The sequence below is a fragment of the Grus americana genome, chromosome 1 (genome assembly GCF_028858705.1).
Source record: "Grus americana isolate bGruAme1 chromosome 1, bGruAme1.mat, whole genome shotgun sequence".
Classification (NCBI taxonomy): Eukaryota; Metazoa; Chordata; class Aves; order Gruiformes; family Gruidae; genus Grus; species Grus americana.
The window spans coordinates 195,600,324-195,726,329 of record NC_072852.1 but is presented as its reverse complement, the minus strand read 5'-3'; the positions used below and the strand labels follow the sequence as shown (position 1 = coordinate 195,726,329).

Here is a 126,006-nt window from a genome sequence, read left to right as displayed (position 1 = left end):
AATGGTAACTGAGTTCCTTTTAGTTTCATAGTAAGTAACATGGTAGAAAAGATGGACTCAGCTGGTGCCCCTGCTGAGCACAAGGTAGGCAGAACATAGCTGTTGAAGATTTCACCTGGTGACAGACTGCCCAGTCTGCATATGTAAAATGAACAACAGCTGCACACGTGCCACTACTTGCGGCACTTACTTCTGTGCACAGTTGCAATACCATGTATGACCCATATGCAGGTGTTTTACTGAAGTGATGAGGGCTAAGTGGAAATGGATACAAAACCATAGGATCATGGGCTTTCATAGTTTGAACCAAACGGTTACATCAGTTGAGCCTGTTAACTCAGGTGCAGCCATTAATTTTAAGTCATGCTGATATATATTATTCTCCTCCTGCAGATATTTTTCTGACTTAGAAGTGGCAGTTTCAAATAAGGGAGCTATTGGCCAGCTTTTTGCACACACTTGTTTAGATGCCCAAACCACTAGAATAATCAAAGCACAGTCTAATACATATTAATGGCTTGCCCAGCATTTTTGATTTCTTAGGCATTTTAGTTCCAGTTCTGCAGTGAGAGTTATTAGAAGATGAATTAAGTTATCCATGAGCCAGCAATGTACCCTTGTGGCCAAGAAGGCCAATGGTATCCTGGGGTACATTAAGAAGAGCATGGCCAGCAGGTCAAGGGAGGTTATCCTCCCACTCTACTCTGCCCTGGTGAGGCCACATCTGGAGTGCTGCATCCAGTTCTGGGCTCCTCAGTTCAAGAAAGACAGGGAACTACTGGAGAGAGTCCAGCGGAGGGCTACAAGGATGATGAGGGGTCTGGAGCATCTCTCGTGTGAGGAAAGGCTGAGAGAGCTGGGTCTGTTTAGCCTGGAGAAGAGAAGATTGAGAGGGGATCTCATCAATGCTTATAAATATTTAAAGGATGGGTGTCAAGGGGATGGGGCCAGAGTCTTTTCAGTGGTTCCCAGTGACAGGACAAGGGGCAACGGGCACAAACTGGAACACAGGGAGTTCCATCTCAACATGAGGAAAAACGTCTTCACTCTGAGGGTGAGCGAGCACTGGGACAGGCTGCCCAGAGAGGTTGTGGAGTCTCCTTCTCTGGAGATATTCAAACCCCGCCTGGATGCAATGCTGTGCAACCTGCTCTGGGTGATCCTGCTCTAGCAGGGGGGTTGGACTAGATGATCTCCAGAGGTCCCTTCCAACCCCTCCCATTCTGATTCTGTGAATTGGCTTTAACAATCTAGTCCTGTAAACATATTATTCCTGGACAGAAGATAGCTACATTTAAAGAGCTTTCTTTAACGTATCGGTGATCCTTTCCAGGACTGTCTGAAATAGTCCTTTGAATAGTGCTGTGATCAATGGCAATGAAGGTGGTTATGTTGGAGAAAGATACACTGAAAATTGGTGTTCTGATGTGCACCTAAGTATCAGGATTCTGCAGGGCAGGAGGTAAGCACACCAGAGGCCATTAGACTGTGTTGGAAGAACAACTTCTATCATTTGTTGATAACTTCTTAAACCCCCATCACTGAATGTTTAAAAAGTTCTGGGTAGGTAGAAGCAATGTTGTAAATGGCAAGATGTAATTACAGATGAAAGTTTAGCCAAAGCAAGAAAGCTAAATATACGCTGGTGTTCATTGTGAAGAATCTCTTTTCCCTTTCTGGTCCCCTAATACGATTACTATAGGGAACATGCAGTGGTTTCCATGTGAACAACTTAATCTGGTTCGTATTTTGAGAGTAAAATCGGGAATCTTTTTTTAACTTCAAGACTTGGACTGTATTTGGACAATGTGCATTTTGTTAATGTTGTTCATTTATCTAATAAATGAGAAACATGATTGTGTCAGTAGACGATTAGTGGCACAAAGAACAGTATCTCATAAAAGAACAGACATTAGTATCACAGCTTTGGTTAAACATATTTTAAATTATTATAACATCCCATTCACATTCTCGGGGGGAATATTCACTGCCTACATTTAAACATCTAACTTAGATGCCTAAATTAGGAGGCTTGTCTCCCTAGATGCCTTGCATAGTTGAAGGAGTGAGAGAGGCTCCTCCAGAGAGCAATTCAGACTGTTAGTTAGGCTTCTGCTCTGAATTATCATCTGGAGGAGCCTCTTCAACTTTGAATGCTGTTCTGTGCTATTCTTTGCATCTTTGCCTTGGCAACAAGACTGCCTTAACTGATCTCCCCCCCTCAACACTTGTTCTTGTCCTCTGCTTTTACGTATCACTCTGTCCCTTGTGCTAATACAGCTGCTGATGTGGTGGCATTGTCAACTAGGTTGGTGAAATCATCTGGGTTAAAAGGAGCCCTGTGAGAGAAGGTGTAACTTTTAACCTAGGTCATGTTTCTGATCTTGTTTATCACAAGGACCTTGTAAACAGTTAAACCTGCATATCTGAGGAAGTGATGAGCTTTAGCAAGAGACAGAAATGAGTTGTTGAACTCAGAAGCCTATTTGCCAAGTGTTCCACCAAGAAAAAGATATATTTATCTTCGGGATGTAAGTTAAGGAGACTGAGTCTTGTGTCTAAGCATCGTTCTGTTCAAGTACATGATTTTTATACCATTATAGTTTCACACATATCATGGAAGTTTATGGTCGTTTGTATCACTGTAAGAAAGAGATAATCTAGCCTTATATCTCTGTTATCCATGCAAAAATAGTCATAATTTAAACAAAATAGTTTATAGGATTTACAAATGTACCATGAAAAGGTATGCTAAACTTTATAAATAAGCCTAAAAGCATGCTGTTGCCACTAACATAGAGCAACTGCAATCAAGTTTGAGCAGCTTAAGAAGAGCTGCTAATGTTTCAACGGACGCACTGGATGCAATTTACCTAACTTTAATGGTTTACAATGCAGACATCTGCACATAAGCCAGCTGCCTCAGATTCTTTTCAAATTCAATGGAAAATGTGGCCTTTTAGATGATGCTTCGTATGACCTGTATGAGATACTCATATTAGATATGAAATATCTCCATTTCACCAGCTGAATCCCACCCACAGGCTGCGTGGCTGCTCCTGGTACATAGAGCACTGCCGACTACAACAAGCTAGGTTCAATTGCTTTGTGTACTAACCTCTAAAATCACCCAGGCTCAGCTGAAAACATGTGACTAAAACTTCATTTTCTGTGTATTAAAAGTCATTTCAGTTCAGAGAGATTTGGTGCCACTAGTGATCACCACTAGAACACCTTCCCAGTCTCTGGCAGTTAAGGTATTGTGTGTTGTTACAGAATTAACCATCCTGTTTTAAAACAGTATTCTTTTAAAACAAGCATGTATTAGGAATGCTGGCCACAAACCCAATGAGGTGAGAGAACTGTTAATATTTTTTAATAGTTATTAATTTCAGCATGGCATCTTGTGCTGCTTTTTAAAGTTCAGTAGTCATCAGGTAGGCTTAATAACCTGTGAAGAGATTGTTTAATTATGTTTATCTGTGACCTTCCATTGCTCGACCTGGCTAATTGCTTCTTTTAGCTCAAGTACTCACCTCTTTCTGGTCCTTCTCCATGAAAGTAAGAATGAAAACATTCCTAAAGAATTAAGTAAGGAAGAAGCTAAAATCCACAAGGAAGCATAGCTGAAGCTAAATTTCTAATGCTAAGCTGGAACTAAACCTATAGATGATCTTCTTGTGTGCATTTCCTCATTCAAATAATTTTTCATATCATCTTAAAAGAAAAAAAGAGTTGAGAGGGGAAGTGTTATGTTTAATTTTCATGCTCGATGCATGAAATGTAATGAAGTTACAAAATGAGCCTGTCGTGTTTTAACTCCAGTAGGCAGCTCAGCCCCACACAGCTGTGTGCTCACTCCTCGCCCAGTGGGATGGGGCAGAAAAATTGGAATGGCAAAAGTGTGATAACTCATGGGTTGAAATAAAGACAGTTTAATAGGTAAAGCAAAGGCCACGCAAGCAAAGCAAAACAAGGAATTCATTCCCCACTTCCCATGGGCAGGCAGGTGTTCAGCCATCTCCAGGAAAGCAGGGCTCCATCACGCGTAACGGTTACTTGGGAAGACAAACACCATCACTCCGAACATCTGCCCCCTTCCTCCTTCTTCCCCCAGTTTTATATGCTGAGCATGATGTCATTTGGTATGGAATATCCCTTTGGTCAGTTGGGGTCAGCTGTCCTGGCTGTGTCCCCTCCCAACTCCTTGTGCACCCCCAGCCTCCTCGCTGGTGGGGTGGTGTGAGAAGCAGAAAAGGCCTTGGCTCTGTGTAAGCACTGCTCAGCAGTAACAAAAATATCCCTGTGTTATCAGCATTGTTGTCAGCACAAATCCAAAATGTAGCCCCATACCAGCTACTACGAAAAAAATTAACTCTACCCCAGTCAAAACCATTGCAGAGCCTTAACTCTTCACATCCTTTTACACTGGAGAAATACATGTATGAGGAGGGTACTTGTGCATAAGAAGATATAAGATTGGGGTTTCCATAATTGCAGGTTACAAAAGAAGAACAAAGGTTATTAAAAAAAAAATTGTTCCAAAAGCACAGTAGAATAATATTCTACAGTTTTCTCAAGATGGGGGAGGTGATCCTGTGCTGTTTCTCGTGGTCACCTTTGCCATTTGTATTCTGGTTTTCTGTTCTGCTGAGATACCAAAAAAGTCCCCCTCTTACTAAGACAGTCCTTGGGACCTGTCTACATTACAAATCAGCCTCCAGCACCACTGTTCAGTGCAGTGCTGGCTGATACGGGCGGACTCCCTGGGCTATTGTTTGCAGGTGGCTCTCACGAGTGTATCCACAGAAGAGAGGGAGCACTTTTCGATCCCCAGGCTCAGTGTCGCGTGCTGGCTCACACCCAGGCTGCTTAGGGCTACTACGGACTGCTCTGCGCATGCCATGTAGCCTTATACCCCGGATCTCATATGTGCACCTTGCGGTGAGTCCCCTCTGCACTTGCAAGAGTGCAGAGCCTGGGGAATAGTGTTGAAAGACTTAACATGGGAGGGAGGGAGCCAAACATAATGTTCTTTGCTATTTGGGGGGAATCCCGCGAGTGAACTACCCAAGATCCACCTTCAATGCATGGGATGTACCTAAACAGGTCCTCAAGAGAGAGCTAACAACCAGAGGGGACAACTGGGTGCTCAGGCTTGTTCCCTTGACCTTAGTGTAGGACATAGTGTAGACATGTCTTAAGACAAGTTTTAGTCCTGTGGTGGAATGAGTACAATATAAACACATAGGTTCATACAGATTATTTAAGTACTTAATGTTAATTGTATACAGACTCTGAAAACAGAAGTGGTTAATACCATATATCAGAAGCACCTCAGTGTTTCATACATGCTGCTGAAATAAAGCCGCTTACATTCCTAGTTAGTAGCTCTACCTGCAACTCAGCAGAGCTTTGGCTGGCTCTTAAATCTAAAAATAAAATTCTCCTTCCTGAGATACCATAGAGTTCAGCAATATTCTCAGTAGGAATGGCATGCAAAAATGGAGTAGATTATATTAATTGTCGTGTAGCTTTCCTTCCATTGCACAGGAAACCTTCATTACATTCTTCATTGCACCATCTAGCATCTAAGTATAATGTGATAAAATTACTAATACAGGACAATAAATAACATTATGATTGTGTTATGGGTGCCACCTCATATGTGCACAAGTAATTGTTGGAATGAATAATGGAGATTTGAGTGTTATATCTAGGAGTATATTAGAAAGGACACAATTTGTCATTAAGGATGGGAATTGTCTCATCTGACTTTATGGATTCAATAAGTAGGTGTCCACACCAAGCTAGTCATCTGTGACTGCATCTGATCAATGGAGAAGAACAGGCATTTCAGAAGATAAATGCCTCCCCCACCCCGACCCCAGTCTTAGACAAACATTTTCAGAGGAATGCATCTCAAAATCTCAAACAGAAAATCTTCAACAACATCTTCCAGGGGAAAAAAAAGAGAATGCATCCAGGAAGTCCTGGTCACACATTGTAACCTTTCTCAGAGAAATCTCCAAGTCTATTCTCCGCTTCAGTGGATGATCATCAGTAGTGAAACTTTCAATGACGTTTATTTAAGCTATTTTGGACACATTCCAGTGATCAAAATTTGAGCATTTCTCTAGGCAGTCTATACCAATGCTTAATTTTCCTTAATCCTGGACCATTGTCTAGTGTTTTAATGTAAATCTCCTTTGCTGCAATTTATCCCCATTGCTTTTTGTTCTAATAGACACAAAAAATAGTTTATTTCATCCTTCTTTGCAACTCCTTTTTCCATATTTAAACATTCCCCTCCTCCCCCCCTCAGTTTTCTCTGTTCTTGACATCATTGTATCTTGACACTGAATTGAAGTACTAGTAAAGTGATACTAGTAAGATTTATGTACAGTTAAACCTTTTGGACAAAACATAAGTGGAGTTAAGATCTTCAGACTGGAAGAGTGGAGGAGGAAAGTTTTTCTCCCTCTGGAGGGAGGTCCCTCTGGCCCCTGCCCTGCAGCTGACTCGACCTGTTCCTGGACACTGTGTCCATCACACTGCCATGGAGGTTGTAAGATAAGGTGACCCCGGGGCCCTGGGGCTTCCTCTTCCTTCATCATTGCTTGAATTTAGAAGGTAAACCAAACCAACACTTTCTCTCACCTACCCCTTCACGGCCCCCAGAAACCTCAGTGGTCCACTGACCCCGTGATGGCACTGATACTTCTTGGTGCACTCACAGCTGCAATACCATAATGCTGTTAGTCTGTCACTCCTGGTTAATTTGGAGTGAGTGCTCCCAGTTCGTTCTGTCCTTCCCAATTAAGTCAGGGGGAAGAGGGGCTTAAGTGATTGGTTGTTTTTGTCACTCTTGTGGACACTAACTGGTTCAGAGCTTTCTAAGGCATGATGTCCACACTCAGTAGTGAAAATCTGGGGGCTTGTTTGGCAGTGTTTACGAGTATAATGTAGTTTTTGACTCATACCTACCTTTTTTTTTCACTAGCCATTTTCACAGAGCTTCCATGCTCTCTAATTTCTTTACAGTGATCCCTTCGTAATTTCCACAAAGCATTAAACAGAAACCCAGCCATTTTGATTCTGTGTACTGAGATATGCTTAAGGATCTTGTGAGTTACCCTTAACACAGAACATTTCACAGAACTATACATTATACCACAAAATTATTCTTAACATGTTAATTTAAAACATATTTTTCTTTAGATTAGTTCATAAAGAGAGAGGAAGGAAGATATTTAGCTCCAGACAGCACTTGCAATGGAAATCAGTTATTGCTGTACAGCATCTTTCCTTTGAAATACCACTAAATGATTTCCAGAGAGAAGAAGAATGTAATTTAATGATCCCTTGCACACCTTTCATCAGAGCATCTCAAAGCATTTCAGACAAGCCTGAAAGCTTGTCTGTTTTTTCCCCAACTATATCAGTTGGCCTAATAAAAGATATTATGTCTTCCTACATACCTTGTATTGTTTAGCACTCAAAGCATTATCATACTTGTTTTACAGATAACTAAAAAGGGCACAAAGAATCCACATACTTTTATTTCAAACAGTGAATCTAAGATGAACTCTGTGGGGTCCCATTTTCACTGAGTCTCCAGGACTTGCAGAATACATGTTCTCAGATTACAGGCAGACATGCGGAGCGAAGTCTTCGTCCCACTGACATCAGTGGCAAAATTCCCATTGATCTGAAGAAGGCTGAAATTGCGTCCTAGCTTTTCTAACTGCCGCCTGCCAAAATCGACTTCAGACCTGCACATCCTTCCTGTCTTATGCGTCACCGTTAGTAATGAAGGTTCTGTGGTCCATGCCGTGCCTGCCATTACGTTCTCCAGAAGTGCTCAAGACAAATCTAAAGGAGGAATGAGAGACCCCAGCAACAGGAGGGGTCTGCACAGGGAGTGTATGGTGTGTGGTTAACAGTCTCCTTGCAGTTACTGCAGATGGATCCTTCTGCCTGTTATGCACGCACTCTGTGCTGACGAAAGGAGACATACGAAGAAGCCACTTGGATCGCCTTGCCCTGACGTGGACGTGTGCTGTCCTTGCTCATGAGTGTCCCAGGTTGCAGGTGTGCTGCCAACACCACTGCAAAGACTGTCAGGTTTCTGCTATCATATCTGACCTTTTCTAATTAAAGGATAGTCGTAACTAATTTAAGAAAATCTAGAGGTCTCTTCCTGCTTCGTTTTTTCCTAATTGAGACTGTGGATTTGGGCACACAGCACCAAATGCACCCAAAGCAAGTGTTGTCTTAAGGAATTAGAGTCTCAAAAAATGATCAATAAGTCTTTCTACTATAATGTCCATAGAGTATGCACTATCATCAGAAGCCATATTTCACAACAGAAATGTAAGCACTTTAAAATATAGTTCAAAAAAGGAACATGAAAGAAGAAAATGCCTGTGTCTGCGGCGTACAGATGTCGTCTTCTGCTATTGAAGATGGCTGAATATGGTCCTGGTGAGAAAAAGAGGGTTTGTTCATTCTCATTCCCTGTATTGTCCATTTGTCCCTTGCTGCAGGGTTCTTCTCAAGCTTGATGGAGGTGCAGCCACCCAGTCTTAGTATATTCTTGATGATTTTCTAGCAGGATGCTAACTGAATACTCTGGCTGTTGTGCTAGACTGAGAACAGAAAGCTCTTGCTCATCTGGCATTTGTTATCTACAGCTGCCTTTCCTCTTTCATAGGTATGTAAGGTTATGGATAAGCTAGAGGAAAAAAAAAAGATTTTCATACCGCCAGTTTCATTTTGAAGCTAAAGAACACCAAACAGCTGAGGTCTGAGAGTAACTCCTAGGCTCACAGAAACATTCTCATGTCTTTTTGGCTGAATTAAATGTTGGTCTTTCTATTACATCTTGTATTACGAGCTGCTTGCAAATCTTTATATCTGATCATTCTCTCATCGTGTTGGAAAACAATATGTGGGAGTTTCTTTCCATACTAGATCTTTGTGGGTTACTTGCTAGTAAACTAATTTTACATGACTCAGATTTAAATAATAAAAAGGCTTAACTCCAGTCTGAGAAGAGTTTATTGTCCACAACTGTAGCCTAGAGACAAACTCCAGCACCTTTGGGACTCAGCTGAGGCAGCAATTAGGCAGCATTTTATTGTGATGCAGTGAGTGCGCAAAAGATGAAGCTGGACTACTCTCAAGAGCTTAGAAACAAAATTGGCTTCCTGGAGAGAGAACATAAGAAATCTGGCAACCTAAAAAATATTTAAAGAGCTTAGGGCTCCCAGGGGAGAATTTCAAGCTATTGAAGTGGAAAAGACGGAGCATTTGCTAAGATTGAAAAAAAAAAAAAAGGGAGGGGGTTACATGAAAAACGACAAAGTGTACAGATTTTTTTTTACTGTAGCATGTTTCAAAGGGGAAAATATAATAAACCTGAAATCAATCAGTAGCACAGACTTCAATGCAGTGTTCCAAATCAAACAGCCCTGGCTTGAAAACAGGAGTCAAAAGAGATTTTTTTTTTTTGTAGAATTATAAGGGATTGAGGCCAAGAAACCATTAAATGAGGTGAAAGGTCTGGGCTAGAGGGCATCTTGAGCAAGTCTAATGAAGTCATGGTTGCTTCAGCAGCCACATTCCCAAAGGGTTTTGCTGTGTCTGTCACTGCGTCTCTCTGTTCCTCCTCTGAATCCGACTCCCTGGACTCTGCGGTTACGTGCCAGAGCGTGCCCCACCAGGCACCATACGAAGCCCCGCTCCTAGTGTAGCATCCCTGTGTCAAAACAAAGCCATATGAAATGTGATTTATCTCGCCCATCATTTGACATGCATCGTACAGACATTTACCTGTGAGCTAGATGTGCCTGACTCCTTGTATTGTCAGCAGGGAGCAGCAGGAGTTTACAAGGCACAATTTAGCTCAACTGAGTGTAAATTTCTATCATATGCCAAAAGTGCCTATTTCGCTCAGACGTAAACCGGCGTCCTAAGGTGAGTAACTCACAAATGGACACCTACAGTTTAAACATCTACATTTGCTCAATGAACTCTACCCACACAGCTAGCATTAAGCCGGTTCAGACTATATATTAGAGGTTTCTCTGCTGTGTTCAGGCTAAGCCTTCACGCACCCTCTATCTAGGACTAAGACGAAGTAGCTGAAATGGTTTAGCTGATGTCCCAACAGTAACAAGAGGGCATAGAGGAGCCAGAGTATTTATCTTATTGTAGCCTCTTCCCTTTCTTGCCACTGTTCCTCTGCGTTACGCCCTTTCCAGCCAGGTTTGATGGCTGAGGGGCAGCTATCCGTTAGGAGGAAGGGATGGGGGACACCACAGAACGAGGGCGGAGGAGGCTGGTGGAGGGAAGGAAGTATGCAGAGGGAGGGAGGACCAGGATGCTTTATGTGCTGTGGAAAGTAATAGTAGCCCAGTCTGCGTCTCGGGCATCCACAGGGCAGTGCAGTTCGCAGTCCAGGTCTCTGTGTGTGTAATGGAGCTGAGGGATAGATCACGCCTTGGTCGTGGAGCAAGAGCGCCCAGGGCTGAGCTGCAGGTAAGGAGCACACCACGTGTTATGGCTGTGGCATGAAATAAACCCTGCCACACACATCCTAACTGAGCCTAGTGTTACTGCCCTGCCTCAGTCATACAGCTCCACTCTTGCGATTTCACGTGTCAGAGGCAAGTCCATCAAATGACAAAAGAAACCCCAAAAGATCTCTGAAGGATTTCTGCACCAAGGGGCAGAGCCAAACAACTGATCAAAGTGGAAAGTCTTGTTCTGCTCTTCTATACCTGAGTAAACTTCATCTGCACAAACTTTTGAGGTCTCTGTTGACTTCCACAGAGCCATGCTAGTAGGTGAAACTAGTCAATGACTTATAAATAGTCCCCTGAGGAGTACCCATTCTGTGCTGAACATACTCAATTCCTTCTTATAGTCCCAAGGCTTCCCTTTCATGTATTTCATGTATTTCATGTATTTCATGTATTTCATGTATTTCATGTCATAGGCTTCCCATTCAGTTGTTCTGTTGCTAGCTTGGAGGTTTCTACGCTCTCTGACTGCAATTTTCAGGGCAGACAAGGTTTGTTGCTGTTATCTTTAATGTGGCAGTGTAAGGTCCCAGCATCAGCAAGCTGCCTGGTGTTGCAGGCCTTTGTTGAGCCCTACACACAGCGCTGTACATATTGTAAAGCCATCCTGCTCATCCTGCTCTTGATTATTGCTAAATTGCCCAGAATCCATCTCTTTTGTTTGTCAGAAATTAGGCACCTCTGGTAAACAATAAACAGCAGGGAAAAAGATGGCATTATCCTCTCTGAAGCATACCAGCATAGCAGCCAATTTCGGGATACACCATTCATAGACCAGAAATCAAAGCGCTGGCTGGTGTGCAAATGTAACAGCAAACACAGCGTTCCCTGGAGAGGCTGAGCTGTAATGTGCACAGACAACGTGGAGCAGTTCTGGATGAGCAGAGGACATGCGTATCTCAGCGTGCTGCAGACAACCATGGCTCTGGTATTGTGCGGTGCTAGATACATATTTAAGGTATTTCTTGCTTCAGCAGTGTCTGCTAGGAATATGATACACATTTTCTGTACATCTAAAAGACCTAGTGTAAATGCAGTCATATCTGTGGGAGAGGGGGAATTGGACCCTATGCCCAGGACCGGTGTGGAAGCACTCCCCAGCCACTGCCGTGTCAGTGATGAGGAGCAATATCTGAAGAGGGGACAGTGTTGAGGACCTGCTCAAATACAGCTGTCCTGGACTTCATCAGTTAACCTGCTTTGTGCTAGAGATCCTCTCACTGTGCTAAAGTGATGTGGAAGAGAAAGCATGGTGGAGGTCGGGTTCAGCGGTGCATGGGAATGCACAGCCTGTGCTGTGAAGGGAGGTGGGTATACCTTAAATGAGTTTTGTTGCTGACAGCAGCAATCTGCAGCTTTAGAGTCAGGGCCTCACGGTAAGAATCCAGAGCCACGTGCCCTTCCACAGTACACCCTTTGTTGCTGGAAGAGCATCCACTGAGAAAGCATATTTTGCAGCAAGACTTGAAAGAAGCAGGTATAATCCACTGTCATATTGCTAGGTGACAAGAAAATAAATGTTTTTATGCCTACCAAGATGTGACTAGCTCGTCAGTTATGTAACCCGCTCGTTCATGCTGTTGTCATGATCTACAAGTAGTTTTTCTGACAACAGACCTTGCACAGCTTCTTGGCCTTCGGAAACACTAAGGATCTGGGCTATATTGCACTAAACATGACGCATACCTATAGAAAGGGTGGAGAGTCTTCCATAAACTCTGCTTGTGGCCATACACTTGGCGTTCTCAGATTAGCCCAAATCTGTGATATGCAGTGATTTAAAAACAAGCAGACTTTTTCAAAAGTCTTTTTTTTTTTAATTTTGAAGTTGTGAATTTAATAAATAGTTCACTCAAAATACAGCTTATTTTATAGTAGAGACCTGATAGGGGACTAGCTGTGCAAAGTGTCAGGTCAGAAAGGTTTAGTTTAGGGCCTACGTCACACACTTCAGAAACACCAGTAGTGTTTTGCGCTTTTGTTGAGATGTGCTTTGACCATCTCAAAGTGTTCTACAAACTGAAGTAGCAGTCATGCCTCTGCCGCAAGAGATATCGTTATTAATCCCATTACAGATGGGAAAATGAAAAACAAAAGGGTCAGGGATTCATCTCTTGTCAGTGGCAGAGCTGGGACTGAATTAGCTTGTCCTGATTTTTTGCTCTAAGCACCAGCGTCATTTCCCAGGTGTTATCTCTGCCACCCCTTAGCTGATGAATGGTGGGGCAGAAATCAACGTAAAGCATAATGAGGACAACGTTCATCTCAAAGTAGATCAAAATGATCCGAGTGATTTGAACTTACTACATGTTGACACCTCAATAAAGTGAGGAAGATCAAGTCCCGTGTATTTTGGGGAGGATAGAGGTCCTATGGGCAAAACTGACACAGACTAAAACCAGACTCTAGCTGGAGGACTAACTTCTGATTATGGTATCTATTTATCTGCTCTTCATGGTGTAACTGAATTTGATAAATGCATTACTTTCCTTGTTTCACAGTTATTTTATTTTGTACCTGGAAACCCCAGCTAAAATGAACCTCTTGTTCAGTAGGTGCTCTGAAAATGAGTGTCTGAGGTCCCCATGCCATTCCTGAGCAGCAGATGGAATAAACCTAGGCAAGGAGATGGCAGAGGCAAGGGGACTTCTGCCTCAAGACACAGAAATGAGATGGCACTGCAAGAAACACAGCTCAAGCCTCTTGGATCCCGGAGACCATCAGCCTCTCTGTAGACATTCACACGGACAGATTCACTTTCAGAATTACGGGGTCCAGGGCACGGAGTAGAAGGGGAATAAAAAAAGTAAGATCCTTTCCTGAGCAGAGAGGAGTCCAGACGAAGTCCTTTCAGTGCCATTCTGGTGGGGAACTGCTTTTTTAGCTTCTGTCATATGATCCTGTTGCAGGAGCAACTTCCTCAGAGCGTCCCCCTCGGCTTTGGCTCCTTCTCTGCCGGTCTCCTTGTCCTCTGCTCCCCCGCTCCCGGGCAGGGGCCGGTGCCATCTGGACATGCCTTGTGAAAATGAGCTTCTCTCTGGGACGGAGGACTGCACGCTCCCTTTGGAGAAAGAGAGGGCCATGATTATTGCTCCCAGAAGAACTGGAATAGCTATTTACCCACAGCAAGAAAATGTTATTTTGGGGCAAAAGGGAGCTGTAATGTTTTCCTGTTACAGTAGTTGGCAGCATTTCTCTATAGCTCAAACAGTTCTTTCTTAATGGGATCTTTACTCATTGCTGTAAGTTTACTAGAGGGAGAGAAGTATATGAACAATTTTGGAATTCAAACAAAATATACTGGCAGTAAGATAAGTTTAAACCCTGGGAGCCCAACAGAGACCGAGCAGAAGAACAGCAGAGTGGAACCCAGAACCAGGAGCCTGGGCTGAGAGGAAACCGGTGGCTAGGTGTGGAGAAGTGTTGTATGTACAGTGATTTTCAAAGCGTAGGCTATTTGGAATAGGTACAGGAAGGACATCACTTGCAGCTTTTTCTGGGTTCATCCAGATGTTTCAACTTACTAAATCTGAGTGATGGCATAGGGAAATGGGAACCAAATGAGTTAGCTGAGACAACCACACTTGGAGGCTGAGGTAGCCGAGTGAGCTGATCAAAGACATGAAGGTGCATTTCATGGAGATACATAAGAAAGTTGGGTAGCAACTTGCCTCTCCTACAGAACTGATTATGAGCCACTCGGTGACCCTGATTTTCCTCTCCCATTAACATCTTGTCTCTAATCCTCCTGTGCTTCAAGGGAAGAGTACTGGAGAGGCTGCTGTGGGTTAACCCTGGCAGAACTTGTCTTACTGCGTAGCTTCACCTCACAGTGGCCGCGCAAACCTGGCACACAAGGCGGGAACAAGCTCTCGCTTCAGGGAATGCCGGGGGCCCTCTTGTTCAGCCAGTTGCCAGTGTTTGCCTCCGTTTTCCCTTATCGGTGTGAGCACTAGGTCCTCTCCACAGCTCCCCGTGCAGCTGCAGCACTGGCTCTTCACCAGGCGCCTTCCCCCAAGCCAGGCGCCTACCACAAATACACTCTCCCATCAGGAACAGCCATCAGCCCTAAACTACAAGGGAAGCCACTTGATTTTGGGCATCATTTTGTTCCTTGGAGAGAGTGTTGCCCGTGTTGTGGCACTGGTGGCTGATACAGCCAGTGTGTAAGCTGCTGTTGTAGCTACAACCACGGTGTAGCAGGTGTTAAATGTAGTGCATGCGTTGCACTGAACACATTTGAAGGTTGAATGTGTAGCTGGATGGTAAAAGAGTAAACACCTTAGGCCTAAATACCACAGGAAAACCCCTCACTTGCATGTATATCAGATGTGTTTTTCTCATGGCACCATTCTTTAATAGATGGTTGTTAAAACCCCTTTTCTCCATGTTCAAAGGAGCGGAGGAATGTTTGCATCCCACCCCAAGGCAGCTGCCTGCCCCGACCCCCCACGGCCTTCGGGGAGGTTTGCAGGTACGGCAGAAGCCCACCGCGGTGCACAGCCCACGTCGGCCCCTGCCAGCTGAGTCCGCGCCGCTGTCAGAAAGGCCGGTCTTGCACTTTCCATCTCAGCATCCCCCCACCGTCTCCTCGCGCCAGCCCCAGCACCCACCCAGCCACTCGGCCGGCCAGTTCAGCAAACTGAGCCAACTGAAAATCGACCTTACCAAAAGGGGAAAAAAAAAAAAAAAAGGAGGGGAGGATTGTGCCAAGACCAATCAGCCCCTGGTGCTGCTGACCCTACAGCCAAAGGAGCACAAGTGTCAGCGGGGTGGGGGGGGGGGGGCTGCTCCCCTTTGGCAGGAGCCCAGCTGTAGCTCAGCTTAGGCCAGTTGTGAAACTGCACATTCGTTCAGCCCCCGAGCTGCCAAGGGAGCCGGCGTGCTCGCCACCAGCCGACCGGCCAACCCTTCCAGACCTCCCCGTGGCAAGCTTCGCCCTCGGTGTGCGTGTGCTAGGGGTGACGGCTCGACAGCAGCAGCCCTCGTGCTGGAAATGCTGGAGAAATGCCTGCTGTGGTGTGCAGGCATTGGGACCGCTCTCAGAAAATAATCTGGTCTAGTGTGGATTGAAGAACCGGTAGAATCTTTAATAGATCCAGTTACTTCTGCAATTCATGCTTGAGACCTTGAAGAGTTAATGCTCATTTTCCCAAGCAAGAAAGGAGCAGATTCGTACTGCACGTGCACTGCAAACATCCCACAAGTTATGTTTAACGTTACCCCGTGAGAGTAAGTGCCTCGGGGCAAAGCTGGGTCTTGTTCTCCTCCGGAGCGGGTGGCATAAATAGTTAATAGAAGAACAAAAGAGGACAGCTATGCTGCGGTTTACATCAGGGAAAGTGAGAACACAAATTAACCTTATGGCTCGTCTTTTGAAGAACGATGCAAAGTTTTGGTAGTGTGGCAGCAGTGATGGTGTCAGGCTATAAGCAAAGCAGAATTTGTAGGAAGAGATAAGGTCTTTTACTAGACCAGCTGACCGCGTTGTAGAAAGCAGACACCCTTGCAGACACATAAGCCCTTCTTCAGGCCTGTTTCAGATGTGAAGAATTCGTGTCTCTGAAAGCATGTTTTGCCTAGCAGATAGCTCGGTCTAAAAACCCTCTGTTCCACAAGCCTTGCCCCACTGCTGACTTAAGGGTACTCTTCAGGCAAAAGTTTCAGCTTTTTGAAAATGAAGCTGTTTTCAGCTGGGCATCCTATCCCTGACCCTGGAAATTCAGTTCTCACCATTGAAACGTTCACTCGTAGATCCACATTGTTAAAGGCACGTCAGAGGCAGGAGTGCAGCGCAGCCAGTTACATGCTGAATTAATTCTTCTCCCTTCTCTCCCCCCTACCAGGCACAGCCACACGCCATCTAGTGAAGTAACAAAGAACGCTGCCTGACATAGCATGCACATGTAGGTTACATTTATTGTATTAAGCCATGAAACGATGCCTACTGCAGAGCAGGTTATTTTTTTCAAACTCAAGTTATTTATTTTAAGGTGGCGATCCTAAGGAAAGGGCCTGTCCAAGCCTTTGCTGTTATGTGAACTGGGGTACCTGTTCACATACGTGATGGGATAGATGTGGATGCCCCCTCGCTGGAAGTGTTCAAGGCCAGGTTGGATGGGGCTTTGGGCAAGCTGGTCTAGTGGAGGGTGTCCCTGCCCATGGCAGGGGGGTTGGAACTAGATGGTCTTTAAGGTCCCTTCCAACCCAAACCATTCTGTGGTTCTATGATTCTATGAGATGCAAGCAAAAGACAAAATTTACAGAAAAATCACTTAATACATATTCAATAACCTTGAAGGGGCCTGTAAGGTAGCTGTTGCCTGAAATACATTCATGGTAAAGGTAGTTGCTGTTTTAAAAGTAACTTCTATCACTCTGTAACTGTGGCACAGAAGTGAACTGGAGTCCTTGCTCCCGAAATCGAGATTCCTCCCACTGGCAAGGCTGCAGCCTGCGCCAAGGAGCTGAGGAATCCCTCCGAGTCCTTCCTGCTTTGGGCTGTCGCACTGTAGCTGCAGGCAGTGCTACAGGAAGCAATGCTGAGCACACACCCTCCCTTTGTGCTTTATGGACCTTACAAAGGCAGCAAACACTTGTCTTTTGTCAGCAAATAAAGCAGAGAGCGCAAGACGCAGAAGATTTATAGGTATAACGTCCCAGCACTGCGCACTTGGATTTACCCTCACTCAAATCCCATTTACTTTAATAGGAATGTTGCTGCTAAACCCCTGCATGATGTGTAGAATATTTACCCCATAGGGAGCAGATAATCTGGGAAGTAACAAGGTGCCATTTCCTACTGAATGTGTTCTCTGACTATAACCACATGTTAATGGTACAATTTAGGGCCATGCTAGAGCGAGGCTTCTATTCACCACTTACCAGCACAGTTAAGCTGTGCTGCCACGTGAACTGGGAAGGTTCTGTTTGCTGTCATGCTGATATTTGTCAGATGGGGAGGAAAAAAAAAAAAAAAGATACCAAAGCTGGAATGTCAGGCTTCCTTGTGTGGCTTTCCTTTCTTAATTTTCTTTTAATCATCGGAACAAAACAGATTTATTTTAGAGTCTATTAGATTTCTGTGAATGCTGCAATGGTGCTTTTCACAGGTGACCAACACAAATGGTGTGGTGGCTCCAGAGACCACGTTAGGCATTGCAGCAGGATGCTTTGTGTCAGAAATTCTGTCCTTTGCAACATAAAGCAAAGACAGGAGCCGAGTTCTCCCACCGTGTCACCTACCTTGCTCAGCTCTGTACAAAGCCACGTCAGCACAGCATAGCATAGCACAGCTTAAAACCTCTGAAGAAGCCGTAATGCCCAGCAGTCCCCATGAAGCCCATGTCAGTTACTGTAGCTCCTCTCTTCCCCAGACTAAGGCAGTACTTGACTGACTCTCCTTGTCAGTGGACAAGGAGACGCGTTTTGGGATGTATTAATGAGTGTGTTGGGAGGGATTAACCACAGTCCCTCACCTTGAAATGGCTTCAGCTTGATTTCTTATGGAAATGAGGGTCTGTGATCGCATGGGCAGCTGTATACACGTCTCAGTCTCTGCTCTTCTGCATATCTGCCCTTCCTTCAGTAACTCTTAAATTCACTGACCAGCTTCAGCAATCTGTAACAGAGGAGTAGCAGTCCTAAAGATAATTAAGTTGCTAAATGTTCATTAAAGTCTGCAGTGACCTACAGGAGAAACAACTTACTGTCATTTAAAATAACAATGTGGCTCAACGCTTACTTGCCCCCCGAGAATCCCCACCGGGGAGGATATTATGCAAACCCTTTTTTCCTCCCCACACGTGTGTTTTAGCAGAGCAGGATCCACCCCTGAAAAGTGCAGTTTCTTTCTGGATTGTTTCTAAGGTGGAGATGCCAGATATTATCCCATAGATAATTAACCACCAAGCATTAACGAATTCCTTCAAACGCGGCAGTGCAAGGCTTAGAGGCGAGTGTGCCGTAGCATCCTGCCAAAGCAGTTCATTCAAAACTGTAAAGGGATCACCAACAGTGTTACCTAAACCGCTAGAAATAATCTAGCGGGATTAGAAAAATTCATTTTGATGTGGTGTACGTGGTAGCATCCAAACCGTTTTCACCAGGTCTTTGCGTCAAGCTTAGCGTATGCGTTGCCGTTCACCCATTTTGTACTCTAACCCCATCCATTTTGTGCGTGCCGGTGCGGCAGCAGCAGCACCTCTGTCTCAGGCGGCAGAAGAGCAGCTGCGTTACCTAGTCGCCGGTTTGCAGGGAGGAATTGTCTCACTTTGCAGCCTGGCCCCACAAACACGAGACAGCAGAGTCCCAAAGCGCAGCTTGAGCAAGTGGGTGACATCGCTTCTTCGGGAGCCCAAGACCCCTTGTGTTGTGACACAGAGATGGGGTGGGGGTGACAGGCATTCCCTGCTCATCCCCGAGCCCAGAGCCACCACTTAAAACAGATGTCTGTGTAAAAAAGGCCTCACACCTGCCAAACCACCAGCCTCAAGCTTCCTTCCTCGTTTCTTCAGGCCTCAGAATAACAAGAGCATTTGTGCAATGTGCAGTGCACCCTGTGGTTTTCTCTTCTCCCTGAAGACGTTCTATCTAGTCTCCCCGGAGCACAAAATCAGACAGCAAGCCTTACAAGATGGGCGAAAAGAGATGAACGGTGAAGCAATATGCACTTTGCTCAGCTGGCTTCACTTTTCCACACCAGAAAAAAAAAAAAAAAAAGGAAGAAAACCGTGGGTCAGCGTTCCAGACCTCGCTGGAGAGGCATTTGAATCTGATTAAAAGTACGAGTGCCTCATTTGCACATATTCCGCAGCGCGGCCCCCCAGAGCACTAAACTAGAAAAAATCCGTTAACTGAAAAGTCATCTTGAATCGGAAACTCTCAAGAGTTCAGTTTTAAACTACGGCGAGAATTTAGTGTTTTATTGCTGCTTTGCTTTTGGTTCCTGTTTTTGCTAGCGTTGAGAAATGAGGTGCCTTAGGAAGCCGCGTGGTGTGTAACACACAGTATCAGCCTGTATACAAAGGAAGGAAGATGATGTGGCAGAACATTGTTGAGGAAAGATCCTGTTTGTACAGGGAGCTGGAGAATAGTAAACCAGAACAGAGCAGGGATGCAGAAAGACCAGAAATGAAAGGAAATCAACCTAAAATGCTCATGAATCCTGTTTGTGTGTAAGAACCCACTAAAGCCACTGAAGCGTTTTAAAAATCTGGTTTATTTATCTTTTCTCAGATTTCCTATCCTGTAGTGGAGGGGAGAAGAAGAGGGGGTGACACACTGGGTTGCGTTCCTCAGCAGGTCTTCTCTCCCGTGGCAGTCCGGCAGCAGTGAGGTTTGCATCAAAACTGCCAGAGCCGACCAGAAGTTTCTTAATAGCAATTCTTAGCTGTGGTTTATCCCAGGGACGCTTGGTTGCAGGAACAACTTCTGAAAAGATCCCATCTACCTTTGTGATTTTTGGAGATGCATAAAAAGCCTCCTCTTGGTTCATTTCAGTGAAATAATTAAGTGATTCGATGAGCTTCACTTCTTGATAAACTTTTGCCCGTTCTGCAGATGCTGTATGTGTAACAGAGGGAAATTCCTGCAATATGTGCCCATTTCAGATTACGTACTCTTTTGTTAGCCTTTTTAAAGCACAGTCACTTAAGGTGATTACGCTCTTTAAATAAGTCTCTAATACGATTTTCGATAAACCCATCTTTTCAAAGTCATATCAAACATCTTGATAACAGAGTATCTTGTCTCTGCAACAGGAGGATTAGCCTGTGAGTAATCTGGGTGGTGCTGCAGCAAGTGGTTTGTTTCTGAATTGATTCAAGCGGTTTATGGTCAAATTTAGAGACCAATACATGCACAACGGCAAAACCCTGCATCCAAATACAAGCATTTGTAGTTCCTTTTCGCTTGTATATAACCTTCCTGCGTTGGTGTGAGCAACTTTGATCTTTGATACAGTGACCAGCTTCCTGCAGTAGGCGGAAGAGACATTCTGAACTGCGTCTGCAAGCTGCGGCAAGAATTTATCAAAGTTGCTGACTCCTTAAAATTCAGGCAAGCAGTGCCACAGCGCATATTATAAATGACCCTTTTCTCCCGGCCTGCTGGCTGTAAACAAGCTTGATGCAAATTTAGGCAAGGAAAGCACCATGCCAAGGTGTTCATTGATTTCTTTGTGTTGTGACTCTGGTGGTTTGGGTGGACCCTGTTAAATCCCTCTATAAAAAGAGAATGCATGAAAATGGCTCCCCCATGAAATTAGCAATAATTTTAATTGTAACAAGCCAGAGACGTTCCAACGCACATCAGAGGTTTCCTGGACCGGAGCAAAGAATAACGATTCTTATCCCAAGGCACCCGAAATGTGGTCAGCCAGTGCGGAGTGGGGAGTGAGTCACGGGCCTGGGAGAGAAGTAACCGGTCAGGGATGTTCTTCTAAGTGTTGAGACAAGCCTATTTCCTCAGGTGATTTCCACAGGGAACTTGCCTGTTTTGAGCTTTTCTATGGCTGATGAGTGATATCACTGGATAATTTTGGTCATTCTAATGGCAGGTGCAATATGGGGGGGGGGGGGGCAATGGGGGTTAAAATCCCTCCCTTGTTTTAGAGAGCTCACCTCCTGCTCCTCCGCAATGTGGCTGGCACCTCTCACTCTCTGTGCTGATGGGGTGAGAGGAGACAAGTAAAGCTCTTGTGCACAGCTGCAGCAAGGTGCGATGGTGCCACGGGCTCCACCAGCTCTCTGCCAGGTACAGTTGGGTACCGTATGGCTAGGAGGTCCCCAGACACAGTTGGGTGCCATATGGCTCAGAGGTCTCAGGACTGTGAGGCTTGTGGGCAGGTATGGGCTCCAGGCAGCAAGTCCTGCCTTCCCACGTGGCCCACATATGAAATGGGAGTAGACCTGTTTATGTCAGGGATGCGTTTGGTATACATCCACGTAATCTCTCCTAGAGGTCTCATCCCATGCTGGGGACACATGGCACCCCAGCACGCACACAGTCCCTTTCACCATTAGCGGTAAATGACCCAACTCTCTACGAGGCAGTTGCGGTGCTGCAAATTTTAAATCAAAAAATGCCCCAGCATGCTTCCCAGCCCCTAAGTGCTGATGTCTGAGTATGCTGGGTGGCATCCCAGGAAGGATGGGAGCTGTGGACACAAGACTTCAGGTAGCCATCGGCACCAAGGTTCCTATGCACAGGATGTGGGTACAGGCACCTGACAGGACAGCAGGGAGTGCTTGCCCAGGTCTACCTCTGCTGCTTCAGTGTTGACTAGGCATGTTAAAAGCTTCGTTGTGGTAAGGAATGTCTGCTCTTCTCACAGTTTTGGTAAATTTGTGCAGCCTCAGTGGGTCTGTATGATGCATGTCTGAAAAGGAAACGGGAAGGAACTGCAAATAAAAATTTCAAGCCGTCAGCAATAGAGCGAACCCCAACCAGCTTCCCATAGCGTGAGTGGAAAACCCAGGCTGTGCACTTCAAGTGATAGGAGATGCTGAACTTTACATGGAGTCTTCTGAAATCAGCAAGTGCTGGAGATACTGTGAAAGAAGTGACTTTGTCCTGGCTCTATCTGCCCCAGGAGAGGGGACAGGCTCAGCCCCACGTTTGAGCATCCCCTGGCACGGCTCTGCCCTTGGCCTCGGAGCCCTCCATGAGATGCTGCTCCTCCAGGCCGGCCACCCTTTTTTGTTTGGGGGGTGGCTGTGGGAGAGGAGCTTGCCATATATAAGAGCTCTGCTGTGGCACTTGCTGACGGGTGAGAGAACACACCCTGGTCCGTTTTGTTCACGACATAAATCACAGTGTCAAATTTGTCTTTAGCTTCACTAGAGATGTACCAGAGAGCATTTTGGCCTGTAATGGCATCATTATGCATGTTCAGCTGCCATGAAAACACATGTGAATAGAGCACGGAAAAAGATCTACGCTATGAGAGCTTAGTATCTGTACTGTCCAATACATCACCCCAATCGAGAAATGGTCGCCATGAGCAGATAGTGCACGGAGGAGCATTGTTATAGAATCCATGCTCATCTCCAGCTGTTTCTCCCCCAAGGGCTGCTGAATGTGTTACCTCGTCCCAGGAAAGAGCCCTCCCCCAGCAATACAATTTAACAAAGCTATGAACCAAAGGAGTTGCCAGCCTGCAAACCCCTCTTACCAATAGGATTCTCATTCCCCGCGAGGTGTGGTTTTCAGGTGGGCACTTTTGGACGCTCGGATTACTTTGCTAGGCTGAAGGAGCTTATGCAATACATGTGTATCTCTAAGTTGATATAAACCCATCTGAGATTTGCCAGAATAAAAAGTTTAGCATTGAAACTGTGCAAGTTTTGTGGACTTGCAGTGTCCCACACAGGAGGTCGTAGTGCTGGACTGCATTAATATGGGTAAAGGCTTCCTTCTGTGCACATGCGAAGAGAAGTGAAAATGTAATTATCTCAGATGGTTGCAGGTTTGTAAGCGTAATTTTCTAAAGCTGTGAACTCCAACAGTAGACTTGGTGGAAGGGAAGGAGAGGGGATAAATTCCCCTGGAAAGGCTGGATAGTTGAATGGGTGATCTCTTGAATGTGGTGAAGGTAAGAGAGCAAGAGTGCTTCGCAGCTGGGAAAAAGCGAGCATTTTCAGTCTGTGGGGAGATGGATGGAGAGAGAGGGCACGTCCAGAATATGGGAAGGTAGGAGCTTCATACAGCCTTGCTGCCGGGCTTGTTTTCTGTGCTAGTGGCCCAGGGAACTGGTAAAACTGGACTGGGACAGTAAAGGCTGTAATCCCAATTCATCATTTATAGCCTGCTTGTGTCCAGGCGGACACACCTATCCCACCCTTCTCAGATACAGCGAGCTGCTGCGTTTCACAATCATGGGAAGGGTTCCCCAGCTGCACGATCCAAACGTTTTGAAGTGAAACATGGTGCATTATATTAACTTGGTTCAGACAATCATCTTTAAACATCTGAATCTCATTTCTTGATGCTAATTCCTCTTGCTCAATCTTTATTTCAGCTGTGTGGAATTCTCAGACCTTTCTGACCCCAACTTATCGTTTCCTGATGTTTTATTGCTAAGTCATTGAGGTTTCAGGGAGGCTGATGTTTCTAAAATGTGCACACCTTTGATTGTACGCATGGCCGGCGTGTCAGACCAAACTTTTCATATGCTCTGTATATATCACTGTCTCCACTGCTGTGTCCTCTGCAGTTTCACCATTCGGCGTGCTTATCTGCAAGCCTCATTGATGCAGTCCTCCTTAAAATGTGGTTATTATTTAAAGCTTTTCAAAAGCTCAGCCTCTGCACACTGCAAAACTCGATCCGAGCCTACGTCCGCTCTTGTCACTCATGTACAGGTTCCATCTGTTCCCCTTTTCCTCCCCGTTGCTGCTTGCCACATCCAGACCACATGCTGCTTATACATTGTACAATAGACATTTCTGCACACACACTTTTGAAAATGTGGCTCTTAGTGCTTTATTGTTCACATGTGTCTTCTTGCTTAAGGCAAGTTTTATCAGTAATGATTTTGTTGTTTTCTGACACGTAGCATAAAATAGGGTACTGTTAAAATGTGACAGGAGGAGATGCAAAGGGCCTTTGATGATACACCAATTACACAATTTCTGTCAGCTTTCTGATCATCCCCCCTGCCACCACTTCCCCAAATTCTGTAGTTGCCCGAGGATAAAGCCAGATCCTAACATCACTTACAGCAATGTAAGGGCTGCTCCGCTCTGCATGAGGCTGCTCCATGTTGGTAAGGATTCACCAGCACCTCCTACGCTCCCATGTCTGGTGAGGAGAGGGGATGGGACCTTCGAGCACCCCTTTCCAGCAAGGCAGCCCTAGCTTCTCCTTTATATCTCCTTTACAGGTCCCAAGTGGCACCTTTGCGTAACAGCTATATTCTTCCATTTGGGAAAAAAAAAATCCCTACAGAAACTAGTCCTGGAAGTGAAATCAGTGCTAGGAAGGTCTATGAAGATGCTGCTCTTGCAGGAGCTGAGCTGACCTCTAGCAGCTACCCCAGTGCGCAGGCTGGAGCAGACCCAGAGGTACGCAATGACCAGGGAATTAATGCAGGCAGATCCCCTGGGAGCTGTCTCAGGTGTTTCCCATCACACCTTGCTCCATACCTGTGGTGAGACCAGAGTATCTTGCAAACAGATCACACTGGGTGCAACTCCCAGTAACATTCCTGGGTGTCTGCAGTGGGGATGGCACAGAGCCCACTGCACTGGAGTATTGCCACCCAGGGATTTCCCACATCAGGAAAATCCCCAGCTGCCCGAAACCTCTGGCTTCCCACCTGGAAAAGCCCAAGACCTGCCTGTGGTGCTGATAATTTCTGCTACTGGGGAAAAGCAAAGGCTACAGAAACCCACATGTGGTAGGAATAGACCCAGTTTCTATCAGAGACTTGTTCTCATTAAAGCTTTCCCTACCAAAGACGGTATCTGCTTCTGACATGGAGACAGTCCACTACTCCCTTCCCAAGAAGAGAGGCAAGCAGCCACACCGCTCAGCGTGCATCCGCCGTGTGCAACCAGATGCTGCTTGCTTGGCACTCGGTCTCCTGCATGCTGGAGAGCTGATGGTGAAAGACTCATTTGGGAGGGCTGCTGAAAAGAAGGTATGAGCACAGGAATATAAAGACCCTTCCACTTCTGTCCATGGACTACAGCCATGGCTCACAGGGTGTTTCGTGGCTCCTCTTCCACGCTGTGGCTCCCATCCCACCCAGTCCCCTCTGCAGGTCAGCAAAAGTGGCAAGGAGACACAAGGTCTCTTTCCCCTGAGAAGAGGTGGGCAGGAAGAGCCAACTTTTGTTTGCACCAAAATACTCATCGTTTTCAGATATAATATGCTGAGCATTTTGTGTACCGCCCTGTACCGAAGTTTGACGCCATTCATCGGCCAGAGGGGAGGCACAAAGGATACAAAAAAAGAGAATGGAGCAGACCTCTTGGCAAGCTGTTGTAGCTTAGAAAGATGACAGGTAGAAACAGAGATGAAGCAAGTGCTTAAAAGAGTTATTCAGGAGAAACAAGGGCTTTAAGTGACATGTGAGTATGGGAAAGAAATCAGTATCCGTGGTTTCCATCGGTGTTTGGAGTGCTAAAAGCAGAAGTGGTTGCTGGAGTCTGAACAGGAATCTGAGACTGAACTCTCCGCTTCCTCCCAAATTGGATGAAAAACTATTCACTTGATTTACAGGCTCACTAGCAGAAGAGAATTTCGCTTTTTTTTTTTTTGAAACAAATTGCTTTGTGAGCAGTGGAACTAATGGCACTTGGTTTCCTGTGGGTCTGTGACCCTTGCTTCAGTCGCCTCCCTTCTCCCTCCTCCTCCTGAAATAAAATAGCTGCAACAAGCCCAAGTCTCCCCTCCCTATATGCTCTAAGACTCCTCATTGGGCAGCAGTCAGGTACGTATATATTGGCTGACCAGCTAATGTATACACAGTCAGCCAGTGTGCACACACTCACTCACCAGTTAGCTGCTGGCCGCATTTCTCTAATTAAGATCTCTATCCCTCACCCAGCCATCAATTTGCACAAAATTTAGAAAGGAAATTGATAGCTTTTGAAACTTCTACCTTTCTGTCCTGTATGAAATCAGGTAAAAATTATTGATGGAGACAGATTCAATCTGAACTGAAACAGTTCTGGTGTGTTGGCTTTGGATGTACACGTAGGATGTCAGTCCAGGTTCTGGAATTCATTTCTCTCTCTCTCTTTTTCAGCTATTTTTATCCTGGATGTGTTCTGTGATTTGTTTCCCACACAGCATTGAAACTGGCACAGCTGAGGGGTGAGTGAGTGGTGGGAGAGGGGAAGGGGAAATAAGGGGATGCTTATGTTGGCACTGTTGCTAAAAGAAGTGCTCATCAAATGATAGCCTCAGCCTCTGCCTCTCAGATCTGTATAACGTGGCGTCCCACACTGCCCCATGGAAAAGTCGTGACGATAAATACATTCACAGTCTTAAAGTGCTCAGATATAGGGCAAAAACAGCTAGAGAAATCAAAGCATCCTGTAAAAAAAAAAACAAACACCAGAAACAGTGGCCAGTTTTGAAATGTAACATTTTCTGTCATAGTTCAGCATCTCGGTACTGCCCACGTTCCTGTGTGTACATCTCGAGACATCCCTCTGTGTAGGGTCTCCTAAGAAAAATCCTTTCTATGGCAGCCCAGTCACTGTACCGAGTGTGCATCGACTCGTAGGATCAATTCTAGAAACCCTTTATCCAAGTTAATATCCATACAAACCTGGGGCTTGGAAGGACAGAGGTTTTATCTTGAAAATACATAGGAAAAAGCTTCTTCAGTGTTAATTTACAAAATGAGACCTCTAATTGCAAAGCATTTCTTTTCTTCAGTGAAGTATAGATGGTTATAATGTGTGAGATCTGCCTTTTCCCCATGTGTTCTGTTTAACACTGTTTGTTAGACATGAAAGGAAAAGAGGGTTAAAAGGGAGAGATGGTACAGTAAACAACCCTTCAGGGTCGGTGAGAAAACAACAGTAACTCTCTCAAACAGAACACAGGGATGCCCTTAGGAAAAGGTTTTGAAAGTGTCCTGCATTTGAAAGTTAATGAGTAAATAGATCTCAAACATTACTTGAAAGACTGACAATGCCAGCTTTAACATCTCAAGCATGCAGCACAAATGAGAAGAGACAAAGGGAATTTTTAATGGGCAATAAATGGACTAATATTTCTGGATGCAAAGCTAAAAGCGGGTTAGTTCTGATGGGATGTGGGTTTGTTCTGTACTTCCTGACACAGTGGCTTTACTGTACTGGGCTCATTTGCCTTCCACTATCTTTTGATGAGGTACCACTTCTTCCTTTAAAAAGGAAAAAAAAAAAAAAGATGGTCTTAGTAAATAATCCTTCTTTGAGCTACGGTAAATCCATTGGGCATAGAGTTTGCTGGCTTTGGGGGTTGTGTGGGCATGTGCCAGACCATCTCACTGCTGTCCCGTGATGCCTTACTTCACACCTCGCTCAGCTCACTTGGTCATCTCTGCCCCTGCGGTGTTGCAAGCTGACCTTGCACAGACATCTCCATGCTGGCAGGCAGGCAGGCGGTGGCACCCCTTCCCACCAGCAGATAACAGCACAGGCACTGTTAGTCCTGCTGCAGGCATCCCCACTCGTGTCCGGTGGATTGCAGCCAAGGTCCCAGACTTGACATCTCTCTTTGGAGCGGTCCTGTACTGTCCCATACTGTTGCACTTCAAATTACCCAACTCTCTGGATGTCAGGCATTTTGGAGGAAGGTTGGTCTAATCTAGAGCTTTTGTAGAGCTCCTGTCACGGCCTCCTGACCCTCAGAGTCCTCTGCATGTGGCTGTCATGAGCACTCAGTAGCCACAGTGGCTTCCACAAGCATGTCTGCACCTTTGCAGCCACAGGAGGAACCCCAGCAGGAACTCCCAAAAGAAAGTCTCCCTTTCCTTTGCCCAGAGCTGGCTCAGGGCATAGACAAAGTCGCCTCCTGAGATGGCAGACTGCCTATTTTTCTTATGCCTGGAGAGACAAAACCGGATGTTTCTGATGTAAACAGCTCATCTGTGCCTACTGCCCTTGGCTGAAGGCAAGATGCCCAGTCCCTTGCCAGTTCCAGCAGCTCATGAGGGCAGAAAAAGCCTCTGCATGGAGGGGAGGAAAGGGAAAAGGAGTGATCTTGCTGGGGAAGAGGGATGTGTTAAGGGAAATACTGTGTTAAGAGAATTGGCAGCAGGTGAGGGTTGGGAGAGGAAGAGGAGATAAACAGAGAATCCCTGTTTCCAGCCACATGCCAAGACTATCAAAGTCCCCGTACACCTGAATATGCCTTTACCTGCCTAGAATCATTCAAAACCCACTGATGTCCTCCATGTCCCTTACCCGCCCAGGGTCCCCAAAACCATATCACCTATTCCCAGCTGAGTCTCACTTATCCTCACACCTCAGAAATTCATGGGTCGCTTCACAAACCTCCTTCCTTCCTTCCTTCCTTCCTTCCTTCCTTCCTTCCTTCCTTCCTTCCTTCCTTCCTTCCTTCCTTCCTTCCTTCCTCCCAAAGCTGCTCTGCCAATACCACAACACTGAGACATGCCTGCCTACACCAGCATAAGTTGCCAGCCTAAAAAAAGAAAAGAGAATCAGCTCACTAAGCTTTAGACACCCAGACATGAGGGAGCACGTGTCAGCCCTTGACAGAACACATTATTAGCACCTCCACCCCCTTATTACAGCTGCTTTCTGGTTCATCCTATTCCTAAGGGTCAGCCACCACCTTCCAGTGCTTTCTCAGTTGATAAAAAACACCTAGTTTAACTTTTCTGCTCAGTCATTATCACCTCTTACAGAGCAACTAAAATCCCAATCCGTCTGCTCACACCTTCCTGCCAGACCCAGCCTCTGAGAGCTAAGGGTTCTTCTGCTCCTTGGGAACCTCCCACCCTTCCCAAAGAGTTGTGGTCAACAGCTCAATCTCCAAGTGGAGATCAGTGACAAGTGGTATTCCTCAGGGGTCGGTACTGGGACCGGCACTATTCAACATCTTTGTCAGCGACACGGACAGTGGGATCGAGTGCACCCTCAGCAAGTTTGCTGACGACACCAAGCTGTGTGGTATGATCGACACGCTGGAGGGAAGGGATGCCATCCAGAGGGACCTTGACAGGCTGGAGAGGTGGGCCAGTGCGAACTGCATGAAGTTCAACAAGGCCAAGTGCAAGATCCTGCACATGGGTCGGGGCAATCCCAAGCACGACTATAGGCTGGGTGAGGAATGGATTGGGAGCAGCCCTGAGGAGAAGGACTTGGGGGTGCTGGTTGATGAGAAACTCAACATGAGCCAGCAGTGTGCGCTTGCAGCCCAGAAAGCCAACTGTGTCCTGGGCTGCATCACAAGAAGCGTGACCAGCAGGTCAAGGGAGGTGATCCTTCTACTCTACTCCACTCTTGTGAGACCCCACCTGGAGTACTGCGTCCAGCTCTGGGGGCCCCAGTACAAGAAAGACATTGAGCTGTTGGAGAGAGTCCAGAGGAGGGCCATGAGGATGATGAGAAGGCTGGAGCACCTCTTCTATGAAGACAGGCTGAGAGAGTTGGGGTTGTTCAGCCTGGAGAAGAGAAGGCGCCAGGGAGACCTTATAGCAGCCTTCCAGTACCCGAAGGGGCCTACAGGAAAGATGGAGAGGGCCTGTTTATGAGGGAGTGTAGTGACAGGACAAGGGGTAATGGGTTTAAGCTAAAAGAGGGTCGATTTAGATTAAATGTTAGAAAGAAATTCTTCCCTGTGAGGGCGGTGAGGCACTGGAACAGGTTGCCCAGAGAGGTTGTGGATGCCCCCTCCCTGGAAGTGTTCAAGGCCAGGTTGGATGGGGCTTTGGGCAACCTGGTCTACTGGAGAGTATCTTTGCCCGTAGCAGGGGAGTTGGAACTAGATGATCTTTAAGGTCCCTTCCAACCCAAACCATTCTATGCTTCTATGATTCTCCCTGCACTCAGCCTCTCCCATGCGACATCCCGACCCAGTGCAGCAGCTGCACAGATCACTTGACTCCATGTCCTTGCAAGCTTGGATACTTCAACACCTGGACAGAGGGACAGGCTTGGCTCCTCTGTGTCCTCTTCCTGCCTTCTCAGGGCATCTTTGAGTACATTCCCGGTCTCCTCATTAGCTCCTTCTGGCTTAGTCTTCCCTGAGCTTCTAAGTGACACGCTGCCAAACAGGCACACAACCTTTCACTTGGCTTCCAGCAGGGAATGCAGCTTTGAGCTGATAAGGGTATGACTGAGGCCAGCTCTCCTGCCCCGTCAGTGATGACCCGTGTGGGGTGAGCTCTGCTGTGCTTTCTCTTTACCCTGTGGAGGTTACCACCAGCAAAAATGCTAGCTTTATACTATCCAAAAGCAAGAACTGTGTTTAGTCCACCTTCCATACAGAGATACGTACCTACCTACATACATATACAGACATAAATATATTGGCTCTACTGAATCCTGTCCAAATTCTGGCACCCTTCTGAGCAACTGGAGTGTGAAAGTACAGAAGGAAGAGAATACGGAGCTGCTCCATGTGTTGATGAGCGAGACAGCCTGCTTGCACAAGTGGCCGTGTTCTTCAGTGCAGTCCCAGCCCCGGGCACTCAGAGGACAACAGCCAACTGGTGTGAGGCTCTAGCCAAGCTTGTTGTGACCCTCTTTGGAAAAACTCAAGAGTTCAGCTTTCTTCTGCCTGATAAAGTCTGTATTGTGAAGAAACCAGAAATACTAGTCCTGCTCAAGAGCTGTGCTGCGCCCCAGGCAAGAGTATGAACACAGGCTTCTCCCTCCAAATAAAAGTGAAACAATCAGGTATTTTCAGTGCAGCCCCAGGTGGAAGGCCCAGCTCGCTGGGGGTACATACAGTACGTGGCTCCAAGGGTGACGATGTGAGACTGGGGACAGGTGGAACAAGGGAACATAAACCCATCTGGATAAAGGGTTTGCTCATGATGCAGAACCCAAGAGGAATTTCAGCACTGTGCCTTCCCTAGGTGAAAGTTAGGTGCGTCATTGGATTTGACTCACGGAGGACAGCATCACATTCAGCACAAGGTGAAACACGGGATAGAAACTGCATGGGTAAGTGTATGCAGACAAGCAGATGGAAAAGGTGGGTGCTCCGATACTGTTAAGCACTGAAGTGGGAGAGTTTGAAGAGGGCTAGAAAAAAACCTCAAAATTCTCCTTACCATGCATGAGATCAAATAATAGCAAGGGTAGGTCTGGGACTTTTCAATGGGAGGAGGAAGCCCTCAAGCTAAAAACTGTGCTCCCATTTTCCATCCTCACCCACTGCCCAAAGACTCGGGGCAAGCAGCAATATCAAGTGTGAAACACCAACCTTAGAGGATATCAGTTTAGCAATCCCCAAATTCAAGCAAACACCAAATCCCATCACAGCCCAGGGGATGGCCAGTTTCCCTGCTTGTCTCCTGCTCCTTCTGTGCTTTGCCTCATGCTAAACATGGATTTATTCTTCAGAAAAAGACCCTTGGACCAAAGCAGTCCTGTTACCAGCCCCGAAAAACCACACTCTGACATCCCTTCCCTTCAGTCTCCTCACTGCAGCACAGTGCAAGGCATGTCATCTGTCCACATGCAGGTGTCAAACTCGGATAAAAAGCTCCTGGGACTCCAGTAAGTGTACTGATTGGATCTCCCCTGACTGTAACGGGCAAGCTGCGCTCCAGGACTCACAGACACTTCCCAAAAACTCTGTGGATGCACAGAGACCAAAAGCCAGACCTATAATGTGCTACAGAAAAATAACAGGCGTTGCGAGTGTCTCACGTCCTGCCATAGCAGGGACTGTTTGGCAGGTATTTTAGAGTGAAAACATCTAGACCCCTAACTATTCCTGTCCAAAACTGGTGTGTATTTTTCCTTGGACAGTGCCCAATCTGCAGAGTTAGTGTTTTCCACACAAAAATGCCTGGTTGGTAAACTTCCAAGAAGTTCTATTTTTGATTCAATGAAGAATGGCAGCTTTCCATGGAACTTACTTTTCTTTCCTTCTTTCCTCCTTTCTCTTCCCCCCGCAAAAAACCAAGATTGCTCAAAAATCCATAAATTTTTATTTGGAAATGCAACCTGGGGCCCCCATGGATGTCAGAGTTCAATTATCGTGTTCTGCAGGAGGTTGGATGGTTTCTTTAGCAGCCCTTTTTTATCCTGAAAAAATATGGGGTAGGGGGCATCCCCCCATCTTTACCTTTTCATTGAACTATTTTTCCCTCCCCTCGAAGAGAGTGCAGTGACAGCTCTGCTTCTGAAAACTCTCACATTTTTTAACACTATGCTGCTGCTCCTAAGGCCGTATGGTCACTCGTGACCATGAAGGATTAGGAGCAGAGTCCCAGCTGTGGAGAAGCTACTGGAATCCACCACTCCATGTTCAGAATAAAGATCTGCTGATGTGCGATCGCCTCAGAACTCGAGATACACGCAGTCTTGATACGAAGCCTCTTAGTCTCCTGCATCCATGTTCACCTCATTTCTGCATACAAGTTTTCCCGCAGCCTGCAGACCATATCCTAAATAGCTGAAATTTGCAGTACCATGCCATCTCCTTACAGGTTCCCACATTCTGGTACATTTCTGTACTCTTTTTGTCCCATTTTGTGCCTCCAGAGTCCTCAGTGAGCAAGAACTGAGCTTCTTCCAAGTCCTAATGATCCTCACTTGTTCACTCTCTTACAAACAGAATCGCTCTGGCCAACAGCCAGGACTGCAATAAGGGCCAGGCGCACACACGGGCAGCTTAAAAGCACCTCAGCTTTGGGAAATCCTGCTGGGCTGTAAAAGCTGCCCACAAACCCAAATCATATCAAGCAAGGCCTGTCTGATAATTCTTTGGCACAATCCCCAAACTCGCTGAACTGCTTTTCCATACAAAGTATTTCCAGGTGGGTTATTAGGTCCTGTATCCCTTCCATCTTGTATCCTCTTGCGGTTAAAAAATGCATTCCTTAGAAAAAAACCTATTTTTAAAAGGAAATCAAATATTCTCCTTTACATTTCTGGTTCCTCTAAACCAGAAGGATACTTTGCAAGACACAAACTGTTTCTGCCGAGTAGCGCAGGACTTACGCTTGGGGAGATAATTTGTATTTTCACAAGGAGATTGATGCTGGTACGACCACCAGTGTGAACAGTTACGCGAGTACAAAGGTGCCATACTCTGTTAAAACTGGTTTCCCTTCCTGCATTTTTATAGCAGCATCACTACAGCCACATTTGAGACTGTACTGCTTTACCAGAGGAGTTAAAAGGAAAGAGCTGAGCCAAGCGTGTCCCGCAGCCAGCGGCTGACCCAGCTGCGTGGGTTGTGAGGAGGCAGGAGCCCGGCCCCGTGCAGCTCTTCCAGCTTCGGGTACGCTGCTTTACACGTGTGCACGCAAGATTTATCAGTCAAGCTTAGCTTTGCCAGGAAAAGCTGCATCTCCGTGAGGACCTCAGGGTGTCAGACAGCAAAGTGTTGATGGCTTTCTGTCTGGGAAGGCTGGTTGCCCTGCGATGAAAGAGGCAGGTAGACCGCTGGCTGACCCACTGCTGGTTTTGCCCGCTGTGATAATCTAATGTGAACAGGATTATGGAAAATGGACCCAAAGTCTAAGACCTGCAGATCTAGATTTAGATATTGCATGAGAGAAGTAGGTAAAGAAAAGATAGGGTTTTAATTTAAAAATTGTCAAAACAACAAAAAGTGGTTTGTTGATTTGAGTCTTTGGGGTGTCTGCCACCACAGAAAACGAAGAGAGGTGGAGACGGAACAGAACAAAACCCAGAGGTTTCTGTGAGTTAAAACAAACTGTTTCACTTTGAGACACTTGCAGACAAGATGATTTTGACATGTGTCTTTGGAAAAAAATAACCAACTGTGACCAGTAAAATCTGACCAGGTGGTGAGTGACCTGGTTTTGACACAGACCTGCTGGTGAGACCTCCCTCCCCAGGGAGGCCTGCCTCACCACTGCCTGCAGGTTGCTCGCACCAGCCAGGATTTCTTTCGTACTAGGGCTGGGAAGAGGAAGGTGTTGATGGGAGCCCTGTCAGCTGCATGCTGCCTCAGCAAGTCAGTGCTCCTAGCTGCAGTGAGGTTAAGAGACCTGCACCATTGCACAGGCACGGAGCATTGGCGTGACTCAGGTTCCCAGCGGCGCAGCCGCCCTGCACAGCCTTCCTCCCGGCATCCCTCCCCGGGCTGCGATCTTGACACCTCCCACTCCTGATACCTTCATCTTTTTCCCCAAGACAGCGGGGCCAAGCACTGCTGCCTGCCGCTCAGGCTTGCGCCAGGCACTGAGCCAAACCTCCTGCCCTCAGCCCACTCCAGCTCAGCTCAGTCCGTGAGACCCGGTGAGGGCAGTATCAAAGCCAGTCTGGGCTGCAGAACAACCTGGGGTCTGTGAGTCCTGGAAAAACTGTGGCATTACCAACCGTGGCGGAGCCCTGTGCTCTTGAGGGAGACCGAAAAACAAGGCAGAGGCTGTTGCAAAGACATTATTTTTCCTCCCAGTGAGTAGTAGAAAGCCCCACCCAAGTTTCACTCCTCACTCCCACTTTATATTAAAAAACAAACAAAACTGAAAAAAAAAAAATCAGCATTTGCTACTGTGTGTTGCCCTTGCTGCCATGTGAGCGAGGCATGTGATTAAGTTGTTGAAACTTGTTTTTTTTTATAGGATCAAATTCATAGCTGCTGTAGAAGCCTGCATAACTTGTCAGAGCAATTCTCTACCCTGGCAAGTTACACAAGCTGGGGAGCTTCTCCCTGCCCCAGGGTATCCTATCTCTGCCTTCTCCCTTGGCCCATGGCTCCTCCTCTCCGACCTTTTGCAAAGGTATGGGCTGTACTCACTTTTAGGAAAATGGGCAGAATTCCTCTTAGCTGCACCGTGGAGCTTGGTGAGAAGCCCTCATGATGTGGCAGTAGTTTTTTTCAGCATTTCTTCCCATTGGAAGTGTTGCTTAAATAAAGGGAAGGATGAGCCTCCATTGAATAGAAAAAAAAAAAAAAAAAAAAAAAGACTGGGCTTGCCAACCTGCAGCGTGCTCTGTGTTTGGTTTCCACTCGCAGTCTGCACAGCTCTGCCTGTGCGGATCTGTTTAGTCATGTTGCACGGCAGGACTGGATGGGGCTGTTTGCTTCAGGATTGGTGTTTGCGCCCAGCACTCCTGAACGATCCCGTGCTGGGGAGCCGTTCGTTGTAATCGGGCCCCTTCCCTCCTTGGCAGGCAGGAGCTCCAGAGGATGAAGGGGGCCATGCAGAGCCTTTGTAGGAAAGCAGGTCTCAGAAGGGGACACCTTTTTATTGAAGGAGGAGAAACAACCGTGGCCCTGCTTATGGTGTCTTTCTGTGACTGGTGTGCACTGCATTGGGCCAAGTCCCAGCTACTTCTCAGGTCTCAATAGTTGCTGTGAATAAGGGGGGCAGCCCCCGCTTCAGTGGCTGCCTTTGCTACAAGAGAAGGGGCAAGCCTTTGAGATACCTTCACGATCCTCTGCTGCTAGAGTTGGCTTGGGACCAGGCCAGCACCTGATCTCAGATGAAGTATTTACGATCCTGGAGCCCAGCCACAGGTCCATGGCTGCAGAGAGGCATGAATGGGAACCAGTGCTGCACTGTTTGTCCCCAGCACTGGAGAGGAAACAGGAGGTGTGAAATGCCCGTGTTTACCTTGGGGGTGATTACCGATTGCCACCTCTGTGGCTTATTGACGCAAAACACGAAAAGGTATAGTGTCAACGCTACTGATTTCCCCATTTTGCCCCAAATATATGTGTGCTTCCAAGTGATGCAACACACACCCTTCCTGGGATTTGACTTTAATTACAAACGAACTTTTTGTTCACAGTAGTAGGTGCCAACATTTCTTACGGGCTTTAGCTGCTCATGCAGTTATTCCTAGCACCCTGGGCTGGCCCCTTCTCTCTTTCAGCACTGCTCTTAGCTTGCTGGTAGCGCTTGTACCTGCAAACTCCACCACGCTCTGGTGACACTACATGGTTTTTGAATTAGGGATCGGGTGTAACAGTCATGCAATGGTTGTGATCTCTGTCTCCCCTGTACAGAAAATGTCTCTCTGTCCATCCAGGGCCACTCTGCAGAAAGCAAATGCTCACCTTGGCCGTATGTTGTTGTACTCTCTCACTGCCGTGTTGCTTTAGCTGGATGTTAAGCTGTGTATTTCTCCCTGGAAATAAACATACTATTTTCCTATGGGTGTTTTGTTTCATTTCTGTCAGACATAAAGCCTGGAAGCAGCAGTGTTTCCCCTCTTCTGTACTTAGCACTTCCCTCTTCTTAGAAAGGTACATCTTTGATCATAGTAATTTATCATCGCCTCTTTTCATACTGTCTGGATTTGAATAAGAAAGTCACAGACTCTAAACTCATTGCAGACTCCTTGAGTTGCCCCATTCTTTGTAAAAAAATAAAGTGGTGCTAGTGGTTTTCTGTTTAAAAACAAAATATCAGAGATGATATTTGGAAAAGTCACATCGCTTTTAATGGTAGTTCAAACTGTCAGAACCAGCAGATTTTAGGCTTCTCATTTCAGTGCTTAAGTAGGAAATCAGGGAATCATAGAATTATTTGCGTTGGAAGAGACTTTCAGAGATCATCTAGTCCACCCCTGCTGCTGTGGGCAGGGGCGACTTCCACTGGATGATCCAACCTGACTTTGAACATTTTCAGTGGTGGGGTATCCACAACTTCTCTGGTCAACCTGTTCCAGTGCTGGGGTGCCAGCATACATCACACCCCCAAAATAAGTCTATTTCTAGCTTGTTTAGTTTTCTGGCCCTTTTGCTTATGGCCAGTGTGAGGACCCAGTTGTTTCTCTGGGCTCTAGAGCTCTCTCCTTATCCCCCAGGGATCTCAGGCAGCTCATGTCAGGTTTGCAGCAGAGCTTTTGTGTCTCTGACACAGGTAAGGGTCTCTGTGCCCCATTGGTTTCTTTCTGCTGAACAGGAGCCTGTGATTTTTTTCTTTTAAATCTTCTTCCCATGGTTGGAAAAGGTTCTGTTTTGCCAGATCACCAAACCATCAGCATGGAGATGCCAGTTATCCATATGTCCTTAAGTAATTAGCTGGATAGGCTTCAGTGTGTGGTGTTCAGGAGTAGTAAGTATTTCTTTGGTTTTCTCGGATCAGTATAGCTTGTTGTTGCTTGTTGGAAATTACTTTCTGCAACTAACAACCATCTCTCCTCTCAAAACTCTTTCCTTAGTGATACCAGCAGGAAAAACATTTATGATGGTAGATATATATATATGAATAATAGACCTTCAGTTTTCCAAATTTCAACTTAAATGTTGTCTACTTTTTACATTTCAACGAAAAAAGTATCTAATATATTTTGAGAAGGTCTGTCATTTTCCGAGAAACTCTGTTAAAAAATAATTTTCAATTCCTCCCTCTTCTCCCTGCCAGTATTCTCTGGCAGGCGGGGTTTTTTTTCTGGCGGGGGGAACACATACACGTCTGTTTTCTTCTTAGCCTGCAAGGCCCGTGGGCCAGGGATTGTCCCGATACTTATACAGCTCCTGAGAGCGGATGGCTGAACCTCTTCACAAAAAACAGTTCAGCTGATTTTGTTCTCCCAAAGCAACATCCACTCACAGAAAGAGGAGTATTTTTGCCACTCAGAGCTCCCCTATTTCGCCATGAAAAGTTACACAGACTTCTAAGCTAGCAAAGGGAGAAGCATCGAAGACGCTCCTTGGTTGTCGTCACGATTAACCTGAAGCTGCTAGCCAGAGCTCCGTTTCACGAGCCCAAAGCTTTGCCGTGCAGGAGGCTTTAGCTGCAGTGAGGGGTGCCGCTTTAGAGACAAGCTTCCAGACTCTAAACAGCAAGTCTGTTGCAATAACTCTGTTGATCAAATGAAATTTCTGTTCACAGTGCAGAGCCAAAAACAGTTTTTGATTGCAGCCTTGAGGGGTATTTCTTGGCTCGTGGTTGATGTTTTAAGCAATGTGCAGCTCTACGAGTCATTACCGATGTTTGAAATCTCTTCCTTCTTCTTATTATCCTCGGAGATGTGGAATGAGGACTATTTACCTTCCCCTCATAGTTCATTATGATTATTAAGCCATAGGAATGAGGACATGTGCATGAGAGTTGGATATAGCAGGCCTGTTCTGGCTGTGTCAACATTATTTCCCAAAGAAGAGAGTCAGAAATATGGCCAAGTTTTCCTTTTTTCTTCTCCTAACTGTATTTGCGTACAAAGATTTTGAGATTTCACAATGCCATGTTGTATACGCACTGTTTGCTGAAGTGGTAATACAAGGAGTCTCATTGCCACGTTACCAAGACACTTAAACAAGTATCTTCATTAATAATCTGTTGCCTTATACCTTCAGATTCCAGTGTCTGGTCTCACCTCTGCTTGCTGTCTCACCTGCCTTCCCCTCCTTGCTGCATTTAGAGCTATTTTAGTTTTCCCACCTGTCCCCCTGGGCCCTTCCAGCTCCTTTAAAACAGATGCTGAGGCCATCTCTGTGAAGTAAGGAGTGACCAGCATAGATGGGGTGGTGTAAGCACTTGCAGATGTGTCCACGCTGCTCCCTGCAGCTGCCGTTCCCAAGCGGGCACGGCCATGAGCTGGTGTCGCCCCACGCTGCTGTGAAGTGCCATGAAGAGGTGCCATATTTGCATTAATACAGGGTTACGTGGCAGCAAAAGATCAAAGTGTGTTCAGCTGCCCTGACTACAATGATCCTGGCCCTCAGGCTCTTCAGGCCACCTTCACTTGGTGCAGTGTAGGTACATCCTGAAGTCCTTCATGGTTTTCTAGCTACATGGTTGGGTCCCTTTTTCAAAACAGCCTCATTTACTTGAGACTTCCACACACTTACAGTCACATTCAGGTTCCTCCTTCCTAAATTTCTTTGGAAAATGTGAATCACCAGAGGCAGTGAGGGGTTTATTGTCACATCTGAGGTCTGCAAGCATTGGTTCTTTTAGCCTGTTTTTTTTTTTTCAGAGGATGGGGAGATCGTAGAGGTAAAGCCGCTGCTGTTGATGGCCCTGGGAACAGAGAGCTCAAGCTGCAATGGCTGCAGAGCCTGAACTGTCCTCTCCTTCCCAGAGCCTTTTAATTTTAGGGTTGGTGGGTCACTGGGGAGGAACGTGACCACCTAATACATTGGTTCTCTACACAGAGAGCACTGAAATTTCTTAGGCTATTTATCTGTCTCATTTCATAACTACTACATCCACCCTTAAATATGGAGATGTCTGCATAGTCCATGTGCATGTTCATGCTCTACAATTTTTCTCCTGAAAAGCAAGATTTTGCCTACTCTGAAGAATGTGCTTTTTTGCTGGACACGTTAATTTGCACCTTTTCCCCATTGTACATATTCTTTATCCTCTGCTTCCAGGTCACTGTGACACTGCTTTGGAGTCTGCAGGACCAGGGACTGTCTCATGGCTTGTTCATGTAGCACCTACAAAAATGAGGTTTTAATCTAAACACACATCCCTAGTATATAATATGCAATAAATTGGCATAATGAAAATGGATAAACTGGGAATGCAGCTCGTTGTGGAAATAGTACCTAATATGGGAATAATTCCTAACTCCTCAGAGTTCCAGTGCTCCTTTCTGCTTTGCTCTGAGCATTCAAAAGCATGCTCACCGCAAGATGGTTTGTGTTAGGAATGATGACATTTGCTTAATTGAATTTCAAAAATATCTAAGTGGCAGCCCTACTGAGCCAGAGTCAAGAACTTTTCTTTTCCATGTTTTCTGGTGCTTAGACAATGTTGTTGGTTGGTGGCTAGTGTGTTTTCAGTTCGTACATTTAACATCACATTGCTGATCGCAAATACAATTTAACTCTTCACTCTAGAAGCCTTATCCATATGAATCTGCTGTTATATCCTAGTTACGCTACATTAGCTGAAGAGAAAGTACCATTAACGAATAATTCTATAGAAATATGGATGGGTTTTATTAATAATATAACCAGGTATTTTATCATAGAGATTCTACTAACTTGGTTAATATTGAAGTATTACTATTATTGTCACTGCTACGGTCCCCAGGAGCCAATACTCATACCAGGATCATGCTGCATGGGACTCTGAACAAGGAACAAAACACACATGCTCCAAAGGAGTTGACTGTAAGAAGTAATGGATGGATATGGGCAGGATAGTGGCACCAGGAGCAGGCAGAGCTAAATGTAACATACACATGCTCACCTGGGTATTTTCCTAGTAGTGTTTGTATTCTGACCTATCCACTGTTTTCAAAAACAATACCCAAGATCTTCTCCATAGGTAGGTCAGGACTGAGTTATCTTTTAAGTAGTAGCAGATGTTCAGACACCAGTAAGACCATGTAAAGCTGTGTGTATGTATAAAATGTTGTCAGTTCCCAGCAGTGGGTACTCCTCTGGCTCCAGAGCATGCGTACAACTCAGTATGTGTAGCAGCTCACCACAGCCTTCGTTCCAGTGGTACGTGCAGGTGAGCTTTCTAATTGCAGCACATTCCATCAAGGTGCAGCATTTGGTGCTAGTGCAGCCCTGAGGGAGCTGTAGTTGCTCCATGTCACCCTTCTGTGATGCCATCTTTGTCATCCCTTTTGTCTCCATTCAGCCTCTTTTAATTAGGACCATCATATCCACCACAATACACTGCTGCAAAGAGCTCCCCAGAACGAGTGGCCCTGTCAGACAGTGTTCCTGGGACAGCGAGCAGAGGTCATGGGGCTGCTGTCTGCCAGGCGAGGAGGACAAATGCAGCTGCCAGGAGCAAGTCTTTGTGGGCTGAATATAGTTTGGGGTGAGAAGGCTGGTACAGGCACCCTGGCTGCCAGCATGCTCTTGGGTGGAGAGAGGCCCTGAGGCAGCACTTTTGGGCCATGTCTTCACTTTGAGGTTTGGATCTGGCCTTGGGGGCATCTCAGAACCCCAGGAGGCATTGAGGGTGGTATTGGGGCTGTGTGTGCATGTGCTGTCAATTCAATATGTGTATTGGGTTTGCGTGGCAAGGTTTTGGTAGCAAGGGGCTACAGCGGTGGCTTCTGTGAGAAGCTGCTAGAAGCTTCCCCCATGTCCGATAGAGCCAGTGCCAGCCGGCTCCAAGACAGACCTGCCGCTGACCAAGGCCAAGCCCAAGCCCATCAGTGACGGTGGTAGTGCCTCTGGGATAACATAGTTAAGAAAGGGAAAAAAAAAACCCCTGCACAACACCAAGAGCAATTACAGCCAGAGGAGTGAGAATACACGAGAGGAACAACTCTGTAGACACCCAGGTCAGTGCAGGAGGGGGAGGAGGTGCTCCAGGCACCAGAGCAGAGATCCCCCTGCAGCCCATGGAGGAGACCATGGTGAGGCAGGCTGTCCCCCTGCAGCCCATGGAGGTCCATAGTGGAGCAGATATCCTCCTGCAGCCTATGGAGGACCCCACACTGGAGCAGATGGATGCCCGAAGGAGGCTGTGACCCCATGGGAAGCCCATGCTGGAGCAAGCTCCTGGCAGGACCTGTGGACCCGTGGAAAGAGGAATCCACACTGGAGCAGGTGTGCTGGCAGGACTTGTGACCCCGTGGGGGACCCACACTGGAGCAGTCTGTTCCTGAAGGTCTGCACCCCGTGGGAGGGACCCACACTGGAGCAGTTGGTGAAGAACTGCAGCCTGTGGGAAGGACTCTCATTGGAGAAGTTGGTGGAGGACTGTCTCCCGTGGGAGGGACCCCAGGCTGCAAAAAGGGAAGAATAACCATTTAAACCCCCTTTGTTTTTATTTTTACCCACTGCCCACACAAGGCAGCACTGCAGGACTGTGGCAGTGCAGAGGGATGGCTTGTCAGAAGCTCCGGCCAGTGCTGCCATGATGAGTTTACTTGGCAAATAGGTCCCCTTTTCCCAGGAGAGGTGGACTTGGCAGAGGACATCCAGAGGGGCTAGCAAACATTACAAAGTTTGGGGCACGGAGTTGCTGATCTCTGGCTAGAGAGAGCAATTGATTCCGACAGCCAGAGGATGCTTTGCAGCCCTTCTGTTAGCAGAAAAGGAGCCTGTTGAAGTGCCTGTGGAGTGGTGTGCATGGGTGGAAGCAGTAATAAAGTCTCTATAGCCAGGAAGCTCAAGCAAACAGAAGGTGCTGCAAGGAAGCATGGCCTGGGTTAGTTGATGACAGGCAGAAATCCCTGCAGCAATTGCCTCCTACCCTGAGATATCTCTTCTACCATTTACCTCTGAGTGAAGCAACTGGACTATCAACACTCATGGCTAGCTCCAGGGAGACCTTCTGGCAGCCTTCTAGTACCTGAAGGGGCCTACAAGAAAGTTGTTTACAAGGGCATGTAGTGATAGGACAAGGGGGAATGGGTTTAAACTAAAAGAGGGTCGATTTAGATTAGATGTTAGGAAGAAATTCTTCCCTGTGAGGTTGGTGAGGCACTGGAACAGGTTGCCCAGAGAAGCTGTGGATGCCCCATCCCTGGAAGTGTTCAAGGCCAGGTTGGATGGGGCTTTGGGCAACTTGGTCTACTGGAGGGTGTTCCTGCCCATGGCAGGGGGGTTGGAACTAGATGACCTTCAAGGTCCCTTCCAACCCAAACCATTCTATGATTCCAAGATTCTCTGTTCACAGGACCACAAGCTGTATTTCCCAGGCAGAGGGTAGGTTGGAGGAGAGCGCAGCATGCTGCTGCTGGCTGTGGGAGGGGGAGGCAACATGGAGGAGGGGCTCAGATTTCTTAACCTTTATTGTTAGTTTCTTGGAAGCTGCCAGCTTATTAAACCAACCGAGGAAACCTTGCTTGCATTTTTCCCCCCTCTATGCATAGATAATGACCATTTTAAATTACTCTCCTTAGAAAGGTAGGGGAGTATGCCAAGAAAAGAAAAACATGGTGGAGGAGCAGGAGGTGAAGTGTGCAGCACTCAGCAGAGCTGCTTTGCCTTTCCTTGCTGCCCCCGATTCACTAGAACCAGCTTCAGCTTTGGTTTCCCAGATTTCAAAGGCAGCTTTTTTGAGCTCCCTGGTTTCCCAAGGCAGGTGAAGGGCCAACAAAGTCTTTGTTGTATTTCTCACTTGCGTCCCAGCATTCTCCTCAGTGTGGAGCTCAGAGACACTGTTTGAGGATCCCATGACATACTTTGCAAGGAGTCCATAATTAGGACGGGGTGGGCAGCTGTCCCCACGTCTGATAGCGCATTCTGTCCTACAAGAGGAACAAAAGCTTTTGGAGAATATTTGTGCCATGGGACCATGTAGTGATACAACTGCCAGGGTTCCTTTGCTTGACTTTGTGCTCCTTTTTGCGCAGCTTGTACACTTCAGCTTTTGTTACGATCTGGTCCTTGCAGTCAATTCTCCCCTTGAGGTTAAGTGATGCTCTAGCTCTAGGTAGAAGCATGGGACTTCAGGTTGTGCACGTGCATATCACCTGTGTAACTATGTTTGTCTTCCTGGAGCCCAAACTGATGTGGTGGAGTTCAAAATTGTGGCAACCTTGGCCCCACACAGGATGTGGGATTGCCCTGAGAACTGCTACTGCCCCAAGTGTGAAGGACTGTCCAGTCTTGCTTCCTGACCCTGGGTGACTGAGAGCTTGCATCTGCCGAGGAGATGGTGGTTCACAGCTGAGAAAAACCCTGCACTTGCTTTTAATTTTTTGTGAAACCAAATGTTTGAGACAATTTGTTTCCAGAGCTTTCTGTAGCAGACCACAGCTGAAGGTGTGAGCAGAAGAAAGGAGGTCTCCAAAACAATTTTCTGAAATATTCTCTAAACATTGTTTCAGGGTTTTCAGACTGCAGAGCCAGATCCCTAGATAGCATAAAAGGACATAGATCCATGGAGATGAACAGCGTTCATCTCCTTCACTAGGAAAAGCACAGAAACACAGAAATGTTGGTTGGAAGGATCCTCTGAAGGCTCAAGCTCATCCAGACTCCTGCTTAACACAGAGCTATTGCACTAGGTCAGGTCAGCCTTGGCATTGTCTGTCCAAGTCTCGAAAGCCTCCAAGGATCGAGAGTCCCCCTCTCTGAGACATGTTTTCCCTAATGTCCATTCTCATCTCCTAAGCTCCAGCCTGGGCTTGTTGTCCTTATTTTCCATCTGCTGCTTGCAGGAGGCATTGGGCTCTGTCAGTCATGTAACTCCGATTGAGGGAGGTGTGATTTCCAGTAGGCTCCTGTTAGATCTCCCCTCCATCTCCTCATCTCTGGACTAAACCCACCCAGATCCCTCAGCCTCTGCTCATAGCTTGTGTGCTCTGCCCCGACGATCTCGGTATCCCTCTCACTGGGCCTGCTCCCACCAAAGGGTCCAAAGTGACACAGTATGTCACCAGCAGCCTCCAGGGAATAACAGCTTCTCTCACCTTGCCAGCTGCGTGCCTCCTCCTACAGCCCACCAGGCAGTTTGTCCTGTTGGCGATGCCAGCACCCACTGGGCTCAAACAAGATGAGCCCGTGAATAGGAACAGAGGTTTCATGTGCTGTGCTAGAGATAGTACAGTGAGCAAGCAGTTTCAAAATCAAATTTCATAGACACAGAGATTACATTAATCTCTTTTAATAGCTAAACAATTCTGTTTTCAAGATAGGACAAAGCACGGGATATTCTTGACAAAACTGGTGCTTCAAAGCTGCCTACATCAGATTTAAAATACTAACTCCTAAGCTCCCAACGATAGAACTGATTGTATCTTTTCAGACAGTAGCACTGCAAAACTTGCATTTAATCTCCTCTTTTTATAACATGCTGTAGCTGCCCGGGCTTGCCTGTTGGGAAGCAAATGTAGATTGACTTTGCCTTCAAATACCATACGAGGAAACTTGCTCAGCCCTCACCAACTGATCTTGGGGGCCTGTGGAATGATAAAAGCTCAAGTTATCAAAGTATCTGTAAACTGCCTTCTGATTTCTAGCTGGAGCACCTCCCTGAATCTGGACCCTTTGATTTAAGGTGGCTGCTTTCTTTCACCATGTCTCAACAGGCAGAAAAGGGCATAGCTTTAATTCCTGTTGGCTCAGTCGCATTAGCTCAACATGACTGAAAAGCCCTCTTCACCTCCAGAGATGCAGAACTGAATGCAGATCTACTTTAGAAACTTCTGCCTGTGTAGTAAGTACCTTGTAATATATAGTGATGTTTCCATACCACCAAAAATATTTGTGTAAAAGTGCTTTTCTTTTGACACTGTTTTGCTTGGAGAACCAAAATTAGCTTTCCTGGGGAAGGCACTATTTATTGGGCCAGACTGCATGTTTTCAGAGAATTTGCAGGTTTTGTGGTCTAAGTATATCCATTTTGGGTTAATTTTATTGTTTGTGTTGTGAGTTAGGGCTCTGACAAATGAACTCTAGCAATGATGGTGAGGTGACTGAAGAGGTGACCCACCCAGCTGTTTATTACTGCTACGCTGGCAGATTACTGTCCCTGCAGCAGAGTTGGCAGAATGCAACATATGTCCAGGGCAGAGCTGCTCCAAATGGCACTTCAGTTGAAATCTCCAAGGAGGTGGGATTAGACTAGACGGAAGACTCTGTACTAGAGATACTGAGATGTTGTCCATAATGGTTTATGCCCATCAAGCCCAATGCTGCTGCCATGTCCTTACAGCTGTCCTTACAGCTTCTGCCCCATGTTTCTGTCCCCTCTGCACCAGAACTGGCAGTCATCTGTTCCACACAGAAGATGATTCAGGAACTTCAGCCAGCCAAATGATCTCCTCATTGACCTGAAAGGAGTGTAGGGGACTAAAACACTACCAACTTCTATATCAGCTTTATCATGATGCCTCTCTCCTGGGCAATGGTACAAGTGTCCTTCTAGTGACTCAGCTCCACTCTAGCCTTTGGTGGTGAGCAGTATCAAGCAACAGCAGGTGATAATGTCTTCACCTGCTCATCTGTTTTCCAACCAAAGGGTAATCTGAGGCTGGAGGCTTCCCCGATGCTCCTGTATAGCCAACTAGCAAGGCCTCCGCTGCCAGGGAAGTTACCCCTACCCTTCAGCTGTCATCTCCATTCTGCTATAGGACTAACCTCTGTAGTAGGTGGCACTGCTGCCAGAAATGGAGCTGCCATTAGTGGTTGTCTCCTTCCTCTCCCGACTCGGAGCGGGGCTAGCCAGAGACTGCCCTTGCACCCTGGTGCTGCAGCAATCAGGAGCCACTGCGGGAGCGAGTCAGGACTGACTCGGATCTGAGAAATATTGCCAGGCTGAAACACACCTCTCCCTGGCCCGTTTTCCTCTCCATGGTCCGTTACTGACATGGAAAAAAACCAGTGGGAAAAAGACTGGGCCTTAAATATACAATGAGCCTTTCCCCACCCATTACCACCTAACCGATAAGCTACTCCAGGCTATCTTGTTTATGTTTATGAGTGTTTAATACCACTTAGCATTTGCGTTTGCCTTGAAGCGACAGGCAGCTATGTGCTGTAGTGTGCTAAATATTTGTTCCGTAAGTACAAACAGATGTTTGAAGATCTGCTTTGAAGCAAATCTTTACCCTCTAGATTCTCTCCCAAAACTCCTCAGAACAGTATACATCACTATATTCAGAGAAAAGCCTTGAAGGGCAGGGAGAGAGGAGATACATAGGAATAGTCAGTAGTGCAGCAGGAACACATACTCACATCTCTATTGCATAAATCCTTCACAGCAGCAGTTTGGGTATCAGGGTTTTCATAAACGATTCATTTGCAGGGCTTCATTCCTATACAGCAGTCTTTGCTGCGTGCAGGTCTTTTAGGCTTGTTTTGACTCACTAGCCAGATTCTTGTCACCCTCAAGAGCCTGCAACCTAAACCATCTCCCTGATATCAAAAATCTCAGAATGAGCAGAGATGGTAAAACCTGAGTGGTATGCACGGATGGCTCTTGCTCACACGCATTGCTTCTCTTAACTGCTCACAGGGATGGAAAGGCTTCACAAGGCAGACACAAGTGGCATTAAATAATTTGACTCTTAGAGTCAAAAACCCAATTCAGAGTCAAAAACGGCGAGATAGCCCATGATACTGCATGCCACATGCAAAGTAATGGGGAAGGTTAAACAGTCTCTGCCTCAGGCAGCTCCCAATTTATGTCAAGATGCAACAGAAAACCTGAGAGGGGAAAGGTAAGGTGGTAGTGGTGAAACCAGCCAGGATTGTGTGGTGATTGCTGTGTGGGAGGTTGCAGCCAGGACTCTCAAACGACTTAAACCACTGTGGTATGGCTTTGGTTTTGTTTCTTCTTTTCTCACGTTTTGGGGGAGAAGAGGGTGTGTCTAGAAGTTCAGGTGCTAGCTTGGGACTTAGATCATCTACGTCCAGGTTTCTGCCTTGCCAGCGACTCCCTTGGGTAAACTGCTCCCATCCCCTCTGCCTTTTGCCCCTCATTCTGCAAGGCAGAACAGCACTTCCACACCCCCGAGGCGCATGAGATTAATTCTGCAAAGCCTGTGACGTGTTCAGGTATGGTGTGAGAGAGAACCGTATCGGGCCTTGAAGAGATTGACTCTGCGTTACCTTTGGACTGTTCGCCTTGGACAGCAAAGGGAATCCTTCAGAGCACTCATTGTAGCTGACTTCCAAATGCAAAGCAATGGTTGACCTGAGCCACAGAGGGAACTGATGTTCTGCAGTAAATCTCCCTAATTCACTCTGCAGAACAGTTTCACTTCACTCTGCTTCATTTCGCCTCTCGCATTTCTTGCTTAAAACATGAAAACTATTCATATCTATTTTTATATCATTCATTTTCTTTTCCTAGTAACCACTCTTTTGTCTTGCCTAATTCCACTTCATGTGAAATTGTTCTTCCTCCCTTCCTCCTCACCCATGATCTCAGGCAGGAGCCACCCATGGCTGGGATACCTACTAGGATGGCACAGGCAAGTAAATCCCAGGATTTACAGACCTTTAGCAGCGAGGAGTGGCTGGCTGGGGCTAGTCGCAGGGTATATTGCATGAGGGGATTGCTTCCTGGCTCCTGCATCCCACTCGGTGCCCAGGTGAGGTTGAGGTGCGTGGCTATTGCATCCCTCTGCACCGTGCTTGCCATGGCAGGAGAGGCCGGTGTGTGCTGGGCGAGGGGCTGGGGAGCAGCTTGGCTCCGTCATGGGCCAGGCCTCTGAGAAGGGCTGCGGAGCCAAACAGGAGCTTGCTGGAGGGACAGCTGGTGGGGGGGGAAGAGTATGGGATTGCTGTGGGTTCAAGCCTTTAAAGGTACTGTCTCTCTGCCCTCTCCTTACCTTTTTTCTTTTCCCTACTTGCAAGAAAGGAAGTCTAGCAGCTAAGATATTAGCATGGGACTCAGGAGACTTACTTGGTTTACAGAGTTAATTTTCTTGGGTTTAGATCCCTGAAACGGTGTCCTCAGGGTGCGAGTCAGCAAAGCGCAAAGGCAGGAGTGGGAGAACAGGACAAGAGCTGGAGAGGAGCTTGTCCATGTCTACAGCAAGAAGCGGTGAGACTGACTCAGATGTAACATGAAGCTGCATCTGCCAGCCAGTGGGGCCAGCCGCTTGGTCATCCCATGCTCCTGTGCCCTCTTGTAAAGAGAGAACAAGATTTTCTTCCCTTGTAGGGATGAAGTTTGGGACAATGAAAGAGTCTAGTAAGAACTGTAGCCACGATCACAAAAGTGCCTGGCTAGGAACCTTGCAGCCCCTTGCTGTACTCCTCTTTACTCAACACCCCCCAAAGTGGCCTCAGTAGGAGAAAAGATGCTGTTTTGGGGACAGCTGACTGCTCTGCCTTCCCGTGAGGAATACGCTGCTTACATCAGTGCTGTAGGTAACAAATCTTGTCAGAGGTGGTGGACCCTGCAAGTCATTTACAGCAGATTTCCTTGAGGTAGCAGTGAAATCCGTGATGGTTTTGTTTTACATCTGCAACCCCAGCAGAAGGAAAACAGCGTGACTCTTGCCTTGCATTTGCAGCTGAATCCTTATCAAGGACAGAAAAGATGCGTGTCTTTTTTTTTTTTTTTATCTTGTGCAGATATAAGTAGTGTTTTTCTGGTGTAAATTGAGAGGCGTAGGGCTCTGTGGGAGTGATCTGCTTCTAGGAATTTATTTCACTACAGCTGTGAGTGGCTCAGCACGATAGGATGGGAAAAAAGAAACAGGCCCAAACCTCCAAATAACTCTGAAAGAGTGAAGGAGCCTAGCGATGAGTCCTCACATCTCCTGCTTCCCCAAGAGAATGGAAACCTTTCCAAGGGAGCTGATATATCTACTGCCAGTGTTAAGCGTTTTGTGTTTTATTTTTTAAAGAAAAGTGAAGTTACACTAGGAAGTATCACCTGCCGAATTTTAAGTCAAAACAGATAAATAGTCTTGGGTTCTGCCTTTAATTTCTTGGGCCCAACATTGGTCTTTTGTGAAATGCTCTGAGAATTTCGGGGCCGGGAATGCAGCTCCCTGGTCCCAGCGCCTCCACAGCAGCTGATGAAACCCTGAAGAGCTCCGGCAGCCAACGAGCCCACGTCCCAACAGGTCGGCTCTCCTTTTGTGCCCTCACCGACTGCTCTCAGCACGGGGTTCCCTGCTCAGGCTCGCCTTTCGAGGAGGATCTGTGTCCAGTTCCCTTTTAGAAAAGGCAATTTTTCAAATTTTCCTTGTTTGAGAGAAAATACTGTGCTTGGCAGCAGTGAAAACAGAGGGCTAAGCGCTCTCTGGCATGTGCTGCGCTGATGTGATGAGGCTGGGCCATGAGTCCGGCAAGTTTTGCTCGTTTCTATACCGTGTAGTCATAAGCCGGCATTTATGGTATTTTTCCTTTACCTTAGAGCTTCCTCCCATGATGTGCCAGTAATTTGATCCTGCTTTGATAAACCATCACTCAGACACAACATGGAACTGTAGTCCTAATGACCTGTATTAATGAAAAATCAAATGACACTTTCTCAGGAGAAAGTTATTTAGTTCCAGTGCTTTCCTAAGATAATTGTACCAAGCCAGCCTATGACCATCACCTGGAGTTTCATGTATTGTCCACTATGTCTAAACTCCAGTGTGCCGTTGCACTGCATTATTTTGTCATGTTCCACCCCATCATTTCAAAATAGGTTGCCTATTTGTTTAAACGTACAGTAAAAGCTTTAAAGTCTTGAGGAGAGAGATGCCATACCTTTACTGTGATGAGGTACAGTCTGCCGGTTTGATTTCACTGCCTTGGAGCACCAAATTGAGAACCTCTTTGACTCTTCGTCTCCCCTGGCATCTAAAATAGCAAGAGGTAAACAGGAAAAAGGGGAAACACCATACGTTTGATATTGTTCGACTCTTAAGTTAGTTCAGGCTCTGATATTAATAATTTCCTGTTTTGTTGTAAGTCTTCTGACAAGTGAAGAGTCTCCATGTGCTTTGGCATTTCAGCCTAAACTTGGGCAACTACATGACTAGTGTGTTCCTGGACTCTGGGCTACGAATTCCAGTTTTCTGCTTACCTTCAGGCCAAAATTTTAGAATTGGAAGTCAAAGCACTAAAAATCAGGTGCCTAAAACCCTGGTTAGCTGCCAAAATAAAAATGACCTGATTGTCGCAACGGTTGAACACCTGCAGACCCTAGAAGTATCATGGGACTTGAGAGGGCAGAATCTATACAAATCAGACTAATTTTATGTAGGAACTCAAGTAAGGATCCTAATGTGAAATTCTGGACTTCTGTTCATTGCTAAGGATGAGCTCGGTAGCTATAAACAGAAAAGAGGATCTGGAAAAATATGGAGAAAGGTGCATTTGTGTAATATAACTTGTGCAAGATGCTTGTGAAATGTGGTGCACGTTGCATTGCATCATTTTTTCACATATGCTTAAATTAGTAAGACTCTTTTCCAGCTATCCAAATAACTTTCCCTGTGAACTGAACTATTTCTTCTGGATAATACTCTGGTTTGGTACCTGCTGGGGAGGCGGAGTCCCCCCGAATGCCTAATGCCTGTGTACTGCCCATGGCTGCTGCTCTGCACAACTGGGAACTGCCTTCTGATTACGGTGTACGACAGGACAGCTTGGACTTAGCAGTTCTATGAGATGTAAAAATCAAACCAGCTCATCAAGATTTAAACCAGCACTGGATTGAAAAGAATAGCAAGTGGTCCAGCCATGAGTTAATTCATGAGCTGCAGTAAATATCACTAGAAGAGCTTGTCAAAAGGAAATGTGAAGCAGCTGAAAAGAAATGTCTTTAAAGTGAATGTCAAAGACTTTTGCAGCTGTCATCCAGTGAACTGGGATACTCTGGGCTTTGGAGAGAAGACGAGGGTAAAAGAAATAAAAATTTGAGTACAGAGGATAAAGTACTGGTTCCCACTGAGTGATTTTAAAGGAAGCAATCTTACCACTACAGGGACCTAATTAGAGACTGAATCTCACAACTGTCTAACGTCTCCTCCAGGACACTGAGAAACCCAGTTCAGACCAGCGGCATTAGGAGGTTCTGCTGCTTCAGGGGCATGCTGAATTGCCAGGTTTATATAGCTGTGATCATGTCCAGTGTTCTTGAATCCTGTAGTCTGTTCAGCTCTCACTTAGGACCAGGAGAGCAACTTCATTTTCTTGCCTGGCCAGCACAGCATCATCGCGGTCCTACAGAAGGCAACAATGGGCTCCCACTGCTGTGGGCCTGAGCCTCCTGGAGGAAAAGCACCCGGCAAACATAAGAGTTAATTGTCAACATTAACCAGAGAGAATTTCTCATTTGTATGACTGATCAGCTAATTCATTGCTTTCACTGGTCTCCGAAATGTTTTGTGCAGATCAGGTGTGGGTCTCCAGTCCTTCCTGGAGACACCAGTGCTGCCAGGCAGTGGATGTGTGCATTGGTTCGCTTAAGCCTTGCTGCAGGGTTCAGCTCTCCTACCTCGCTCCAGCTGGGCTGTCTGAGACACTGTCACCCTTCTCTCCTTCCTTTTGGAAATGTGGAAACACTGGCCATAGTTTGAAGCTAACCTTTGGCAGCAATGCCCATCCCTGCTCTACCTGCTTACTCCTACCTCTGAGCTGCAGTGCATCACCTCTTCATCGGTGTGCCAAGCAGGGAACTCCCCGAGTTAGGGGGTTTTGGGGTGGTTTTTCTAAGCAGCGACAAGTTTTTGCTGGATTTTATTTAAGACCAGTCAGTTCTGGGCTCTGGTCCTCAGCACTCCCCTCCTGGTGCCAGGAAGGGCTGCGTCAGCAGAAGCCACGTTCTGGGGTGAGTGAGCAGTGGGGTCAGCAGGCAGGAATTATTTTAGCTGATATTGCCACTAAAGGCACTTTTTATGTCACCCTGTCCCCGCAGAGGCATTCTGTGCAGGCGAGGCTGCAGGGGAGCACAGGGATCTCTTCCAGTGTTGCTACTACTAGCAGCCACGTTTTTCTGAAGCAGGATTTTCCAGGCATAGGGAGGGTTGTGACTACTGAGCCAACTTGGGGAGCTCAGCGCTCCTGGGAAGAGCAGCAATGACTGCTCGGGATGGGTAGATGCATCGTGTATTGGGGGACTGTAGTTTACGGGTCTCCTCTGGAGCGGGCAGGAGGTAAGTGACCTGCCTAGAGAGAGCTTAGCACTGCTAACATCTGACAAGGACATTTTTATAACCGAGATAAATAAACAGATGCCTTTTTTGCTCTAGGGAGGTAATTTCTTCTGTGCTACTAGCCTGAGACCGTTTGCTTGGCTTAGCTTGTATTTTTACCATATGCAACAAGCCTTAACCACTTCATTTGAGGCTGTTATTCATTTGGGGCCAATATGAAACATTTCTGGCATTTCTCTTCCGTTTTTCTGGCCCTTACATGTTGCTAATATCTCCACTTCTGTATATATGTTTTCTTCTCTCACATTGCAGTTCTCTCCTGTAATATTTTAAATCCTTAATTGCCTGATGCTGCAGATGGAGAGTGTAAGTTACCTTCTATCACCACTCTGGCCACGATGACTTCCTTTGCTTGACAAGTTGATGACTTTGTCAAGGTGAATGTTAAGTCTGTCTGGAGTATCTCTGTGCGTCTTGTGCCAGATTGCAATTGCAAGCTGGTTTCTTATCAGACATGCTGTTTCTCCAGACACAGAATACCAGGAGTAAAACTGGGATTTTGAGGGACTTTTTTCCCCACTTCCTACTGAGATTGATGTTCCTCCAGTTTATACCAATAGGATTTAGATGGCTGTATCTCTAAATGTGACAAAAAGTAATGCATGGCAAGCAAACCCAACTGATGAAATTCCACTGATAAAGAAAATTCCCATCCTGGCAACCATCCAGCAAAGTCCGCAAGTAGCTATTAGGAATTAATAATAACTGCACCAAGTCTGCCAAAGCTGCTGGAGATGTGACTACAGACACCTCCTTGGAGCCAAAGAATTGTTGCAGTACTTGCTCCCTGCTTCACTGCATCAGCATGTCCAAAAGGGCAGTGTCCTGGGTAAGCAGTGGGGCTGACCGGCTACCCAAAGTGCCAATTAGGGGCAGTAGGGACCAGAAAGGAGCCTGTGTGAAAGCATTGCAAAAATAGCTTAACACTGTAGAGGCTCATTAAGATGTGAAAGAAATTTCCTCTCCATTGCGTAGTAGGTTTTTGCTGGGACCTGAGCAGGCAGGTCAAAGGAAAGCAGTGTGTAGACTTGGTTTTCAAAAGCACCTATTTCCAGTAAATGTGAACTTCATTTTCTTTTAGGAATTCAGTTTTCCTGGCATATTGTAACAGAAAGTATAAAATAAAAGCATGTTACACTTGTAAGATGAACCTCGGGACCTTACTGTCTACAGCCAAACCATCTCCAGCTGCAGTGTGAGCACTGAGGGCAGATGGTGGGCCGCTCTTCTCCCTGACAGATGTGGTCCTGGGGTTGCTCTCCTCGCAGGATCCCACCTTAGTGAAGAGCAGACACAGAGCTTTTCTTGTGTCAAACCATGTATGACAAGGCAAGGATGTGTTGAGACACCTATATATTGATCTACCTTAGGTCAGCTTCATGCAGGAATGCAAGAAGAGCAACATGCATCTGCCACCTCTTTTTTTTTTTTTCCTGATGTTTGTGGGAAGGAGGAAAAGCACCGTTTACTGTCTGAGTTTATGACATTCCTGCTCCCCCTGGGTGGAAAGGAAAGGGACCTCTTCTCTCTCTGCCTATGAGGGATGCACTGACTGTTGGTGTGAGTGGTGGGCAAGAAGCTCTCTCAGTGCAGACCTTGCTCTCCCGAGGGACCTGCACCCTGGCCACTGCCTGCCTTGGGCTAGTGTGCTGGGACCTGCTGGCCTGTGCCTGGCCTCTCCTGTAGCTCAGAGCCCTGCCACTTTCTGTCCTTGGACAGGCAGAGGCGGGGGAGCAGGCTCACAGGGGTCCAGAGGAGCAGAGGGTCTCCATCGGGGCTGTCCCTGCAGGAGATGAAGAAGGCGTCTCTGCCGCGGGGCCCGCAGGCAGGAGCAGTCACACGCTTCCCTCTGCAGCCGGCAGCACTCCACTTTTTCCTGTCATTTATTACCTGACGACTGTTTTCGTGTGTTTCTCTGCAGGCCTGGAGCTGCGAGGGCTGGCGCTCGGGACACCTCCTCCTGGGGCGCTGCCAAGGACGGTGGCAGTGTCCCCCACCATGGGCAGTGCCCCCCCACACGCAGCATCCGTCCCCACCGCGTGCCCGACCCTCCCCTCGAGACCTACTTTTGCTGGTAGAGGCAAGGTAACCTCACCACTGAAAATAGCTGGGACAGCAGCCAACAGAGATTAATGGCATCATTAACGTCCCCAGTTTATTTATAGGCTTAAAAATGCCTCGGACCTGCAAACCGAGCAGAGTTGCTCTGTGTAACGCAGGGACTCCCGGGTCTCCTGCTTCTGCCTTTCCCCTTCCTGCTATTTCATCCTGATCACTGGGACTGTAAAACCTCTGGAGCAGGGACTGCCTCTTGTTGTAAACCTACTTTGTAAACCTTCCAAACTAGGGGGATACACACGGATTTATTTATTTTTTTTCCATGAATGCTGTATTTGTCTGGTCTTCTTCCTGCACCTAGCTCTTTCTGTGCTTACTGTGTCCTGTGGCCCCTCTTTGGGAAAAAAAAATCTCTTTTTGACGAATTCCTGAGGCACAAGCTGAACAGTCGTCACAGGAATTAGTGATTTTTCCGCCTTGGGTTTTAAACTGTGAGTTCTGTGGGAGGAGGACTGGAGATCTCATAGCTGTGGAGAGCACCTAGGACATGTGGGGCCCTAGTGAGACATGCAGATGTAATAAGTGACTGTGGACATCTTCCTACGGGAGCCAGCAGAGCCGGCCCAGCTCCCAGGTCCTCCAGGAACCTCGTGGGACTGGTAAGAAAAGAAAAAAAACACAAAACCCTGAATGTGCTGGCCCCAGAAAAGGAGGTTTTGGCACGTGACCTGCGGCCGCACCACCTGGCCTGTTTCCCAGTGCTCGGTGAAAGGTAAGTGAGAAAGGAAGCTTGTTGTCAGCAGGCACAAATCCAAGGGATCGGCTGTGTGACCTGGAGATGGCTCCGTGGGTGGGAGAAAAAAAGTAAAAATGCCAGTAGGAACCCTTCCCACCTAGAAACATGGATAACCAGCGTGGCACCTTGTGGAGGTCAGGCTGCTTCAGAGGGCAACCACCCTTCACTTTGCTGTTGGGTTTTTGTTGTATCAATCTGAGATAAACTCCTGTGTCAGTGACTCCTTGGCCCTCTCTTCTAGGGGTTGAAATAAAGGACTGGCAGAGAACCGCTCAGATGGCTGTTGTTATCTTTTCTCTGGGCCACAAGACTACTTTGGAGCAGTGTAAAGGAGCCCAAAATTCTAGAAGGGGGCTTTCTCTGCCATAGCCAGTACAGGTGAAACCACAACCCTGGGACCTCCTCACCACCCCCAGCACCTGGTGGGTTCGAGGTATCTCAGTGCCTTGCCTTCCCCTTCCCCTCTTTCCCACCTGGGTTCTGGGCTCTGGGTCCCCTCCATCCCCTCGTGGCCAGGACCCTGCTCTCTGCTGCAATGGGGAGGACAGCACCTGCTCTGCACCACACTTTCCACATCTGTTAAATGGGACCGGGACACCTGACCTGCTTTATATAGTCCTTTGAAGGACAAAAGCATAAGTGCAATTATTCAGTCATCCAAAGATCATAACTGGGAGAGTATTTATTTCCATGTCTGATATATGCGTGATCCTGTATAATTTAAAAGGCTTCAAGGAAAAGTCAGGTCATATGCAGCATCTGAGATAAAGGGGGGGAAAGATAGTGTTTTAGCTGTACTCTACTTAGGAAAGAGACACCCCTTATATAGTTGTTTGTCATCTAAATTTCTGAACATCTAACCACAAAGGTCAGCACAACTTTCTCTCTAGACTGATGTCAGGCTAGAGGAGTGAGTCTTGTGACAAAAGAGGCCATCTACATCTCAAACTGATTACCTGCTTTGAAAAGTGAATATAAAAGGTGGAAGATTTTTTTTTTAACAAGACAGCTAAGCCACATTTCTGTTGGGAGACAGCTGTCTCCTGGACCTCGGTGCTGCACAGCTTCTGTGGAATTACTCACCCCTGATACAGAAAGCAAGAGCAGGGATTTTTTTTTTTCCTATTTCACTAGGCTACACCCAGTTGTAACCATATTTAACCTTCCTTTTTCTAGTTGCCAACACTGGGTGGCACTAAGTAACTCCTTCTGACATTTTACAAAATTGACTCTTAAAAACTTGAATCACACTGACTTGGCTCCACTGTGTCTTGACAGCAAATGGTTTTGTTTGAGAAACTTTTGATCATATGGTTGTTGCAGTAGAAATGTCTGACTTGCATGGCATGTTTTGTACTTCTTGGTTTGTTAGGTTATTAAAGCTCTCCTGAAACTCTGGCTTCACAGGTTTGGTAAAGGTTCAGTGTGCTGTTGGGCTTGAAAGCCAAATTTCCTGTGCTGAGAATTGATGGAACACTTGAAAATAACTGTGCTGTATGCTGGAGATTGAAATCCTTGTGTGCTTTTTTGTGTTTGAGTTTTGTCAGGACCTCCTTGTTCATCCATGCAGGCCTCCTGCCACCCTTGTTTGATGTCCTGTGTCTGGGCATAGACCATTCTTGAGCTTGCAGGAGATGATTCCCGAAAATCAACCAGCTCCCTTGGACCTTTCTTCTTTCCAGGACTGTATTCCATGGGATTCTTCCAAGCAGCAATTGGAAGAGGTTAAAGTCTACTGTCCTGAAATCCAGGGCTGTAGTCCTGCTCTTTGCCATGCTCTCTCCTCTTGGGATCCTGAACTCCACAATCTCATGGTAACTGCAGCCAAGGCCACCCCAGCCTTCACGTCTCTGACCATCTCTTCCTTGTTTGTGATTCTGAGGTCCAGCAGGTCCAGCAGATCATCTCCCTTTGTTCTCTTTTCAATCAATTGTGTCATAAGGTTATCATCAGTGTACTCCAGAGACCTGTATTGCTTGTGCCTTGGTGTGTTGCCTTTCCAGCAGATATTGGGGTGGTTGAAGTCTCTCCCATGTCCTCATTGGCCTGCAAACATGAGACTTCCTCCACTTGCCTCAAGAAGGCCTCAACTACTTCTTATAGAATCATAGAATCATTAAGGTTGGAAAAGACCACTAAGATCATCAAGTCCAACCATCAACCCAGCACCACCAACCATGCCTACTAAACCATGCCCCAAAGTGCCACATCTGCACGTTTTTTGAACACCTCCAGGGATGGTGACTCCACCACCTGTCTGGGCAGCCTGTTCCAATGCTTGACCACTCTTTCAGTGAAGAAATTTTTCCTAATATCCAATCTAAACCTCCCCTGACACAACTTGAGGCCATTTCCTCTTGTCCTTTCGCTAGTTACTTGGGAGAAGAGACTATAGAATCATAGAATGGTTTGGGTTGGAAGGGACCTTAAAGATCATCTAGTTCCAACCCCCCTGCTACGGGCAGGGACACCCTCCACTAGACCAGGTTGCCCAAAGCCTCATCCAACCTGGCCTTGAACACTTCCAGGGAGGGGGCCTCCACAGCTTCTCTGGTCAACCTGTTCCAGCGCCTCACCACTCTAACGGTAAAGAATTTCTTCCTAACATCTAATCTAAATCGACCCTCCTGCAGCTTAAACCCATTACCCCTTGTCCTGTCACTACACTCCCTCATAAACAGTCCCTCTCCAGCTTTCCTGTAGGCCCCTTCAGGTACTGGAAGGCCACAATTAGATCTCCCTGGAGCCTTCTCTTCTCCAGGCTGAACAATCCCAACTCTCTCAGCCTGTCCTCACAGGAGAGGTGCTCCAGCCCTCTGGTCATCTTCGTGGCCCTGCTCTGGACTCACTCCAACAGCTCCATGTCTTTCTTGTACTGGGGACCCCAGAGCTGAACACCGTACTCCAAGTGGGGTCTCACAAGAGCAAACTTTCTGAAGAACAGTTTATTCACTGAAAAAATTTCTGGTTGACCATAACTATCTGCCAACTGGTGTGCAAGTTATTCACCAGATTTAACCCATAAAATTAGAAACATCAAAATGTCTTGCTTTGATAACTCTGAAGAGAAGTGGTTTGACTTTTTTTTTTAAGCTGATCTCACAAGAAAGCCCAGACAAGTCACGTTGGGAAAAGAGGTTTGAACGCCCTGTCTGTCTCAGCCAGAGCGAGGATTTAACTGACGTGCTACATCTTACAACTATGGCCAAGCCATGGGCTGTGGGACAGCCTACAACAGGGGTCTCCTAATCCTCCTGCTTGGAGTATAATGTTGCATAAATTATTTATTAGACCAGATAGAGCAGGAATATCTACAAGGCTAAATGGCCTGCCCAGAGAACTGGCCTGGGAGCCAGGAGATATTGATTGAGAGCAGTTGTGTCCACACTGCTCAGGGCCAGCCCACGTAAAGTAGGTTGGCTTTGGCTGCATGATATGGCACTTGACTTCAGCTCACCTTGGCCCTGTGTGTCGTGCCTATGGACCTAAGAGAGAACTAGTATTTTTGTAGGGGGAGGGGGTTTCCCACAACTCAAAGTGTCTGGGACAATGAAGGCGATGCTGTAGCTCACCAGCGTTGGGTTTCCATTGTGTGTTGGCTGCCCTGGGCTGAGGCATGACAGCATTCAGGAGAGCTGGAGGATGGAAATGTTGGTGGGACCATGCTGGAGGAACATCATGGGGAAGGGAAACAGAGCTTTCCCATGCCACTCTTGAAGGCTGACCCAGGAGTAGCTCTGCCCAGAGCAGTGCTGCTTGGCAGTTGGAGGGAGCTGCTTGTCCAAGTCCAGAGGAGAGCATAGGCATGTGCTAACTGACATGATGGGGACAGTCAAGGATGAGGACCCACAAGTCAGCTGGGGAGGTGTTTCTGGCAGCATAGGCACATCTGATGGGCACGTCTACATCGCCAGCAAAGAGGGGATGGACTCCAGCCCTGGACTTCTGTTCATTCTCCACTGGGCTCTCCACTAACTCTGAGACTTGGGTTTGGATCACTCCAAGTAGCTATTTCCAAGAGAAATCTTCTCCTCAGGGAGCAAGCTCTAGGTGCGGTGCCTGTGATCCCAGCGGTGCCACTCTGTCATGGGCTGCTTTTATTGAGCAGCACAGGCATGGCCAGGCTAAGCCGGTCTCCTGCCTTGCTGTCCTCCTGCCCCAACGTGCCTCCAGCACTGCCTGGCACACTGGGTGTGATGCTGCTTCTAGGAAACCTTTTTTAAAAATCTTTTTCTGCATGAGAAACAGAAGGGTTTTGAACTTACATCTTATGTGCTTTGAGCCTATGTCGTAGGCAATGGATTATAGTGGAGGATAGCTTTTCTTCATAAGCCTCGTGGCTGAAAACAAGGTCTCCTTGGGAATCCACCCTTCCATTCCTGTGAGGCTTTTGAGGTTGGCCTATATCGTGTTTGTTGAGCTTTTAGTCTGACTACTGAACAGAAAAATCAACTCTTGGCAGATATGCCCTGACAAATAGACAAGGACCCAGAAGAGGCAGAAGCTCTTAGGAGAGAGGCCCTGGCTTCGCAGGGATCACAGGGCTTTGGGCAGAATTCAGGCAGAGGATAAACCCCACTATCCAAGAGGATAACTTGGGGAGAGGGAGTTGCATGGGATTTTTTCCGTTGCTGTAGGAACCTTTACTGTAATTCAGCTCATGTTGATTAACCCTGAATGCTAGATTCTTAAAAAGTGATTAGTGAGATCATACTGGAAATAGAAACAGATGTACCATCTGTTACACAGTGTATGGGGTTTAGAGGGAGGTTTTGCTGAAACACAGTTGTTCCCGACACTGACATGAGACTTCACTGCTGTCACCTTCCTGTTACCTCCCCAGAAGCTGAACACTCCTTCAAATATATTAAATGAACTGGTGGGATTTGTGGGCCCTGGAGTGGTGGTGTAATTCTGGCCAGTGACTAGGCTGAGAGCTGAGCTACGGTGGCATCTCAGCCTTTAGGGTAAGCCAAGGTATAGGACTTTGCCTCAGGGATGCTTTCCAAGTACCTGAAATCCCAGAGTAGGGAAATCTGGGCTTCAGTCTGAACTTGTGCTTGTGCCACAGAGCATCTTTTCCTTCAGTGAAATGTAACCATCAAAAGGTTAGAGGTGGTTTTCTTCAATCCATCTGCAGAGTGGTTCATATACTGTATCCCTGCCCCAAACTACTCTCTGTTTGCACTGTAGTCACTCACTGCAGGTCTCAAGGATTATCAGAAGCACTAAGCAGCTCTCAGACAGGAACTGCAATTATGCTTCCACAGCTGTGATTGTCCACAGCCGTGCTTTCTGTCTTCATCCAGAGCAACAGAGGATTTTAAGGAACGGTGCAAGGTCGGAGAAGGCAATGCATCCATATGTGCTTTCCTAAATCGAATCTGGCATCTTCTGGCTTTCATAGCATCTGAAGAGCAAAGTGCACATTTGTGCTGTTCATAGCGTTGCTGCCTGATAACTAATACCTGGTCTAATAGGCAAAGAGTTGGGGCACCTGGGGAGAACAGGAGCGGGTTCCCTTTGATCCGCAGGGCGCCTTTTTCAGCACAGCTGCACAGCCAGGTAGAAAGCTGTCAGGATTCTTGTTTTCTTCTTCCTTGTTCAACGTAAGTCTCACATCTCATACTCAAAGTGTCTGGCAGGCCTCCATTTACAAATATAACAAATACTTATTATTTATACAGAACCAGAGAAGGGCCATTGCTTTATGACCATGTAATATAATGGGTCACTGCTCCCACGTGCTTTTGAAGCCCAGGACCTGAGCCAGTGGAGGTAGAAAATGGGACCCCAGGCAGGGGAAGGGGATTGCTATAGTAGATCCCTTTGCAAAGACCAGACTTAACTACACAACACACCTACAAAGCACAGGTACGGCTTTAAGCTGGGGGAAAGGAGCCAAGCAGCTGGCTCTGCGCCCTTGAACATTACAGGGGAAGCTGAGCACTGTGCTCTAGCAACATCCTTGGGGATCTCCTGAATCCATGAGGGTCTTCTGAACGTGGGACCTGCTGGCATTGCACTGGCTTTACCTGGGTAAAGCCAGCTGCCCTTTAAAAAGAAATTACTTTGCTGCTGCTCCTGTTGTTCCCCTTGCCCCACCACTACCCCCCATTAGCTGTCCTTGTCCCCGGGGTCTCCACTGGGATCAAGAGTGGGGGCAGAAGGTGCATTTTGGGAGATGCAAACTGGCATAGAGTGGTTTCTGCCTTTTCTTCTTGCCTTTTCACCCAAGATTTTCTTTGGGGTTAGGGATTTGGGTGAGCGAGGAAGGTTCAGTTTTGCTCTGTGGCTCCCTATAGAGGTATTTCGATGCCTCACAGAGGGATGAGGGGACAGGCCAACACAGGGCAGGGGGAAAGCAAGGCAACGCTCCCTTGGCAGTGGCAGTGGCAGTTCTCCATCCCCATCCCACCCAGAGCTGCCCCCCCAACGAACCCGGCTCTCCCACAAGGACGACACGGCTCTCCCGGGCTCTCGCTTGTTCACGCAGGGCTGATTCAAAAAAGATGTTGGCAGAAGATGTTACAGAGCTTTCAAAATCTCTCTTCATACTCCGGCACTTCCTTCTCTCCCTCCTTGGGCAGGAATCGCACGAGTCTGGACCGCATCCCCCAGCCCCAGAGCCCCAAAAAGCAGCAGCCGGTGCCTAGCAGAAAGTCATCCCAATTATTTCTTTTAAAAACACTTTCAGCAAATAGTTGATTAATCCCACAAAGTGCTCTCCCCGAGCACTGTGCACAAGGACCATGCACCCGCTACCCAGGAAGAGGACGGGGTATGGGCTCCTCACGCAAGCCCTAACAGCTGAAGGGAGAAGGGATGTTCTCAGGAAGGGTACATGCAATAGTTACCCTGGGGGAAAAAGTCTCATAATATAAATTTTCTTCCCTCCAGGTTCTTCATAGGCAATCCAGGGAAACAAAAAGACATCCTTACTCTCTTTTTCCGGGGAATTTTTGACAGAAAAATGGAAAGCATGTGGGGAAAAAAAAAAAAAAGGAAGGATGTGGGGAAGCTTACTGAAGTTGTCTGAAATCTCTGAGCATGCCTGCCCTGCTGTATTAGCACTGCTGGGCTGCCTGGGCTCAGCCCGCGGGGATCCCATGCCCTGGAGCTCAGCCCAGGGGGGGCTTTTCCTCCAGTCGGTGCTCACACAGCTCAAGCGAGGACACAACAGAAAGTGCTGGTAGTCCTAAACGCTTTGCCTGCGCAGCTGAAAGGAGAGTTGTTTTCTCCCACAGTTGATTGAGAAAAGCATTGGAGCGGCGCGGCTGCCAACACAGCCGCAAGGTCCCTGGCTCCGTGACGAAGGTCTGCACCCGAAGGCACGCTGGGACATGCTCTCACGTGGCAGCCCAGCCTCCTCAGGGACAGAAACCACTGATGCTGGACCCACAACAGCCCTCGACAACCTTGACCCTGCCCCTAGGGCCTGCCTGCCCAAATAATTCAGAAATAACTTACACACCTCCCCCCAGCCATGCACCCAACTATAACCACGTATTTTTCACAAGTGTTTAGCAAATGTAACCTCTGTGTTTTATACCTTTCAGTCATTGATCAAGCTGATGTGTTTCTCCTTTGGACAAATAGTCATTACATCTGAAAGTTTATGGCTGAGCTTTGAAGTTAATGTTCTCTGAGATGAAGGAGAAAGTTCACACTTCTTCTATTGCTTCCAGCCCCTCTGGCTGCAGACCAGATAAGACAGTGATGCCTTCAGTTTACAAGCGATGACTATTTTTGCAGGCAGAAAAGCCAAAAAAACTTCTTAAAGTAATAATGGCTTGAATCCTGTAATGCTCAGCAAAATGCTGGGAAAGGAGGGAAATGAATCCAGGGAACCTATGGATGTCTCAGAACTGTGATTTCTCTGTTTACTGTCTCAGCATCATCTGAGGCTGCCTCTCCCTCCCCTTTACTGCTGGTATGGCCACATTTCCTTAGGTTGCTCACAAGCCACTATTTTCCACCAACAACCCCTAGGGAAGAACAATCAGCACAGACAAAAAGTTTTTCCCCAGGTCCCTCCCTCTTATTCTCCTTGATTAGGTAAAGGAAATGCTAAATTTATGGCATACTCTGTTGACAGCCAAGACGGAGTGTTTAAGCTGGAGGGTGTTAAGGCATCCAGTTCCTTCACCCTGGTTTGGAAATTGCAGCCTTGGCATGAGCTTTTCAAGCCTCCTTCCTGCCCTCCTTCCTGCCCTCCTTCCTACAGCAGCGTCTGCTAAGCCAGCACAAGCGGCACCTCTGGGCTTTGCTGGGAGAAGGCTTTTAGCATTTCTGCCCGAGGGGGTCTCGAGGGGTGTCCCTTGGATGGAGCACAGGGATGTCACTGCCTGCAAGCTCCTGGTGGAGGAACCGAGGCTGGAAGGGCTTTGGAGGCGGACAGGGTTTTCCAGAGCCTCATCCAGCCAACTTTGGGAACTTTCCAAAGACAAGATCCACCACCTGGGCAGTGGAGCCTGTGCTCAGCCACATTCCGCTCCCCTGCGCATCCCTCTGGGCCTCTTCATTCAAAAGTGGCTTTTCCATTTGACCCACGGCCATGGGACTGGCCAAAACCAGAGGTGTCAGGAGGATCCATGTGTACTCCCCAGCTGGGGTTATCTGAAACTGTGCTAGCTCCTGCAGAGCATGCACAGGTACCATTAGCATTTTGATACAGCTAATGAGTGGATTCTCATATAAATAAAATACCTTTTGACATGTGATTTACAAAACAGCAAGATTTCCAATATACACCATCTAATTTACAACTGAATTACATTCCTGTTGTAGTATGTTAAGGGAAGGCTCAGTGTGCCGTGGCTCACAGATGGGCAGCGTGTCAGCTAAACCTGCTTCTCCCTTTCAATTATGAGTCTTCAATTTGTTTCTCCTAAGTATTCAGCCGAAATTCAGCTGAAAGATGTCAGCCAAGCTTAGACCAGTAACGCGTCATCAGATGAACAGCGGTGCTCCTTGTAAAGTGAAATTCGGTACCTGACTAGAGAGGGTACCTGACTGAAGGACCATAAGCCCCCCGCAGCAAACCCCAGTTTCCTGCCTATTGCGGGGTGACAAGCTCTGCTGGGGACCGACAGCCGAGCAGCTCAAGGCTCTCAAGCTGCCCTGGCACGACCGCAAGGACCAGTCGGAAAAATCCCTCCTGGGAGGTGACAGCAAACCCCAGGGTGCCACCAGCATCCCCTGCACCAGCCGAGAGAGTCCCTCCGTTGCTACGGGCCTGCAGCATCCTCTGCCAAAAGCAGCGGTTCCCTTTCATTCACACCTGTGCTGTTAATTTGCCTCCATTAGTGCGACCCAGTGAGTGGATGGGCTCCGGGGGATTTCTGCTGATTCTCCTCCACATCTTGGCAATGGGATCTGCCTCAATGAACACTCAGGAAACTCCCCCCTCCTTTATTTTACTCCGTTTAATCCTTTGCTGCAACGCTAAATAAAATCTGCTTGTTATTACCCCCGCTCCCCAACAGTACTGCTTGTGTTTGCTGCTGGTTTAGCTTCCAAGTAATTTAAATAAACAACTGAACCATAAGGAGAAACTATTAAACATCCTCTTCCACTGGACATCAAGATGCACCAGGCCATTAATATTTCTTTATCACCACAAACTTTAAGGCCTGATGTCCACACCTTGTTTTGTCAAATGGGATAATTATTAAATGTTTTCAATTATCCAGCTAATTAACACTAAATCCTGTATTGTGGTGAATGATACATTACACAGTGTTTCTTGCACTAATTTCTTTGGAAGTTTGGGCCCATAATTTGGCACAGCCCTCACAGTGGGGACATATTTTGTCTTCTAGGGCAACATCACTCATTTTTGCCCTGGCTTTAAAAGTCAGCAAATATCCCTTCCAGTTTTCCCAGGCAATCAGCAGCCAGAAAATCAGTGTTGTGCTTGGGAACATCAGTGTCAGGAGGCATGAAGGTAGTTGTCCTGCCACTGGTGTCGAAGGGACCCTTTGGGAACAAGCCCCAATGTAGCACCCCCTCTATTTTGGTGAACGCCCAGTCTTTCCTTCAGGAGCACCTACAAGCACTCAGCAGTGCGGTGCCACACTGCGGACATGATGGATGCATCTTACCCCCGGGGAATCGGGGGTTGGAAGCCATTTTAAGGGGTTTGATGCTTTTCTCCCCATTCCCCTGGGAAAGGCAGGGCCAGCGGGAGGGGGCTCTGGGTACCAGTGGCATCAGGGCATCCCTCAGGGTACCAGTGGCACTAGGGCATCCCTTGGGGAACTGATGGCACCAGAGCATCCCTCGCTGCAGCTTCTGCTCCGCTTTTCCCATGCTGCCTGCTCACTCCCATTTTCAGAGGGTGGCATAGCTGAAAGCAGAGCTCTGTACCCCTGGGAGCAGATACTCTGGAAAACACCAGCTTGTTGCTCAACTCCATCGCAGAGTAATTTCTTTTCACCGCAAAATGATCTTTCTGCCCAATGCGGAGCAGGTCTGGAGCAGCCCCCGAGAGGTGGAGGGCCCTGCATCCCATTAGGGCTCCCCAGAGGAAGCCGGACAGAGTTTTTATTAAATCAAGCTCAGAGTCAACACTTAAAGAAGAGCTTTTTTGAACTAGGAGCTGAACCTCATGTTTGGTGCCCTGCCAAGCTCAGGATAGTGCAAGGAGGAAAAGGAGATGTATTTTTGGACTGCATGCCTGCAAACAGGCTGTTAGATAAAATTAAAGAGGCTGTTTATGAAGAATCCTCTGGTGGTGGAGCAGATGTGGAGGCCTGAGTTTATGACAAGATATATTTCTGGTGTTGGCATGAACAATCATTTTCATTCAGGACTTTGCTCGTGCTGTAATAATGTTGGTTTGGGGGTGGGTTTTTTTAATTTATTTTATTATTTTAACTGAAACTGGCATGGTGCCCTCATCACTTGTGATAAACTTGTTTGTTTACTTATGTCGTGGTAACTGGAGAGCTGGACTGGGGCTCTGCTTCCTCAGATGCTGGCCATTTCCTACCAGAGCACTCGGGTCCGTTTGACACAGGTAGTGAAGCAGAAAAACAGCATTTCATTATTTTCTTGCCACATTGCTTGTGGATGATGAACACTTTGGCTTCTACAGGCCACTGAGCAGGTGCCCATAAGACCTTCTCCTACTCAAATCCCACGGCACAAGGACCCTCAGCTCTGCTCGCCCCTGACCTGACCAAAGGCAAGATAACTTTGCAGGACGTGATGGAGTTACTTCATAGAATCATGGAATGGTTTGGATTGGAGGGGACCTTTAAAGGTCATCTAGTCCAACCCCCTGCAATGAGCAGGGACATCTTCAACTGGATCAGGTTGCTCAGAGCCCCGTCCAACCTGACCTTGAATGTTTCCAGGGATGGGGCATATACCACCTCTCTGGGCAGATTCCCCAGATTCTCCCCTCTGGTAATGAACAGGAGCTGAGTTTTCTTCTGAACTGATGCGATTCTTTACTGAGCTATGTTTAGCGTCCAAGAAAATACTTTGGTTTATGCTTAATGTTATATAAATACATGGAATGTGTTTAATAGCCACTCCTGCAGCTCTAAATGTGTTTTAAAAATGTGCTGCTTTCCTGAGCGTTGTAGGCAGCAAAGGCATCGCTGTACTTTTACAAGAAAAATCAAGAGTGCAAGCGCACGTTTGTAAGTGAAGACACGTTATCATTAATTATACATGGTTTGGGTTTGTGCTGACTTGTCGTTCCTCCTTGGATCCTGCACCGAGTCCTGCCTTTCTTATGGCACAGATAATAACTTAAAAGAAAGAAGCCCAACACAATTGCCATGATCTATATCTACAGCAGGGCATCGCATATGGAAGACATAATATTTGATGGTAAATTTTTGCTTTGACATTATAGTAGAAGTTAAGCGAAAAGGTGTCAGCCTTGGCCTAAAGTTTCATGAGTGCCAGAGGCAGAACACGCTTCTTCGGGCTCTTTTAAACCTTCCCCTCCTCTTCCAAAAGGAGAAACTCGCAATCTGGACTCAATTGAACCTTAAAACCGTAAAATTCCAGGTTCCAATAAATCTTTGTTTTATAAAAACACATCCAGCATATATCAAAACAGAGACTGTAAAAGAAATTAAACATGTGTGGGTCACATACTCTGCTGGATGCTCCTTAACAGTATTGCAAAATGAGTGGAATAACGAGGTGCAGTTTTGCTACGAAGTCTTGGTACCTCCGTGTAGCTGCCCGGGGCGCCCACCCGGAACACGAGCAAACGCACGGGGAAGGGGCTGGCGGCGCCGCTCCCACCTCCCCTCCGTCCTTTCCCGGTGCAGGCAAGCCGGGCTCCAGGCAGCATCCCCTCGGCCGGGGGCTTCAGGTGCTGGGGTGACGGGATGCAGCAGCCACAGGATGTGCCCCACGGGCATCCCGCACATTTTCCCCTCAGGAGGGGCCCAGCAAAGCAGGGGCTCGCTCCTCCGGCCCTGGTGAGTGCCGAGGCCATGGTGAGCAAAAGCGCTGTAAATCAAAGGGGGAGAAAAGCAAAGTGATATTTTGGGGGAAGATTTGCTTGCCTGTTCCCAAAAAGTTGAAATGCAAAGCAAAAATGAAAGCATCTGGGCTCATGCTGCAGAGAAATGGGCTTTTAACAAGCTCTTTTTCAGGGCTTTAAAAAAATTCTGCCTGTGATGTAATCTTGACATTTCCTGGCTCACTGGCGATTTCCTCAGATCAAACACCGGGAATGCTGAGGAGTCGTCACCGCGCGCAGCTCGTATTACTCGCGACATCGCAGCGAAGGCGGGAGGAGAGAGGCACATGGGGTGCCGGGTGGCCGGGACAGGGAGCAGCAACCTGCACCCCTCTCCCTGCGCTCCTCCCCAGCCTGGGTGAGGCAGTGAGCACACGCCTGCCCTTTTAGCAGGGCAGGGAGGGTTAAGGCTCCCGGCCGGGGATCCTGTGTGCCAGCAGAGAGACTAAGCCCTGCGATGGCCCCAGCAGGGACAGGCCCTCAGCCTTTATAACAAGATATAATCTATTTTTTTAAAATCTATTGTATTACGGTGATTATATGAACTTGCAGGTGACTTGCTGGAGCAGTCACGATCGAGTCCAAAAGCAGTCTGTACAGGGAATCTTCTTATCATGAAGATAGACTTTGGGAATCTTCTTGTCATGAAGATTCACCACGTTTCCGCTAGCAGTGTGCTGAAACTAGAAAGTTGGTGGAGGAGGGGGGGGAAAAAAAATCCAGCATATTTTCTTTATTAGGATTTTACAGAAGTATTTCAGTTCATATTCATCTCCTGATTCTCATGAATTCAAGCGGCCCCAGCGAAAATGCCGGTAAGAGCACTGGGATGCCTGTATGGGAGGTCCAAATCCATGGGACCCAGCAGCATTTCCAGCGGCGGGATGCGACAAGTCTGCCACGAAATCGTAACACTGGAATGAGCAGTGAGCAGGCAGGCGGCACATCCTGGGTTTCCAAAAGGAGCCTCGTGGATGCCAAGAGCCACCCATGGGGATGATGGGGCTGTGGGGACAATGGGGTCATGGGGACGATGGGGGCCAAGACCCAGGGGCCAGGTTGTCTCATACACAGTTGTCTCTTTACAATTCCCTCGGTATCCAGCACCGTGAACATCCCTGCAGTCTCCACCAGCCCCTGGGGAAGGAATGCATTAAATCTAGCAGCTCGGTTACAGCAACGAAATAAGAAACCAAGGGACTTTCAAGCTTTTAGTGCAAAAACTCCATGCACCCTTACTTATGCCCCACTCCAAACCGCCCCCCCCGGCAGTGCTGCTGGTTTAGGTAACATTTTGCAGCCCCCAGTCCCAGAGCATCTGCTTCGAGTCGGCTCCATTGCAATCACGGCTCCTCCCGAACGGAGCAATTCACCAGCACATGATGAAAATAATTTTTCTGGGCTGTAAGTCTTCTTGAAGGAGCAGAGGCTTTTGACTTTATAGAGATGAACTATTCAGTCAACCTAAGTATTGCACCGCCTTGAGAAACTGCAGCTTTCAAGAAGAGCATCCTTTTAACAGCACTGCATCGGCAGCACATTGGCTCAGCTGGCCAGCCAGTGCCGCACAGCTCTCGTGACCTCACAGGGCTGTCGGTGCGTGCATCCTCAAGGGATAATGCTGGGACAGGACCAGTCTCCCCAGCTCAGGGGATGCCACAGCAGCATGGCCAGAGAGGGGACCCAGCGGGGCACACTGGCAAATCCCATCCTGACTTGAGATCCTCCAATGTCTGCTGTAGTAGATGGAAGGAGAAAGAAAAGAGATTCTTCCCAAATTTTGTTCTCTGAATCTCCAAAGCCTGTCCGAATTTGGGTCATCCCAAACAGATTGTATAAGAAGTAGCTGAGCCCTTCTTGAGGCAACTGGAGGAAGTCTGTACTTCTTGGGATTCTCCAACCTTGTTTATCTTTGCTAAGTCTTCATTTGTGAGCTACATGGGGGATGATACGAAGTGAGAGGATCACAATGGTTTGGGTTGGGCATCCACAACCTCTCTGGGCAAACTGTTCCAGTGCCTCACCACCCTCATAAGTAAAGAATTTCTTCCTAACAGCTAATCTAAATCTACCCCTCTTCAGCTTAAGGCCATTACCCCTCGTCCTATCACTCCATGCCCTCTCCAACTTTCCTGTAGGCCCCCTTTAGATACTGGAAGGCTGCTCTAAGGTCTCCCCGGAGCCTTCTCTTCTCCAGGCTGAACAACCCCAACTCTTTCAGCCTGTCCTCACAGGAGAGGTGCTCCAGCCCTCTGATCAGCTTCGTGGCCTCCTCTGGACTCGCTCCAACAGCTCCATGTCTCTCTCTTGTACTGGGGACCCCAGAGCTGGACGCAGTACTCCAGGTGGGGTCTCACAAGAGCGGAGTAGAGGGGCAGAATCACCTCCTTCAACCTGCTGGTCACTCTTCTTGTGATGCAGCCCAGGACACGGTTGGCTTTCTGAGTTGCTGGGTCATGTTGAGCTTTTCATCCACCAACACCCCCAAGTCCTTCTCCTCAGGGCTGCTCTCAATCTGTTCTCCACCCAGCCTGTAGTTGTGCTTGGGATTGCCCTGACCCACGTGCAGGACCTTGCACTTGGCCTTGTTGAACTTCATGCAGTTCACACTGGCCCACCTCTCCAGCCTGTCAAGGTCCCTCTGGATGGCATCCCTTCCCTCCAGCGTGTCGACTGCACCACACAGCTTGGTGTTATCTGCAAACTTGTTGAGGGTGCACTCGATCCCACTGTCCGTGTCGCTGACAAAGATGTTAATCAGTGTCGGTCTCAATACCAGCCCCTGAGGAATGCCACTCGTCACTTGTCTCCAGGGTATTTTATTACCCTAAAATAAATAAAGTCAAAGGCAAGCAATGAAGGACTCGTCTGGGAAGCACTCATACCATGACCAGAGACCCCAGACAGCTCTTAGAATCACAGAATCACAGAATGGTTTGGGTTGGAAGCGACCTTAAAGATCATCTAGTTCCAACCCCCCTGCCATGGGCAGGGACACCCTCCACTAGACCACATTGCCCAAAGCCCCATCCAACCTGGCCTGGAACACTTCCAGGGAGGGGGCATCCACAGCTTCTCTGGGCAACCTGTTCCAGTGCCTCACCACCCTCACAGTAAAGAATTTCTTCCTAACATCTAACCTAAGTCTACCCTCTTTTTAGCCTCTTCCCCACCTCTTCTTCCTCACCAGGGAATCGCAGGCAAATCAAGCTTCTGGAGATGAGTCTCCTGGAGGATGGGAGTGCTGGGGGCTCAGGGCGGTGGGACCTGCAGGGTCACCCTTCTCCTCAGGCTGGGGGCACCCAGCTGGCTGGGCTGGGGTCGCCTTTGCCGTGTTTGCACATGCGAGCTGCCACTGGGAGGTTAATACATGCGCCTCTTTCCCCTCTTAAAAAGTATTTAGAAAGGGCATTTTAAAGCACATCTCCAACTAATTTAATGCAGCACCAGCATGGCTTTAGAAGCAATATTAAAAAAAAATCTTCTAGTATTACAAAGAACTTTTTTTTTATGATTTCCATGCAAACACTGTAAATCGTTGATGGAGGTAGTAGCCACAACTCCATCCTGCTCAGCAGAAAGAGAAAGTGAAACGACTCCAGTCGTGCAGGCTACAAACCCCAGGCGGGCAGAGAGAAGGCAAGGCCAGGAGGAGCCTTCAGCAGGGCGGCTGCCGGCCAGAGCGCAGGTCCCAGACCTGGGAAAAGGCTCGGCAACGGGCTTGTAGCAGGGATTAGTTAAGCAGCACCACAGCTTTGGCTATCTAGACTTTTATTCATATAATCCTCCAAGTCTTGTATTAATACAGATCGGTATGGCTTGGCTTTTTATATTCACTTCCAGGCGTATCGTGGTATTTTCAGACTTAGGTCACTTCAATTTTATTATTGCAGGTGGCCCAAATAAATTTTCATTAACTTTTTCATGTGTGTTTTCTAAAGAGAACTGTAAAAGGAACAGTTTAGAGGTTTGTTCAAGTTTTTTAATAAGGATCGGGAGCAATTTCACTATCAGTTTTACAATGATGTTCTCCATTTCGCCTCAATCCTCACATTCAATGCATCATCCAAGGGCCAGAAAAATTGTTCGTACTTACCCGATAGGCACAGATATTCAGATAGTCAAACCGACTTTTTATTAAAGACACTTCAGGCAATGAGAATTGTGTTTTTGCATTTTTTTCATACGTTTTGCTTCACTAAAGACCTTCACAAAGCCGTAGGTGTATCATCTGCCTCACACCAACAGCCTGCTTGAAGCCATGGCTCTTCTGCAGCTTCTCCCAAGGTTAATTTATTACTAATTAACTTGAGGTGCTCAACACCTTTGCAAAGGCTGGTGTGAATACTCTAAATCTACAGCAGGAAATCAAATATGGGTAAATGTCTAAATAAATAAATAAATAAACAAATAACAAGATTAGTAATCTATCAGTGCTTGGATACCAAACCCAAAAACAACAGAAAAAGGGCACGAGCCTAATGCCCACAACCACTTTTAGGAGCAAAGTCGCACACCGAGCAGCACAGTAGTTTCTCTCTGAAGCATTTTTAAAAGTCTTCTGTGGGATGGTGGAGTTGTCATGAACTTTTATTGTTTTAAAATTAACGCAGAAAAATGGGGGGAAAGGGAGATTCCTCTGCAAAAGTCACGGGCTGATGATTAAGCGCTGGGGATATCAACTTGAACTCAGGTTTTGAGAGTGCTGAAAAGACAGAGAAAAGTCCACATAAAATTCACATTTTGCATGGTTGCCTTTGAAAAAAATGCCTGTCGCATCTCCTCTGCCTTTTGCCCATTCTCATTAAACCCAAGACGTCTCAGTGCCGTGAGGTTTCTGTATGCCGTGAGTACAAGCCATCGCTTGGAGCGGTGCTCTGGGACTTGCAGTCTCCGTGTTTCTATTCCAGCGCTACGCGTGATTAATCCTCCATTTCATTCATTGTCTTTTTACTTCTCTGCTACTGGGAACAGTAAATAAGAGGGAAGTTGTAACAAGAGCCTCCCTTTTATTCAGAGACCTTCTGTTTCCTGCAGGCTGGCGGCTTCAAAAAAAAATCACAGCTCTATTGTGCTCCAAAGCCATGTTAAATGATTCAGATGGAAAGAAAAACCCACGTCAGTAGGAACAGGAGACTCAGAGGAGCATTGAGGGCGGTGGACCAGGGACACCAATCCTGGGCAGGAGCACATCCTGGGGATGCTGCACCCCATGGCAGCATCAACATTAGGGTTTTTCCCTCCACTTTGTGGGTCCGTGGAAGGCAGGAGCTGCTCCTGGCTTTAGGGGTGCTTTGGTGGATGTCCCTGAGCACCCCTGGCACCGCAGGAATGACATCAGTTGCCTGGGGGCACCGGGGCAGCAGGACAACCCTCCTGTCCAACCTGGGGAGCATGGATCCAGCCCCCAGCAGCCAGGGGTAGGACTCGCTCCCACCCCCTGGAGCGAGGCTGGCAGCGGTGGATGCCAGGCAGGCCAGGAAGAAGGGGCAAGGGCATTGCTGGGTGACCTCTAGGCAGGGAGATGGAGCTTGCACAGAGGCAGAGCACGCAGCGCCTGAAACGGCATCGACATCACTGAACATCTGGTACAAACGCTCCCCAAAAATAGATCGTTTCCTTCTTCCACCTCAAAGGAAACGGTGTTGGAAGGAGGCTCAGTTGTGGCCGGACCGGTGCAAGGAGGGGTCCCTATGGCAGGTGGGTTCACCAGCAGCCTCCCACTGGCAGCCCGGAGCTCAGTCCCAGGCAGGACCCAAGGGGTCGGTCCTGCAAAATGCCCAGGCGGGTGCTGCACCTGTCAGCCCCCACGAGCAGAAACCCACCACCACTTTGCCCTCAGTGGCTGGTATAGCAAAACCAAACCCTCCTGTCCCCAAAACCTGCTGTTAAAGCTGCTCCTGTGCCGAGGGGCTCAGGCTGTGATCAATCCTCACCTGCATTTTCCAGTATCGGTTTTGCAAATACAATGCTTGTTCAGGACATCTTCCTTATTGGAAGGTGTCAGTAGAAATGTGTGTCAACAGATCTAAAACAAGCGTAAGCACCGCTACCATCAAGTCTGATAAAAAAACATGAGTCACTGTTATTCAATCATTTACTAATGCACGTTTTGCAAGAAAGTTATCTCTTCTAGGAATCATCACCACACAAATTTGAGAGGTGCTTTTACTGTGTAGCCAAGTCTTCACGGAACTGGTGCCTGTGATCCCTATCTGCAGCCTGCCACCCCACTCCCTTTGCATCTCCATTTCAAACCCAGGCACGAGCCCCTCACCCCAGAGTGACCTGCTACTTACGCTCCAAGCGCCATCCTTTGTCCGGTCAGTTTTCACGTCCAAAGTCTCCCCGGACCAGGAGCGAGTCGGCAAAAAGGAGGGGGCTGCCGGGTCCCCCCCGGCTGCCATCGGTACCCAGCACTGCTGCAAAGCTGCATCATCTGTAGTGCCACTGGCTAGCGTTAGTTTAGGGGACAGGCATTTTCCCCCTGGGCTGGGCTGAGGAAGAGTGTGGTCAACCCCAGCACTTCAGCAAGAGAGACTTTATTCCCAGAAGGGCATTATTCGCATTGCTTGCTTGCGGTTCGGTTTGGGAAGGAGCAGGGGGGTGTCAGGGATGTTGCACCTCAGCTGGAAATTCTTCCCAGACATTGCTTCAAAAATGTTGGTTTTATGGTCGGTAACAAATGCACTCGCCAAGCATCGCAGCACACGTCCTCAGTTTCCCCTTGATAAGCCTAATTTTTTGAACAGCGTCTTGCAAAGAGCATTTACACGGTGACATCTTGCTGCTCTAAGGCGTGCGGGGAGCTGGGTCCTCTCCAGGCATTCAGGCTGTCGGGTTCTGTCTTTCCTGGTTTTATTGAAGAACTTTTGGGAGGTCAGAAATGTGTGATTTGAGCCTTTGTCACCTTAATAGATGAAAGGCTGCCGGAAGCATCAGGATGAACTCCCTTTGTGCCAAATGCTCGTCATTTAAGTCAAACATGTTTTAACAATATAAGCAAGATTTTAAAAGGTTTAGCTAAAAACCCCACACTTGCCTGTTTTGCTCGCTCCTCACTGCTCCGCCGTCTGACCGCTTAGCTTGATCTTGAGCACTGCTGCTGCAGGGAAGGCTTGAGCTTCTGATGTAGCAAAGAGGTAGACTAAGCTAATTTATAGCTAAGTCTTTTATTCTATCATAAAGTAGCAAAAGGGAAGGCTTGTCTCTCTTGCAGGTCACCTCTAATAGCAATCACTTCAGCAAGATGGATTTCAAAATTAGGTGCTCTCGAAGCAGAAGCCACGTTGTATTTTTTGATAGCACAAAGCAGCCATAAGAACAATCTGACCTTCATTCTTAATAATAAATTCATTGGGGAAAAGAAAAAAAAAAAAATCTTTGTTTTTCTGCTTGAAGTACTGTCAAAAGAAAAGCCAGGGCACAATACACACAAAATAAAAATAGAAGATGACTTCTTCAAAACTACACAGAACTCTCGGAGATTCACTTTTCCTATTTTTTTACTCAAACATTGGAAGAAAGTCCGACAGCTCATCTACATTATTCTGGAATAAGGCTGGTGTTAACTTAAAGTAAGCCTATTCTAGACTCAATTCATACCATCTCAAAAGTGTTTTTCAGGTGTAGGGTGCAAGCCAGTAGCAAAGCCTGGGGAAAAGTTTATCAATAAACACCCACATTTAGGCACTGTGTTCGACTAGTTCCTTTATAAAATGTCCCTTAACGTATCTCGGCGGCTAAAATAATGTCTATCGCAGCCTGCCAAAGCAAAATGTCACACACTGTTATTTTCTTCTAAAGCAGCCCCAAAAAGATGTGATCTGGAGTCTGTAGTCAAGTACAGCACGATGGTAAGCTAAAGAATATAATGAAGGAATGTTATTTGAAAATACTTGGCATTTTACTGCTATTAATAAAGCGATCAGTACGCTTGTGTCCTAAAAGCCTGTAGCTGACCAGCCTGGAAATGGTGAAAATTAATCACCTCTTGTATTAAATACTATCTTTGTATTTTGCTATGTCTCTCTTACAGAGTCAGTATTGAATAACGTATTATAACCCAACACAGTACTTCAGCTTTATTCCTTTAATCTTCTGTCAGGCATAGCTGGGAAGGCAGAATGGGAATGGTAATTCTAACTAGCAGCTTTAACCCTTAGGCTAGTGAGAATTAGGGAAGGTTTGTTTGAAGCTCGGCTTGTCACCCAGCTAGAGAACCTAATGCTGCTGCTGCAAGTCTGCCTGCCCGGCTCCTCTTCTGGTGGAGTTACTCAAACTAGGTTTGAGTAAACCCAGCTATTACTCAGCCTTTTCTCTTTCACACTAGGCTTGTGACACCGACAAAAGGTGCTGTAAAGGGGCTGAGTGTCAGCAGCGCCAGCATCACCCTAATTAAGCTGCAGAAATCTTTTCAGCCACTTGATACCTGTTAGTTCAGGTTTCCAAGGGCCCATCTGCTGGACAGAAACATTTTAAGTCCCAACTTCTTGCTAGAGCTGGTGTGATCATTGAGAGCACGGCAGAAGGGATGAACACCGTTTGTGCATTTAGTTAAACCAGTTTAAAATTACAGAGCAAACCTAAAAAGCAGGTGGCCACAACACAGGTCCTTTCAGGACCAACTGCAATGAACCATAAAATCAGTATGGCTTTGTTTAGCATAAAAGATACAACAACTACTGCTTATTAATATTAAAGTTCTCTCCAAAGCAACTTTTTTTGTTGTTGTTTAAAACAGGAAAAGCCTTTTCTTTTCCCCTCTACATCAAGTGTTTATTTGAAGGTTAAAGCCCTTAGGTAATGCTTTTTGACAGTGATGCCAGTGCTGCCCAGTTCCCTTGTAGGGAACCACTGCCTCAACAGTTGCAATTTCAGTGCTCGTTATCCCTCAGTAAGCACCGACTTCTAAAGATCAGGGGAGGCAGATTTAAGTGTCAGCAATAACTAACCTCAGATCAAGTAAGCTTGTAGTAGTCAAGTCTGACCTATCAGCACAGAGAATCAGGTGGAGTTTCAACCAAGAGGATTATTTAACTGCTGCAGTTCGCAGGGGACCACAGTGGGGACATCAGCAACTCTCAGCAGCTCTTATAAAAGGAGAATTAATCTACCTAACTCGTATTCCCTTCCAGAGATAGCAGTTTCATTGCTTCAAAGGAGTTTTCTAGAAGACACAAGCGAAGATTTCAGTCCAACACACACGTGCAAGTTCAGCTGATTTACAGGCACAGACTGGCTGCTCACAAGAGAACCACGGCCGTTCTGGAGAGCTCTGGAGGCTTTGGTACACCTCCCAACCATCATCAGCCCGTGCAGGATAGTACCGGGGAGAGGGGGAGGGGGGGCTTTTGCTCAGAAAATAGCACTTATAATTATTATATTACCTACCCTCTTCAGCCTTGAGCATGCTCTGTTTGTTATCAATGCGCTAACCCCGAGATAAAGGCAAACGCCATGCCCGGCTGCTGCGTAAGCGCTGGCTACTCATCGTTTAGGATCAGCTGAATCCTCTAGGTTACTTCTGTCAACATCAAGCACCGAGAACAAAGGCACAAGATTACAGGGATCTCATTTAGTACGTTTGTTCCAAGAACAAGAAATGTGTCTACTTTCCTCTGATGACCTGGGGAAACAAAAAAGCTCTTCAGCACAGAAAATTTATTTATAATCAGTTATGAGCATTTGAATGGGTAATATCCAGTTTAAGAAGAAGAAAGAAAAAAAAATATCTGTCCTAAGCTTTCTATATCGAGACCTTGTGAACAGCATCGTTCTTCTGTTTGAAACAGAAAGCAGGGATGTACATATCTCAAAACATCAACACACGCACAATAAAAAAAACCTCCCAACCTTTAGGATATTAATTGAGCCATTTAACTAAGTATTTAAAACCTCTGCAATTATTAGTTTATTAGTATCATCCAGGATTCAGATGTTCAATATTTCTCCTGAAGTTATACATAAATGCAAATTGAAATAAGAATCTGAAAGTCAAAATTGTATAACAAAACAATACTCCATCACAAAAGCGTGTAAAATTACAAGAATGCTTTTTTTTTTTTTTTTTTTTAAACACTGGCACTTAAGAGAACCATAATTTTGTAACCACAAAATTGCCAAATTGTCCCCCAAACTGGTAAGCAGGTATATGTGAAAATAGTTACAGTTGCCAGCACTTGAAGTTTTACTAAATATGCAAAAAACCCCTCAGCTTTGGTTTTGGAAGAGAACTATATTTGACCAAATTAGACGTTGTTGGTATACCATAAACATTTCACTTTTTAATGCAAAATTTAATAAAATGTACTTTTCCATACAGCTATATTTAACTTAAAAATGGGCAAACATCAAGAGTGCGGTATAAAACCTAACAGGAAAAATACATCTTATCTCATTTTCAATTTGAGACAATATACAACTTTGTTTAAAGGGCTAAAACTAGAATTTCAAGAATACAAATATGAATTTACATAGATTTAACAAATAATAATGGTACCATTTATAGAAATCTTAGAAAGAAAAATCATTTCTCGTGGGCCATTTGCTACCAGGAGAGTTTCATGGTATAAAGCCCGTGGCCATCACCAGACCTGTCACCAAAAAATAATATCGTAATTTCATGCTTTTAACTTTACACATTTTAGGTACGCTCATCCCTCACAAGTGTTCAGAGATTTACAAATACAACTTCCATTACATGGTAACGGAGTCACACGTGTAAATTTCTCTACACCAGATGGACATACTCTTCCTATGGGTCCTTCTAGGACAAAATTTAACATCCCCTCCCTCCCCACCCCCCCCGAAGTATTTAATTTCTGTAAAATTGAACTCTATACTTCTCAACTCTCCAAGACTGGTAAACTCATGCAACTCAATAGAATATTACATTTCACAAAAATCTGAACAAATATCAGTTTGTTGAGATTGAATTTTTTTGTTTTGTTTCCAGTTACGGAAGAATATTTTTTCATCATATGCCTATATATTTCTTTTCTTACCCTATCATGATTATGCAGGGTATGCAGATCAAAGCTTTGTTTATCAGCTGGTTATATGAAAGATGAAAACTGTAATATTCCCGTGATCCCAAACGGGCATTCAATAAAGCAAAAGATGAGTTCCCCTCAAAAAAAAAAAAAAAAAAAAAAAGAGAAAAAAGTATGATTTTTCAAGGGCACCTATTAAAAGGACAACAATACTAATAAAAAAATTGTATTTACTTAGAAGCATTCAGAATGTCAACAAAACAGCTGCAACTTTTTTCTTCCTTTTTGCAATTACAGAGTGGTATTCAGTTAACAGAACAACAATTATTTTTATGATGCATCAGAGACAACTGAAGATGAAAAATGAACTACATCCCCATATATAACTAATTTGTGCTGTGCACCAACAAGAACCTGCTTTAAAACTCCCATGCCAATTTACAACCCCCACACTGTACCAGGCAAGGTTAGTGGCCATTGAAATACCACTAAGACAGGGCTATCTAAAGACACATTCGGTAGTGTGTTAACTATACAAAAAAAGAGACACTGTACAGTTTAAAAACAAATCTTACACAGCCTTACATTTCAATTGTTTTTTCTTTAAAAGGAGTGAGTTGTGTACAGGGGGGGTTAAATGCTTTATAGACAAGAAAGAAATTGCTCTAAAAGAGACTTATTCATCATCATCATCATCTTCATCCTCCTCCTCTTCCTCCTCTTCGTCATCTTCATCCTCTTCGTCTTCATCCTCATCTTCCTCCTCCTCCTTCTTCTTCTTGCTCTTCTCAGCCTTGGCAACTACTTTTTTGCCTGCATCAACCTTCCCTTTGGCCCGGTATGCAGCAATATCCTTGGAGGAGAAAAGCAGGAAGAATCTCTCAAAGATTTAACCAGCCAAGAGCTCCAAGCAACTTCCAAATGGTACTTGTGAAACCAGAGCTGCCCAGGTATCTGCCCCCTTCTTCTTCTGAAGCTGTAGCTTCAGTTACAAGGTGAACCGATGCCCAATGCCAAAGGAAGGGGAACCCTCTAATGCAGAAGTGATACTGGTGCGCTGGAACACGCTGTTGAGGAATCTCCACTGTTAGGCTTTTGGGAACAGGCTGGAAAAGCCACTGCATTGCACGGTAAAGGCACAGCTGAGCCCACTATCCCATAAGGAAATGAAGTAGGGAGATCTCTTAAGGTCCCCTTCTAGCCCTACCTTCTATGATGCCTCAAGAAATGCACAGGAAATTCCTTGTTTGAGGCACAAAATTGTAATTAGCCATCCGAAACACATTAGAATGACATGGCCTAGTATTTGCAATGTCATGCCTCAGCGAAGAGCAATTATACAGAATTCTGCCTAACTGAAGTTTACAAAATAAAAGGTATAAGAACTTGATTAAAGGGTAGACAGTGCCACCTTCTGCATGCAATAAATTTATTCTAGTGGTTTATAATGCACAAAATTCAGTTCCTGTTACAGGGAAGTCAGAACTGTACCTGGAAGACCAAGCCAGAAAAATGGTTAGACTTCCCGATTTTGTGCCAAAACGATAAAAACAAGTACATAACAGAATTGATCTACAGGACTTCAGCATATCAGCTACAGAAAAACGTCAACACCTTTAAGCAGATGGTCCAAATCTTCAAATATTCCCCACCCAGTAAACTTTACACCACTAATCTTACAGTTCCCTCTGACTTCCTTAAAGCTTAGCATGAAATTTTCAGAAGATACAATATCCACTGAGTCAAAGACCAAGCAGTGAAATACTTGAGATTACTGCACCTTAAAACCCCATTTGTAAGCGTAAGAAATAAAAACAATACTGGTGAAGATTAGAATATCTGGGAATAAAGATTAATAATTCTACCATTTATAAAGTCTCTTCTGCGTTGTCTTGACTGTACATACAAAAAATTACAATGCTAAAGAGCTTAAGTTGCACAGGAAGGACAACATGGGAAAGATTCTAGACCTGCAGTTCCTCTCCAGCACATAATTGGGACTCAAAGGGGCCACGTTGCTCACTACAATGCTACAATTTTAACGTGGTTTTGTTTGCCAGCAGGAGAAATACCCAGAGGAAGGTCACGGCACACAAATGGATATACGTGGTATACATTAGTTATAGGTGGTTGCTGACCCATTGTAAAGCGTCATCGGGGAGGCTAACGCGTGTCCCCCTCCTCCCTGACTTTCCTTGTATTGGGATGAAAATCTGCCTCTGGATATAAAAACCACACGTAGCACTACCCTGTGTGTGCAACACATTTCTAGAGCTCCCATTATGATGACGGCATTTAGCTTTAATAATTCAAGAAATTGTATGACATGCTGCTTCGTATGTATTATTAACTATGTTAATTACTAGAAAGGAGATGGACACAAAATAGATACAGGAAAAACACATGCCTAAAACTAGCATCTATTAGTGTTCTGACATTATCTTAAGAATAAATTAAAAAAGTATCTATGTTTATCAATTATCCTAATGTTCAGGGATGCTCATCAATACCTCCAAAATTAGGGAGAATCGATTCATTCTTTACTGGCATGACTTAATACTACCAACTTAACTCAGATACTGCTGTGACCTATTGCTTTAATAACCATACAGACGCCACGGTATCTATTAAACCATCATCAATGGTCCTGAATTACAGATGAATGCAAGTAGTTCAACACAAAGGACTGCAATTTAGTGTTACAGTAATAAACTCTCTGCTCCCTTACGTGATATTTGCCAACAAATATGACAATTTGTCATTAGCATATTATAATTTGCCACACCAGGTATCAGAGTACACAAGAAGGAAAATCTAAATTGAGGATTGACCTCCCCAAAACGTCTCCATAAATGTCAATGTTACCTTTTCATACTTCTCCTTCAGTTTAGCAGCCTTTTTTTCATAAGGCTGTTTATCATCTGCAGCGGTGTTGTTCCACATCTCTCCCAGTTTCTTTGCGACATCCCCAATGGACAGACCAGGATGTTCTCCTTTTATTTTTGGACGAAACTCAGAGCAAAACAAGAAAAAAGCCGAACTACAGAGGGGAGGGGGGAAAAAATAAAAAAAAAGATTATTTTAATTTTAGACTTTACTGTAACAGAAACTTTTGTGACCTTTGTTACTGTTTCTTAAGAGCATTTTGGAAAAGCACCTAAAAGTGAGACAAACACTAATTACAACGGAAGGTATTAGCACTGAATAAACTTCTTTGAAAACTTAACGCATCCTTGTCTCTTAAGTAATGCCGCACATCTGGTCCAATTTTTGGCAGGACCCCCAGAAGGGTAAATTGTATATACCATATGCAGAGAAAAATCTTAAAAAATGAGAATGAGTAAATGATACCAAGGGAGCAAGTGTTCTGTCAGAACTGTTACAGGCAGAGAAGCTGCAATATTTGTTATGAAACTTAGAATTTCCAGATGACGGCATCAGCCCAAATATGAACGTTCACGTGTACAGGAACTTCCCTGTTCCTCTCAGCATTAGCTCCCTTTAAAACACACACAAAAACGTATTGCTACAAAGTACTAGTGTCTAGTACCAGGTGAACCTGCAGTCAGTTGTTTTTATGTAGAGGCTGAAGTTTTAATTTTCCAAGCTGTTTTTTTGAGGCAAGATCATCCCTCTAACTTGTTCTGTGCAAAAGCCTCTTAATTTTAAAGGGACTGCCAATCAAAAATTCTGCTCAGGCCAACAGGTGGAGAGAGCAGGGCCTGAAATATTTTACTGCCATTTTACAGTAGAATTACCCTCTTAACAGAAATTGGAAACATGAGTCAGAACTTCACGTCGCCAATTTTTGCATCCACTTTTAAAGGCTGACGTTATTCCAACTTAGATAAAGAGGGCCAACCTGAAACCACAAACCTGTAATTCATAACTAAAATTTCAACCTATCTTTACGTCACTGGTCAGGAAAATCATATAGTCTTGTATTTCTGAAGCTCCTCGATCTGGATAAACTGATCATTTTATAGATAATGCTCCAGCGTGACAGTCCCAAACAAGATAAACTAACTAGAAATCTACTTACGGAGGCCTCTTAGGTGCATTTGGATCCTTGAACTTCTTTTTTGTTTCCCCCTTAGGTGGTACATAGTTTTTCATTTCTTTTTCATAACGAAGCTTGTCAGCCTTTGCCATATCTTCAAACTTCCCTTTCTCCTTGGAAGACATAGTCTGGAAGGCAATTAGAATCACAGAATATCTCAAGTTGGAAGGGACCCACCACAAGGATCAAAACGGTATTTTAAGATTCAAAAGCATATCCAAGTCCATTCCAAAATTTCAGTTGAGGGAGCTAAAGATAAGGCAAGAACAACAGATAGTTACCACTGATCTTACAACTGCACTTCATGCTTATCTAAAACCTGAAGTTTTGAAGAAATAATTTATAATTGTGAATAGTATTTTGCACAAAGCAGTCATCTATGGTTTTGTTGTAGTTTTTTTTAAGCAGTTATTCCTACCTTCCATCGTTCTGAGCATTTTTTTGAGAACTCTGAAAAGTTCACTGAAGCATCTGGATGTTTCTTCTTGTGCTCCTCCCGGCAGGTTTGCACAAAGAAGGCATATGAAGACATTTTACCTCTTGGCTTCTTAGGATCGCCTTTGCCCATTTTTGATGATTTTCTGTAACAAAGCAAAAAAAAAAAGATACCTTTAAAACTTTTACTTTTTACAAACCAACGCGGAAAGTAAGCCCCGACGAAGGATGATGCCAAGCAAGATCCATCAGAGAAGTATTCCAAAATAATACAACAGAAACAAGTTTCTCTTCTGGAAAATTTACTGAAGATTTCTGCCATTGCTGTTTGAGGTGACCTGGACACAAGCAATCTGAAATCTCAAAGGGCCTTCAAAACATGCAGTTCTGGTCTCCTGCAAACATTAATGTCCCCGCCAAGCTATCTGAAAGCAAGAACCAGCATCACTGCAATGGAGATTGCACTCCTTGACTACTGCTAGTGTATCAATCCTATGCTTGGAATAAATTATATTGAAAGAAAAAGGGAAAAAGTACCCCCAATACCCTATCTCAGCTGGCTGCATGGGTTACTGATTTTTTTCTTCCTAAAGCTCATATTTCTATCCTCCTCCCCTGTAGGCTTTGGGAACTCATTTGCAAAAAAATATTTTATTATTATTTTTATATTCCATATATTCTCACTCTCCTTTAAAAAAACCTACTCTCTCTGCATATGTATACCTAGAAACACAGGAATGAAACACTGCGCTCGGTTAAACATGTTATAACCAAGCCAGGGACGCTAAAAGTATGACATTTACATATGACTAGCAAAGCTGTGCTCAGCACAAGGACTATCTGACTCTTTCAGTGACTGAGAGGGAATGAAAAATACCTTCCTGGAACTTTCACACCCAAGTCAGACATTCAGAGTATTTCTTCATAGCTCCCTGGAAAAAGCCACTTGCACCCTGACAAACTTTGTTCTGCAGCAGGAATTTAAAGAAGAAAAAAAATGTAAAAAAAAAAAAAAGGCGCGTGTATGGCCTGCCTGTATTGCCACAGAAGCAGTATTTCCTATCGGTTTGGCGGATAGACAGAAACAGATTTCTGCTCTGTGACTAAACACGTCCGGTTTGAAGTTTCTATCAAGTAAACAAGAGGGCTGAAGAACCAGGAGCCGCTCCTGCCTGCCATGGAGACGCTTCCAGAGCCAGGCGGCACCCGGGGCTCGGCTAGTGGCTGGGGCACTTCCCGCTCGCTGTGGCGGGGAGGTGGTGAGGGCCGAGGGGACAGGGCAGGGATGTTTCTGAGGTGCAGAGTGACCGTGGGAAGGATTAGGCACCGCGACCCAAGTGCTGCGACTGTGAGCTGGCGTTTAAAAGCCTCCTTCCCGCCATTTTGGACGTTTCCCCTATGAGGAGGGCAGAGGAAAACTTCAGAAGTCCCTTAAGAGACCTGCTGGGGGTAGGGGGAGGAGAAAAAAAAAATAATAGTCCCGTTATTAGGGAAAAGCTGTGGAAGTTTTATTTTGCATTCACGCGAGGGCTCGCAGCCAGCGAGCAGCAAGCACATGCCCGGGAGCCGGCCGCTGGGGCTGCGGCTGCCCGCAGGCGGCGACCCCCGGTCCCGGCCGCCGCTCGGAGCTCCGGGACAAAGCGCCCACCCGGCCGCCGCCCCCGTCCCCTCGCGGCGGGGCGCGCCGTCCCCAGACCTCCCCCCAGCTTCCCGCCGCCATGAGGCCTGGCCGGCGAGGCGCGGCCTGCCCGCCCGCGCGGCCTGCGCCGCCGCAGCGGCGGTGGCGGCGACGGGAGCGGCCGCCATGGCGCAGGCTCCTGGCGGAGGAGGTCACCCGCCGCCGAGTCTCCTTCCATTTTGTGCGCTGAGGAGAGCGAGCCACCCCCCCATCCCCCCCCCCCCCGCCTCGCCACCACACCCCCCGCGGCCCGGCGGGCGGGGCGGGAAGGCCAGGCCGCGGGACCCCCGCCGACGGGTCGCGGCGGGGCCGGGCGGCGACCCCCAGGCCACGGGGGCGCGGCGGCGGCAGCAGCTGGGCGGCGCGGAATGGCCGCTGCTGGCGTCGCCCGCGCCCGCCGCCGCGCAGAGAACATGGCTCCTTCCTCCCTTCCCTTCCCTTTGTGTGAGCGCGCCCGCTACCCTGGCGCACACGCTCAGCCATTGCAGCCGGAGGAGGGCGGGCGGGCGGGAGGGAGACGGGGGGAGGTGGGTGGGAGCGGGGGGGAGGGGGGGCCGGCGCGCTTCCAGCGCCTGCCTGAGCCCCGGCGGAACGAGCAGAGCCCCGGCGGGGACCCCCGCTCGCTCCCGCGCCCCGCCGAGTTGTACAGCCCCTCGGCCGCGGGCCCCGCGCCCGGGCGAGCAGCGGCGGCTGGAAAAAAAAGTTCCCCCGAACTGCGCCCCCGCCCGCCCGAGCGCCTCTCTGCTCCGCCGCCGCTCGCCTTGTTTTCTCGCTCGCGGCTCCCGTCAGCCATGTTACAGCCAGGCGGCCGTGGGGCCAGCGGCTCCCCGACCCGCGCCCCGCTGCCCCCGCGCTCCTCGCGGCCCCGGCGGCGGCCGGCAGCGCGGCGCGGCCCGCCCGAAGCCTTCACCGTCTCGCCGCGCCTGTGCCTGCCGGCCGCCCCGCCGCCGCAGCGATGGCTTCGGCGAGGCACCGTAAGCGGCTTACAGCGGGGCACGGCGCGGCCCGCGCCCCCCGTGGCGGGCGACCCCCGACCGCTCGCCCCGTGCCCGGGCGGCTTCCTTCGCCCGTCTCCCTCCTCTCCCTCCCACCGCCCCGCTCCCGAAGTCGCCCGCCGCCCGTGCCCCCGGCGCCCCCGCCCCGCCCCGGCCGGGGGGCTCGCCGCCCGGGAAAGGGTCTCCCGGGCGCAGCGCGGCTCGCCTTTGTGTACCGGCGCCTGAGCCGGCGCTGCCCCGCGCTCCGCGGCCAGGCAGCGGCAGCGGCACGGCGGGTAGCGCCGGCTCGCCGCCCGGCTGCGAGCAAACGGGCGAGCGCGCCCGGCCGGCCTGGCGGCCCCCGGCGCGTACTCACCCGTGTCAGAGTCAGCACGCAGCCCTCGCTCGGCCCCGAGCCCCAGAGACGCTACCCCGGCCGCCCGCCCGGCCCCAGCGCTGCCTAGGTCCCTGTGTAGCCCGGTGCACCGCAATGGCTGTAAGAGCGGGATCGATACGCAGCCTCCTCACACTCTCAACGCTGGTAACATTACTCTCAACACAGCCCCGTACCCATTGGCTGCCGCCAAGCCAGCCGCCGCATCGATTGGCCGAGGCCCTTCCATTGTCCTGACCAGAGAGCTCCGCCGATTGGGCGCGGCGCGGGACACGTCACTGAGGATTGAAAGGGCGCGCAAATATAAAAGTGAGTGGAGGGAGCCGGGCGGCGGCGGGATGTAGAGTTCTGAGGCGGCGGCTCAGTGCCGCGCTGCTGCTTGCGAGGAGCGCGGGCCGCCGCTGCCCCGCCCGCCCTTGCTGCGGCCCCCCTGCTTCCCGGGGCCGCCCCCCGCCGCCCCGGGGGCCCTCCCCACGACCGGCCCCCGCCGCCCCGGGGGGAGAAGGGCGCCGGCGGCGCGGGCGCTCCAGCGATGGCCCTGCAGTGCCGCTGCGCCCCCCCGCCCCGTGCGACACCTCCCCGGCGGGCCGCGCCGCCCCATTTCACAGATGCGGAAACTGAGGCGCGGGGCTCGGAGAGGCGAGCCCGCGTTTAACGGCTCCTCTTGCCCGGCTTCAGCCGTCGCATGATGCTGGCTGGCACACGAGCGCTGCCTTCCGCTGCTGCCGCAATGTACGCGGTTCTGCCTGCACACACTGTCATGTGGTAGTTCGGGGTGTTTGGGTTTTGGGGTGTGGGGTTTTTTTCAAAAATGGGTAAATTACCTGCCAGAACAAGTATTGAAAGGTCTTGGGTCTCTTCATTAATCCCCTGGGTGACAAGGAGCAGGCTGGGGTGACCAGGCAGCCCCCTAGTTTTCAGCACTTCTGGAACGATGCCCTGAGCACCAGCCCAGGATCCCAGTGCAGAGGCAGGCTGAGCTGCAGAAAGTTGGTAATCTGGGCCACATCTCACCTGCCCGTTATTGCTCCTCCTCTCCCTGCTTCTTTATAGTCACTTGCACTGTGCAAACCATCTCTATATAGGGGACTATCAAACAGAAGGAACACCCCTTTACATCTGCTTTGCTGTTGACATCCTCTTTACTGGTGCAAACAATGTTGTGATAAATCCAAAACCACGGACCTTCCCTGAAAGGTGTTATCAATGCACTTACTGAAGTAACAGAAACTCAAATGAAGAGAGCTATATACTGGTGTACATATTAGAAACTGTTCTTACCTTGTAACTCTTGTTACTGCTGGCCATGAGCAGCAGGTAACATTAAGAGATGGTCCGTACAATCCTTGGTGTTTTGTAGGCCACCTAAACGTGAAAATAGGACAAACTCATGTGCCAGACCACAAACCCTTCTGAAACTTCATGGATAGGAGAAGATTTTAAGAGAACATGATATTAAGTAGATTGTCAAAATCAATTATTTACACGTGAACATTCATGACCAATAATAAAATATAAAGAATAATCACCTGACAAAATACGACCATTGATAAAGTCTCTATCTTTTCTTTGGTAGGACCATGACTAATAGCATTCAGTCGCAGGAATTAATTACAACGAAAAGTGAATCCTAGGAAGTCATGATTAAGGTCCCAAGCAAAACCAGCCTCTAAATCCAAGAATGATAATACCATGTACCTTTCCATTTAGCCCAACACTGCTTGCTTAGCTCTTACTAAGAGAGAAGCTTATAGAATACTAGTCTACTAACTTTAGGCCTATGCAAATGGGAAGCTGTACAAATACCAAGAATTAAAAATAACCCCCAAACGCACATCTTAAAGTCATAATTGTACCAATTTCCAGTGCAGCCAGGCCTAAGTTCAATAAACTAGCTTCCTCTTTCTTTACATATGAATGTGACTAAAAAGAAACCAATATAATTATACCAGTACTAGCTCACTGCGGACACTTTTATACTGGATGGCTCAACTCTCTACTTGCTTGCATCCATATTAGGTGGATTGAATAATTTTAATTGTATCAGTAGAAGAGTCATAACAAAATCTGTGAAGATGCACTCACATGGTCACTTTGCATGGGTCGTCTCTAGGAATTAAGCCACAGAAAAGGCTGCAGGAGACTGGCTTTGCCACAGACTTACTGTTTGATGATCCTCGGACAAGTCATAGAATGGTTTGGATTGGAAGGGACCTCAAAGATCATCTAGTTACAACCCCCCCTGCCATGGGCAGGGACACCCTCCACTAGACCAGGTTGCCCAAAGCACCATTCAGCCTGGCCTTGAACACTTCCAGGGATCTTTGTGCTCGTTCTTCCTTCTTTAAGTGGGGTGGTATTCTAAAACGTTTATAAGACACTGTTACAACCAAAGTTAGTCTCAAATGAGCAGATCCCCTAGCAGAGGCCATGGGTGCTGATCTGCGAGAAGGAGTTATCATAGTGGATGGAGTGCAGCGACACGCTTCACACTAAGTCTCGGTTCAGAGTGCTACACATTGATGACTGGTCTCAGTGTCATGTTGACATTTGTGTCATATTGGACAATATGAAACAAAAATTGCATTTTTTTTTCCTCACTGGCTTATTCTTTCAATATGCTTTCATGCACAGTGTCATTAAATCCCATGGAAGTAATATATAGGTTCTATATAGGATATAATAGGCTCCTCTTTAGGGAGCTGGCAGCACATGTTAAGATACATTAAGCTGAGAGTTGTTCAGCCTCACAAGATGCAAACCTTCTCCGAATAAGCATCTGAATATGCAGCAAGGCAAATTTGTCATTCAACAAGTTCATACCAGGTCTTCTGAGTGTCATTCACACTTTCTACCCTTGTCCTCCAATGATTCTTCCATCCAAGAAAACACTGATCTTTCCTCAAAGACTTCCTAAGTTACCTGAACCCCTCACAGCTAAGGAACAGGCCCTACAAATCATACACATTTTTACACATCTGCTGACAGAATATTTGTATTAGTATTCATCTGATTCCCTTAGTTAATCCGGAATCCAGTAATTTCTATTCCGGATCCAATGACCAAGCCAGTTGCTGCTGTTTGGTTGTGACTGTTGCCTCCTAACATTTCTCCTCCTCGAGCTGGTGCTTCTTTTAAGATATTGCTGGTGAGAAGGCAAACAAATTCCAAATCTTCTACTGCACTTATCAATCATTTGGCAAAGCAGGGTGCTTTATGGCAGTCAAAGATCCTTCTACGTAATGATCTTAATTCTAAAACTGCCTCATTTGTGAAGAAGTGCCAATGGACACATGAAGACAGCAGTTCTGCTATCTGAAATCATGTGAAAACATTAATGTTTCCATCTCAATGAAAGTCTTTTTTTTCCCTTGTTTGTGACTTAAAGTTTAAGCCTTTACAAAGAATATGGAGCAGAGGAAAATTGTAAAAAGCACAAGTGTTTATGTGGCCTAGTTTGCAGGAGCTGATAGCTTTGCACGTGCTGAAGTTCTTTAAAGTTCGTTCCATGAAAACCAGACCTGAAAGGAAGGAAAAGGAAGGCGTTTATTCCCAGCTGTTGTTTAGAGCCAACAATTTAGTAAAAGGTGAGCGTTGAGGAGGTTTGATTACATGACATATTCCTGTAAAGGTTTTCCTTCATCTCTGCTAGTTATATGCTAAGGCCTGTACAGGTTTCCATGTTCCAGTGGGTTTCTTCCGTGGCCCTTGATGACAGAAATAAAAAGAATTTACTTATCAGTTGCAGGCGGTAGCATTTTTTACAGAAGCAATATAAGTTTCTTCTCTTGTTCATGCTGTGCCACATCCCCTCTGATACTTTACAAACATGCCTTCTTCTGCAAAACTTATTAAAGTCCAAATCTGTTTTAAATTACACTCCACATGACAGGTGCAGTCACTGAGATCACTTGGATAAAACGAGCCACCTTTGACTTCACACACAAAGGCTTTGCCCACAGAATATTCGGGTCATAACAGCCTGATATGACTGCTCCGGGAAAAAAAAAAAAAAAGTATGTAGCTGCACAGGAAGTTTCAAAACCCCTATTTAGTAATTTTGGTGTTTTGCAAACTAGAGTATACTTTGGGAAAAGCCACACAGATTGGATGTCGTATTGCAAAGCAAGAGTAAGACTATGATTTCTATTAGATATGTGTTTTCAAATACTTCAATTATTACAATAGCTTTGTAGCTGCTTACTCAAAAACTGGTAGAAACGTTTGTAAGGAGCCTTTTGGTTCAACTTCTTTCCCATGCAAGGCAAGCTGAACTTCAATGGAAACATCAGCTATATATTCTCAACCTTTTTTTAAAACATCCTTTTGTTTTCCATTTTCTTTAGAGATAATGGAGAAAGGCCTCTCCAAAGACAGAACTGTTCTTCTAAACAACATTGCTGAGTAGGAACAGAAAAGTTCTAACTGAATGATGAAAACAGAGTTTTATTTATTTAAAATTATCCTAGATTATTTTCACACTCAAAGAGTTGCAGTCGATGGCTCGATGTCAAAGTGGAGACCAGTGATGTGTAGCATTCCTCAGGGGTCGGTACTAGGACCGGCACTGTTTAACATCTTTGTCAGCGACATGGACAGTGGGATCGAGTGCACCCTCAGCAAGTTTGCCGACGACACCAAGCTGTGTGGTGTGGTTGACACGCCGGAGGGAAGGGATGCCATCCAGAGGGACCTTGACAGGCTGGAGAGGTGGGCCAGTGTGAACTGCATGAAGTTCAACAAGGCCAAGTGCAAGGTCCTGCATCTGGGTTGGGGCAATCCCAAGCACAACTACAGGCTGGGTGGAGAACAGATTGAGAGCAGCCCTGAGGAGAAGGACTTGGGGGTGTTGGTTGATGAGAAGCTCAACATGAACCAGCAATGCATGCTTGCAGCCCAGAAAGCCAACTGTGTCCTGGGCTGCATCAAAAGAGGCGTGACCAGCAGGTCGAGGGAGGTGATTCTCCCCCTCTACTCTTGTAAGACCCCACCTGGAGTACTGCATCCAGCTCTGGGGTCCCCAGTACAAGACAGACATTGAGCTGTTGGAACGAGTCCAAAGGAGGGCCATGAAGCTGATCAGAGGGCTGGAGCACCTCTCCTATGAAGACAGGCTGAAAGAGTTGGGGTTGTTCAGCCTGGAGGAGAGAAGGCTCTGGGGAGACCTTAGAGCAGCCTTCCAGTACCTGAAGGGGCCTGCAGGGAAACTAGAGAGGGACTATTTACAAGGGCATGGAGTGATAGGACGAGGGGTAATGGCTTTAAGCTGAAGGAGGGTAGATTTAGATTAGATGTTAGAAAGAAATTCTTTACTGTGAGAGTGGTGAGGCACTAGAACAAGTTGCCCAGAGACGTTGTGGATGCCCCCTCCCTGGAAGTGTTCAAGGCCAGGTTGGATGGGGCTTTGGGCAAGCTGGTCTAGTAGAGGGTGTCCCTGCCCATGGCAGGGGAGTTGGAACTAGATGATCTTTAAGGTCCCTTCCAACCCAAACCATTCTATGATTCTATGATCTCTCAGTTCAGATCATCCCCTGTGTATCTCACAACTGAAGACTTTTAGCAAAGATGAACAAGGATGGAGAATCCCAAGAAGTACAGACCACCTGGTTGGCAGTGAAGCCCGATCAAGAGAGAGATGCAGGGTGGTGATCTCATTCTCCACAGCTCCCAAAATAACTTTGTGAAACACCTTTGTGAGAGTCCTCCAGCAGAATTTTTGAGGAAGTATATAGAGAACCAGACCTTAGAAAGTCTCTGCCCACTTGAGCGCTGTGGTTGCTGACAGAGGTGAGAAAAGGAACTTGCATTAATTCCAGGAGATGCAGGAGACACAGGAGGTGGAGTAGCACAGCTCCACTGGGGCAAGAAGGTTGCTGTTCCATGCTACAACCTTCTCTTGCAAATTTTGCTTTCTGTGAAGGACCCTGCTTACTCCCCAGTGGTTTTGGCTGGAAGGCAGATGATTTCATAGCTCCTTTGAGAATGAAAAGATTCAGTGTCGTCACTGGACCTCCTGATTTTGTCACTCTGTCCTCCCTCCCAAAGAATGAGATCATTGTTTCTTTGGGTCAAAATTAAGAGTATATTACAGTGAAAATGGCACAATAAAAACTAGCGTGTCGGTCAAATCCAAAGATACTATTAGGCTATTTTTAACAAGATCTGAAAGCCTTTCTCAACAAAAATGTTACATTTTCAGCTCAAAATGAGAACAAAATGTCTGCAGAGACAGGGCACCTGGGCACATGTACTTATGATGGACCTGCTGGTGATTTAGACTGTCACTGTTGCTTGCAAATACTTCCAGCCATACAGTGGGTAGGCTGTTTGCAGTGCATTCAGAAAAAAACACTGGCCGTATTTGCCCTTTTCCTGAGGCTGCAGTGCCAGCCTGTACACAGCCCAGATGAACACAATTCTGAGTTGCTTATTAGATGAAGACTAATAACCAATTTTTTCCTCCGGTGTGTTATTTGAAATCTTCAGGAGATACTTCAAATATTTCTTTAAAATAATTTCTGGGAGAGAAAGACTCCATTCAAAGAAATGAGACTTATATGGCTGCAAATAGTAACAATGCATGGAATGTGCTTTGTTTTACCTTTCCAGCTGGATTTGCTCAGATTGTGTCAAGTAATCTGCATATATTGCTGGGTCTCTTCTATTAGTGAGCATTATCTAGAGAATAGGGTTTCAGAAGGCCATTTGTCCTTTCAGCATGGATGAGTAGCTGGCTACTCTAGATGTGTAAGTGGTAACTGAGGAGAAGTAGCAGCCCGACAAGGTAACCTTGGCTGACTGAAAGAAGTGGTCTGGGACAGGCAGGCAGGGAGCAGGGATGGCACCGGTGCCTCTGCAGTAATTTCCTTGCCAGGCTTCATGTGCGAACCAGACGATTTTTGTTGACATGCGAGCCCTGCAGACAATTCCATTGTTTCTAGAGCTGATACATTCTTAAATCAGGGTCAGTACTTACACAGTGTGAATAGAATGGATAACATTAAAATCTGTATGCTTTTTGAGGAATTAACAGATATACAGTACAGTATCCAAGAAAACATATTTCCATAGCAAAAGTGTGTACCCACACTATTCAGCTCATGAAGCGGGCAAAACTGATGAAGGTACATTAGTATGGACTTCCCTTCCAATGATCAGTAAGCCATGAACATTTTTTTTTACAGTGAAAATGCATACAGAAAGTAACCATTTCATGGTAATGGAAATTACTTACTATTATGACATGATTCCTTTAGCATCTTTTTCCTTATGTATAAGCACATAACTTCTTTAAGTGCCTCTGTGAAGCTCTCAGTGCAGAGTTTCAGACAGATGGGAACTGTGTTCAACAGCAAAAAGGAGTTCTAGAAATGTTCTTCCAGAACTGCATTATTTCTGAAATCACTGACCTGTTGAGATGTCTGCTTTGCTGGGAGCACAACATGCAGTGCAACATCCACTTATCTCTTCAACTTTCTGGAAATATTGCATCAAATATTCAGTCCTTCTCCAAAATCTCCAGACCACTTATAAGATTGTACACTCAAGTCAATCATCAAGGTAAGAGTTAATAAACCCAAAATGCTGCTGTCCACCTTCACACTCTCCTCTAAAGGTATTAGTATTCAGCCTCCCTCACTCAGTCTAGAGGCAGGTAAGCTTCTGATGCTGACACCACTACTAGACTTCTACACCTGGCAGAATCCAACCAGGCCTAAGGTGATGCAAAATACCTAAGATTCCCTTCCTTCCTATTTTAACCAGCACAGAAGATTCAACAAGATATGCTCCCTCACATCCAGGACTCCTTTAGATAGCCCTCAATGCCACATGTTAAGTTGGAAAGATTCCTTGAGCCAGGTATAGTGCTGGGACAGAGCTACTATTCCCTTATCTGTATGTTTTCTGAAAATATACAATATACAAACATCACTCTGACCTGTACTCTGATCTTTTATACAGGACTCTATCCATATCTGCAACACAGGCTAAACCATCTGCTTCTGAGTATGTAGAAGACACCTTAACACGAACACAGTGCCTGATATTAGAAATCCTAGCACAGTAGTATCTCCACAAAACAGGAAAATAATGTGAATTTATGAGATGCTGATATCCGAAGAAATAGGGGATGTGGCACACATCACTATCTGGTAACCACACAGGATGTACCGTGATGTCTACACTGGATACAAGCAATTACAGGAACTGCTGGAGGAAATAGCCATTAGCTTACAGCTTCAAAAAGGAACTTGCATAGTTTGACAGGACAGTTTTGCCCTTTCGCTGAATACAGCCAAGTGTATATGGTTGTCACGGAGCAGCATCCATCTCATCCCTGACAACACAGTGGTAGACAATGGAGTGTTTCTCATTCATTTGGGGAATTGTCCACATATTCAGCAACTTCATTAACTTACTAACTTCCCAATGAGAAACGGTGCTCAAGGAAGATTACAAATACTATAAGTTATCAGAATGAATCACTTAAAGAGGGCAAAGAACATACCCTGGAAGAGTGGAAGCAGCCTCAAAAAACTGTTATACCTTCTCTATCCCTCTCCTTTCTGCCTCCTTTCTCACGTCTTCTTTTCCTCATACTCCTGTGCAAAGATAAGCTGGAAAATGCACTGCGGCAGTTGTACCTGCTCACCAAATACTCATCAGTTGCATTATTTAATGGGAAAGTAATTTTCTAGCTACCATCCCTCCCTCCCCCCCAGAATGGTTATCCAGTATACATTATACTCCAGTGGGTGCTGCATTGGTCAAACACCTACCATTATATGCAGCCATCCCAATTTATTATTGGGGCAGGAAGGAGGATCACCTCTTAAATGGCCATTCAGAGAAATGAAGTTATGCTAGTATTCTTACGGCGACTGTCTCCAGCTTCTATCATAATCATCCTGCTTCTTCTACCATCTTCTTTCCCAGTGTCGTCAATCTCCCTTTAATTAAGGGTTCTATTCCAGGACTTGGGATACTCAGGAGGCAACCTAGGACGTAAGAAGTGACATACTTTATATTGACTAAGCCTGTGATACCAAAAGGCATTCAAGGGAATGCCCACTTCGCCCATCTTTTTCCAACAACATAGTTGTTTTGAAAAGGGCTCTGTGAGCTCATCATCACAGAGGGGCAGCTTCTACCCCAAGTTACCTAGTGCTACCAAAATCTTAGTATTAACTTTTTCATTTAACACACACTTGTAGTCTAAATCTATTTAGATTAGTACTTTCTTAACTAGAGGCCATTTGGCTTTCTATTCTGTCCTTATTCATCTTTACTGCTTTTTCAGGAGTTTTAGAGGATTTTAAGTCTTTTACATTATTTTAATTCTCCTTTTTCCTCATTTACCATGTTTCCATGAACTTTAATTTTGCTGAAACAAATTAAGTTCCTTATTGAATATGTCCCAAGTTTCACTGAGGGAATGCTGCCACAATGGAAAGTTGTACTCTTTTCAAAGTCAAAAAGCAAGACAGTTTGGACAGAAAGTCAATGTGGTGACCTCAAATTTGTGTAAGACACAACATTAGACAAACTTGCATTAAACCGATCTGCAGCACTGAGAGCTTAAACACTCTGCAGTTCAATATAATGAAAATCTGATGGTTTCCATGAGGCATAAGTGTGGATCTGGGAGTGGGGATTCAATTCAGATGCCGATATGCATAAGAGTCATTGGGTAGGCCGAGATGCTTTGATCAGGCAGGCATCTGGTTAGTCTCCTTAGGGTAAATTTAACTCAACCTTGTCCTAAAGTATGGATAAAAATCAAAATGAATAGCCACTACTTTGGTGAGAAATACTGAAGCAGTAAAATTTTCAAGAGCTTCTTTGAAGCTGTGGATTTTGACTGTTTGAACTCTTATATGACTTAATGGTGACAGCTTTTATAACAAAAGAAATTCTTGATACTATGTTATTTCTTCTATTACAGCATAACAGATCACATAACTGTTCTAGGGTTTCCGAATATCAGCAAGTGGCTACATATGGGATTAAATGATGTAAGGGATGCATATATTGACACCCATTCACAGTCTCTATTTCCAATGGCCTGCATAGTCCATTACTAACAAAGGTTTTGCATTCAATCCTACAAAATTTTGGCAAGTACGTATTACTGTGTTATCCACAGCACGTAAGGTTTTGATGTATTATTGCTGATTTACAGTTAAGATTATTGTTATTTCACTTCTGTCTCCTTAAAAACCTCAAACCAAACAGAAATACTTTTAGACACCCCCCTGCACACCCACTCTCACTGATTTGATAGTCCTTTTGAAGTTTATGAAGTATTTAAATGTTTTTTAAGTGATCTATCCTTTTCTGTCCTCTAATAATTACATACTCATATGTGTTGAAGTCATATTAAATAGTTGAATAGTTGTTTATTTTATCTGACCTTGCAAAAACATCAATTTCTGACCATACTAACACAGGAGTAAACAGTGAAGTAATTTTATTTCTGTGTATGTGACTAGTAAAATACAGTTTTACGTCTCTTTTATAATAGAAAAATTAGAGAAGGGATAGAAAAGAGCCACAAAAATCATCCAAGAATGTGAAAAAATAATGAGAACCATAAAAAGCTCAATCTGTTTTGCTTTAAAAAAAAAAAAAGAAAGAAAGATTGAGAAGTAAGTTGATTACCGGGTAAAAGCACCTTCCTGGGGAGAAAATAGTGAGTACTAAAGAGCTCTTTAATCCATCACAGAAAGGCATAACAAGAATCAATGACTGGAAGCTGAAGGCAAACAAATGCAAATGGATTAAGGTAGAAAATTTTTAGCAGCATGCATGATTACTACTTGTATTATCCTAGTACCTGGAAGCCAAGTCATGGATCAGGGCTCCCTCACATTAGGTGCTGGTAAAAAAAGAATCCAACAACCAACCCAGAAAACTCCCCCCAAAAAACCCAGGCCAAAAAAATCCTCCAAATCAGAGAAGAAAAACAATCCCTGCCAAAAGGTTACAAACAACGCCTAAGATGAAGTAACATAATAAATCAATGATAATATCTGATATGACAGGCAGCAGTTTCAGGCCATGGTTTCATGATACAAAGTGTTGAGTTGAGATACTGGCTTAAGGTGATTCCACCCCATCAAGACTTATTCTTCCTGCTCCCACAATTTCTCTACAGCTGCGAAACTTTGAAAACTGATACTTATTTTTAAAAAAAAGCGCGTTAAAAGCAGGGGTTTCATTTTTTGTTTACAACAAAATGCCAGTAGAACTGATGTACTTTTGCAAGCGTTTCAATTTTTATGAATCTTAGTGAATGGCCTGACCAAAATTTTCCTAACTACCTTTATATCTCAGTATCATCTCTGGTGCTCTTTACAGGGCATCTGAATTTGCTGCATTACTCGTGGGAAAAGACTGCATACCCCAGAGAAAAATATGCAAAAGCAAAGCATGAGATTGCTTTGTTTTCCTCATAGCAAATCACTAGCCTGGTCACCAAATCTCAAGTGTCATCCATGGATAAGGTAGAACATTAACAAAAACTGAAACCATGGTCTTGCCGTGGCCTGGCAAGATTTCTCTGAAAAAAACCCTATAATCTTAATTAAGGCTAACATAAAAGATAAAGAGATGAGCTTGTGATTCCCAACACCACTGCTCTGGCACTGGAGCCTACACGCCATCCTTGGTAGCTTACAAACACAACAGGCCACTGCAGTTTGACTGGGAAGAAGATTAAGGGGACGAGAGCAGTATTTTCTATTTTAAAAGGTTTTGCTACCCATTTTTGAGATCAAGGATCACATGGATCGCCCCTGAAATTCATCTGGGAGAAAACTGGGAGACTTGAGGAGTGCTTCCTCTTACTTTCTGACAGAAAAGCATAGATAGGAGAAAAACCCACTTTTGATTTCCATTTCTTTCTTTACACTCTTAGCAGACTATAGCAACACACCGCACACCCTCACCATCTATTGCACTGAGAAACTTTGGCAGAGCTCATTTTCTGGGCTGGGAATGCTGAAGAAAAAATAAAAGGTAGGGTAAAGTCTCCCCAAATAGTCCCTGAGACTCGAAAGCAAACTGGGTATACCCATGGCATTTACTACCCAGCCTTCTTCCTTCCCTTCCTCCCCAGAGGTGGCCAGCCTCCTCCTGCCGGCTGGCGTTCTGTATTTCACTGAGCTGAGTATTCACATTCACATGCTACACAGGGAAATGTTTACAACCAGTTCTAAAAGCATTCATTTTTTCTTGTTCCTTGTTAAAAATACTTCAAGCTATAGCTATAATAAGGTACATTAAAATAATGCTATTTCATTGCAAAGTTTACATACTTAATAGCCTTAATATTTGGCCTCATCCACTCTGCTGAATTTTTCCACAGGACCGCAGCTGCCCTGTGTGTGCAGGACACACGCTGCTCAGGAAATGAATCAGGGTTGTGTATCGAATTAGATTATTTATAGGTTGGTATATGTGTTTGCTCTCGAAGTTGTGCAGAGAACAAGACAGACAACTACAGGAAGACAGCGATGGGCATGTGGTTAAGGCAGTTGAACGCCACACAGGAACACTCAGTTCTGCCTCTGCCTTCGCCATCGGCTTCTGTGAACGAGGAGCGAGTCAGACCAAGCTCCTTGGCAGATGGCCACCAACCTTGTCTTCCTCATTTTCTGTGAGTCCAAACCAAAACACCTTGGGCCTTTTACACAGAAATGCAAAGCAGCTGATTATAATGGAAGCTTTGGCTTTTGAGGGAGAAATGGAGCTGGAGGCACAAGGTTAAAAGGCAGGAGAACCCAATTAGCATCATCAACTTTACTACTGACTGAACGAGTGGCTTGGTTTTCTCCTTGGTCAAACAGGACAGCGGTGCTTTTCTGTTGTTCTGGGAATATGCAAAAATTCATCAAATACTCTGCAGCTCTTAGATATCATTGTAAAAAGCCTATAAGAAAAAAAAAAAGAAGGTATTTCTGATTCTCTACAATGTTCTGGATCTTTTCACCCATTAATTATCCTATATTGCTACACACTTGCTTTAAAAAGTCTATACTATATAAATACAAACATGCACAGAGATGGAGCATATCCATTTTCCCCCTCAAACTCTATTTTTAATGTGATTTTGCAAAGTCCTTTCCAGCTTATATGAGAGGTATTTAACTTTAGTACTCAGTGAAACTGCAACATGGTCATATGGAATAGGACAGGGAAAGCACTCTGTAAACAAAAGATATTCTCTGCTTCACAAAAATAAAAATATCCTCACTCTCAGCTGTACAGTATGTCATGTAACCACAGCCACAGAAACAGAAAAGCAACAGGAGAGCTAGTAAAAGTTAATGCCTTTTCCTACTTATTTTATTGGTCTATGTCACAGAGTATCATCATATTGAAAGCTTTCAGTAATAGTAGGCTATTGAGAAAATACCACATTGCGAAATAAAATAAAAAATATGTACTTTGTGTCCAAAAATTAAAAAACAAATCTACCAACATCTTTAAAAGTGACCTGAATAGAGTTCCAACAGTTGCTCTTGACTTCAAAATCTGTGTTAAGAGAAATACCACAATGATTGAAAACACAGGTGATAACCTCCTCCGTTTTAGGTAGGAAGGCATTGAGTGTAAAAATACAACACAATAATCAGAGTAATCATGAGTTTTTGGCACATGACACAAAAGAAACATTTTAACGATGTCTGACAACATCCCAAGCACACGGTGTCTGAATGGTACTAAAGTAGGCGTGCATGAGACTCAAAGACAATACCGTTTTGTAGGATAATTTTCATGAATTAGAAGCAAATAGACAGGGGAATAAAATAAAAATTTAGGTTCAGGCCTATAATCAGATCTTCAGAGTAGAAACTTGCAGTCATCCAGAGTCCCATCAACTCAGTCAGCCCCATGGCTGTCAAGGTCCATTCGAACAAATCCAGCAGCAGGATTAGGGCCTAAATACGTAAACAGAAAAAGGATGAAATCAGGTAACACAGTGCACAGCTCATTAAAGAGACACTAAACTAGTCCCAGAAAAATTATCTATCTAGACCATTACAAGATTTACATTTTTACCACAAAGCGCTGCAGCTACAGGAAAGGCTACAGTGAAATCTTACATCAAGAGGTTTACACAGCATTAATTGATCACGGCATATTCCCCTTCAGGCAAACACGAGTACCTGCAGTGCGTTTGTTCACCTCCTGCATGCTGCTGCTTTTTCATATTTATGTTTAATTTATTATTTTAAATAAAAAAGAGTGGTCTAAAATCAGTAAAGGTGGTATTTTTATCTTCATCAATGCTTCATTTCTAGAGATGTAGATTTTTAGCCTCTTAGTTAACATGGTGGCAAAAACTAAAATCAGATAATCTCACCATATTTTAAAACACTGTAAAACTGACAGAAAGTATTATTTCTATAAAAATATTCACTGTTATGCCTATCTGAAGGTTGTGAGAAGTTCTAGCTTGGCAGTGTGTTTGATGAAGTAACTTTTTATGCAGATGTTTCTCCCTGACATACTAATAAAACCCCAGGGTAGCATGCACCTAGTATCATAGACAATTGCTAATGAGAAAATATACTGTGTCAAAAAAAATGCCTACTTCATAAGGAGGTTTGTCCATTGAAATATAGGCTTTAATACAGGAATGTGTGACAGCAGCAGTGAAGACACTACAGGAATACTAGGTTTATGGTGGAATAAGCACACAGAACCACGGGCTACACCGAAGTATTGTGTCATCCGAACTTCAGCAGCAGCACCTACCATCCGCTTCAGGAAGGGGTCCATGCTTTCTTTCTACCTCTGACCTTCCTGTGGCTATTTGTCAGCTCGGGAGGGTGTAACGCCCAATTCATCAGGCCTGTAAATGTTGCTGCACCCTTGCACTTTCACCAGTACTACCTCTTTGAGATAGCCAGACCAAAGACAGTATGAGGTTGTCCACAAGTATGATGCCGTTCTTCCCTTTACTAAAGTAGAGTTATGCCTTCAGAGATCAGCATTTAATCACACCAATCAATATAAACACACTTTCTGTCCAAAAAAATGTTCAGGAGAATCATTATCTCTGATTACTTTCCTATCTCTTACTTGATGGCTTAAGATACAGCAAGATCCTTTATATAAACTAAATTAATAATTTTTAAAAATTATTCCAAGATACATGAGAACATGAACATCTGAAATTCATTGAAAGAGATGTTGATTTGTCTATAGCACTGATGCAGAGGTACAGACTTGAATTGCTATTATTTCTAGGTGGGAAAAAAAAATTACATACAAAGTTTTCTATTCACTATGCATATGGACATTAAGATGCCCTTTTTGCCAAGATGAGACACTGACTTGACTTCGACTACTTGTATGTGAGGAAACTCATAGGTATGCAAGGCAGACGTGATTTCCAAAATTTGTGGGAGAAGGTAATGGTTTTGTCTTAGTGTTGGTGGTAGCTCAGGATAGATATCAAAATCATTATTTCCATTTTAATGTTGAATTTCCACTTGTATACCACATGCATGTCAGAAACTGGTATGTGATAAAGAACCTGTAACACCACACTTCGAATATAGTGACATAATTTGGTTATTTTATTTCAAGAGAGTTACAGACTAAAACCTGGCTGTGGCTCAGCAAGTGCACCAGGGCGGGGGGACAAAGCACACCCCAGCAGGGCTCTGCCTTGCCACGGGAAAGTGGAGGTCCCAGCTGCAGGGCTGAAGGTGCCAGCGGATGCAGAGGCATGCCTGACCTCCCACCTCGTCCCTCCCCACCAGCTGTGAGCATCCGGCCACCGGGATCCCGCAGGTACACTGCACTTTTTGCCCATAGATGTCTGGCATGCCATCAAGTATGCTTGCTCATGAATTTACCAATTCACAAATTTTTAGCACACACGTCATTTACCGCCTTACCTGGCCATCACTGCCCTTTCTCTGAATAACCTGAAATTATTGAAGGGGTATTAATATCAAATTCCTTTACAAAGAGTTACATTTCTGAGGAAAGGCAATTTTTTAATTTCTCTTCTCCAAGCATACTACATACTTTAATATTTTAATCTGGACACCTGACTACTAGACACCTAAGACAATCTTTCTCTTTCCTCTTGCAAAAATGCATTAACAGTTTATATTTCCACACCTGGTAGAAACGTACCTATTGCAAAAATATAATGGGAAAGAAAATAAAAAGCTCGTTTTTTTTTCTTTGAGTTATGCCTCCCCAATACTAAAGTTGTCTCATCTCTGGTTTAAGTGAGAAAAGCCTAGAAATAATTCTAATTAGCACCTGTTTGCTACCATGCCCATATGACTATACACTAGTGGAAAATTAGCCAAGAGGGGATGTTATTTCCTCTGCCCTTTCTCCAGTCCCCCTTCTCAACCTGTGAGTTCTGGCGCATGCTGATGGCAGGAGAAAAGGATGGCTGTGGCTGGCACGGGACCTGGCTATAAAAGCCTCAAGCAAATGGAAAGCTTCCTCCTCCTGAGGAGAATTCTTACTTTATCAGGCAGGATCAGAATAAGGAACTGAATCAATTAATTATATTACTGAAGTACTACGGAGTATAGTTATTTGAAGACTTGACTTCATAATTGTAAAGAAATAACTGTATCCAGTGTTCATTACTAAAGCAAATAAAAAGATCAGTGCCTTCCCAGCAAATGCAAAACACACCTTTTCATGCTAGCCACCCCACTGCGACATTACAAATCTAACTCAACAATTAGCATCTGGTCCTTGGTGGCAGGTGGGGTAATAGTCTAAGCAATATTACGTGGGAAGCAATCATAGGAGTGAAGAACTCCAAATAAACAATACAATTATATTTGAGGACAGATCTTTAAGGTTTTCATATGAACAACTTAATTGCTGGTGACACACACAATGCTGCACAGCTACACCACTATCCCGCCTATTGCTCAGACACATAACTCTAGTGTCCCCTTAGATCCCAGATCTACTCCAAATCCTAAGATTCATATTCATAATTTGCAGATACATTCAGTGTAACATTTCCAACTTGATATTTTTCTTTATTCTTCCAATCAGCTGAAGCATTCAATCAAATTATCATCATCATCATGTTTGATTCAGCAACATTTTTCCCTCTGCTTTTGAGGAACGCAGCCTAACCTTGCTAGCATTCATTCAGAAAACTACTGCAAAGACCCTTTTCCTAGTCGATCACTTGGAGAACACATCGCTGTCTCCACAGCTCTTAATAACTTCTCCTGTAATATCTGTTACTTGCCTAGGCCCTTCCTCACTTATCACCACTGCACCTATTGTCCCTTAGTCACTGTCAGGAAGACAGCTTTGGTTTGCTCGCATTTGAAGTTAGGCCAATTTTTGTGAAACATAAAGTTGAAAAGACCATTAGATCATACCATCCGATTTGTTTATTATTTTGTGTTGGGCTAAAACACTTTCAAAACCCCCCACTTTTTACTGAAAAATGAATCTGGGGATGCTTCTTGTATGTCCTCCCTTCAAATCTCCTACCTGTCATTCAGTGTCAGGAGTCCAGCTTCCAGCTCTTCTCTCACCCACGTGTTGTATTTTCAAACAAACCTCTTACACCTTTTCCTGTTTTACACCTTACACTTTAGGAGAACTCCCTTAAATATTTGAAAACATACTCCACTGCTCTTCTTGAAAGCTGCCTCTGAAATTTAGCTTACTAAGATGCTCTTACAGCCCCTATGAGCAAAACGTGCGATAAGAAGGTATATACACACCATCTAATTTTAAGTATCTAAAGTAGGCAAGTGTGGGATGTAGGAGATGGATCCTCCTGTAGAGTAAATGGAGAGAGGCTCCTGTTGAGAGTGATGTTGATGAAGGAACTCCTAAAGTATTCCAAACTGTCCTCTGAAGGAGGCTCTGGATAAGCTGTGGAAATGGCTTTTTGGTTTAGGTACGTGAACGGGATGCCTGAGTGTGTTGGGTTTGTGTGGAAAGGTTTTGGTAGCGGGGGGGGCTACAGGGGTGGCTTCTGTGAGAAGCTGCTAGAAGCTCCCCCTGTGTCTGATAGAGCCAATGCCAGCCGGCTCCAAGACGGGCCCACCGCTGGCCAAGGCCAAGCCAATCAGCGCCTCTGTGATAACATATTTAAGAAGGGAAAAAAACAAACTAGAGAGAGCTTTTGCAGCCGGAGAGAGGAGTGAGAAGATGTAAGAAACTCTGCAGACACCTAGGTCAGTGAAGAAGGAAGGGCAGGAGGTGCTCCAGGCGCCGGACCAGAGATCCCCCTGCAGCCCGTGGTGAAGGCCATGGTGAAGCAGGCTGTCCCCCTGCAGCCCATGGAGGAAGGATGAGGGGGTGTAGAGATTCCACCTGCAGCCCGTGGAGGACCCCACACCAGAGCAGGTGGAGGCACCTGAAGGAGGCTGCGGCCCGTGGGAAGCCCACGCTGGAGCAAGTTCCAGGCCGGACCGGTGGACCCGTGAAGAGGGGAGCCCATGCCAGAGCAGGTTTGCTGGCAGGACTTGTGACCCCGTGGGGGACCCCACACTGGAGCAGTTTGCTCCTGAAGGTCTGCACCCCGTGAGACGGACTCCATGCTGGAGCAGGGGAACAATGAGAGGAGTCCTCCCCCTGAGGATGAAGAAGCGGCAGAAACACCGTGAGATGAACTGACCGTAACCCCCACTCCCCGTCCCCCTGTGCCGCTGAGGGGGGGAAAGTTGAAGCCGGGAGTGAAGTTGAGCCCGGGAAGATGGGAGGGGTGGGGGGAGGTGTTTTAAGATTTTATTTTATTTCTCATTCCTCTACTCTGTTTTGCCTAGTAATAAATTAGATTAATTCCCTCTCTAAGTTTGGTCTGTTTTGCTCGTGACGATAATTAGTGAGTGATCTCTCCCTGTCCTTATCTCGACCTGCAAGCATTTCGTTATACCTTTTCTCCCCTGTTTAGTGAATGAGGGGAGTGAGAGAGCGGCTCTGGTGGGCACCTGGCCTTCAGCCAGGGTCAACCCACCACACTGAGGTATGAATGTTCCCCCTCATCTCCTAGTATTTCCCTTCTCATCTGTGTATATTTTCTCTTTCCAACTGTATTTTGTTTACATTGCAAACATTTAGGATTGCAGATAATCTTTTCAGCCCATGTTTATGGGGTGCCTACAATCACAGGAACTTCAGTGCCCAAGTAACACTATTTTACAATAATACAAAAACCAGTCTTACAATGCTATACAGTATTTTATTAAACAGTACCTGCTTGTGTAATTATCACAGAATAATGCACACATGCCAGGTAGAAGATGCACAGCTATGTATCAACTTTAACTTTGCTATTTTCTGAATTCCTTAATATATATATTAAGCCATATATATATCTCCAGCTATAACAAAGAGCTGGAATGTGTTCACGGCTGGCACCAGCTGGTTTTCTCCCCAGTCCGAATGACAGGCAAACCCTCAACATAATCCAACTCAGTGAAAGAGAAGGGAGAATGAGAGTGATGTGAACATATACGTGGATCCAGGATGCATACAGAATTTTTGGCAGAGGAAGCAGGGTGCGGGAGACAAACCATGGAAACCCTTGTCATATGTGTGACAGACGTCATAAGCTATTTGCTGAAACAATTGATGAGAAAATGGTAAAATGTAGGACTGGTAAGTTAAAAGTAAGAAATACAAGGAGCCCCTTCATATTTGCAAAGAGTTCACGCCCCACAACACATGCTTTTCCCTGTTAAACTTACTGAACTTTAAATATACCCTATAAAAAAGGAGATTTCAGTAATATGAAGGTCCCCAAAGCCCAAAATAAGGAAGCAAAACCCCTAGATACATCTTACATGCTAAGAAAATCTCTGAGTCTCCAAAAAATATGCTTATTGCTGGGAAAAAGATAATAAAACTTTATGAAGAAACAATGAGTTTCAAGAAGTTATTTGAATCAAATAGGAGTCTCACACAAATTTGGAAATCTAATCCTAGTACAAACAATAAGCAAAAGTCATACCAGGCATCATGTAAAAAAAAAAAAAAAAAAAAGAATAGAACTACTACTGATGATGATCTACTTCTTGCTCTGGATCTATTAATCCAGATAACAGAAAAGAAATTCTTTCAAAGCCTGAAGAGAAGAATTCCTCCAAAGCAAACAAACAAAAAACCCCCTATGACACAGTCAGTCATAGATCAAAACCTGATGAGAATAACTAAAGCAGAATATTGGATTAAATTAATTATTTCATTATAATAAATTTCATTAACAGCAAAGAGTTAACTTCAAAGTGTCTCAAAAGAGTGCATTTGGTCCTATATTATGGTATAATTGTTAATCATCCAGAAACCGGGGTGAGTGAGTACCTCGGCATAAAATCTGCAGGTTATTTAGGTTACTCAGAATCACAGAAAACTGCTAATCTAACCAAAATGAGTCAGTGGGCCCCAAAAATGCCAAATCAAGTTTAAATGACAATAGACAACAAATATATACTAAAATAAACCCAAGAGAAAAGAGTCTGTGTTTTACGAGGTTTCAAATTAGAGGTGCAACTGTAGGGAACTTTGTGTAATAAAACTCAGTGTGTTAGGCAAGGGGAAGGTAACAGTTACCTACAAAATCTCCAGAAAAGTTGATGTTACCCACTGACATTTATTCTCCCATAGATTTAATTCACTCACACTCTTATGCTCACTTACTCCCACGCATCAGGACTTATCTGTCCAAATGGTCTGCTCAGGATAACTTCTGTGCAAAACAGAGGACAAGGGCCATCAGCTACTAAGCCCTCACCCCATTTCAGGAGATGTTCTTGATTAGCAATAAAAACCTAGTTTTTTGAGCAGATCCTTTAGGATATCCTTCAGGAATCATCAGCTGTGACAAGATAGTCCTTTGCCTAAGGATCTTGCTTACCTCGCCTTCCATAAATCTTAGGCCAAATTGCTACCCATTGTCTGGTTTTCCTTGTTTGGAATGTAAGTCTGAAATATATGCCTGCAGTCTCTTCTCCTGTTCGGCTAACGGGAAAAAGAATGGTGTATGTGATATACTACAACCTCGTTGCCATCCTCCTGCTGTCAGGATGCAAGATCTTCCGCTGGCAAGTCATCTCTGCTGTGGCACACGGACACTGGGAATGGTGTCCTGGAAACAGGTGTCCTTCGTTATCAGTACAGGCCATTTCTTTAACCCTTTGTTTTGCTCTTTCTCCTTATGCTTACTCACATAGTTCCATCCATCCTGCATTCATATCAATCTTAACTTCTGTTACAACTCTCTGCATAGTTTTATGTTAGTTAAACTGATCTGATGCAGATCACTGCAGAAAGGATACGTTCATACTTCTATCTCCTCCTCCCTTTGCCACGTGCTCCTCTATTTTCCTTGCAATAAAGAGCAGCAACCATCACCATTAAGCCCGCTCAGGGAGCAAACCAAGAGAAAAATCAACCCTTTACTGGTAAGACTAGGATTGCTTTTTTAACAGTGTAGTTCCATGAACTGGATCACTGGGGCTGATGAGTGCCAGTGTCAGGTGCAAGGGAGGTGGTAGGACTGCCTCCATTTAACGAAGTTGTTCATTAGATCAGTTATGCCATACTAGGAAAGAACACCAGATGCCTTGGCCTCAGGAAGGAACTAGGGCACCACTTTAGCACTTTAGTGAAAGTCTCTGCTCAATATGCTGCTAGACTCAAAATAAAAATAATAAAACAGGCTGCTTAAACAATGGAAGAGAATTAGAAGAAAGCCATTGTAATAGGATTATAAAAATCAATACTGTGACCTTAACCGAAAAAACACGTAAGGTACAGGTCACCCCTTCTCCAAAAGGATACTAAAGAACTGGAAAGAGTTCAAATGTGAACAATGATAAGCATTGAAAATATCATATGAAGAGAAACTGGCAAGTTTAAGATCAAGAGTGTTATAAGTGGACATAAAAAATAATAAATGCTCCAGAGTGGTCTGATCAGACATTTCTATGCTTGCTATCTTATAACGCAAGGAAAAAATACGGAGAAATATCCAAAGTGTGGAAAATTCAAAACTGATCAGAAGAAATGTTTTTCACATCGTACGTAATTTATTCATATAGATTATCAAGGAAATTCAGTTATTAATGTAAATACAATGTCACTATCAACACTAGTGTAGATCAAACCAGTTACTACATAAAGAAAATCAGGAGGAAACTTATTTGGAGTTAACATGAACTGAAGCATCAAGATGTATTTACCAGTGAAAAAGGAAACTGTCTTATGGTTTAAGCCAGTATGATAACTTCTATGCAAAAATACCAATTTAAAAAAAAAGGAATAGCAACTTGATTTCATTATAAAACTTTTATTTACAATCTCACACTAACTTTTCTTACAGTGTGCATTAACTGCTATTAATAGCTCATTAACAACAGTATAGTGATACTAGAACATTTTGAAACAATTGAAGTTTGGGCACTTTAAGCTCTTCTGTAAGCAATAAAGGCAAATAAATGAAAAATGAAAATCGGCGTGATTATACACTCATTTTCTCCATCACTGCAGGTTCTACCTAAAATGTATTTTTCCTGATTTCCAATCACAGCCAGTTTCTTAGAAGTTCATTTATTTTTCAGACACATGAAATTGAACATTTTTCCCCTTACCAATTTTTTTTTTAAAGGGATTGTTTTAATGTGGATTCTCATCACAGATCTTGCTAAAAAGCACCCAAAAAGTGACTACTTACTGATCACCCACAAACAAGGGAGCTAGAAATAGCTTAATTACTAATTCCTTAGTATGCCACCACTACACTGCTTGGTTATCTTGATTAGATCATCCTGTTTTAGTTTGAAATGCATATTGTCATGGCACATACTAGAAAACACATTAGTCCATTGCATTAGTCATTACAAAGACATACAGAAAATTATAATTCTTTCTCAAAGTGCCAAGAGTCTTAACTTTATTAAGATATGCAAGGGGCAAAAAATGAAATAGAGTAGAAGAATAGGGCTTCCGATATTTTGTTTGAGTTTTTTTCCACTGTGTCTGGGAAGGTAAAGAGAACATAATAATGTCTGGGGATGGGGGACAGTGGGGGAACAGGAAGGAGAGGCTGCCAGCACTGCTAATGCAAAGATGGGACTTATGGCTTAGTCAGTGGGTAGGTCAGGTAAACAGGGCAGAAATAAATGGCTGAAGCAACACACAGTACAATAGAGGGTATGAATGAAGACTCCAAAAGTCAATAATATAGACAGCACAAAGAACCAAAAAGATTGCCTGGGAACTCTTTCCTGGAGAGAGAGAATGCAGCTGGTACCACGACAAGAGAAACTGAGAAACTGGTTCTGTTAGAGAAGGGAATTTCAGTCGATGTAGAGCTCTGGGCCTGAGAAGACCTTACTGTCCACAATGACAGAAAAGCTGTCTGGCATAAAAGCAAGCCAACAGGTTGCAGAAAGGCAGTATTTCTGAATCAAAAAGGCAACATACCTTTCATCTGTGTTCCAAAAGCAGCAGACCATTCACCACCAGGAAATCAGAACATAAAATTTATTCCCTTTAACTTATTATGTTTTGCAAATGACACAGGCTGTGAATTTGTGAGTAAAAGAACTGTCACTTGCCAGATTCAGTTGTGTAGCTTTTGCCTGTGATCATTTTAGTAACACACTCCATTGACAAATATCGATCACTTTCTAAAATAAATGGGACATTTTGCTTTTCTAAAGCTGTTATATGCTTGCAAATATGTCCTGAATATATATAATTTGAAATATACTTCACTGTATGTTTATGTGCAAAGTTGCCTCATGCACTTTTTTCCTTTTAAGTAGAGGATGGGCAATTGCAATAAACTAAACTAATGGGGGAGAAGGTGTAAATTAAGTTCATTTAGATGTGAAGGAATTCCTTGTTAAAGACATTTCTTTGCTCATTCCAATAGTATGAAAGCTATTTATTTGGTAATACAAGTTTTTGGATAGAAACAGACATTTCTGAACTTCTTGTTGATGATTAATGTACAGTTTAAGAGAGCCATTACTTCGTGACAGGCACTATAGAAGCCAAGAGTCTGATGATATATCAGCTTCTGCTCCGCTTTAATTCTAATTTAATGATCAGAACTTTTATTCTTAATGTCTTGTTTTAAATATTAAACTGCAAAGAGTTCAGCAGGATACAACTGTTATCTTACTCAACTACTGTAGAGTTGCTCTAAGAGTAGAACACCTGTCTTGAGTGTGAATATCATGTAGGCATTAAGCAGAAGATACTTTAATATTAGCCAAAGAGTATTTTTGAACACGAATATTTGCCACAATCCACTATATATCAATTAATGGAAGATCTAACTTTACACTATATATGTACAAAAGAAAATTGACATGAACAAAGCAATAAAATTACTTCAACTGACATGGTAAACTTTCAGATTGTACTTCTCATTTGGTCTCTGTGTTGTGCAAATAATTTTCCTGAAATGAACAAAATATTTCTTGCTATTTTAAATGCTTTCATCTATAATTATTTACGCATCTTTTTGCAAGGTACCCAGAAGGTCTATGCAGGAGTGCGTCTCCATTCTAGTATATGACCCAGAATTACATACAAAGGAACGTTCCCAGCACCAAACAACTCACAGTGTGCCATCACCTGCGTTAGAAAAACGTACCACTTAACTGTATTAGTAGAAATATTACGGTAATACCAGGGCATCCTAAACACAAGCCTATCTGCAAAGCACAGTTCAAATCCACAGTAAGAGCCAGCACTAGGTCTAAAAAGACTGCACTACGGAGAAAGGCTAACCTAGCACCAGGCAGCACGGAAAGCCACAGCAGCACCACCCAGCCTGCAGCCTAAGCGGACACGGGGGACACGGGCGAGGACGAGAGGAGGCAGAGGAGCAGCGGACTTCTCACGGCGACAAAGGTCGCGCTGGTCGCGGAGCTGGCTAGGGCCTGTCGTGTGGGGAGGAAGGCGAGAACGCCATCAGCGGCCCCGCGGCGCGGGCAGCCAATGGGGAGCGGGCGCGCCGCCCGCCCCGCAGGCAGCAGCTGGCGCGGCGGGCAAAGGTCCGCAAGCCGCCGCGGCCCCACCAGCTGCGGCCCAGCTGGCTCCTGGCGGCCGCGTCTCCCCCCAAGGCCGGGCGGGGAGGAGCCGCCCGGGTCCTAATGCCGCCGAGGCCGGGCAGGGGCCTCTCATCTTCTGCCCCGCCGTGCTGCGGCCCCGGCCAGCGCTGCTGCAGCTGCCTGCGCTGGCTGAAGTGGCCGAGGCGATATCCTGACCCTCCTAACGGAGACAGTCCTCCGATCGCGCTGCCAGCTGGCCCGAGGCAACATTTGACTCGAGTATTGATCTCGCGGAGAAGAACCTAAGGGCACTTGAACGTACTCATGTGTGCTGGGTGACTGGCAGAGCTGTGCACAGCCACGGGTGAAACCACCGCCCCAGGAGAAAAGAACTGAAGGATTCAACAGGAAAAGGAAAAGGTCAGTACCTTCAGCACCTGACATCAAACCTGGCTGTGCTTATAAGAAACCCTGATTAGATCCTCAAAACTCAGCCCCTAAACTTAACCTTAGAGCTGTGCATCTTCATCAAGCAGTACAGGAAAGGAAAAAAAAAAAAAAGCTCTGAAAGAGGTGGGAAAGCGAGAGCAGGACTAAAACTGCACGTGCTATAGCATACACTAGTAAGATTCCTGGCAATCTCTCCTGACAAACGAAGGATCTTGACAAACCAAAACTCTGAACAGAGAAAACTGCAGGCAGAGCAGCCTGGGTGAGGCAGCTTTTACACCTGTAGATGTGGAATATACCAGAGTGCCCAGTTTCTGGCTTGCTGTTTATTACAGGAGGTTATTCCTTAGTTATATTAAAAGCAAATGAAAGTCTTACAGGAAGGCAGAGATACTGCCCTCTGCATCTACACCCCATTCTCTCAAACACATCAGCGTGGCCAGAGCAAAAATTTCTGATGTATTTTCACTCTGCTACCCGCTTCCTCTCCTTGCCTCTACTACACCACTTGAAGATGAAACAGCAGTATTCTATTATATTTTTATACCTTTTATACTCTTTTAGTGAGACATCCTTAAGTGACCTGAGCAGACTCGATCTGGGGTGCTAGAATTAGAAACAGGATTGAAATGGCTACTTTTATTGCCTTCCAGTGTTGCCTATGGAAATTGTGATCAATTCTGTTAATAGTTGCACGCAGTTTTAATTACTGTGTCTATAGTCTTGCAGCCCAAACCAGATAAGGAATAGACAGACCAGCTCTGCATCAGTGGAAGTAGAGTTAGGTGAGCATCGACAACCTCCTCTTGAAGAGGAACAGGGACATAGACAGAAAGATTCACACTCAGTGTACAGTCATGAGAAGTGTAAAGTGAAAACTTTATGGGAAGACCACTCCAATATGAATGTATTTGTTCACTTTGGCATAAACTCTTCCTCTACATATTATGCATGGTAGAACAGGACAGTTATTTAAAAGCCAACATCAAAGACTTATGATGTTGTATCTATTCTATCACAGCAATCTGTTTTACTCGTATCAAAGCCACAGGTCTGTCATCCAGAGAACAAAAATTCTGCAGCTACGTACATATTTTCAATACACAAATCAATGGGGACTGAGGTGAGTTGACCCTGGCTGGAGGCCAGGTGCCCCCCAAAGCTGCTCTATCACTGTGCTCCTCAGCTGGGCAGGGGAAAAAAAAAATATAATGAAAGACTCATGGGTTGAGATAAGGACAGGGAGAGATCACTCACCAGTTACTGTCATGGGCAAAACAGACTCAACTTGGGGAAATTAATTTAATTTATTACCCATCAAATCAGAGTAGGGTAATGAGAAATAAAACCAAATCTTAAAACACCTTCCCCTCACTATTACAGTTAATACTACTGTATACCACATGGGAAAAAATAAAAACCCCAAAGGCTTAATATCAGAAAAATTTCACTTTACTTACTTTTCAAAACCCTTCTTGCTGCTGTGAGTGCACATCTGTCTCCATATAACAGATACTAAAGAAATGTAGGACTGGAACCCCAGGACAGTTTTAGACCTGCTTCTTGCAGTGTTCCAGTATGAAGCTTCTGTAATATGTGATAATTTGTGTGACATGTTGTCAATAGGTAAATCTGTTCTTTGACATTTTCATTAAAGATGGAAAATTAAATTGGCAAGAAAGCCAAAATTCAAGGAGAGCTAAGATAACCAGAGGCCAACTGGTTCACTCTAATTAGTGTTTTCACAATATGGACAGCATTAGATCTATGCTATCAACTTTCCAAAGAAAAGCATTTCTGAATCTGTCTAAATCATTACAAAAATACACAGGTGGCAATGCAAAGTAGATACTTCTATAGTCTCTCATCAAATGGTGCAGAAATGAATACACTGAAACTGTGCCACTTTATAAAAAAAAAATCACTGTTTCTCAGTTCCAACTCAGGCTCACCAGACAGATGTAGCCTACAAACTCAGCAAATCAACGGTGTGAAAAAGAGCAATCAGACATGGTAAAACATAGCTTTTTAAAAGAGAGCACATAGAGTAAGTAATTGATAGCACACATGTCCAACATGCACAAAACTTCTCAAGGATTCAAATGGGTATAAGCATCTTCCACATTTTTATATGTAATGGCATCAAGTTTCACTGTGGGCTGCAATATTGAGGGCATGCCTTTAGGCTGGCATGTTCATTTAACATATGAGTCATTCAGAGTGGAAACAACATAACAGAAACATCCACAAACTAATGAATTGTGAAAGAACTATAACATTTTCCCCCTCAGGCTTCCACCTACTAAAGTGTCACAAATGAAGTTAATATCACAAAAATTATTTAGCAAAAGAGGAATTAAACACTAAATGACAGTCAACTCTTTTACAAGTTAATAACTGCTTTTATTTGAAACAATATCAGTCAGTACAATCACCTTATAAAATTCAAGGCTGGAGTGTCTTTTTCTGTTGATCTTTTCTAACTACTGCAACTCAGATAAGATACCTCTACAACATGGAAATTGTAAACTAGTTTTTTCTTGATTGATATCCTCCTTCAGAATTTGAGGGGTTTTGAAACTAAGAGGAGCTCACCCCCCCCCCCCAAGCTGGTTTAAAATATAAACAGATCAAATAAACAAACACTTGCCATGCAATGAACTAGAGTGAAAGATTAGCCTGACCAAAAAAAAGTTGTGAGCAGCCTAACTTCCTCATCCCAAGTTATGATGATAGCCTACAGAATCACAGCAGTTTAAAAAAATACTTATAAATATATCTAAGCAGATATCTATGCTTATGTTCACACATCTAGCATGCATACTTGTCCAGTGCAGCTAGAGGAAGCTAGTATGCCTTACATTACAGTTGCTGATTTGTGTTTTGTATTTTGGCACTGGAACGAGTGCATAGCACTTTGAGGACCAGATTTTATCTGCCTCCCACCTTGAAAGTAAAAGTGAAAAGCTGAGTGTTGCAGAAAGGCATATTAAATAGAAGTCACTATTAGTCACTTCCATACCAATCTAATTTCAAATGAGGAGACTGCTTACGTTAATCTTTTCAGGTCTAACTTGTGCACTTACATCAGGCCTTTTCAGGTCTAACTTGTGCACTTACATCAGGCCTTTGGAGTCTGGCCACAGACCTCTAGGGAATTAATGTACCAGGCATTCTCCGTACTTCCTCTCCCAATATCTTCGTGAGTATACTCTGTTTTAATTAATGCTGCCTTAGGTACCTGTTATGCTATGGCACATGTCTATACTGTGGAACTGAGTACAGTGCCACTGGATTCTGTCAGCCAGACTGGTAGTCCTCCCCCCAGGATACACTACAGTTTTGCTGCTCTCATCAGGTGCCCACAGGAAGTACCTGTGTTAGCACTACGAGTCTGAGCTCCTTATCCTTGCCTCTCAAACAGGGCTGAGGGCTCTAACAGACACACAGTGGACTGAATGCTGTTACCACTCTCAGACATTAACCACCACCCCTCTGACAGACGTTGTCCATCCAATTAATGCCTAATCTGCTTGTGAATCAGCTCCTGAGCCACCACAGCTTTTAGCATGGCATGAGAAAATTAAGAGTTCTTGAGGTCTGTCAAAATCCTGATTTCACTGGAAGTAGCATGTTGCTGGAACAGCTACCTCAGCTATGAAACTAGTTCATCAGAAAAACACTCAATCTCTGTGCTGCTCTTTACTACATAGTGTATACATACCCAGGACCTCAAAATACCTTTAAGAAGCAGCTTTAAGAGCTGCCAGCTGTTACCAGAACAGTTCCACTGCAATACCAACCACCAGTGGGATTCAAAAATAGGAAGAAAAAACAAAGGCACAAATTCTTTGTGAATTTCAAGGTATCAGTACATACATTGATAAGAACATAATTGGTTTTGGTGAAAACAAGAATTTTTGCTTAAGGAATTGTTGGCCTAAACTATTTCAAAGACTAAATTAAAAGTAACCACTTCTACTACACTGTACTTATAGTAAAACTTCCACTGTTGTTTCTACTTGCATTTGCTAATTGCATACATTATTTAAATACCATGAAGCTTCCAACAAAGTAGAACCAGTATAGTAACTTAGCATGCTGCCGTTATACTTTTTTTTAACCTATACAACTATTAAATGTTTCCAATTATGATTGATTTGTCAATAGTTACATAAATGTTTCACATCTCCTGCAAAGTTAGATGCAATGCCTGTTAGAACAGTTACATGTGTAGTGGTGAAATATGCCACCAGAGGTTAGTTATAACATTCTCTGAGTATACTCTGAATGCAAAAAAAGCTGTTTTTTTTTAAATGACAGTTCAAAAATATTCAGTTCTAAATATTCAGAGAAACGGGCTCACAGTGAGCCATAAATGGCTACTAACTACTTCTCTAAAATAACTTACTGTTCTAGAAATATACTTTAACTGTTTTTATATGCAAGAAGTCATAGCTAAGTAAACTAAAGTTGTACACTGTTTCAGAATTTAAAATACTGCACGATATATAAGGCAATCCTCCTACTTTTCACATGTTAGAAGAAATTTTCATTAAGTAATCAGCCAAATCTTCAGACAGATATACAACCACATTTTACTGACAACTATAATGTACTGTTTAATAAATTACATGCAAATTCTTACCAGAACGCCACTGCTTTTGAAGATGCCATATCCATTGTTATCCTTAAGATATCCATCCATTCATATCCATCATTAGTACCCTGCTCATTTTACACTCAAGCTTCGGAACGGATTTCTGACAAGCAACCCCAACTTACCAAAGCGGTTTCTAGAAAGCAAATTTAAAAGCTGGAAAACATGGAAAACAAACCAACAATTTGCAAACCACTGCAAGTGCAATGCAAACTTAGTCAATATAAAATTAATTCTTAAATCATATTATGCTGGACTGTAATAAAACTACAGTTACAACATTCTACTTTTAAATTACTCATTCACCTATTGAAAAACTGCAAGAGCAAAGTTTCTCTTATCCTGTTAAATCTCATATACCTCATCTCATTAAGGGTAGTCATTTGCCTAGAAGTGATTTCTTATAAAAATCAGGATAAAGGAATATTATTCATAATCATATTTAAGGTCTTCTAAGGACTAATGAAAATTGAAGTGCCATTATGCTGGACAGCGCATAAACACAGAACAGTAAAAGGTCCCTGATTATATAAAAACCAACAGTCTAAACAGATAAGACAGCATGGGGGAAAAGTTCACACACAGCACAAACAGCATGATTATAGTAAATGTAACAATAGTTCTATTTTGGGGGTGGCTTTTGCTTGCAAAGAAAATAGAAGGAGATACAGAGTAAGGAGGGCAGATTGGGAGTGGGCAAGTGTATGAAGTAAGCAGGATTGAAGCAGAAGTAGAGGTAGAATGGAACGAAAGAGAGTGGAACAAACAGTCAATGAGCATAGGACAGAGAACAGCTAATTAAAGCCAGTGAATGTTCTCTGAATGGTCAAAGGTTCCTGGGCTTTTGGCTCTTCTGTTCCTGCTAGTTACTCTCTGACTAGGTCCTTTCTTTACTGCTCCGAGGCTTACAGCAGAAGGGTTATACTGATTTTCAGTCTTTCCCTCATCACAACCCCTCTCTCCACCTTTTAATATAGGATCAAGATCTCTCCCTCACCTGTAGCTTTAAAACAGGAATCATCTGAATCTGCTCAACATTATCTTTATAGAACAAATACATGCAGATCATCCTTATTTGCAAGTGATTCCAGTTCTGATATTCTGACTTCAACTTTCTTAATTCTTTCTTAGGTAACACATACTGGACAAGATTCATTTACATAGGAGAAAAGCAAGGCAAGACACGATCTATAAAACAGCAGTCGGAAGTTTGGTTGGAGTACATTAAATGTTGTGTTCTATACTGAACAACAGACTTACGCTAGGGGGCAGGGAGGGGGCAGCTGCTCTGTAGGCTCTGGTGCATGCAGCCAGATGGGAATATTCCAACCGTTCACAGTAAACTGTACTTGTCCTAGTATTAACTGAATAGATTAGGCTTATATCAGAGAGGAAGATGCATTTTTATTGTCAAAACACTCATTGTTTATATCCTCTAGCATAGACAGAGATAAGTCCGTGTAAAGGGCAAGTTTGCCCACAAAGGCAAACCGAACCTACAAAACAGAAGTGGTGTAACTTTTTATGGGGCTCTATGGATAAGGGCAAATAAACTAGAATGAAGTAACTTTCTTCTGATATAAGGTCTCCAATACAAATAGTTTATACAGGCATAGCAACTGCAATATAATTAAAAACAATTTCTGGAACTGGGCCAGCCCTCCGAGGTTGTTTCCTTCTATGCGGAAATAAGCTACCAATACATACAGTTTATACTGATACAGGTCTATTCACACTATGGGGAAAGACGGCTGCTATGTTAATTGTACCAGTACAGATAAAGTAGCAAAACGGCTGATAGAGAACTTAGTGTCTCAGATATAGTCCATTTACCTATTGCAAGATAGCTGTAATATTCCTAGTGCAGGCAAGGCTTTAGAGTACTAATTCTTAACTTAAAAAATAATCCCTCCTGTGTAATTCCCAGAACATCATCAACCTTTGAAATGTTAATAGCATTACTAGAGACAAACCAGACTTTGAATTTCTGCCAGATTCTGTCAGGAGTTCAGCTGACAAGAGTTTTCGGTGTGCCATTCAGGTGTTACCATTCTTTTCATAATACTTTTTCTTTTAAAAATAAGTAACAATGCTGTGATAATTTTGAATCTTGGTAAAAACAATGTGTGTGTTTTGGCTTGAAAAATACACATAAAAGCAATTACTCCTCCTCAGCCAGACTACAGCTTTGGAAATTATTTCTGACTTGCCAATGACAATAACAGGTGAGAAATTATCCAGCAAAATCCCTTTAGTTCAGCTGCACAACAGTATTTCCACCACTATCTATACTTCATTTGGTTATCTGAAACAGCATCTTCAAATTCAGACTGCACTGTTAAAAAACCCAAACAAACAGCCTTTTTACTTATAAAGAAACAAACTTTAGTTACTTCCCCAAGTATTCCTTAAAGGAGAAAAGTGCTAAAAAATAAAATGTTTTAACCAGTGTATTCCCCTTAGGACAATATGAATGGTATCTCGTAGACAACTGAGTTGAGACACCAGAATCACCTGATAAAACAAGAATGCATTTTCCTCCTTACTTATGACTTGTTTTACAGTAGCTGCCGAAACAGACTCAAGATAAATGCATATATGTGGGACAAAAGTTCAGTAATTCATTTAAGCTTAAGTTACAATGTGTGAGTCTAGAAAATGTACCAATTATGTTTCTGTAAACTAGGAAAACTATATGAAGCGTGAAGGCATGCTTTTGTTTACCTATCTCCCTTTCCCCTGAAAATAAGACCCTGACTCCCAGAAGTCTTTCGATAAAGTAGAATATCTACAGTAGTAACTTGCTTATCCAAGGTGAACTGTATGTGCTCCATTAAGAATAAGAACTGCATCGACCATAACCTAGCTAGCACATAGAAAGTACTGACAGGTATATCATAGATTCATAGAATGGTTTGGGTTGGAAGGGACCTTTAAAGGTCATCTAATCCAACCTCCGCTGCAATGAGCAGGGACACCCCCCCACTAGACCAGATTGCCCAAAGCCCCATCCAGCCTGGCCTTGAACACTTCCAGGGAGGGGGCACCCACAGCTTCTCTGGGCAACCTGTTCCAGTGCCTCACCACCCTCATTGTAAAAAAATTTCTTCCTTTCATCCACCAGTACCCCTAAGTCCTTCTCCTCAGAGCTGCTCTTAATCCCTTCATCCTCTGGCCTGTATTGATACCAGGGGTTGCTGTGACCCAGGTGCAGGACCTTGCACTTGGCCTCGTTGAACCTCATGAGGTTCACATGGATCCACTTCTCGAGCTTGTCCAGGTCCCTCTGGATAGCATCCTGTACCTCAGGTGTGTCATCCACACCAGTGTCTATGTCACTGATGAAGCTATTAAACAGTACCGGTCCCAGTATAGACCCCTGAAGGACACCACTTGTCAATGATGTCCATCTGGCTGTTGACCACTACCCTCTGGATACAACCATCCAACCAATTCCTCATACACTGAGCAGTCCACCCATCAAATCCATATCCCTCCAATTTAGAGAGAAGGATGTTGTGGGGGACCATTTCAAAGGCCTTGCAGAAGTCCAGATAGATGACATCTGTAGCTCTTCCCTTGTCCATTGATGTAGTCACTCTGTCACAGAAGGACACTATGTTGGTCAGGCAGGATTTGCACTTGATGAAGCCATGCTGGCTGTTGCAAATCATAAAATCCTAGAATGGTTTGGGTTGGAAGGGACCTTAAAGATCATCTAGTTCAAACCCCCCTGCCGTGGGCAGGGACACCCTCCACTAGACCACATTGCCCAACGCCTCATCCAACCTGGTCTCAACACTTCCAGGGAGGGGGCATCCACAGCCTCTCTGTGCAACCTGTTCCAGTGCCTCACCACCCTCACAGTGAAGAATTTCTTTCTAACAGCTAATCTAAATTGACCCTCCTTCAGCTTGAACCCATTACCCCTTGTCCTGTCACTACACTCCCTGATAAACAGGCCCTCTCCATCTTTCCTGTAGGCCCCTTCAGGTACTGGTAAGCCACAATTAGATCTCCCCGGAGCCTTCTCTTCTCCAGGCTGAACAATCCCATCTCTGTCAGCCTGTCCTCACAGGAGAGGTGCTCCAGCCCTCCAGTCAGCTTTGTGGCCCTCCTCTGGACTCACTCCAACAGCTCCCTGTCTCTCCTGTACAGGGGCCCCCAGAGCTGGATGCAGTACTCCAGGTGGGGTCTCATGAGAGCAGAGTCGAGGGGCAGGATCACCTCCCTCGACCTGCTGGTCACACTTCTTTTGATGCAGCCCAGGACATGGTTGGCTTTCTGGGCTGCAAGCGCACACTGCCGGCTCATGTTGAGCTTCTCATCAATCAATACCCCCAAGTCCTTCTTCTCAGGGCTGCTCCCAATCCATTCCTCACCCAGCCTATCATCGTGCTTGGGATTGCACCAACCCACGTGCAGGACCTTGCACTTGGCCTTGTTGAACTTCATGCAGTTCGCGCAGGCCCACCTCTCCAGCTTGTCAAGGTCCCTCTGGATGGCATCCCTTCCCTCCAGTGTGTCGACCACACCACACACCTTGGTGTCGTCGGCAAACTTGCTGAGGGTGCACTCGATCCCGCTGTCCATGTCGCTGACAAGCATGTTGAACGGTGCTGGTCCCAGTACCGACCCCTGAGGAACACCACTCGTCACCGTTCTCCACTTGGACACTGAGCCGTTGACCACAACTCTTTGAGTGCAACCATCCAGCCAACTCCTTATCCACCGAGTGGTCCATCCATCGAATCCATGTCTCTCCAATTTAGAGACAAGGATGTCGTGCAGGACAGTGTCAAATGCCTTGCACAAGTCCAGGTAGGTGACGTCAGTTGCCTTTCCCTTATCCACCAACACCGTAACCCCATCATAGAAGGTCACCAAGTTTGTCAGGCATGATTTGCCCCTAGTGAAGCCATGTCGGCTGTCACCAATCACCTCCTTGTTTTCCATGTGCCTGAGCATAGCCTCCAGGAGGGTCTGCTCCATGATGTTGCCAGGCACGGAGGTGAGACTTACCGGCCCGTAGTTCCCTGGGTCTTCCTTTTTTCCCTTCTTAAAAATGGGGGTTATGTTCCCCCTCTTCCAGTCAGCGGGAACTTCACCAGACTGCCAGGACTTCTCAAATATGATGGCGAGTGGCCTGGCCACTTCATCCGCCAGTTCCCTCAAGACCCACGGATGCAACTCATCAGGTCCCATGGACTTGTGCACCTTCAGGTTCCTCAGATATTCTCAAACCTGATCTTCTCCTACAGTGGGCGGTTCTGCATTCTCCCAGTCCCTGCCTTCTGTGACCTAGGCAGTGTGGATTGCGTCAACCCACGTGCAGGACCTTGCACTTGGCCTTGTTGAAATTCATGTGGTTCACACAGGCCCACCTCTCCAGCCTGTCAAGGTCCCTCTGGATGGCATCCCTTCCCTCCAGCGTGTCGACCACACCACGCAGCTTGGTGTCGTCGGCAAACTTGCTGAGGGTGCACTCGATCCCACTGTCCGTGTCGCAGGACAAGAGCCTGCGAGTGTGATGCCTCCTGTAGCTGGAGTAAGAAGGCTTCATCAATAGGCTCCCCTTGATCAGGTGGCCTGTAGTAGACATCAACCACAAGGTTGCCTTTGTTGCCTTGGTCTCTAATTCTTACCCATAAGCTTTCAACCTGATCGTGGCTATTCTTCAGAGACAGCTCTTCACACTTTATCCATTTCTTGATGTAGAGGGCAACCCCTCCAGCCCTCCTTCCTCACCTGTCCCTTCTGAACAGCCTGTAGCCATCAATAGCTGTACTCCAGTCATGGGGTTCATCCCACCAAGTAATGGCAACTATCTCTTTTTCAGCCTCCCTGATGCTCCTTAACCTTTCTACTTCCTCTCGTAGCTCTGCCACCAGGCTGAGTAGATCACCCACCTGGTCATACCTCACACTCATTCTCACTACTGCCATCCATTCCTAGTGACAGGCTCTGGCACTCCCTGAAGCCTGAGACCTCAGTGGCTGCATGTTTTTTGTGGAAACTCTGTCTGGGTTGCCACATCCATTTGGGCAAGTGCAGAGGACCTATCTGGTGTGTTTTTTTAAATGTGTGTGTGTATATATATATAAAAGAAAAAAGTAAAATTTATTTTTAGTAACTTAAACTTGTTCTAATCTTAGGGATGGATCTGTGTTGCAAACCGAGGTACTTAAAAGTTGGGGTTTTTGTTTGCTAGTTGGTCAGCCTCAGCAAGAGCAAAAACATTGAAAATAAAAATCAACAATACAATCCTTGTAATAGTAGCATACTGTCATAAATAAATGAGAAGGGCATACTTATACAGAAAATCTTATTCAACAAGGATGTCACCTCTACATAGAAACATTATCTCATTACAAATAGTTAACAGAGCACTTTAAGGATCAACAAGGCTGGAAGGTGGGAACATATACAACTGATGTCTCCAGGATTAAATGGTCCAGTAGGAAGTCAGTCCACAGCAAGTTGCAATGAGAGACACTGTATCTAAAAATGGAGTTGAGAAAAAGCAGTGGCAGAAAACAGGTCAGACTCTAAAGTAAACACCCTCATCACCTGGTGTGTAGAAGCAGAAGGCTGTGCCAAGACAGACACCACTTAAAGCATCATCATCATATTCATCGACAAGCTAGAGAGTAAATCAGTTCTGGAAGCAGTCATGAAAACAACTGGTAGAACTTAGCAAAAAGATACATTTCCAACCATGGTCTTTAACTAAACCAAAGCAGAGGGCACTTCATCCTTCTACAAACTTGTCCTTTTGAAGTATCTGGAGTCCCAAAACCAGGTCTCTAAATGACTGCTGTATTCACAGTACTGCGTAAAATGAAATTCATGTCACTGACTATCCCTCTCTGATGTGCTGTTTGTAGTCCTCATTTAATACCAAGTACTGTATTTGTATCCTGTAAGATGGTATTGCATAACTTGGACTGTAATCCAAGAAAATGTATCCTCTTCCTGACCCAGAGAATACTCCTCTGTAGTTCTTTCCTTCTGCTGTCCTGCAGCCTCTACTGTCTTTGGAACAGAATGCTGCACTACCTAACATACACAATTACCCATTCCACAGTAGGATAATGAAGTTAATTTTCAATGCAGTACAGAGGTTTCAGCACCTCTTCTTGGTGAGCATGTCAGGAATGAGATATCTTCTCTTGGAAGACCCTGAAACTCCCATAGCCAAATTGTAGATAAGGCAGAAGAGTCTCCTCCTTCAAAAACGTAACCAACCAGCGCAATATGACAACACTGAAATGGTGGGATCCAAGAAGAGAGTATTTAAGCTGGATATTGATGATCAGGACAATAAATTTCTGGGCGTTCTTTTGAAAGAATATCATGATGCTGGGAACAAAACCCAGCACAGTTTGTTAGGTGGTATCCAGTCATATTATCGTTGTACAGCTTTAGGGGTTAACATCAGCTGTCATAGCCAATGAGCCCTCTCTCAGACATTCGTGGATCACAAGCTCCAAGAACAAGGTAAGATACATCTCTCAGACAGGGGAGAGGAAGCTCATTGTGTTCCAAAGAGAAATGGAACAAAAATATTCTATAATACTAATACATCAATGTGCTAGGCACAAAAAGAGGTCTGTGCGCAGCTTGTATATTGCTCAGATACCATGCTTCTAATTTACAGCACTAGTGGCAAATACTTAACTACAGTGATACGGACTGTCTCTTAAAAGATGTCACTTCTCTAAGACTGAATGTGCTATGTGATTTATATTTTTTTAATTTTCAAGAATTCTTAGTAATTGTTCCTCAGATTTTATATAACTTTACAAACTCAAGAGGTAGAGCAATTTGCCCCCAATTGTTTAGTATACCCCTGACAAGAACTACAGGGATTACTAAATTGTTGGGAGAGGAGAGAATAAAAAAAATCTGTATTTTTCATCACCCCTGAAGAAACATGCAACTTACTACAAACATGTGATATTTCTTCCACTTAGTTTAATTAATTAAAGAGCTACTATGAAAACACTTGTACTTAAAATAGTTTTGTTTAACCAATTAATTGGCAGGAATAGTTGCTTATTTTCTTAAACCAGATGATCTACTTCAGATGCACCTGTTTCTCTCACAGTCTGTATTGCCTATAGAACTGAACACAGAAAACCCTGAACATCTCATTGATGTTAATGGTTCATTGAAGTTAAATATTTTTAAAAGGTAATACATGTATTTCTTTGATTTCTTGTAATCTTTTTTCTTAAAATACTCTCCGTTTTTATTCTTGATCTTGATATCAAAATACTGATCTTTTACAGTATCTTTCTGGTTTTGAAGAAGGCAAGCAAGTAAGTCTATAACTGAAATTGTGTAAGTCTTAAAAAAAATCCCCAAATCTTTAATGTTTTCTCTTTGAAACACTATCATGCAGAAGAAAAAGCTTTTGCTTTTTAAATAGGAACATTTCTTGCTCTTTTTCCACCAATCACAGAATTATTTTCTACCTCCTCCTCCCCGAAACAGAGTGAAAGAGGACCCTGGATGATAGACTAGGACAGATTACTGGAGATGGCCATAACAGTTCCTGTTCCCATTGCGCACCCTGTTCCTCTCCCAGTTTCCTGCCTCCACTACTGAGGCAGCAGTACCTGCTGCAGCATTGCACTTTCCAAGAGCAGAAATATAAGTAAAGCAGCACCGGTTCCTGGTGACTTTAAGGCTCTAGGTTACAAACTGCATTGGGCTGTTACAACACAAACAACTGAGCTACCCTTTCCCTGGAGAAAGTGGGGACCAGCTGGAGCAGGAAACAAACCAAGTTAATCCCATGATCTGCACAGAGCCCCTAACGCTTACTCCAGTATAGAAGCTGTTACTTCTAAATTATGCATGCATTACCAAAAGACATCTCTGTCTTTGCAAAATGGAAATTGCAGTAGCTGAACTAGCTAAACACTCATAGCTACATGTTGGGAAATAAGATAAAAATTTTGCTGAGAATAGAACTAGACATTCGTGTTTTATGCCGGTAAAGAAGTCCCCTTTAGAAACAGTACTGCTCAAATGTTAGATTATAATGCTCAAACTGTAACTAACAAATCCTCTCACAAATATATGCAGATCTATTTTAAATGCAAATGTTAAGTGGAAAATATTTATAGCTTAAGTCGCACCCTTTGCTACTTAATTATCATAATTTAAAAAAGAAGAAACCTTTAAGTTCCTCCTCCAAAGAAGTTATTTACCTGAACTGTAGCTTGGGAGTCCCCAGTAGTCAG

The 126,006-nt window shown here is 45.3% G+C and overlaps 1 protein-coding gene and 1 long non-coding RNA gene across 3 annotated transcripts; both read right to left on the bottom strand.

Moving 5' to 3' along the window:
- Positions 1-77,956: 77,956 nt before the first annotated feature.
- HMGB1 (high mobility group box 1) lies at positions 77,957-86,756 on the bottom strand. Of its 2 annotated transcripts, none has more exons than XM_054837663.1 (5): positions 86,585-86,756; positions 83,540-83,702; positions 83,104-83,249; positions 81,927-82,101; positions 77,957-79,914 (listed from the first exon to the last, which is right to left on the bottom strand). In XM_054837663.1, the coding sequence occupies exons 2-5, from the start codon at positions 83,687-83,689 to the stop codon at positions 79,738-79,740; spliced, it is 648 nt and encodes a 215-aa protein (XP_054693638.1). In that variant the 5' UTR covers positions 83,690-83,702; positions 86,585-86,756; the 3' UTR covers positions 77,957-79,737. The 2 variants fall into 2 exon arrangements, with proteins under 2 accessions (XP_054693638.1, XP_054693628.1); XM_054837653.1 differs by lacking the exon at positions 86,585-86,756 and adding an exon at positions 84,434-84,512.
- Positions 86,757-96,416: 9,660 nt separating this feature from the next.
- Positions 96,417-118,142, bottom strand: LOC129211141 (uncharacterized). The gene is made up of 3 exons (XR_008578762.1): positions 118,013-118,142; positions 116,741-116,908; positions 96,417-100,548 (listed from the first exon to the last, which is right to left on the bottom strand). It is a non-coding gene; the product is annotated as an uncharacterized LOC129211141 (long non-coding RNA).
- Positions 118,143-126,006: the final 7,864 nt, after the last annotated feature.

What these genes read in the sequence shown, in the direction of transcription:
- HMGB1 (XM_054837653.1), bottom strand. Translation starts at nt 84,465, where the DNA reads ATGTCTGACTTGGGTGTGAAAGTTCCAGGAAG. An exon ending in GGTGTGAAAGTTCCAGGAAG is followed by an intron (nt 83,703 to 84,433) that starts GTATTTTTCATT and finishes GCTTTGTTACAG; the next exon opens with AAAATCATCAAAAATGGGCA. An exon ending in AATGCTCAGAACGATGGAAG is followed by an intron (nt 83,250 to 83,539) that starts GTAGGAATAACT and finishes ATTGCCTTCCAG; the next exon opens with ACTATGTCTTCCAAGGAGAA.